Genomic DNA, 144,179 nt, shown 5'->3' on the forward strand with positions numbered 1-144,179 from the left:
AGTTGCCAAACATCTTGATTTTGGGGTACTCTTCCCCAAAGAAAAAATAAACAAGATTTATAGAAATGGGCATATCGGCGCTCGCCATTATCGCGCCACGATGCCCCAAAACATATAAAGTTTCAGGCCATGTAGCATGTGACTGCAAGAAGTGTACTAGAACGATCGGCAGCGAGAAAACCTTTGCCGAAAAGGACTGCCCATATGCTGACCGAAAACTTCGTTATATTTACAAAATACATATAGGTTTAATTGTCCACATAGGCGCCTAAATGACTGGCACCGAATGTTCATATCTTGGCAATCTGAACCTTACAAGACAAATACCATCCCACAGGGAAATATATGCCAGTAAAGAAATAGCAGTTTGAAATCGCGTGGGTCTTTTAGTTTTGTAGCCTACGTTTGGACGATTCTCCATTTTTTGATATAGCAGACAGGTCACGAAATATCATGTTGCGGAGTCATACCAACGGGCCCTACAGTTTCCAAGCCACCTCACTCAGCTCTACCGGTAAATCTGATTAAGTGAGCAAAGAGGATAAGATACTGGTAGCAATATATATGCAATTCGCGATCTTATTGACCGACTTTATCATGAATTATCGATAATTTTCGCGCTTAGCGGTGGCTCACTGCGGACGAAGTGTTGTTTCGTTCCAGCCAACAGGTGCCCGAAGATGTTTAATTATTTTTGAGGGGGTCCTACCTTTTCAAACACACCTTACTCAGCTTTACCAGTAAATCTGATTACGTGAGCAGAGAGGGGATAAAAATTGATAGCAATATATATGCAATTCCCGACCATATTGACCGATTCAATCATGAATTATAGAAATTTTTCGCGCTTGGCGTGCATAGGCGAGAAAAACTGACACAGCAAACGGCTCTCAATGTAGATGATAAGTAGTGGCTAACAGCCCGCAGCCTGAGAAGTTCGGTTTATCATCATATGGGGGGCCCAAGACCAACGTTTTTTGGGGGCCTGAGGAGGAGCTGTTACGGCCCTGATTATACTATTTACGGAAACTAATCTATGCGTGGTATTTAATTCTTCGGGTACGGTCCTAAATCTGTCAGACTTGCGTCCCGTGTAGGTTGGCACATCTTGATTTCACCTCTGTGATCCAGGCGATACGGTGATTTTGCCTTTGGCTTCGTAATATTATTTTCTGACATTGAGATTGGTAAATTAACGTATAGTGTAGCATATGCAATATAAGCGTGGAATCCAGTATATTATGAACGAGAGGGACTTGATAACATTCAAGTCGTGTTCTAAAAAATGACTTTAACAGAACTTGAACTCGGGGATGTATGGTGAATACTATAACTTGAAGTCAGACTCAAGACTCAGCACTATGATTGGGGATGAGGCTTGACTAGGTGATAGTTATAGATAGACTTTTTACTCGGAGCCTTATTAATAATTATAGCTCTAATCCATGTCGTTTGATATTTGACAGTGAGTCTATTTACTCATTCATATTAGCTGACCACTGCTCTCATCGCATCCACCACACCAACTTACGATTTTTTTTCACTTTTTAGACAAGCAAAATATGATACATACTGGAAGAAGACGAATAAGAGAACCGACAGATTGTGTAACAACGCATGGTACAGGTAATACATTCCTAAATTACTCCCCCTCCAGTCAACTGGATTATCACACATATGACTTGATACATTCGTAAACTCTATATGATTTGAGTGTACTGTACGCAGGGAAAGGTTGCAGTAATACTTGTACGTCGTAATAGCAAATTATTGAACATTCAGTAAATTGGATATTACACTCGGAGGTGGTGATTACCTCTTCTTTACTCTTTATTTTTACTGACTGGTTTTACACCTTGTTGTACAGTAACGAAATAATAACCAAAATTGCTTATAGTAGTAGTGTTATCATTCATATTAGTTTGTTGTAAAGAAGCGTCCACCGCAGTTTTAAAAGCATCCTATACACTGTAAAAAATCTGGTAGATTTACTGGGAATTCTCTGCAAATTTTACAACGAATTACCGGTCGCAGCCAATAACTGTGCGTAGCTTTTAATTTTACATTTTGATATGTAATATTACCTTAGTTTAGCTGTGAAGTCAAGTTACCAGAATTTCTTCGCAAAATTACTGACAGTTACTCGTAACTGCAGTTTACCTGACTATTGGGAAGATGGATTAGCTTCACAATCGCTGCAGCCAATATATACGTGGAACTGAATGTTACTGATATATCTATAGAAATTAAACATGGAACCATAGTGTCATATATGGTGTCGACACAGCCAAATCTCACAGTTCAGTGAAATTGTAACACGTGACAATTTCCATTTGGCTACAGGCAATTTGACAGCCATTTTTGACCGGCTTGCCAAGCATTAAATTTGGTAAAACGGGTATCAATCGAAAGCTGGCTCTGCACTGATTACGAAAATATAAATTTTATTCCGCTCGTGGCCCTGGAACTCCCACAATCAGCCTCGAATTTTTCATTGTTATGAAGATTTGCATTGGGACGCAACAATGCTGAACAATGCTGTCTTGCTCTTTTTCTCTTGAGCTACTCTCTCGTTTCGCCAGACAGCATTGTTGCGTTCCAAGGGATGAGTCGCGAAGGGAATAATTCTGGAGCGAGACGGCACCAGAGCAATCTTTTACTGTATATCTAATATTTGGTGAATTTGTTGCAATCATTATTTTTTCGCGCCAGGCGCGATTTCATGTGGATAAAAGTCGTTACCATACGATATGGCTTGATCATGAAAATGTGCCGCATTGCCGCAAGTTGGTTTGGATTCGTGATAAGATTTGTCCAACATTCTTTTCTTTAAAAAACACCGTCGGGGACCGTTACGATTCTTTGGTGTGCCGGTGTGCAACAAGCGGGTGCGGGAATATGATAGATTGGTATTTCGATGCCAACCCCTTCCGCCCCGGACACACGAGAACGCGAAGTTTTGGTCAGCATACCGATGGGATAAGTGCAGTGCCAAAAAGTTTGGAAGCAAAAAAATCCGTCATTAGTTGGTCAAAACCTTCTATATTGTATGTCCGGTAGTACCTATGTCCGGCAACAAATAGCCACGTCCTTGCAATCTGAGTAGACAGTAGTACAAATGCGAACCTAGTGGAAAAAAGATGTACTCCAATTTGGAATCGCGTGCACATGACATGATTCAAACGACTGCGTTGAGAACAACTGCTATCTGTGTGTTCTATGCCTGTAAAACGTTGCATGTTAATATTAAAATTATTTGGGTCGCGGTCTGAAATGTTTAAGAACCACTGTTTGGCGGTTATTGAACTGCTATGAGCTTCCATTTCAACAATTTTCGGTTGGCGTGTGCGGATGGGTGCTCAAAAAGGTTAATAAGCATTGGTAGAGGTTATGTTAGTTCGTCCAGTGCTCCTAAATTAGGGTTACCATATTTTTGTTGAACAATTTTCGCACGCTCTTTATCGCCCACCATCGGATTTCAAAATGAGGTCTGAGCACATGTACCTTGTCAATTTCAAGAATTATTTGATCGAAAGCTTGCGCATAATATTCAGCTTTCTGTTTGCAAATATTTCGCGACTCTCTGCGGTCAGCTTTACCCGCAATCAGACGATAGCAGGAACGAAACAAGCTAAATGTGGGAAGTCAGCGAATTGTGCTTAGTCAACCAATCGATTATTTACATCAACTAAATTGATATAAAGATAGCATCGATGTCTAAGATAAAAAATTTATCGGGCTTACAGGATCTATCTAGATTTTATAACAGTATTGTATTATAAAAACCAAATCCGTTGGACTGGGGTGTTGCCTGCTGTATAACTTGTTTTTGAGATAACACCTGGCGCAAGTATCGATACTGGTGTTATACTTTTGTGAATGCAACTGTCTGGTCTAGCCGACTCCTCGTCGAAATTGTCGGCAAAGCCACGGAGGATATTGATTGTGTGGAATTATTATAGCATTTGATTGTTCCAGTTGATACATTTGGTGACGTTTGAAATGTCACCATGTAGCCTTCTTCAGCATTGTGTCATAATGTAGTATGAGTCGTCTCTATAGTTATCATGTATACGTTAAAATATATATTTACTGAATATTAGAACTGGAAATAGCAATATGACGTCGCGTGACGTCATAAGTTCAAACATGTTCGCGTTCACACGAATCAGAACCTTTCTGGGGTTCGCACCACCCCTAGTCTACACCCGGACTAATACCTAGCGCACCGCGTTGCACAAGCACAGCTTTCCAGCGTCCAGTCCGGACCCATCTGTTTCATGTCTGGCTTATCCATTATTATCATAGATTTGCAAAAACAATGTGAAAATTTTTAATATTTATCACCTGCTGAACAAAACAGTGCCATAAATTTTCACAACTGCCGTCGACTCGAGTTCTTAGACTTGACGACGAAATGAAGGAATGTAACCTCGTTTTGATCTTATATACGTTCGTACCTCCAATCATATGCATCGCATTTACATGCGAAAATTATTCGTCTTATAGTAGAGTCATTGTCCTGCTCAATGCATAGTTATCGCCTCGCCAATATGTATATTTTCTAAAATATGCCCATTTTTGATTACTGTTCTGTTCATAATAAAATGTCAAAACATGACATCGCGCGAAGTGCGCATGAAAATTTCGAGTTTAATAAACCTCCTAAACGACGAAAAAAAGAAAATTCTGGGATCCCTTGGAGCTCCCCACATTGGGGTGTTTAGGATACGGCAGTTACGGTTCTGATACTCATATCGCGAAACACAATGAGAGAGAGAAGGGGGGGATTCATTGAGATGCTTTTGACGACGGAGATGCGATACGAACGTTAGGTAATCCAGTCAACATCCACGTTTGTTCTCCTCCTGCCGGGGATCGAACCACGGCGTACCAATCAAGTAGCCGGGCGCACACCATTACCGTATCTCGCTCGGTGATATAATCTACGCATCCACGAACTCAGAAAGCTGCGCGTATGTCTGTACGGAAGTTGCGATGTCAGAACATTCAATACAATGATACAATCAATTCAAGCAACTCTTACGTTACGTCCAACGATTTCAAGGCCGGACATTTTAGATCGGCTCCAAAGATTGATGAGCAACGCTAAATCCGCAATCCATTACGTTTCGTTGTGGCGCATACTTTAAGAACCCCGGGCTTAACCATTGGAGAGATGTGTTTCACCTCGAATTATACCAAATACAAAAACAAAAGTGAACCTTACTGTAATTCAGCAGATCGGGAATCCATAAAAATATTATCCTATTGGGTTTACTTGTAATGGCCAGTAATGTCGAAGCAACATTTGATTGATTTATAAAATAGTGGACCACATTGCCATCACAATTGAAAAGTGGAAAATGGTAATGAGTTCACGAGATCGCAATCAACTATACTCATGATGTCAAAAGGTGACTTAAGTCAAGTCGAAAAACGTTCCATAGAAATTGAATCGAATCCAGTTGAGTCATGATAAAATTTATAATCGAGGCATTGCAAATATGGTATACGCCTCGCTTGTTATTGTCCCGATGTTTTCAAATGCCTTACCTAGGATCATTGAGATTCATTGTTTCCTTAGTATTACGATTTTATCCCGATAATAAAACTTCCAATTCAGTATTTACAGAGATCAATAATACTCACAATTAGCCATTCATTTGTTTACAGCTCACTTGTGGTTGGTTCATAAAACGGATGTTTTGAATGGATACAGTTAATGAAATGGATTATTTCGTTATCCCTTTATATGAAGTGTTATCAAATCAGAAACTGTACATCATATTGATTGATATTTATTTAACAATTACATTGCAGCAGGGCTTTGGAGCCGGAGCCCCGGAGCCGGGCATTTTTACCGGAGCTGGAGCCGGAGCCGGAGCTCTATATAAAATTCAGCTGGAGCCGGAGCTGGAGCCAGTTATTTGAGGGGTAGCTCCGGCTCCGACGTATTTCATATGATGCTATTATATATGCAACAACCATATCTGCCGAGTTCACATAATTCAACAGCAGGCATTTGCGAAATTAAGAATCTTTTCCTCCTTGCCGCTAGCTTATCCGACTAACCATGTTCCTGGGAATTTAACAGCAGAGCAGTCATATGTTCAATGTTCAATTTTCATACATAAATGCCGAACCTCGGTATGCTAGATATGCCTATGAATATTATGGGTATTCGGCATACCCGCAATTTCATCATCAGCACAACCTTGTTGGCCAATTGTACGGTTCAAAAATAATGATCACTATGCATTATGCGAAATGGGAGAGAGGATAAAAACGTGATATCGTTGCACAATGCACATGTCGATATGACGAGCACGAGCCGAGAAATTCCATCTCATTGTTGCTATGAATCGGATGAGCAAATACTCGTTCTTTCGTGATAGTTCGTTAATAGGGCCGCGAAATTGGACAGTGTTAGTGAGTATGCAATTATGCATGCGAATTGGAATTCCTTACTGCGCATGATCGTTATTCACTCCAGTAAGGATTTTCGAGCGCGAATAGGGGATGGGAGAAGATTAACCCAAAACGCGGTTACACTCAGCGAACAATTGTCGCGGTGCGAGCGACTCAATGCGAGCGACTCAATGCGATGTCAGTCAGGACCCCAGGGTGACAAATGTTGGAGACAAATTACTGATATGATACGCGATTTCCAGTTTGTAATCATCTGTTTCGTAAATTAATTCTTGATGTCTGCTTGATACTCTAGTATTTCCGGATTATCGCTCGCTGTGACTTGTAAATGTGCATTGTCACAATGTGCAATGTGCAATGTGCATACTGCATATATTAATTCGTTATGGGCATGACGCAATGTGCATGGCACAGTGTTTAATTCGATTATTCGATTCGTTTCAATGGGAAAATATTATATTCCGATAAACTTGATCGACACCGGATGGACTGGTAACGAGTGCACCAATATCGAAAGTCAAACCATTGGCCATTTGGTACAAATCGAATTTTTATTGATGTGGTCGTGATCTCCGCCCATATTGCTCTTACTACAGTTACAGTTGAATAATAATCGCTTATTTAAAGATTGAATTGAGCTGGATGGCTTAATGTTAATGAGTACAGTGCCAGTGTTAAAACGCCGCATCAGAATTTTCATACCGTACACAGCAATGGCATGAAGTAAAGTGCGTTCTGGTGCAACTATGATGTTAGCGACAATTGACAAGTATTCATTATGACGTCACAAGCCGACACGGCGGCACCTTGAACCTCTATGTCAGGGGTTCTCAACCCGCGGCCTGCGGGCCGCATGCGGCCCGCAGAGGTATATTTTGCGGCCCGCGGCCTCTTTCATTACGAACGCAATTACTGCTGGTCCAGCATTGTTGCATATTAATTTAGCTACTTAGCTCTCTTATCGCACCGTCGCTGTTTCGTTTGATTACCCATTCTTTGACGTGTTCTGGTCTCTTGATATGTTCTCGAGTTCTCGAGATTGTTATTGTTCTGAATCAGTATTGGTATGAGCCTTCTTTAATTTTTCACTAGTGTGCGTGCACTCACCAACTCGCCGCGCGCTCCCTTGGACGGCGGTGCGTGACGACTGGGAGAGGGATCGTCGCTTCGGCTTTTTTTTTGTGCGCGGCACGGATTTTCTGCGCGTGGCGACTTTGTCAGCAGTGTGCGGCCGCGCACGCGCGCATCTTGAATTTGGTGAATTTGTTTTCTCATATATAAATAGAAAACCTATATTTGTCATATTTGTCGAAGAGCAGTTGTCGTAACGAAGCGTAGAAGATTAAAACGATACCACTAAAGTTCATTCTAGGTTACATATCACCTGATCTTAGAAAAAACGTTACTACCTCGGCGTCAAGCGCAGTAATCCGTAGTTCGGAAATTATTAAAATTGCCGACGACGTTACAGACGCTTTGGAATATCGCTAAACCCAAGAAATCTGCTAGAGAAGCTGTGATTTCACTAATACTTTAACATACTGTGCGAATATTTGCTGTTTCCGGGACTTTAGCAGCAATGTTCCCTCCAAGCTGGACACGTGCGCAAATGCGCAGTGCTGACACGATCTGTGCGCGCGGAGGATCTAAGTTGCGCACAGGAATCCGAGGTGGTGGCCTTTTTTGTAGTCGCAGTTGTCCGGGGGTCTGCGCGGTGGGTTGGTGAGTGTGCGCAGACTCGTCAAAAGTAGAGGGAACACTGCTTAGCAGCAAGGACAACATTACCCGACAAATTTTGAAGCTCAAGTTGTCCGATTCAACCGTGACCGGAAAAGTAGCCCGTCGACATTTTATCGCATGTTCTGAAACACGTTGCCGCGTATACTACTTTAGCCTAGCATTGGACGAATCCACCGACTTCGCAGACATTGCATAGCTAATTTTCTTGATGCATTTTATCAGGGTGGACATATTTTCAGAACGAATGCTGGCATGGCAAACGTTGGGAGGTGGCCAGCGAAAAACATCAACTTGACAAAGTTTACTCATGTTACTATTGGTGGAGGGCTTCAGCCATGGAAGGAAAGGGCATGGGTTGATTGGTTTGCTCTGAAATTACCCCGAAACGCCAGAGTTCTTCTCATTTCACAGAGAGCTCAAAGTGATAATGGCCTCTGTTATAACAAAAAAGTGCCCGTGTTGTGACGCACAAGGCCTAAACGGCGATAAGCGTCACAGTAATACCACGTGTAATATTAATAATAAGGTACATACCGACTTGGAAATGAATGCAATGCACGCTCCATGAATTGATTTACTTGCGACGCCGGAAGAGACATATTCTCACAAAAACAGCGATTGAAAACTTACGATCGCTCTCCAAGTGACCATTAATGCTTTGAAATGCATGAAAATGGACTAGACGCCCGTATACGACTAATAGATAGGCTCCAGTAGCCTAAATTTGATAGAAGCCCACAAATGTATGGTAATAATGTATTGCGGCCCGCAGCGTCTTTTGCGGGCAAAATGCGGCCCGTTGTACATGCGAAGTTGAGAACCCCTGCTCTATGTCTTCGTTGCTGATCCGATGTTACTGACGGCTGACAGACTCTAGATTACTATAGATAACTAACCTGCGGGTAAATTAGTAATCTATATAGACCAGGGGTGGCCAACCTTTTCGGCTAAAGGGCCACGTGAAATTGACGAACGAGTGCGCTACCCACTAGGCGCGCCAGGCGCGTAAAATTTTCAAAGTTAATAATATTTTCACTTGGGTATATTGCGGGTCAACTGTATACCGCCCGCTGGGCTCAGTTTGCAAGGACAGGACTATTCGGCATCTGGACATATCGATATCGAAGATTTCCGCTAATATACGACAATCATTTTGTGCCTACATTTCATCGTCGACGATGTTTCTGCGAGCGCAAACGCGAAAAGACTTTCTCTCGTAATTGCGAATATAGTTAGACTCAATCGGCTAAATCAGGCGTTTTTTTAATTTTCAGGAGGGGGTAGGCTACAAAGCAAGAAATCGTGTGACAATTAAAACGCGAAGCGTGAAGAAAAATTTTACTACTCTTCTAGTTTATTGTAATGTACGACAATTTACTTGAAATGTGACTTGACCCTGGATCTGCCAATGCGTCAGAACTGATATTTTAGTCATCAACATTCCAAGTGTTGCGGTCAGACTAATCATATTTCTGGTTTGCCTTGCAAGTTCACAGTCTGAGCAATTCAATTTCGATAATATAACAGGATTTCGATAATATAATGGGAAATTACCTCGCGGGCTTCTCAAAACCTTCTCGCAGGCCACATATGGCCCGGAGACCGCGGGTTGCCCACCCCAGATATACACAGGCACCTTCGATAGTTTACAGAGCCGGAGGCAGAGCTGGAGCCGGAGCAGTGGTAATAATGCGGATCCGGAGCTGGAGCCGGAGCTAGTGTATGATAGAAGAAAGCTCCGGAGCCGGAGCTGGAGCAATTCAAATTTACGGCTGCTCCAAAGCCCTGCATTGCAGAGACAATACTGACTCAAATTATCAAGAATGACATGAGTGAATGATCCCGAACTAAAATCCAGGCTATAGGCTATATTTTTCTTGTCGCAACCCCATCTATATCATTCAGGGAAATTGGTATTCCTTTTGTATACATGGATGAATGTGTATTTATGCCTGTATAATGGTAAAAAGTACGCCATGCCACCGTACAATTAATGGAGTAACTGTGAGTAACCTGGAAATAAACTGCAATACTTTACACAGAAAACAACCACCAATCGCGATCTCCAGGAAGTGCAGCAAAAGTGTTCAAGAAAGATCCTCAAAAACTAAAATATGGTGAGGAGCAATTATATTTATTTTATTAAATTGACGAGACTCTTGACAATTCAACGAATACATAGGTTTACATTAGGGCTATTCAAAAATCAGTTTTTTTATTTCAAATTTTACTGGCTGCTTGATAAAATTGTTAGGTTTCCGAAAAAACGGCTGCACACCAATTTTGACTCAACTCCAACCTATAGGTAGAAGCATTGATACATAAGAAAAAGTTTTGGACACATCTTTTTGACATTTTTGTCGTAATGTTTCCATCATGTCATGTCACAAGGCACTTTAATTATTAAAAAATTGAAATAATATTTACTCTTTATCAAGCAATTATACTGCAATCTACAATCGTCTAACGGCTTCAATTTTTATAGGCGGTCATGATATCAACGCATTTACCGGACATAACATTGCAAGTGAGTAGTCGTTGTTGATTGTCATAAGCTAGTGCTGGTATAAATAACGAGAATGACCAATGGTTTGCTGGTCGTCCTGGGCAGTCACTCTCATCCATAAATTGATGCTCGTTGTACATTCTTCATTCTTAGTAGAGTAGTAACTATCATTTTCATTTTCTATTGATATTCGATACTGGAAGATCTGCTGGATGGGTATAGATTTACGCTGTTTAATCTGCAATAGATTCAATCAGTTCAGACTTGGAAAATTCTCAAGTTCTCGTATTTCTCGGCACAGAACGAAATACCAATTGAAATCCACTGACACACACTGTTTTTTTTCAACATAGGACATGCAATATTGGCTGAAGGTGACAACGTCATTCAAGATTTCCAAAATGCTACCGTGAACGTTGTTGCAGGAGACCAGTACACAACGGTGATTAACGGTAAGCAGATGTGGTCAGTAACGCGGAAATTATAGTTTTTACTAGAACACGAGTAGGTTTTGCCTCATTGCACTATACTTGCTAAGGTTATTATTATTAAAACCTGAGTTGCCAAACATACGGCCAGACGATTTCGTCCCGGCCTCCAGACGATTTCATCCACCCCGTGAAGCCATTCTGAGCAAATGGAAAAATAAAGGTATTATCCAGCACCTTACCAACAAAAGTTGACTCTTTTAATAAGAATAAAGTTTCTGGTAAATATAATCCCGCATGACCAGGGGCGGGCAACATACGGCCCGCGGTTATTTCGAATTCTATCACCCAGGATACTGTTTTAGCAGTTTATAACTGAGTCAAATCGGTCAATAATGGTAATTTTGGCAATTGCGTTTGCGAATAAACGTGTTACTAGAATAGAGCCCCTATGATCCCTAATATAATGCATCTGACTAATAACAAATCCTGAGAACGATCATTTCAATTCAAGTTGAAATTGAGACAGTGTGTTCAGGGTTTGCGGGGTAATTTTTGCTTACGCTTCGCAAGGAGTTTGCAACAAATGTCCGACACATAACAGCCCAATAAGAACGGGACAATCACCCTACTCATCGGCAATGCCACGAATGCTGGTTCGAGTGTAGTGGTCTCATCTGCTTATTTTATCAGCTACGAAGTAGTGTCGCATATGCTTGACTGCGTGCCTTGATTTAAATATTTATGATGTTATTTTCAAAATTACAACAAATATTCCCAACCCACCTGACAATTTGTGGAGGCATGCTGATGTGCCGCGTCACACAGTCTCCGAATCACAAGGGTCGTAATGACTCGAGTCCGACTCGAGTCGCGAGTTTCTGACGACTCGACTTGACTCGAGTCATTTTCGCAAAATTGGGAAATGACCAGACTCGACTTGGAAACGAGTCATTGTGCATGACTCGAACCAAGTCATATGAGTCGAGACTCAGACGGCCAAGACCGACATTTCATTATTATTTCGAAGAATAGTAAAGTACCCACACTATTAGGATTTCGTCTATTGGTACTGGTGCTTTAAATTACGACCAGAAACTGCTAAAAGTGAGGAAAATGAGTATATTATGAATGTGAACCATTCGATATCACCAAACAGCGTATCACTAAGTGGGTTAACAAGACTTTAACTGAAAAATGAGTAGTCGTCACAATGACTTGGACTCGGACTCGAGTCATGATACCATGACTCGGACTCGACCCGCTGATCGTTGACTTGGACGCGGACTTGATTCGCTGCTGAATTGAAAATGACTCGACTTGACTCCAGTCAAAACTATAAAAGTGAGATTGACTTGTGACTCGGAGCCTTGTGACTTGGTTTCAACCCTGAGAATCAGTGAAGTAGACTATAAAATGCAACACACGATATGACCTGTATTACACATAAACACAGTCATATTTATTGCAGAGACCAATGTGGTTAATCCGTTTGGCAATTCGGAAAGTAAATTGGATGCGCAGACGCACTTAGGAGAAGGTAAGTTAATATAAAACACCTGAATGGTTGATTAAGACTACATGATGGTTTAAGGGACAAATATACTACTTATAGAAAGTAAGCGTTTACCAATATATGGGCATTACAAGCAAAAGGAAACGGCATGTCGTTCAAAAAGGTGGTCAGTGATGAAGTAGGCCTACTCCTAATTAAAGCTTATTCTACCTAATTCCACTACTTTCTAGACCGGTAATATCTTACACTGCTTCTACTTGAAAGAATTTAGTTTTCTATGCAAAATCAAGCCGAAAATGCTCAATTTTTTACATATTCGTGAATCCCAACTTCTACTTCCTCATGAGTAGCAACTACACGCTACTAACAAAAATGACTATTTTGACCACTCTGGTCCAGCTCATCAATTTTATCCTTCAGTGACTTCCCACTTACTTCCAGACACGGGAGGTGTATCTCTATTGGCTACGGCTTAATCAAGGAACAGGGCATATCCAAGTAGCTTTGAACCCAAATATAGCTTTGCCACACCGACTTCACCTACGATCTCAACCATGTAGTCGACATTCCTTGTCATCAAGTAAAAAGGTCACAAGTAACTCGACGCGATGTACCCAAAGCCAATTATAGCCTACTCGACTCGGAGTCGAATTAGTTAACTCATTGAATTCACTTACTCACGAACTTCGAGTATCTTAGTATTTCGATTATACAATAAAAGGATGTCAATACCCTATCGGCGAAATAACTATCTGGGTGCATGCTTTTTTTTCTTCTGAGGTGATGTCGAAGGCCATCATATTGATGCACGCGTTGCGAAGATGTAATACCTGAACGACCGCATACAATACCTTATACTTTTTAATGTCAATGGCTACTAAAAAGATCATAGTTGTGTTTTCAATATGGCACATAAGTAAATACATCGAATCTGCACGATCAGCTCATTTCCGACTATTTTTTAGAAATGTCATTTCTAGCAAAGACTAGGCTACATCTGCGAAATGAAGTTGGGGAAATCAAAATGCCAGCTCGTCCCACAACAATGGTGATAGATATGCAAAACGCTTCAAACGCCAATCCGAGAAATGGAAGTCACGGTACAGGCAAAACTGTATTTGGTCGCGACGTTGAAGAAATCTCTCATGTCCAATTTCACGATCCCTTGAAGGACGAAGTTCCCAGACATGTTATGATTCTCGGAGAAGCGGGGGCGGGAAAATCAACCATTTCAGCAATGTATTGTTTGGCTGTAGCCGATGGAAATGTTGAGACGCTTCGTAGTGTACAACTTGTTCATTACGTCCAGGCAGCCCACCTTCATAACCATAGTACCGCAAATGCATTTGATCTCTTATTCGCCGAACAAATGACTTGTGATCCTATGACTGAGCTGACTGAAAACGAGAGACGTGCTGGAGCAAAGTGGTTAAATGAGAATTCGGACAAACTATTATTGACAATTGACGGCCTTGATCAGTGCTTGGATAACTTTGCTGTGAATAATCTACCGAAAACCGGTCAACAAAATAGTTCAAGAGTCAGTAAAACAATTGCTAGAATCATGGGCGGTAACATATGGCGTGGTGCATACATATTGACTACGTCGCGGTGGAATATTTACTGGAACTTTACTGCCGAACAGAAACCCAACAAAGTAATCGGCTTGAGAGGACTCGACGACGAAAATCTAAGATTGGCGGCATCCGGACACTCTGTTAATGGTGATCTGATGATAGATCAACTCGTAAATACTTCGCTGAAATTATTGAATTTGTGTAGAAATCCCATGTTTCTTAAGTACATGACGAATGTATTCCAAACCAATTCAGAAACCTTGCCTGATTGCATTTCTGACCTCATGTCAGCATTTTTTCGTAATCTCTTTCGCTTGTCCTCTGAAAAGTATGGTAATATCACGAGACTCGCCTACCATGGAATGTTGGAAAATTTATTCGTTTTCTCCCGCTGTTACTTGGAAAACTTGGGAATCAATCCAAAAGACCTGAATGACTTCTTGTCTGCTGGAGCAAATCCGGAAAAAGATCAAGATATCGCCAATTCCTATGACGATATTTTTGCGTTCTCCCATCAGACGATGCAGGTCAGCGACGTTTATGTAACCAAAATGTCCCAATTCGATAATTGCAAAGCTACCCGTTCCAAACACTATGCACTTGGTATCAAATAACCTAGGGTAGGCATTTCTGGAACATCGTTGTGTTGCCATCATGGAGATTGACCCAGCAAGAAGATGACCACGAAATTGTCCGATGTGTTTGGTTAAATTAATATTAATCACCCCTCTGTACACATATTGATGTGTCTTCTGAAAGCAGTAGAAACCAACATCACTGTACATGTTTACAACAATTCAGTTTCAGAATACATTGAAAATTTAGAATTGGATTGATATTTAGAGATTTCGGAATCAGTGCGACAGTTACATTCGATTATTATCTGTTATTCTTATTTATTTACGAATAATTCCACTATCAATAGTGAGGCTTGGCACGTCTGCGCCTTATACCTCTCGTCTCTTGTGCGTCACTTGCCATCACTGACCCTACGTCCCTGAACTATCATACCTTGCAGTGGGTATATATTGTTGTGGTGACCATGTTTGACTCCACCTGCTCATGGGATCATGCATTCCCTCATTAAAAACGAGCATCACAACGAACCGATGTTCTCGTATAAGTGATGAAAGTCTCAAATTTTGTATGAAGCCTTTAACCGCTCCATTATCAACCAAGACAACAAAGATATCAGTAATACCAAAACAAGTATTAACTGCAAAAAAAAACGTGTCGATTGTAGATTCACAATTTTGCTCTTATCTACGTCTGTTGGAAATGTTCATTGTCTTGAGTTCCGAAAATTATCATATTACTCTCACTCTAATACGGTTAAAAGATGTCACCTGCAAAAAATTTATTCAACTCAAGTATCGAATGTTCAAATACGGCATCCAGCATGATTAGAACGAGTGTTTACAGTGAAAATGTGTCGCAGACAACTAATCCCATGTAGATAGTTCGAATGAGTGACACAATGACGTCACGGATTTTCAATTGTGACGTAACATTGTATTTACATGTATGGCTCTTTGGGAGTTAAAATGGTAAAATAGAGCCAATATTGCAGTTCGGGCGAAAAAGATTCCCGACCCCTGCATAGTGAAATACTGTTGATTGGAAAGTTTCACTTTTCCCTCATGTTTCGAAATTGGACGTATTGACCAATAATATACTTTCATTCTACGCGTATTTCTTGAACATGTGTTCAGGAATTTTGCTGCGCACTGCATGTAGCCAGTCTCGACCGATCGAATATGAAGAGATTAATTTCGAATGATCTAAATGAGAATAGATTGGAGTTGACTAGACAACTTTTTTACGGATTGATTCTCAATGATAAAGTCACTAATTCAATGAGGAAGTTCCTGACGGGTAAGTGTGTGTATCCGCGTAATCCGAATGAACTTATATTCTTGCACATATTTCACCGTGTTTTCGCCCTGGTAGAAGTGACGGTAGAATGCACCACTCACCTCCCCATGTTTCCAGAAAGGGGGACAGTAAGATGCAATACTGTTTCGGTACGAAGATGAGACCGTAACTATTATTATGACCGACATTTTGCTCCCACGAATTCCAGATTAATCGAGTCTAAGCAAAATATTATAGAGTGGTGACACCGCAAATACAAAATACGTCGTACCTAAACTGTCTTAACTATAGGATAATAGCAGAAATTATATTAGGATAATTTCGTATACATAAACCGCCCTCTGTGGGATACTCGGTCGAAGTTGAGTATTTGCGTAGCTATGTTATATGCATTTAACTTATTTGTTTGAAAGGGAAGAATCCGATCTCATAATGGAAAATAGTCACGTTTCACAGTAGCCTACTTGTTTGTATGATATATTAGATGGTAAAGTATTCCACCATCAGCCATGTAATTAATGTTAACGTCGTATAGATATGTTTGCGTGTAGAATTCGAACAGCGTTGCGTTTTAAAATGCATTAAATGGTTTCCCTACATCAATATTAATACTTTCATGGCCTTGTATGACTGGCAGGTCTCAAATCCCCAATCATGGATTGTCGCGAGATGTTGTTCGAAGAACTTCATAACATGGTAACCCATGGTACTATACGGGATATTTCAACTGTTCGTCTCCTGAACGAGTGCGGAGACGACACCATTCAAAAAATGAAGCAACACGTTCAACGAGTTACAATCAATTCAGAAGACCTGCTTCACACTGACCAAATTTTACTAATAACAATGATAAAACGACTATCTCCCCTTAGAACGACGTTCATAGAGCGAATCGATCTTGATCCATCGATGATATTGTATGTGAAAGATTGTCTCGAATCTGCTGATATTTTTGAGGTATGTGAAATTCGATCGAATCAAGTTTTCGAAGTTAAATTTATATTTTATCCTCCAAAATTGTTTTTTTTATGTTATATTGCATTTAATAAGCTTATATTTTGTCAAAAGGCCGGATACGAGATTATGGATTCCGTGAAACAAATGCATTTCTCTGATGTGATGACAATCCTAAACCAGTCGAAATTATGGTACGTCCGCCTTCGATGTGATGATGATGTCAAACTTTTATTTCTCTCTGATTGGATAAAAAGATCTCAGGTATTCCATTTTAAAATATTTGTTGTCAGATGTAGATAGGGCCTTCGGCAAAGGACTATACTATGAATCTCCAAATGCTGATATTTGGTTCGGCAGTTATGAATGAAATGAGATTGTTTCCGAATATGGGTTACTCACGGATCCCTGAATCGTTTAAATTTGCAATTGATTTCACAAAACCAAACACTTAACAGCAATGTATGACCTAAGCACGCGGACTATTGGTATCGCTAGGTTCAGGACTTCCACATTTATTTTGGGCAGTGACTCAACTTTATCCACTAATCCAGTAACTCATGACAATCTTGTAGTTTGGTATTTTTACTAAATTGTCGAATGCCTACACCCTCTCCCTCCTTCTATACTTTTATATATTGTCGTACTAACTTTTCCGCACGTGTCAAGCATCGACTATAGTGTCCTACTCAAGAAAGTTAACCTAGACAACCACAATATAAAAAGTATGAAAATATCGTTTTCATACGACAGGAATCCATATTTTGAGAACCAATATGATATAGTCCTAGAATCTGGATGATTTAAACATTATCTTCATCTAATTCAGATTCACCTGTATAACCTTGGCTTGTTAAGAATAACGCAAATTGACACTTTGAAATGTTTGTTCAAATTTCTGTCGATACACTCATTACGAAATCTGCGTTTGAACATAAGTTCTGGCATAATTGGATCACAATTCAAAGATGTTGTTACGTCTCGTGGACCGATAACAAGGAAGGTGAGAACTTTGAATATTCAATGTTACTACTAAATTGCACCATGTAGTCTGTTTTTGTGTTTGCTAGTGGAGAAATACCAAGTTTGAATCGTCTGCGACTTTTAGTTTAGTAAACATGGGAGACTTCAATATTTCTTCACTATACAGCAGACAGTAGGTCACGAAATATTGACATGCAACGAAGTAACTAATTCAACAGGCCCGCACGAATATGTTTATTATTTGTTACGTGCCCCTAATCTTCTAAGATGACAGCTCTCCCACAAAATCTGACAATTCTGATGAGAGGATACAAAATTTATAGCAATATAGGCTACATGCAATTTCCAATATTATTTACCGATTCAGCCATGAATGATCGAAAATTCTCGCGATTGACGTGATTAGGCTATATAAACTCTCTGCTTACACTGAGTAGAATGAATGTGCTCACACGTACTGGTTAAAACCCCATCCAACTGTGAGGTCTAGTGGCGACCCCCCCCCCCCCGCAGTTTGGCCCTGTGGGGCCCGGATTTTGTGGATGACCGGTATAGCTGTTAGCCAGATGTTTCGTGCGGCGCATTGTATTTGTAGTACCCAGCGTAGCCTATGCCGGTGGTAGTGAGCAATGAGCAAGGTAACACGATAAGGTGTTTGGTGCGACTATGAAACGCTTCTTCTCGCGATATTGTCAAAGAGAAGAATATTATTATTGGTCGGTTAAATCCACAGCCTTCGGCTCGAAATACTGTAAACGGCTCTTGGCGGTAGCACGTTTATCTGGACACGGCAATTATAGGTCGACGCAGCAGACTAACTATACCGTAAAATCACATGGATGCGATTACGAACATAATTAATAACGGTCAAAACCCTTCTAATGTCACTCTCTAGCACCATATACTTGCAAAACACGGTTGCATACATTACATTTTGGGTTGATTTCAATTTTTAAGGCCCACCCGTCCGCCAAGTATCTCGTGAAAATTTACCGGTCAGCGAGGTGAAAAAAGTTGAGAACCACTGCTCGCGGGATCATCGTTTGCAAGCCTCATATAGATCATTTGTCCCCGCTAGCTCACACAGCACTAGATGTAGTGGCCTATAACAGTGGTTCTCAACCTTTTTCATCTCGCGGACCGGTAAAATTTCACAAGATTCTTGGCGGACCGGCGGGCCTTACAAAATTGAAATCAACCCAAAATGTAATGTATGCAGCCGTTTTTCTGCAAGTATGGTACTAGAGCAGGGGCGGCAAACCGTTCTCCATTGACGGCCGCGTTTCGATCACTCATATGTCCTACGGCCGCATTCCAGAACATAGTCGTAATGAACTAACTGGACGCGAAACGCCCATGTTAAACTGACCATGTCCATTTCTGGTGAATTCCGGGCTGATCCACTTTTTGATATCGCCTTACTAAACGCACCGAAATCGCTACTTAGTGGTCATGTTATGACTTATTACTCGGAACGGTAACGGTCGCGCGACGGAAAGGAAAGGACGCGAAAAACTTTTCCGATTCACGAATGAAATTCGTCATTTCGTAGCTTCTTATATTACTATCAAATATTTATCCTTTCTCAGCCAATGCGATCAGATTCATCGGTAGAGTGGATGGAGGGAGTTCTTTCGAAAATTTAGGGCGAGTTCAAGTTATAAATGATGATGAATCTTCGGGTGGGCCAATTGTTATTATAGTCACTTTGTTGCGTGTTGTTTTTCTTAACGTCCCATTAGGATTGTCGGAATAGTGAAAAGATATTGGCATCTCCCAAACGTACCAGAAACAAATTTCTTTCGTGAGGAGCGCACGATTCCTAGTTCTTATTTCGATATGCGGTGCATGATTTCCTCCGCTGATTGCATCTGTACTGTGCGGCTCAGATTTCAAAGGGCGCTACGACCAATGTTCCCTCTAAGCTGCACACGTGCGCAAATGCGCAGTGCTGACACGGTCTCTGCGCACAGAAAATGCCAGTTGCGCACAACAAATCCGAAATGATGACCTTTTTTTAGTCGTTACGCACTGTTGTCCAAGGGTCTGCGCAGTGAGTTGGTGAGTGTGCGCAGACTCGTCATAAATTAGAGGGAACATTGGCTACGACTATATTAAAATCGAGAAATGAAGTCTCACTGAAACCCGTCTAGCGAGAAAAAAATTTCAAGAATGATCAGAATATATCAAAAATTAGATAGTCAAGTCAGTTCAATTTTCTTGTCGACTGCCGCCAACACATACTAATTGAATTACGTGTCCACGGCCGTACAAATTTCCTTCTACGACCTCAGGTTGGCCACCCCTGTACTAAAGAGTGACATTTTGAGGGTTTTGTTCGTAATTAAATATGTTTAAGATGGTATTCATGTAATTTTACGGTATGATGTCTGCTGAGTGCTGAGTCGAGGTGAAATTGACTTGCCCAGATAAACATATAGGCTAATTTCGCGCCAAAGACCGTGGATTAACCGACTGCGTCAACTCGATTAATATTCTTCTCTTCGACAATATCCAAAGACGAAGCGTTTTCGAGTATTACCAAGCCCCTTGTCGATATATGTTGCTCATTTCCCACTACTAGCAGTCGTAGCCTACGAGTACAATGCGCCGCACGAAAACACCTGACAACAGCGATACCTGGCCATCCACAAAATTACGGAATCGAAAACGAATGATCGTACGAATTGTGCGGTTTAGCGAGTCAGCTGACACTTAGAGAGCCGCTCGCATGTCGTCACCGGAGACATGTTTCCGTGCCTAATCTTACCTCACGAAGTTCTGGATCAGTTTAAAATTTGACGTTTTATATATTTTACCGATGAACAAGCCTTCAACATCTTGAATATTGACATTATGGTTTAAAATCCCAATATAACTCTCGGACCGGCAGGAAAGTCATCGCGGACCGTCACCGGTCCGTGGACCGGTGGTTGAGAACCACTGGTCTATAATTCATCTAATAACCATACCGATCACCCATAAAACTATTAAATGTCGCCACCATTTGTTATCGGAATTTATATGACAACAACATTGTAGGTAATTATCGAACGAGCGATAAATCAAAATATAATAATATTCACACGACAACGGCACCATAAGTTGAGACATGAAGCACTTTATCTCGGGCATGATGAAAAATGTCAAAATTTTATCAATATTCATATGTGGCCAAGTGTATTGGAATCATTTACCTAACTTCTGTGTTCGTTCATTATGAAATATTCATGCCTCGATCTCTTTCTATAGCCTCAACTCTATTCTCCTGACTCTACGATATGCTGTATATTACTACCTATAGTAGTTGATATCCTATGTTGTACCCCGCTTCCACTCCAACGCCATTACAATGTCAATACTATGAAACACTTCTTTTAGGTTGACCAAATGGCGATTGAAGATAAATCAATGACGTATGAAAAAGTTGAAGCTTATTTAGGTATTTTCCGGCGCTGCAAATTCACGAGTCTGGGTCTGGCTAATTGTGATCTCACACACAAAGATGTTGACATGATTTTACAATTTTGTCGCGGTCACGGTATTAAGGTAAGGACTCTGCTTATATTGAACTTTTATATGCTATAATATAGTGCTCATTTTGGAACAGAGAAAATTCATGAATATATTAGATACATTTGTAAATCCGAAAGCTGAAATATCCGACGTGTTAAAATTGTCAAAATCGTTCAACTGATTAATTAATGTGGCGTATGGTATATTTTGAAATAATATAACTGCTGTCAGGTGGCGGGATTCTAATTATTCAGCCGTAATCTATCGTAAAGATATTTTTCTGGAAATAAACTGCGCGGCAGGACATCGTTTCGTAAAAATAAATTTGAGGCAAGGCCACAACAACATTAAAACGGCGATACATCTTAGCAGGTAATTGTGAAATTTAATTTATATGAACAGGTTTTCTCACTCGAGGACTTGCTAACATCTGCTTTATTCGTCATCATATTTTTAAAAACCAAACTATCTAACAACATATTCAATTAGTTTTAGATTAAAATTGTTGTATGAATATATTGTAACCCCAGGTTGCAACGAGTAGTGTGAGCGGGCTATGGCATATCATTGCTAACAAACACACTAAAAAGCAGCAGTCGTCCCGTAACTTCTATTCATTATGAAACCATTCCATATCAAGAAACACAATCACAAAAAAAAAATTGCTAATATTATACTAAATAACACAAATTGTAATTTTCACGTGCTAGCTTGACCGTATAGCAGATTAACACAATTTAAAGCTGCTACACTGGAACTTGGCCGTAGCAAATTTTGAAAAAAGCGTGAGCTACTTGGATCTTATAAATACTCTGACATTATTCGAGTGCAACAAATATTCCGGAAACACCTGACAGTAGACATAAACAATCACCGTTTACTGTAACATAGCACTTTTTGTGCACTGGTAACCAGTAAACTTCTACGAAAGGCTTAATGCACGCTATGCTGATCGTGCTAAATGTGTTTGTGACTTCGGTATTGGTGATCCAGAATCGAAAATGAGTTTTTTATAGCCAACAGGCCATTAAATTAGCAACGCATCGCTTACAGTCCAAACAGTGAACTGCATGGTAACCATTATCGTGGTGTTCCGCCTTGAAAGGCTACAATGTATATGCCGTGCCATTGGTTTGGGAAGTGTGCCTGCTCCCCACCAGAAACCCCTTAATTTTTACAACTGGCGAGTTATCCACCGGCTAAGAACCATTGATCTAGAGCTAATTAGCAATTTTAATTATCCTTTTTGGATTCATCGTAAAAAAATTGATAAAATTGATTCCGATACACTGCCGAACCAATATATGCATCGCCTAAATATTTCCTTATATATTTCGTTCGAAGATTTTTATCGTATCCGTCAATTATTTCAGTCGACTCGAAATTAATGTCAGAAATTGCAGCGAGCAATTATGTGTTCTCGTATATCACTATTGGGAAGTTTCATTATCATTCAGCTATCCGATCTGGTGATCTTCGATGGTACAATGATATCAGATGTCTACTGTGACGTCGCGGATATTATCAGTATAACAGGATGTTCAAACGTAGATTTCAGAAACTGCGATTTGACGAAACAAAAGTTGGAACGTTTCACGTCAGCGTGCAAGAAAAAACAAATTTCTGTAAGTATGAAAATTTGCTGAAAGAATTACACAAATCATGACATGAAAATGCAGCTCAAATTTAGCAGTTGCATTCCTTTTGTCTGGGTATCAGTCTCCATTGTGCTACTATCTTCTGAAAGTTCTACTGTACCTGATAAATTTATTCCCTGTGTCAATTCAACTTGAGGATACTATACTAATCTCCATTTCCTATTTCCGAGATAATGTAACTCGATGAATGCAATGTAAATCCCCTGACGACTCTGTGTAAAGCACTGGGACTGTACATTGGGATGAACTTGCCAATTAGTTCGAACTACTTGGTGTCTCATATGAACGGCCGTATTCGATTCTATCATACGACGAACCCTCGGATTGGGCACATTGCACACTTTTTCTTATAAATAGGTGTTTACCGACCGTGTGTCGCAACGAGACTCACAGATTACAAGTAGGCTAAAACCTGAAGTGGAATGGAAGATATGTCGACACGAAGTCCCATCAATTGGATAATCTATTCATCCCAAAACAGTAATTTCCACATTATTTTTCTGCTATAATTTCGACAGATCATTATGGATTACCATTCTTAGATTCACGTGTCTAGTAACTGACCTAATTACAAATCGACGAATCTTATGATATCAGATTGCCTTGTTCAAGCACTGCGGCTGTCAATCATATGCTGAAATTTTGTCACTTCGTTTTGTCGACAAAATGACTGTCCACAACGTCAACAAAATGAATAAGTGAACGACTCTTGGACTCTTGTAATGCTTTTGATTACTACAACCAAATCCCGCAGGTCAGGAACAGTTATAAAATGTTGTTGACCTTGTTGCAAGGCACCGATAATAATTGCGATGATAGTTAGGGCAGACACGTATATCCGACGAGTAACTGAAAATGACAAAAGTATCGAGTGGCATGGAAATAAGTTCTGAATACGCCGCAACCACCAATAAGTATTGTACACTAAATTGTTAGATTTCCCAGATTAAAGTCCGATCCCGCAATTTCACTGAAAATGCATATGACGAATAATTGCGGGGGTTGGAAGAATACATGAACAAATTCTCAAACATGATGTTTTTAGTAGTCGTCATTTATCAGACATTTCTGACATCGGAATGGACAGATAAAATCGACATTATACGTTACTCTTGCTGTCGACGCAAGTAGCCCTAAACAGAAAAAAAAATCATCTAGTGTTCTCAAACTTGGCATTTACTTTACTTTGATTTTGATATCTATCTTTAAGGTACTTTATTGTACACGAAACTTACAGATATGAATATAGTTTTCGCCAATTTGTTGACATATTTGATAGTGCAATTTCAATATCATCGAAAATAGAATTATTTCTTGCTGTCGACGGTGAATATCCCCGCACTAAAAAGCATCTATTATTTTAAAGCATAATAGTTACAATACTGTTATCTTGGTATCAATGCGCATTCGACTCACGTAGAACAAACCCAAAAGAATCAAGTCCGATACTGGATAATCCAGTATCGAAGTGGAATTGCCATATCCACCTACCACCATAGCACATTACAAAGAATACTAAGTGCATTTGTATCGAATGCGTAAAGAATTGTTTCAGAGCAGATCTTCACGGATGTACCGTCTCAAATTTGCTATAGTCTAGTAAGGAATGCATTCCCACCTCAAGGAAATGGTTCTATACGGAGCATTGAGTGGCTAATACACACTCGATAATCTTTCAACCATAGAAAATCACCGACTAAATATTTTTCGCTATATTTTCGTTCGATGATTTGCATGGACTCTCTCGAGTATTTTAGGTGACTTCGCGAAATGAATGTCGGACATTCCAGCTAGCAATTATGTCATGGTCTCGAATAATCACTACTGACAAGTTGCATCATTATCATTCAGCTTGCCAAGCTGTTGATATGGGATGGTACGATGACGTCAGATATCTATGGTCAAGTTGCGGATATTATCCGCATCACGGGATGTTCGACGATATTATTTAGAGAATGCGATTTGAACAAACATAAGTTGCAAAGTTTCATCGGAACCGGCAAGAATGATAAAATTTCTGTAAGTTGCAAATTTTGCTGAATGATTTGTTTTGATATAAATAATTCGTATTATGAAAACAAGTACCAAGAAGTAAATCGCCCTTAAACTGTACACCGTGATTGTAAGTCAATTTGATATGTTGATTATATCTTATTTCCTAGCTCTCGCAGCTTCACATAAGAGATGCCGAAATGCCTGCTGAATGTTACCGCGAAATCGCAACTACACTCAAGTACATCTGTTGCAAACAGATATTGTTCGAAAACTGTGAATTGACGAGTCTGAAGCTTTTTGAATTCTACACTGGATGTAAAGACAACGGTCTGTCTGTACGTTTAGTTAATATACAGAAAACGTGCATTGCTTGTAACACAGGTGCACGATAAGTTTTCGTTCGGTTTCTTATTTCTACCCGCATATTACGCAATAATACCAATCCCACAACATAATGCGTTTGATGAGTGATATTGAAAATACTTATTCCGGGGATTGGTAGATCAAAGTGACTTCTATGCTGGAAAAGTAGTCAGAAAACCTTCCAAATGATGAGCACACAACACAAATTGACAAAATGAATAACTGAACAACTCGTGGACTATTGCAATGCTTTTGATTGCTGCAAGCAGATCACGCATGTGAGAAACAGTTGGAAAATGCCCTTTATTGTAACGAACTGATAAGAATTGCGATGATAGTTGGGGGTAGCCCAGTAAATAGGACTGGTAAGTGAAAATTAAATTAGTATCAAGAGCTATGCAAATCCGTTCTGGATACGTGCCCAACGATAATATAGCTTGCACACTAAATCGTTTGATTTCGTGGTTTAAAATGCGACACAATCATAATTTCATTGAATAAGTTAATGACGACAAGAACTGTGGGGTGTAAGAAGAATAAAGCAGCAAAATCGTAGAAATTATGCTTATTTATTTCTCGACCTTTTTGACACTGGAAAGTACAGATAATCAGAATTGGAATCATTTCGCGCTCTCTACGTCAGTATCCCTGCGAAGAAACGCTTCTACTGTTCTGAAACTTGACTCAGATATCAGTTTTCATTGTGTGACAGCGTCTTGAAATTCTCCACTATGACTTACCGTTTGAACAGTGTGGTGTTTCATACATTTTCCGCACAATTGATTCCAAGGAAGTTCTACGAATAACATCATAAGCTGCTGCCGAGATTCGCATAAATACGGGACTGCAGTGTTTTTATTTCATTACGAGCTCGGAAGATGTTGATGAAAATACAATTTACTAGAGATGTTGCAACCATTCATTTACGTTTGTGTCCGGCTTGGGAACCGTGAGCTACATGTCCACAGACTAATATTTGAGGTTTTCCCCTGTGAATATTTTGTATGAAGTACCAGTATTTTCCAATAATCTTAGCAATATTCGTAAACATTCTTGAGATAGTAACTGCACCGCGATGACAGCAAAGGAAGTTTAACCCAAGTCTAAGAGGTAAATTGAGACGTAATTAATTTTTAACAATTTCGATAAAGTTGCTTGACATATCACACCATAGTAATTCCTAATAATTAAATAGCTTTCAATACAACATCCATTGTAGGAAAATATTTATCAACTCGAAGACTTTTCGGGCCCCTCTTTTCAAGAGTTAACGGCACACTGAAGGGATTTAAACAGAATGAAAAGCAAAACCAGAAAGGCGAAGTATGACGCAACAATCAGAAATTACACATCATGAAGTCCGCAAAGTAACAATGGCAACAATAACAAACTTTGAAGTGTACGGTACTATAGTAACATAGCAATTTGAAACTAAACAATAATAAACACGAATTAGAGCGCACTAACGGGAAATTTGTAAGTTATGCAGAAAATCTTTTTGTCTACATAAAATAGGCTTGGTCAATTGGATGATTGTTGATTCTAAGGCTTTCAAATGAACAAGGATCTGCTTCGCGCAATGACAGTAAACATTTGGTCATTATAGTTTTGAGCACAAGAAGGGTTCTCACTTAAATGTTGGCCAATTGACGAAGCGTATGCTTGGTAATCGTCATAACAGTCGGTTTTTGCGGCTAATTTGCATTGTCGTGCGAACTCCGTGCGGCAGGGGTTCTCAACTCGCGGACCGCGGGCCGCATGCGTCCCACAGACGTTTGTTTATGTTGCGGCCCGCGACATCTTTCATTATGATCGCAATTATTAATGACAAGGTTAATATTAATTTAGCTACTTAGCTCTCTTATCGCATCGTCTCTGTTTCGCTTGATTACTCATTTAGACGTGGTCTGATTTCATGATATATGCTCGAGTTAAGGTTGTTATTGTTTTGAATCTGTATTCGGCTGGACTCTAGTTCAAGTTAATCCCACTACGTAGTAATTTTTTAAAGAGTGTTTCACTCGCCGCAAATGGTTTGAACGGTAACAAGAACAAGGAATGGGAAATTAAACGGCGAAAACTGGGTTTGTAACTCTGCGTGGAACAATCAATTTGATTTTGCAGATATAAATGGAAAACCGATGTGTCATATTTGTCGAAGAGCAGTTGTTGTAACGAAGCGTAGAAGCTTAAAATGATACGACACTTTCGTCTGGAGTTATACATGTCGCCTGGTATTAGAAATTAACGTTGCCAGCTAGGTGTCAAGCCCAGCAATCCATATTTCAAGGCATTGTTGAAATTGCCGATTACGTTACAGACGAATCGTTCAAAATTGCTGGGAATATCGCTAAGCTCAAGAATACTACTAGAGAATGTGTGATTTCAATAGAACTATGCGAGTATTTGCTATTTCCGGAACTTAACAGCAAGAAAAACATCACCTGGCATACTTCGAAGCTACAGTTGTCTGATTCAACCGTGAATAAAAGAGTAACAGCAATATCAGTCGATCTTTTATCGCATTTTCTGAAACACGTTGCCGCGTAGACTACCGCAGCCTGGCAATGGACGAATTCACCGTCTACACATACATTACATAGCTGATTATCTGGGTGCATTTTATCAGAGTGGACAATCTGGACATATTTGTCGAGGAAATGCTGGCTGGGCAAACGAGGGAGGGGGATCAGCGAAAAACATCAACTTGACAAAGCTGACGTCTGTAACTAATGGTGCAGGGCCCCCGCTATGGAAATAAAGGAGAAGGGTTGATTGGTTTGCTCAGAAATGGCCCCGAACGCCAGACTTCTTCTGATATCACTGAGAGCTCAATGTGATAATGGCCTCTGTAACGAAAAAGTTACCGTAACTTTATACTTACTTGCTCGCTCACGCATGCTCGCTTACGCATTGAACCAGAGAGTTCGGTTCTCTGGTGGTAGAGTTTAAAGGCTGGTGCATATACCGGCCCATATAGGCCTACGACTGCTGAATAGGCCTCACAGTAGCTGAAATTTAACAGTAGCCCACAAATACATGGTAATAATGTTCTGCGGCCCGCCGCCTCTTTTGCTGTTAAAATATGGCCCGTTATACAAGGGAAATTGAGAACCCCTGCCGTACGGTCATTTGCGCAAGTTTTTGAGCGAATCAATTTCGGAATATGTTGCGTTATCCGTTAAAACAATCGTTGTGATGTACGTCCCACATACCTACTATCACAAATTGATTCGCTCAAAAACTTGCGTAAATGACCGTACGGAGTTCGCACGACAATGCAAATTAGCCGCAAAATCCGACTGTTATGACGATTACCAAGCATACGCTTCGGCAATTGGCCAACATTTAAGTGAGAACCCTTCTTGTGCTCAAAACTATAATGACCAAATGTTTACTGTCATTGCGCGAGGCAGATCTTGTTTCATTTGAAAGCCTTAGAATCAACAATTCAACAATCATCCAATTGACCAAGCCCATTTTATGTAGACAAAAATACTTTCTGTATAACTTACAAATTTCCCATTAGTGCGTTCTAATTCGTGTTTGTTATTGTTTAGTTTCAAATTGCTATGTTACTATTGGGCTCGAAAGTCACGTGACTTTTCATCATAGCAACCACCGTCTGGGGCCAAGCGCCTTTCTGGTGTATCTTCTCTGCGTCAGTAATCCATTTGTACGTCGCAATTTCTGCTACTACTGTGTTTGTGTTACGAAAGTGGCTGAAACAGGATTGTATATATTTTCGTGCAGATAGATGTCAATGTATAGTATTCAATTAATATGATTGAGTAGGGCAGTTTAGGGTAGCATACGTCAAACAAGTAATTCCATGGTTTAGTATTTTCAACTGGGCCTACTAACTATTCATCGTTTGGCTGCAGCATTATTATGCTTCAAGTGTATACTTATCGACACGGAGACAGTGATCAGTCAACATCGGAGATTAGTAATATTGTAACATTACCGTACCGTGTTAAATTTGATTTCAGATGGATTTGGTTAAGCTATTTTTACGATTTGCGAGTTCTTCAAAATTATCCGAATTTGGTCAGAAGAAGTCCAAATGATTTAGACAACGACCATCCAATATCAGCAATGTATGGTAGAGATGGCAGAGAATTGGGACATATTCAGTTCAGCCATGAGTGGACAGTTTATGATGTAGAGGTTGGAAACTGCAAAATTACCTGAAAGATTGAGGAAGCGTTAGAAATGAGTTCGAATCCCACTTGACTCAAGTGGGTCAGAGTATTTTCTCGACTGCCCATTGCTTACCAAACTACATGAGCATCGTCATGTAATCAAGCCCAGATGGCTAAGTAAAGCCGATGAGGCTCGAAAATCGGCATCACTGACGAGGACGTATGGAAGCAAGCAAGAGAAAAAAGATGGTGGACAAATGACAGGAATTCATCAGAAAAAGCTTATCAAAAAGCAAAGAGACCCGTGAACTTTAACGCATTCATGTTGTGGTACGAACAGAAGACGACCCAAAATTGTGTGTGTGGTGCAATAAAACAAACGAACTGAAAAGCTTGTAAAGAGATTTTTAATTTCTGGCTAAATACTTGAGAAATGCTGCATGCTAGTATAAGAATGAGTTTCTTACAGAAGTATTCAGTAACGTAGTATTTCGACCTTTTCAGAGTACTAGGCCTATGTAATATTGCATACTTGCTAGAGCAGCGGTTCTCAACCGGGTAACCGGGTGACATGTTTGCAGCACTGTTGTGATGTGTGTATTGATAGATATCAAGTGTCCCTATTCTACCAAATCAAGATCATTAATAGACTTGAGCGTTTAGGAGAAAATCTTCATTTTGAAATGAGTTGGTGATATTATAGTACTTGCCCAGAATCACAATAAGTACTTTGACCAGTGCGGGGCAGCTTACGCATTGTATACTTAAAACTTATGCCATTTATTCGATTTGGACCCCAGCAGAAGCGATGGTTCAGATGATACCGTAAGATTCTGAATAGAAGGACTACCTAATTCTGATATAATAATATTTCCACAACAATACTTTCTTGAACTTGCATACTCTAGCTTGATTTTACAAAATTCTAAGAGAGCTCACGAAATAAATAACTTGCCAATAAATTTGACAAATTCACAACTTGAGAATGTATTTCCTTTGTACCGAGAATGAAACAGATAGAATGTAGGTATTGGTCACAGATTAGGTATTCCTGATTTATGTTGCCGACTTGCCATAAACGGATGCATTGACTCCTACAATGCTACTGTGGTGGTAGTCTTAAACTGACGACAAACTTGAACACACAGAGTTGGCTTGAAAATGGGCAGGCATAAGCAACACAATTGAGAGGACTGTGTTGGTAGCAGCAGCAGTTATATCGAAATTCATGCGAACGAGAATAACAGCAAGCAGTGTAACTGTAAGTAATCCATGGCAACCTGTAGTTATTGCGTTGCTGCATCGCGGCGACGTCAGTATCTTCCATTGACAAGCAAAGATCCTGAACGGCGTCTGTGTAATTTAGGGTGCTCTGGCTCGTGCACTGATACAGGTGTTGTTGGGTTCGTATGGTTACGAGGCTGGTCCCACATAAATGACCTACTGGTGGCGTTGATGCACCGTATGTCGACAACAATGTCAGTTCCTTCCCAGCGTTTTGGGTGGATTTCTACCAAGTTCAGGAAGTACGTGTAGTGCCGACTTTTAAGGCCGGTAGCGTCTTGAAGTGTTCGCTCCACCTCCCTACGGTGACGTCATTCCATAGACAGTTGAGCTGCAGTATCTCACGGTTCAGGGGGTAAATAGCGCGCGTGTGCTTCTTGTTCTTGCGATAAAGGATATGGTATCTTCTGGAGAGCAGTTTGTGGCAGAGTTACCAATTGCATCATACAAGATGCCCCGGATAAGGTTTACGTATAGCATACAGTGCAACTTCACTAGCACAGCAATTAGGTACAGATTAGTGAGGCTAACATCAATGTTTGCATTGATTTGTTAAACATCTTAATGTATCTATAAAGAGAAAAAATGATTATGAATTACCCTATGATTTTTGTTCAAGAAATTTGTGTAGATTTTGTATAGAGCAATGCAAAAGCTACTGAAGGTGGAAAATTTTAAATTTGGCTCAACTAGCCAAATTTGCTATGTATTTTTTTGGAGAACTTGACAATTCCATGGCGTAGCCAGTAACATTTAATAAAACTATTTCATTTTTTCAATAAATTCAATTTTTTTTTAAATCTGATAGCTTCATTTCTGCATGTTGGAATTGAGCCAAATCTAGTGTGCAACGTTTTTCAAGCCAACCTAACAATTTTGCTCATGAGCCAGTGAAATTTGGAAAAAAAGTTATTTTTCAATAAGATCGATGTAGAAACTTGACCAAAATTTAGAAAAAAAACATTGGCAACAGTGCCAGTATTAAATTTTACGAAGTTGTGTCATGAGTAACAGCAAGACCTGGTCTCCCATTAAAAGAATATTTACATTTCATTCAGAATGATACCAAATTGTAAATCGCTGCATCATCACAAAAACCAAGTCAAAAGTACGATACTCTTGCCCTTGTCCGGCAATAGCAGTCTTCTCAGCACTATCCTTGAAACAATCAATTACTTGCTTCTGATTGGCATCGTTAAACTTAAATTTGGCTGACCGAAATTCTTGATTATATTTTTCGATAATGGCGCACATATCTTAATAGGTAACCAATGCCTGCAGTTGATGCATCTATTCTTAGGCCACTTTCACTATATAAACACAATTAAAAAAATTTAATAATTGTGGCTTATCTTAAATCATATGCTATTGAAGCTGACTCGATTACGCTGTCTTGGGGTACACAAGATACCGGTATGACATTTGATACCACCACACAAACAATTCAACATAGTTCAAATGTAAATTATATTTATCATTCCCACTAGCTTTATTAATTTCAGTTACTTTCCTGTCGTTTTCTGGCAATTCAGAAGTCGATGGAAAGACTACGCCGAATTGTTTTCTCATCCATTATAACAAACTGGCACGTTATACCCTGGCATTTTGCGCGGCTGCAAAACAACATAAACCTACCTAGTTAGTATCTAAAAGTCCTGAAACTAGTTTAAAAGCCAACGAAGATAACATAAAACCCAGAACTGTACTTCAAACAACCTCACTAAGACAGAAAATACTAATTGAAAACCGACAAATATCGCAAATTACCACGGGCCACGGCTATCTAGGATAGTTGTTTGGCCCCAGCGAACCACAAATCACGTGACTTTCGAGCCCAATAGTACCATACACTTCAAAGTTTGTTATTGTTGCCATTGTTACATTGCGGACTTCATAGTATGTAATTTCTGATCGTTGCGTCAAACTTCGCCTTTCTGGTTTTGCTTTTCATTCTGTTTAAATCCCGACAAGATAGCGTAATGGTTAAGCGTCCGGCTTCTTGATCGGTAGGTCGTGGGTTCGATTCCCGACCGGGTCAGACCAAAGACCTGATTAGTAACACCGGTATCCATGGCTTCCCTGCTTGGCGCTCATGCATTACTGGGATAGCATGGAGGGGTGGTGCATGACTTAGAAAGCCGTAAAGGCTATATCTGCACTTACTTGTCCAGCGGCATATGCTCATCATGCACTCATGGTATGCATATGCGCAGATCGTGTGTATGTGTATCATGAGTCGGTGTATATGCCACAAAAACATCAAGGACAAAAATAAACTACGTCCTTTCCTTTCCTTTCCTGCAGTGTGCCGTTAACCCGAAAAGTCTTCGAGTTGAATAAATATTTTACTGCAATGGATGTTGTATTGAAAGCTATCTTCAAGTTCTGTACCACGAACCAACTGTTTAAATAATTAAATAACTCACTTCCGGTACTTCTATACGTATTGAACTATGCCTATATATTTCTCTACAATTAAAAGATAAACTTTGTGTCATAACGAAGAACCAGTGTATTTGGGTATGTTTTGCAAACTAATTATTCGACTTTCTGGCTAAGCTATGGTAACATACTCTAAGCATTCATTCAATGCTTGCCTTAAATTCTTGGCACTTGCGGCGCAAAGTCACTAGGGTTCCATTATAATTTCGCGTACGAGTTGTTGGTATTACTGTGTCATGTGATAAGACACTCCGTTCGATCAATAACTGTTCCTACGCTAAATTTTAACGACTCCACCACCACAGCAGCTCCACCGATAACGCTGATAACGCGGGTGACAGATGATATATAATCTCAACAGTAATATATGCAACTACCATTACTTTTGTCAAATATACAACATTTTCCTTTGAAGTAATTTCCGGATCGCGCGGCTAAGAAATCGGTGGTGACTCATCTGAAAAATAGTGTTGTGATATGCGCGTATGCTGGCACTTTTTGTACGCTCATCGAATCGACTTTGATCTGTGATATTGCTACAGCAGTAGGTCATTTTGCTGCAATCGAGTTCGCCTTGTAACCTCGTTTTCAATTATATATATATTTAAATACATCTGTTTATGGCGCGATAGAACAGGGTGATGGGGTGCATGCGTTCATCACAACAGCTTTTTGGGATCCCTAAATGCAGAAATATTTTTAAATAACCGTGTGTACATTAGAGAATCAGAATTTCGTTAAGCACAGGAATTTCCCTGCTATTTCCAGCTACGAATTAGGCAGATAGAGGCGCAAATATACTAAGACACGTGATTGACAATTTCCTATTCGACTGAATTCCTGAATCTGATAAGTTAATCGTTAATGTAAATCGTAATCGCATTGACATCGCTACGTGTATTGGTAATTCCTGTTTCGAAACCTTTCTTAAACGAAATGGTAAATAAACCATAATCCACTTTAGAGTATAGTTGCAAAGCAATCGGTAATGGAAAAGACTGCATATTTTGTAGCTCTCAACTCTGTTTATAATCGATGCCCAAATGCCTGCTGAAAGTTTTCGTGAAATCGCAATCACACTCAAGACCACTTGCTGCAAAGAGATATATTTCGAAAACTGCGAATTGACGAGTCGGAAGCTTTTTGAATTCTACACTGGATGTAAAGACAACGATCTATCTGTAAGTTTATTTAGTGTACAAAAAACGCATAGTGCTTGTATCATGAGTGCCCGCTAATTTTTCGTTAGGTTTCTACTTCCTACCCGCAGATCACGCAATAATACTAATCCCAGAATAAATTGTTTTTGACGAGGGATATTGACAGTAGCCTACTTATTCCGGGGATTGGCAGATCTAAGTGACTTCTGTGCTGGAAAAGCAGTCACAAATCCATCAAAATAATGAGCACACACACAAAATTGACAGAATGAATTACTGAGCGACTGGTGGACTCTAGTAATGCTTTTAATCACTGCAACCAAAGCCCGCATGTGGGGAACAGTTAATAAATGCAATTGACTTCATTGCAGCGCACTGATAAGAATTGCGATGATAGTTAGGGGTAGCACAGTAAATGAGACAAGTCAGTGAAAATGAAATTAGTAGGGGTGGTGTGAACCTATAAAAGGTTCAGGTTCGTGTGAACGCGAACCTTTTTGAAAGGTTCTGTGTGAACGCGAACGCGAACCTCATAACGTAACGTGATGGTATATTGCTAATTCCAACCCTACATTTCAGTGAAGTAGTAGCCTATATTAATGTACACAATACCTAGTGACGACTCTGGCCTAATGTATCAACTGGGGCAATAAAATGATATAATAATTCTATAAAATCAATATTTTCCGTCGCTTTGCCAACAATTACGATGACGATATGCAAGAGAATGTTAGCTTACGTTTTAACGGTCTAGGCCTGTCTGGGTATTTCTACTGTTGTGTTCTTGATCTTGTTTGAACAATAACTCAATGCGACGAGGTTGCAATAAGAAATAAGTATATTATCAGCAGTATAACTTTACGGCAGCGACACGATCCAGAGTGCAGTTAAATGAAAGACCCAGAGAACAGAACACAAAGGGTATAAATACAAGCGCGACACACGAGGAAATAATGATTGGCGGTAATTACTAGTCATATAGAAATTAGGAGTTGAACAACACTGAACGTAAATGCACGAACATAACAGTCCTCCCCTGTAAGTTAAAGGGTTGCCTGCATTTACGTAGGTTTATAGAAATCGGTGGGTTTCCTATTCCTAAGAGGATATCGTCTGCCCGACGTACGGGCAGGACTAGCTGCAGGACCTTGTGCCCGGTTCCTAACCAATGGTTGCTCAGCTTGTGACTGTTGAGGCTGAGCAATTCCCTGCGTGGCTGTATTATTGCCAGCTGAAATCAAGCGTGGTTGGAGTTGGTTCTTGTTCCTTCTCCAATACCCATGATCTGTTTTTATAATGTACACAACACGCCCCCGTATTTTCGTCACCACGTCAGCAACCCACTTTGGTCCGCGTCGGTAACTGCGAGCGTAAACAGAGGAACCAATCTCGAAATGAGTGCGGATTGTCTAGGCGTAACGGGTTTCGATTTATCGAAGGGCAAGCACAAACTTAACAAATTAAGCGGCTGCCGACCATGTAAAATCTCAGCAGGCGTTTTCCAGTCTATGCCCGGGTGCGGTGCACATCGGTAAGTAGCGAGAAGTGTTTGGAGCACGAAGTTGAGATCTTTCCACCCGTCGCAATTTTTTATCAGTCCAGCTTTCAAAGCCTGGACGAATCGCTCTGCTTCCCCGTTCGAGGCAGAGTGAAAAGACGGTGATACGATATGGCTGATCGCCAAATTAGAACAAAACGTATCGAATTCATCCGATGTGAATTGCGGCCCGCCATCCATGACAAATGTTATGGGCAAGCCTTCGATAGAGAAGACTTCCCTCAAAGCGTTGACCACACACAAGGTTGTGGTAGAACCGACATTCATTACTTTAACGAAAGGATATTTCGAATGCGCATCGACGATGACAAGAAACATCTTATTTTTTATTGGACCTGCGAAATCCAAGTGAATCCGTTCAAAGCTTTCAGACGCTTTAGGCCATTCGCGATACTGACGATCAGGCGCTTTCATTACCTTACGGCAAGCGTCGAGATTTTCAATGTCGCGATTAATGGAAGGCCATGCGATGTAACGTCGAGCCATCTGCTTTATTTTCACGATACCCCAATATCCTTCCTGCAACAATGATAAGACTCGCGAGCGAAGTGACCGCGGAATTACTACGCGCTGAAAACCATCAATATTGAGCATGACTATGTCTTCGTGCAGAGAAAGCGAATGTTTGCGAGTCGAAAACTAAGAAAAATCATCAATGTGCGTATTTGGATTCCAATTACCATGAGTGACAGATAATTTTACTAGTTTCATGGTTTTGTTGAATAAGCAACATTCGCTGACGACAGTCTATTTTGCACTTGATATTCTGTGATATACGATCAAGCTCACAGTAAAGAGTAACTACCTATTCACTAACGGAAAGCTGAATATTTTGAGCAATTGTAACAAAGCAAGTAATATTTTGAGATTGGCAAGGTGCATGCTCGTTTAGTATAGATTCTTGTATGCTGCCAGCGCCGAATACGTAGAATGGCCCGGAGTTGAAATGCAATAAATTTCAACCAAAGATGTTTTAATGTAGTGAAATCTGTGATATATGAAAATGTTTGATGGGGTAGAACCTACCAGGGTGCGATTGTGAATGTGAACCTCTAAATTTTTAACGTTCACACACAGAACGCGAACGTGGACCTCACGTTCACTCAATCCCTAGAAATTAATATTAATATTAATATCAAGTGATATGCAAATCCGTTCTGAAAATTCCACCACTGACAATACAGCTTGTAGACTACGTTGTTGGATTTCAAAGATTATAATGCTAAACAATCATAATTTCATTGAAGAAGTTGATAAGGGCACGAACTGTGTGGTGTGAGAAGAATAAATGAGCAATTTCGTAGACATGACGCTTATTACTTGTCATCATTTTCTCGACATTTTTGACACTGGAATGGACATATAATCAATGTTGGAATCATTTTGTGCTATCTAAGTAGGTAGCTCTGCACAAAAAAACATCTACTGTTCTCAAACTTGATTCAGATAGCGCGATTCTTATCATTCTTTGACCTAGTTCGATTTTGCCGATATCTCGCATCAATTGACGTGATCAAAGGGGATATTAATTTATCTAAAAACGAACGAAATTTGAATCGGCTAGTCATTGACCGCTTCGGAAGTGTCGCTTGTCCCGATGAGAAGAATATCATCAACTTATCGGACTACGCACTGTCCTCGACCGAAAAGTTTGCTCTATCGCATGGGTTAAATTTCTGTATTCCACCAATTAATGTCAAGAGTGAGGAGGTTTTCGCCGAATTTGAGATTCTATTAGCTCAATTGAAGCACCGTGAAGCAAAATCAATCGATGAAGTGCCAGCTCTCAAAGCAAGACTTACGGATTTGGCACATTCGTATTGTGGATGTCCAGTTGACAAAGCGGATTTCTTGATGACAAAGGAATGCTTCCGTGCCATAAAATCTCTGCGAAGCAACCCCGATATTCACATAACGAAAGCAGATAAAGGTGCCGGCGTGGTAATTTTAAACAAGAAAGATTACATTGCAAAGATGATGACTATTCTCGAGTATAAATCCAAATTCGTTGTACTTGGCCCGGTCTCGGAATACGACAATACTGCAAAGTCTGAAAGACGACTACAACGACGCCTTCGAATCTTGAAAAACGATGACGTAATATCCACTGAAGAATATGACTACATGAGGCCTGTTGGCTCCCAAAGACCGCGTATGTATGGATTACCAAAGACGCATAAAAACGATTTGCCACTCAGACCGATACTCAGCATGACTTGGTCAATGCAACAGAAGTTGGCGAAGTGGTTGATCAACATACTGGAACCTGTTCGCGAACTTTACGGGTCGCATTGCGTACGCAATTCTTTTACCTTCGCTGATGAGATGCGTCGCTCACAGCTATCCGCGCGCGATAATTTCCTAGGCTCATTCGACATAAAGAGCCTTTTCACCAACGTACCACTAAATGAGACGTTGAATATTTGCGCTGATGCTCTATATAACGGTAAGCTAATACCCCCTCCTTTCTCGAGAGCTACCTTCATTGAATTGATGAGAAACGCTGTGTGTTCTGTTGAATTTAGTTTCAACAATATCATGTTCCGACAATCTGATGGTGTAGCAATGGGATCACCATTGGGTCCTATTCTAGCCAATATATTTGTAGGATTTCATGAAGATAAGCTCTTCTCTTCTTGTATTAGACCGCCCTTATCATACCATCGCTATGTCGATGACACGTTCGTGATATTCGATAATGAATCTGACTGTGATAGTTTCCTGGAAAATTTAAACAAACTACATCCAGCATTGCAATTCACGTCGAAAAAAGAAATTAACAGTCGCCTGGCATTCCTTCACGTTCTTGTGGAGAAACGGGATGGCAAATTCCTTACCTCCGTTTATAGGAAGCCCACATTTTCGGGTCATTACCTTCGATGGAGCTCTTTCAGCCCAAAAAGTCGTAAAATCAATTTAATCGGCACCTTGGTTCACCGGGCGTTGATGATTTGTTCCGAGGTCAAATTGAATAATGAACTTGACTATATCCGTAAAATTTTCATTGACAACGGATACCCAGAGTATGTTATTAAGCGGACAATAAGTAAAAAGTTCAGTCATTGGAATGATACCATACCAGAAGAAACCCCCGAAGTAATTTCTCGTGAAAATAGGGATGTGTACATTCATCTTCCTTGGATTGGCCCGGTTTCTTATCGATTTGAGAAACAGATAACTTCAGCAGTCTACCGCTATTATCCAGCGGTGAAAACCAATGTTGTTTTTAACACGATACCAATGTTTCCTGCAACCCGAAGGGACGTTCTCCCGGCTATAAAACAAAGCAACGTAATTTATGAATTCAAGTGCCACTGCGATTGTCGGTACGTAGGGAGAACTTCCAAACGGTTGCAGGACCGTATCAAAGAACACATTCCACCGTCTGTCAAATCTTATATCTCAAATTCGCAGCTTAACAATCCGCTTGTTCTTGAACATAACCAGGCCATGGGTCAAAAATCTTCTATAGGCAAACATTTACTAGAAAATCATACGTGTGCTGCTAACTATCACGAGGACATGTTCTCTATATTGGCTAAGGGTCGCAATTTATTTCATTTGTCTGTTCTTGAGTCCACCATCATCACTATGAGCAAACCTAGTCTATGCCAACAGAAAGAATTTGTGTATCATTTGAAAATCGCGCATTAACTTGTTTTGCTTCGCTATCTCCATGCCAACGCTTCAGTTCTCTCGTGTTCCTAACTTTGTACATTTTCTGTGTGACGTCATAATTAGCGATATATATTGTTGCTGAACATAGTTATTCGAATTCTCGCATTATTGCTGACGATATTCCCCTGACGAGGGTCAGCCGAAAAGCTTCGGGAATAAAATGAATATTTTATTCAAATGTGTCAAATGTTATTGTGAAACAGCCAACTGAAATTATTGACTATTAGGTATTGTTTGAATCGTGTGTTGTTTCAAACATTCCTCGCACAGCTGAACCTGAGGACGTTTTGCGAATAGCACCATAAGATAAATTACGGTTAACATACGTCCTCTTCTAAGAAAAACAAGCCCAAAACAAGCAAATTAAAAAATCAAACAAGCCGAAAAACAAGCAACCCGCGACTCCTGAAAATAAACCGCGAATCGCGAAAACGACAAGCCCAAATTCGCGGGAAAACCGCGAGGTTGGCAACACTGGTTCCAAAATACCGATAAGCCACTTCTCGAGCTTGTGCTGCGCCGATCGAATCGTAGAAAGAATCGGCCATGGCTTTGAACTCTGCCATCGGCAAGCATTTGGCTGAGAATGCAACTTACGCTAAAAACTATCGCCATGAAAGATCTTCTATATTAGGTAGAGGCCGCACTAATTTCCATCTGTCTGCACTAGAATCGACTTATATTAAAATCCACCGACCGCACTTGTGTCAGCAGAAGGAATATTTAGTGAATCTAAAAATTGGCCACTAGCTGCGCTCGCGGTTTGCCTGTAATTCATGTTGTTTGTTTCTATGACGTCATAATTGGTTGTATGCAATGTAGCTAGATCCATGTTTTGGAAATTCTCCATTTGCTGACGATTGCCCTTGAAAAGTGTCAGCTCGAAAAGCTTCGGGTTTTAATATGTTTTAGTATGAATATATTATTAAAATGTATATATACATTAGGGTTGTCCATAATTTGGAAAATCTCAAAATTTATGCGTATCCATGTCTCATTCTATAGATTATAGTTAAAAAACGTCAATGAACCTGCAATAAGCTCACGGGAAAGTCGTTAATATTTGTCTAAATGCGTTTGAAAGTAGATGCCGTAGAGTGGGCGTGTCAGCGACCATAGAACGGCAAGCAGACTAGTAATCACGCAATCACGGCGTTTGATTAGCTAATCTGCTACGCTTCAATGATCACAACATTGGCGGCTTGTTGATCAGCCGTTCAAGGAGTCGGCTAACGGCGGTGATTATGTAAGCGCATTATAGGTTGGTCCGCCAATAATGATTTAGGATTAATTCAGAACATGTTAATTAACGAAACACATGATGAACAAAGAACAGCAGCTTCACAATATCTATGACTGGATGGCGGATTGTGAAGGTAACCGTTGTAGCCCCTACGCCTTGATTTCATTGGTGGAAAGAACAAAAACAAGCGGAAAAATATTGCAAAGGCGCTTATGCAAGTGGCAAACGAATTTCTAGTCTCAGAGGGGATGTACCATCATTGAATACAAATATAAAGCTTGACATTGACACTACTTTGTCTGATCTTATTAGGCTGTTGTCGTGGTATATAATTGAAGTCTTGAATGCTGTAAGGGCTGGATGAATCGGTCATTTATGCTTGGCACTTGTCAGATTATTACAGCATAATGAATCATACCCGCAAGTGTTGTCAAAGTTCTCACTGATGCCGCGAAAAGAGGTCTAAAGATAAGCACAGGCTATGCTGGTAGTACCAGCAAAAAGACAGTTTGCTTGCATTGCTTAGCATGACATTAATGAATCTTAGATCATTACCGGCTGCATCACTACTTATGCTTGAATCAAACCAGACATGGACGCAAAAAAGGATGTATTGAAGCGGTGTGGTAGTTACCCTCTTCTTCTGAAATCCAATGTAAGCTACCTGGTCGGCCCACATATCTTCTGAGCATAAAGGATTGTGTCCAGAATCCATATTACATTGTATGCCGCACCAGTTCGGCGATGTCTAATATGCCTTACCTGCACCCAGAAAACAGGACCACTTGGTGTAATCTCAAACATATCAGATATGTAGGCTATTTCTGGTATCTGTACTTACTTCTATAAGGTCACAATCATTCGCTGTTTCACCTCTGTCATGCCTGCAATAGGCTATTGTTGCACTAAAGCTATCGGTACATAGTTTAACACTAAAACATTCAATGACCAGATGTCTCATTTTATTATTAAATCACCAACGTACAATGCGCTTACAGAATCATTGCCGTTAGCGAACTGCTCGAACTAGTATAAGCGCATAATCAGCAAGCCGCTGTGGTCGTGACGATTCAAGCATTGCTGATTAACCAATCAAGAGACGTGATTTCGTTATTACTAGTTTCTCGCCGTTCTATGGTCGCTAACACGCCCACTCCGCTGCAGCTACTTTCAAACGTATTTAGACAAATGTTAACGACTTCCCCGTGAGCTTATTGCTGGTTCATTGATGTTTTTTATCAATAATCTACAGAATGAGGCATGGATACGCATCTTTTTTGAGATTTTCCAAATTATGGACAGCCCTAATATACATATTTAAATACATCTGTTTATGGCGTGAGAGAACAGGTGAAGGGGTGCATGCGTTCGTAACATCAGCTTTTAGGGATCGCGAAATACAAAAATATTGAAGAAACGTCGCAGAGTTTCATTAAATACCCTAATTTCACTGCTATTTCCAGCTACGAATTAGACAGCTCCAGGCGCAAATAAAGTAAGATAATGGTCACTTGATTGAATATTATCCAATTTGACCCAATTTTTTTCGAAAGTTGCGAGTGCATTTTTGTGATCAAATTGCTCAGCCTAATAATTAAATCATAAACATAAACCGTGAAGGCTGTCACATTTCTACGTATATTGGTGATTCATGTTTCGCGACCTTTATACAATGAGGAAGTATAGAAACATTAATCTTCTCTACAGAGTTGTTGTAAAGTAATCTGTAATTGTGAAGAACGCTTATTTTGAAGCTCTCAAATCTGATCATTACCGATGACAAAATGTCTGCTGAAAGTTTTCGTGAAATCGCAATCACACTCAAGACCACATGTTGCAAAGAGATACGTTTCAAAAACTGCGAATTGACGGCTTGGAAGCTCTCGCAATTCATCAATGGATGTAAAGACAACCATCTATCTGTAAGTTTGAATAATTTTCCTGAAAGGCGAATTATTTAGATTGGGTGTGAAAATAAGGGCGATCGTGATTTGTCGGTCGATTGCGAGATCCAATCGAAAGCCACAAAACGATACTGATGGTAGGTCTTCTTGGGTGAAAGGGCAACATAGACTGAGATTTGCCATTACTCACGGGTCTGGAAGACCATAGGATGACTGCGATAACGATTTATAGAGTTCGTCGACATATTTGACGTTAGAATAGGCACTCAGGCGACACTGGAAATATTCTTTCTAGTAAACAGCGAGTATCACTGTAGTTAGAAATCAATAATGAGGCAAAAAAATTCTAAAAGTACTGAGTGCGTCACTTCAATGTCTTTCTAAGAGCTGCGGCATGGTCACTGTGTTGATTCAGTACCTTCTGACCACTAGGTGATGTTTATGCTGATTGCTTTGCTTTCTGATTACATTTATGTCGTGACTATGAAGTTCATTATGTACTAGTTAGCTGCGGCATCGTTTTCGTTCGTTGTACCTGCGTTAACTCTGTTTCATTGCCATGTTGTATTCAGATACACTAGCTTACTTTTATGATAATAAAAACCTAGGAACCGATCTTATTGGGTTCTATCACAAGGTACAACAGTCAATAACCTAGTAGACCATGTATATATTCAATTCAAAAACCGGCGCCAATATGAGAAGCACTCAGATGTTGGCTGGCAAGAGCTGCTGAAATAAGCGAAAAACGTGATTTCTCACAGAAGATCTCTCACATAACTACAAGTTGACTATACAACACGATTTTGAATTGACTAGAAACTTACATGAACCAAAAATCAGGTTTTCGATATTTCCAGTCCCAAGCAAAAACCGAAGTCTTGTACGATGAACCTATACAATTAATCATATTTAAAACATTGTATCGTTAACATGATGTAGTGACTCGCTTAAATATCGGAATTTAACTATACACGTTCATCTGCGATTTAGTTATGTCGATGCGTAAGTATAGTTTCATACAATTTGAAACAGATATTTATCTTACTTATCTTAAGGTTCCAAATTCATTTCAAGGATAAACGTTTATTAACTGACAGTGAAACGAAAGAGATGAATTTACTCAATTATTTTTTATAGGCCAACAATTAATATACGGTAGTCTTCTTTGGTAGTGTAATCTCATACGAGAAAACGATTCTGGTTCTGATGAGTCATGCTATAGTGAATCAGTTTCGAAATTATTTTGTCCACTATTTGTATTTAGTGTTGTCTAATCGACAACACTAATTTCCAGGTTATATTTGATTGCATGTTATTGTTTTGGTATTCATGGTAATAGTCGACTACCATGGTCATTTACACCAGGCCGATATTCCGTATCAGCCGACTTGTAGCACAGACCACTCCTAGGCTTTTGGTAAGACACCGCTTACGCGGATGAGATGGCTGAAAAAGCCTAGGTCAGTGGTTCCCAACCAGGGAGGAATTCCCCCCTTGGGGAAAATTTTTGCAATTTTTAGGGAGTTATTCCACTTTATAATTGTAACGGATTTCTCAAATTGTTCATGTCCGAACTGTCATGTAGTCAACCAGTTATATCCGAGCGTATGCTCCTTATAGCTGTTTTTTGCTGAAAGTATGTTCAAATGCTATTTGAAATCTCTTTTTCACATACGAATTCCCCCTTGTTGTTTTTTAAACTAGTTTTTTTAAACTAAATTTTGTAGGACAGCGACGGCCTCTCAATCAAATATGTTTTAAGCGAACAAATGTCTTGCCGAATCTATCACAACAAAGCATCTAATGAAAGTATTTATCTTATATTTTCAAGTCAACATTTTCAGACAGTGACAGAATATTCTAACGTCACCGATTCAAGTCAAAGAGATCGCTAGCCCTGCTTTATTTTTAGTGAACAGCTACCCGACCGAAAAAAGATATGTTAAACTCGGTGCAATGTTGCTGAAACGGAATGGTTGTCCTAACTTTCCACGAGCTCCAGCAGGAAATCTGATCACTTGTATGTTATATATCAGGGCTGTAACCAAGTCACGAGGCTCCGAGTCACAAGTCAATCTCACTTTCATAGTTTTGACTCGAGTCAAGTCGAGTCATTTTCAATTCTACATTGAGTCAAGTCCGAGCCCAAGTCACCGAGCAGAGGGTCGAGTCCGAGTCATTATATTATGACTCGAGTCCGAGTCCAAGTCATTGTGTTGACTGCTCAGTTTCCAGTTGAAGTCTTGTTAAACCCACTTTTTATAACTCTTTTTGGTGATATTGAATGATTTTGATTTACACTATACTAATTTTCCTCACTTTGAGCAGTTTCTTGTCGCATTTTCAAGTACCAGGACCAATATACAAAATTCCAATACGAAGGCCACTTTACTGTTCTTCGAAATTACAATGGAATGTCGGTCTTGTCCGTCTTATAGTCTCGAGTCATGTGGCTTGGTTCCAGTCATGCACAATGACTCGAGTACAAGTCGAGTCAATACACAGATTGTCTCTAGTCGAGTCGAGTCATTTCCCTATTTTGAAAAAATGGTGACTCGAGTCCGACTCGAGTCTGGTCAATCGTGCTATATATGAAAGCACCAATATTATTGTCCAAATGCATACGCAAACTTGAGAAAAAAATCGCGAGACCAGTAAATTTATGCATGCTGATTTTTCACAGCAGTTATATTAGCGATTGGTGCATGGTAAGCTGAAACACACAAATGGAAGTGTGGGGGTCTGTTGAATCAAGCCTTCCAGAATTTGTTTGATTGGGACCAATACCATTGTTTTTGGAGGTCTACAAAGTCCCGCTAGAAACAAACACTCCGTACCGCCAATCTTATTCTTCGGTCAACGGGTGTTTGCGCGGTAAAAATGATCTTTTTTAATCATCGGCAGATTTCTCCTAAGGGGGTATTTTGGCTCAAATTTAGGCCAAGAGAGGCAGGAGATGAAAAAGGTTGGGAACCACTGGCCTAAGTAAACCTGCAACACTTAGGTCAGTGGTTCCCAACCGGGGGGAATTCCCTCCTTGGGGGGGGGGGGGTATTTTGAAAGTTTTAGGGGGGGATCTGGCTTAAATTTTTTAGGGGGAATATGGCTTTGGCATTGTATCGGAAGATACACTGAATTCACAAGGTTTTTAGATTTTTGTGGTGTAGAACGGTTAAGTAGAAATTAGTTCTTTACAATTGTATGTTTCTTTGGCGGATTTCAAGCTAGGTGTATGTTTAAATACCTTTCGTAGATATTACACCCCCTGATAAAGTGTGACTCACGAGACGATTTCGTTGGGCCCGGGACAACCTCTCTACCAAATTGCTACTAAGCAGGAAAACGTCAAGCCGAATTCTGCACAAGGCCGCTAGTGTAATTGTTCAACTTTTTAAGCCAACATATGAGCTAACGTGAAAAACATACCAAATTCATCGTTCAACTCAAGTCCATAACAAGAAGACTTAATGATGTATTTTTCTTCAACGGCCAAAGTTTAGTGCGGTCCGCATTCGACGTAGTTCGGACATACCTGAATATGTTTGGCCATTAATTGCTCAGTCAACAAATGGTTGCGCGTTAAAAAGCTCATTTTTTAGTCACAGGCGACTTTTTATAGGGGGAAATTTTAGTTCAAATATCGACCAAGGGGGGAACGAGACGAAAAAGGTTGGGAACCACTGACTTAGGTAGTAATTCTGAGTCGACCTCGGCCGGACTCGCACCCACAACACATTGTTGTTTTAGCTGTGGACAGGGCATGATATGGTATGGTATGGTATGGTATAGAATGGTAATATTCGATACCCCATACCCGCCCAATCGTTCCATACAATACTTGACAATTTTCCATACCATAGCAACATTCCTCCATGCCATATTTGATACTTTTTCCATACTTTCGCAACTTGCCCAACCACTCCAGTCCTATTCTATTTTTGTTGTGTGGAAATGTTCCGGCGTTTATATTATAATTATTTTGGATGACATTATCCATTTAAGCAGCTTTGATGCACCAATGATATCCGCAGTTTCTTTATATCATATGTCGTCAGCGATGTAGGTTGCCTAATCATTGAATACGGAACGTACAATATATATACACGGGATTATTTGGAAATTACAACATAATCTCACGATATGTAAATTTAGTGTGGTAAAGTCCTGCTAGTAGTAATATCATCTAGAAAATTACATAAAACAAAGGTATTGTCAAATTATAAGATAGGTTCCCAACCTTTTTTCTTCACTCATCGCAACATGAAATCGATTTATTATGCCCTTTAAAATTGCTTCTCCAATAAAATTTGTTAGGACTTTGTTTTGTAAAGACTTGCTATTGGGGAAAGCTAAGACCCCAGAATTTAGCAGCAAGCAATAAAGTTAATGAGCAGTGAGCTGGTAACCGTAAATGCAATGTTACGCCTCCGTAAAATCTACGTGTAAGGTAAGCTGACAGAAAACCATTTGCTTACAACCCCATGTCAAGCGCGATAGCTAGTTCGTCTTCGATGACGGTTAATAGCTGATCACTTGTGTTATGTTCGTGCATTTACGTTTTGGTGTCGTACAACTCTTTCTTTCTATAGGATTAGTAATTACCGCCAATCATTATTTCCTCGTTTGCTTGTATTTACACCATGTGTTCTGTTGTCTAGTCGGCTTTCGTTTATGTGTACTCTGGATCGTGTCGCTGCCTTAAATTTATTCTGCTGTATAATATACTGATTTCATATAGCAACCTCGTCGTATGAGTTATTGTTCAAACAAAATCAAGAACATAACAACTTGATCAGCCCATTGCTCAATATATTTTACCAGTGGCGGCTCGTCCTATAGGGCAACTGGGGCATTGCCCCACCTAAAATTCTGTTCAATAACAATTTAACCATTTATAGACGCACAGCAATCAATATATACCGAGATCACAGCGAAACCCGCGTTCTTCTTGTGCTTTCGCTTGCAAACGCCCATACATAGCGAAGTCTCTGCGAAAATGAATTCTCTTCTGTGTTTTCGCTTTGTGAATGCCTAGCCGGGGCTTGCCCCGGTAGCGCTCATAACAAGCTTTCACTATCTATTCTCTCAAAGCCGCGCACAATAAAGAAACGGTGATTTACTCTCTCCTATTCGTAAAATGGCCGAGCAACCGGGGCAAATATGCCTACTCGCCCCTAAGGTGTGATGTAACAATCGTTATCTATATCTGAACTCGGGTACCGTAATATGCGTTGAGTCGACCTTTGCTGGTATAGGTCGATTTTGACGGTGTTTCGCACCATGATAATTCTTGAAACTTGGTATGATATGTCGTGAAGGTAGTATTTAACACTGCTCCAAGTTTCAGGCTTGCTACTTAAAGATAATGGTAGTAATTCCGTTTCCGAAGTTCAGTGTGTGCTGATCTATCATGTACATAGTACAGCAAACAGATTTTACTCAAAAGCCGGTATTGGTCTCCATTGATTTTGACGATGTTCTATACCGAGATCGGTCATGACATTTGGCACGGTAAGTGTTAGTATCGACCGCTGTAACAAGTTTTAAGTTTGTCACTGAACTATGTGGGTGGTAATTTCGTTTCCAAAGTCGAGTAAGAGCTGACTCTTCATTTATCGCCAACAAATTTACGCAAAAGCCGTTATTGGCCTCTATTGATTTTAACGATGTTCCATACCTAGATCTGTCATGAGCTTTCACACGGTATGTCTTGATTTTAGTATCGAACGCGGTGCCAAGTCTTAAAGTTGACACTCAATGATTGAGGCAGTTATTTCGTTTTCGAGGTCGAGTATGGTAGAGATGCGCGCTGATCTGATACTTAGCCTACCTACGTCATTGCGGATCTCACGCAAAAGCCGGTGTCGGTCTGTGCTAATCTATAGTCTGCGTTCCATAACGAGATCGGTGATGATATTTCCAATGGTATATCTCGATGATCGCATGAAACAGCTAACCAAGATTCTCGGTTTGCATTCAAATATTCACATAATTTTATGTTCGCCAATGTCCATTTCACTGTGAAATTGTGGCCTTCAAACCATTTGCTTACAATCCCCTGTCAATTGCGATAGCTATTTCATTTTCGATGTCGGCTAACAGCTGATCGTTCGATCAGCCTATTCCTCGATCTATTTTACTCAAAGTTCGGTGTTCGTCTGTTTGCATTGATTTTGACAGTGTACCATACCGGAATGGGTTATGAGATTGCGTATGCTACTTCTCGATGATTTCTTGTAACAGTATACTAAGTTACGGCTTTTATTCATGTATTTATATATTAATATATTTTCCAACGGCGATTTCGCAGCAGACTTATAGACAGTAAGCCGTATGTGTTGTGTCACAGTCTCCAGTTTCAAGGCCAAAATGTCCTACGTTGCTCCGAGACCGAAGTTCCGAGGCTGCTGTCTTCTTCAAAGACCATTCAAATTGATGTTCTGGATTCAATATGACAGGCCCAATCTATGAGATAACAATTGCGTATGTGTCCGAACTCGTTGACCTTTCCAGTTAGGCTTACGCAATCTCTCGAGTTCTAGTCATTGGAATTAGTCAGGTCAAGTCAAGTGCGAACATGAATCGTATTGAATCTTTATTCCGTACGTAGTTTACGCAGTTGCCTTTAGAGCGAAAATGAGAGGCCTAGAAGTTGTCCAGTCTATTGATCCAATCGTACGCCGCACTGTAAATCTAAAAGGTGGAAAAAATGGTAGGAAAATGGAGGAAGATACTTTCTCCCCATTTATCCACCGTATCTCCACCACATATGGAGGAATTTAGAGGGTGGAAAGAGGGAGGAATGAATAGTCTACCATATTTGGTGGAAAACAGTTATTGACATGGTGGAAATCAGAAATGACTGTTCGCAAACTGTCGTATTGCCTAATTAAAACATAACAGTCGATGCTGGCTCATAGTTAATAACGTCATCAGACACGAATTCGGAGTCGAGTGTTGTTTTTTCACTCAATATATAAATTATAAAGTCATAGTCGCATGCATTTTGGAATATTGATTGATAAAATATTAAACAGTTTTATTCAAGTGGTTTAGCCAGTAGAGGGATTAGTAAATTTGAAAATGTCTGACTGCTATAATGGATTGTGATAATTATTTCAAGATCCTGCACGACCGTAGCATAACCAAAACCGTATATTATTATTGCCAATATTCTCACCAATGAACCGTGACCGGCGGTAATTCAGCATCCGGGACTCTGACAATTTGCTATTTCGAATATACGGGGAAGCGCTCTCCGTCGTCAGTCAGTCAGTCGACAGAAAAAGATATCTATATTCATTGATTTTGAGTTAATCACAGTTATGATTATTGTTGAGTTTAGTTCATAAGTTGTGTCATCTGCTTAATCGATTTCTTATGAAGTACCGGTATCGCTCGTGACTAAAAAGACAATGAACTTGCGGCTTGCCATAAGCAGTACCTGAGAGATGAGAATGATGCATCTGATGACCCGATACTGGTTTTCTGCTGATATCTTGTTTGGTGGGAAGGTAATTCAAGTAACCCAACGGGTGAATATAATGCAAGAAATTAGCTAGGAAGAATACATTTTCATATTCATGTATACTATAGATAGAGCTATTGGGTATTCAAACTGGTTCTGTATTTAATTTTACCATCAGTAGGTGCATATTTATAATTTGGATTTTCATTGCGGCTGTTGAAAGGAGAGATCTCGTTTAAATGAAAGGGAATCTTCTGATATATTTCTGGCGTCACAATTTTTGTAAATGTGAGAATTTACTATGAATACATTCAGTATAATTCTGCCAATACTAAACGACGGATCACGGTCACGGACGATGCATAACTTGTCTTCAGTCCCGCTCAGTCCGAAGTTTAGTATTACAGTATCTGTGGTTAATCAATATAGTGTTAGACTGTCATTCAGCATAATAATTGATACCAGTGCGTTTTAGGTATAAATTGAATGTTAAAATGTAAAATGTATGACTTAACAGGACATCAGTAGAGAAATTACTATGAATGTGTTGAAATGTCCTATCCTTGCATGCATGAACCAGTACTTGGACAGGCAGTCTCTATTGGCTCATGTTCGGCGCTGCCACTATATGTGTACAAACTTCAAGTGTTACGGGTGAGTTTAGGCTTGACTTCATTTATCAATTTTTTCACCTCTATACCCAATTTTCCTAGAAAAAGTACAAAGCGTTTGCGACAGCAGCATCACTAGCGACTCCCTAACTGTGGATTCATCTGAACGTGATCTGATGGATGATTCAGTTGAATCATCACTTTCACGTTCACACCAACAATGGCCTGTGGTCTACAACATCCCAACTTTTCCGCAATATACCTGGTGCAACGCATCAAACACCTAGTACCTGGGAGCGCTGGCAATATCGTAATTCCATCAAGACTGAGAAAAGAGATCAGGACAATTCTCTTTCAAGATCATTTGCAATATACTTTGTAAGTATAATTCTATTCAATTCATCCATGGTATTTTGTTTTGAAACTCGTGCATGCATTTCGTTAGTTTGGATAGATATCAGCTAACTACATGCCGATCTATCTAACAGGTACCCCACTGCGCATCAGTATCAAGAAGTATGCTCGGCATTATTAAGAAACTATCCAGTTTTGAAAGACAATAACGAAGAAAATTCCAGCTATGTAAGTCCGCTGCATGTACCTGTAGTCCTGGGCAAATATCCATAGCAAACTGTCCTTGCCCATTACAGGTGAATTCCGGACTACTGTATGTTTTCATATCAGCGTATTATACGCAATATACCAATATCGACGGCCGCTAACACATACTAATTGAATTACATGTTGACGCCCACACAAATTTCCGCACATTGCCCAGGCCTGATGTAATCTATTCTTGTTGACGATTTTTGGCGTATGATAAGCTTGCCAAAGAGTCTGGAAGCGCTGCCAATTAGCGAGTAACTGATGTCTGGTGAACAATTAAATACGCGCTGGTATTACGCAGCCTCGGCGACAGTTTTTGCAAATCAAAGTGTCCGAACCTGCGCCACCTCGTAACCTCGTAAGTCGGCGCCTATGGTCTCTTTTGTCATGACTATACCTGTACACTGCACGCAGCTTCAATGTAGTTCTGAAGGCAATAATCACAATTCCAGAATAACAACAAGATAAGCCGAGTCCAAGTCGTTATGTTCAATGTTAGGTTTTCAGTTCAATCCACTTTTTGTCAATTCTGCTAAAGTGATTGACTCCCATCCAGAATACAGTAATTTTCCTCAGTCTTAACAGTTTCTGGCCCTATTTTGCCAAGTATCAGGACCCATACTCGAAATAACTATTCTTCGAAGTTGCAATGAAAAATTGATTAAAGTCGAGTCATTCAACGTATTTGTAAAAAAAAAAGAATTGAGTCAAGTCGAGTCACCCAAAAATCGCGACTTGAGTCCATGCAATGGAACCACCTCAAAACAGCCCTTAAAGTCTGAAAATCGGCATTGTTCCCAACAATCGCTCAACGAAATTGACCATTGTTATGTTCATTGTGTCGTGGGCTGCCAGTGTTGAAACAATGCCGATTTTCAGACTTTGCGGGCTGTTTAGGGTTTTTTTCTTGCTTCTAGTATTGGTACCCTCTGCAGAGTTGAGTGTAGCAATAATTGCAATTTCTTCAGGGCTTGTGGCATATTGCCTTTAAGCAGAAGTTCAAGGACTATCGAAAACCGTTACAAGCTAAATTGGTGAATCTGATGAAGCAGAAGTATGGTACAAAACGAAAGAATGTTATTGAGGAAGAAGAAGAAACTAGCAGCTCAAGATGCAAAAGAGCCAGGGCTGTAAGTCCAATTAATTTTTATCTTGGTTTCGAGATGAGCTAGTTGAATTCTAATTTTTCAGGATAATTTCCGTCCGGATCTTGTCGAAGATCAACACAGCATTGATAATCACATAAAAGATATACAACAAGAAGTGATAAAAGAGGGAACCAAACCAAGTCACGCTCCTAGATTGAATGAAGAGGACCCACCAACACCGCAGAAATCAGATTTTAGAAGGGGCTCAGTTATCGGAGATACTCCTGACCTATCCAGCACTATGGGATGCTCAATGGGTAAGTACAGTAGTCTATAGTATGAATTGTCATTGCACAGGTGTATCATATTTTATGTAACATATTAAGATGTTGAAAGAGGCTGAAACCTTGATTGGGTTTGATATTTTGAAGCACACAACACAGAGCCGCTACAATGTAGCTCAGGGCAAGATAAAGTGGCCTAAAGTTCCCGAGACTATTCAAGGGTTACTTGGTGAGAATATTATTTCCTGAAATTGTGTGGCATTGCAAATTTTCCGCTAACAACTTTTTTCGAATGAATTCAAGTGCAGTGGCTCTCTAACTTCCGCCGTTGCGAGGCAATTGTAGAAACTTGTTTGAATTGCGCCTCACCAATAATCGTGGCTTTCACAATAACATTGTCTCGTACCAGCCGGTTACAGTTGGATTTATTTCCGAAAATTACACGCATTCAAAATAAATATCGGAACACTAGAAGTCAGGGTTGTAATGACTCGAGTCATGACTCGACTCGAGTCAAAATTTTCTGATGACTCGAGTCAATTTTTCAAAATACGGAGATGACTCGACTCGAGTCAATCTGTGTATTGACTCGACTTGGACTCGAGTCATCGCACATGACTCGGACCAAGTCATTGACTCGAGACTCAGACGACCAAGACCGACATTTCATTGTAATTTCGTAGAATTGAGAAGTAACCATCCTACTGGGATTTCGTCTGATTGGTACTGGTACTTGAAAATGCGACCAGAAACTGCTAAAAGGGAGGAAAATTAGTATATTATAAATGCTAAACATTCGATATCACCAAACATAGTTGTATAAAGTGAGTTTAACAAGACTTTAACTGGAAACTGAGGAGTCAACATAATGACTTGGACTCGGACTCGAGTCATGATATCATGACTCGGACTTGACCCTCTGCTCGATGACTTGGACTCGGTGGTGAATTGGAAATGACTCGACTTGACTCGAGTCAAAATATTGAAAGTGAAATTGACTTGTGACTTGGTTACAACCCTGCAAGAAGTAATCATCGATGGTTCTAATAACCTGCGTCTGCTTTATAGGTGATGGAGTGGTGGATTGGCGTGCTGGTATACCATCCATGTTTGGAGAAGGATATGACAATTTTCTTAATTCATATTGGAGAGGTAAGCTGTTCGTAGATAGATGATGTATTATGTATAATACACATTGTTAAAACTAAACAATGAGTTAGTTGATCGTAAACTAACTAAGGTTTATTTTTATCTGATTTTGAAAATTCAGTAGTTGTAGTTCTAGTTGCTGATTTTGAAAATTCAGTAGTTGTAGTTCTAGTTGCTGATTTTGAAAATTCAGTAGTTGTAGTTCTAGTTCAGTGCTTCTCAACCGGAGGTCCGGGAAGCATTTTCAGGGGGTCCGCGAAGCCTCTAAATTTATACCAATGTTGATAACGTAATTTGTGTTTGTTTTTTTAATTCGGAAAATCACGAGGCCGTCTCGCTTCATTAAAAACTCCAAACTCACATCAACAGAATGGCCGTCTGATATGAAATTTCCAGCTGTGAGACTCATTTTAATTGCTAAATTGCCAAGAGCCTACTGATACAAATATTTTCAAGAAAAGTCTTTTTTTTGCACGCTCCCGCGGGTCCTTGACGGTCCAAAAGGGGTCCGAGAAGACAAAAAGGTTGATAACCACTGTTGTAGTGGCTGATTTTGAAAATTCAGTAGTTGTAGTTCTAGTCTGGTTTCTACCTCGCCATCTCATCCGCGTAAGCGGTGTCTTACAAAATTACGAGAAGTGGCCCGTGCTACAAGTCGGCAAATACAGAATGAAAAATAAATAATACCGGCCCGGTGTAAATGACCATAGTGGTAGACCAGTGTTTCATAACCGAGTCACGAGTCAATCCATATTTCTGATATGCCCCAACAATTTCTACCAATAGAAAGTGTCAAAATTGCTCAATTAAATAGTTTCATAGACCTGGTACAGGCGTCGCATAGCTTTAGTAATGGATTGGAGCTCATGAGATTGAAATACATACTTCATCGCGACTGAAATATATACTTCATCGCGACCAAAGCAGGCTGACTTGACAAGATTATTTTTAAAAGTATAAATCAAATGAGCAACACTTCGTGACACAAAGTCATGTTTATAACTTGTGCATTGGTAATATAAATTGTCCTATGTACTAAACCTATCTCGATATCATGATGATCTGAAGTCCGAAGATTTCATAGTAATATATCTTTCAGGTTTCTATTTCTCCATATCCAACGATGGTCTACAATTTGCAATGGAGCCTGCACTTGGATGGACTCGTCTTCTCAAAAAACATTGAAAGTTTTGATGAAGCACTTGCTCTTCTGATCGCAGCTCATTGGATATTTAACATCAAGTTTCAGAAGATTATCAAGCACACTCTCACCTTCATTTCGTCATACCTGCTAAAGCTGCCTGGCGTAGAGCTGACAAATTCCGTTGTGAGGACTACCAATATGTTGCCATAAACAATGGAACTGTCATCATAGTTATGTAGGGTTACCATACGGAGGTTCGAGCGGGTCATTCGGAAGTCGATTGTAAGTGCCTACTTTTAATTTTAGTCAAAACCACTAAATTTAAGTAAAAAGATGGTAATTCTGGAGTCATCACTTTCATTCAACACCAAAAGTTTTCCAGCAAAAAATAGCAAAATCTGCTGTCATTCTTGATCAACTAACTTTCCTGAATTGGTAAAATTGTCCTCCTTTTTGATTCCGTAATATGGTAACCCTACAGTAATGGCTGTTTGAATTCGCTTAATAAAATGCATGAAATACTATACTTGTATGTTTTCAATTGGATTTGTATTTTTCGGTATTGCATATAGCGCAGCGATGTGTGGCAGCTGACAGATAGGTTGGGGTGGAAGGTATGTCCCCCATATAGGGTGGAGGGTATTCCCCCATATAGGGAGGAAGGTATTTCCACCATGATGGGGGTGGATTTTCATTCCACCATAAATGGTCAAAAGCGTGAACCACTTTTAATGGAGGAAATCTCCACCTTTTAGATTTACAGTGCGGGTGCCTCCGCTTTGGTTGCCTATTATCACCTGGTCGTAACCAGAGATGGCCACAGTCCGGTTCAGGAGCCGGAGCAGGATTTCAATGTTTTTTTTACCTGGCCGGACTGGATCCGGATTTCGAATTTGGGATGACGGTCGGATTTTAGGGTCTATCGATTTGCGTAATCTATAACTCTACCATGAAATCAAAACGCATGCTACTAAGGATGACCTGATACTTGATTCGTGGCATAGGGACGATTCTTGGTTCACGTACATTTTGTAAAATATTCCTTTGAATAAAAATAAATGAATAAAACATTTGTTACCACACTTCAAGTCACGGCTCACCGGCAAACCTCTCGCGGCACCTACGTTAAAATCACTGTTGTCGGGAAATTCATGTGACCATCATAAAGTTACTTTTTTACGTTGGAAAACGCCATTGTGACGTCATGTTGATAAAAGTCGCTCGCAGCCCTTGCCCCACCACCCGATATTGTCACGAGCCGCCACTGTATTTTACGCAAAATTCGGTGTTTTTACGCAAGACTCGGTCCTTATCGGAATAGATATTGTCCATTGATCTAATCGAACGCGGGAGGAAAGCGCACTATTACCATTTCCCAACGTATCTCGATAAAAATGAATGGCTGACGTATGAGAGAGGATAAGGACGCCTTGCTATACACTTTTACACTGCTGTTGCCAGTGGCAGTGTCTCGAGTTCGACCAAAATTGGGTATCGTGATCTTGATCATGTGGTCTACTGCAAACGGTGTCTCGATATTACCCAATATTCGACATTGCTTAGCTCGAGTTGACTTGTTTATATTCCAATACAACCTTTCCGAAGTAGTAACCACTAGTGAACTTTTAAAATTCCCAAGTTGAAAATCGCTCTCCATCAACTTTACTGCAGTAATTAGGCTCGAGGCGTTAGATGTGCTCACGATTCTCAATGCTGTCATTCTGGGTATTCCAGATTTCAATGAACTTGTCAATGAACATTTTTCAACTTTGAAATCACGCCGCGCGCAATAGGCCTACCGACACAAACGTTAAAATATGCAGGTATGAACTACTGTACTTTTTACTGTACTCTTTTGAATAATTTGAAATACGTAAGCCTTTGTAGCTGCCCCGTTACGGTGTATACTCGTAGCAATGACGGGATCGCGAGTGTGTTACTGGCCTCGGGACCTCGTCAGTAGTAGTATAGTATAGATCGCTCGCGATTCGTAATGGGTTCTTATGGGCCCGCTGGTGACTCGCCGCGAAACTCGTGTTGGTGATTCGCCCTTTTTACTATAGGCGGTGGCGGTGATTCGCCTGTCATGTATTCTGACGCGGTCTCTGGTGACTCGCCATGTGTTCTTATGGGTGCGGCCGTGAATCGCTCTTTCGGGTATAGACATCTGTCGCACGGTGTTGAATATGCATCAAGTAAATAGGCACGTGGTTGGTCCTTAGTTAATGTGTATATCCCAAATTATTATATATGACCGATTCGAGTTAATCCTAACGTTGACGGCGAGTGCGACTTTAATATATCGTTATTCTTATGGGCGCGGCGATGATTCGTACTTTCGTTTATAGACTGCGGGTGGCATGTCGTACTTTCACCAAAAAGGGGGTGAAGTAGTTTGCTAAATCTAGGAATCAGTCGCTTGGTTTTAGTTTACCACAGAACCGGCGTAGACGGCGATTCGAATACCAACAATAGCCGCGTTCGCAACCTAACACTCCAAAAAGATGTGAAATATTCCCTACAAGCGCTCGCAAGATAACACATCAGAATAGCCATCTCTCGTGGTTTGATGTTACAAAGGTAGGAATTACGCACAAGTAATATTTTGGTAATTAGTTTACCACAGAGCCGACGTAGACGGCGATTCAAATATCGACAATAGCTGCGTTCACATACTAACACTTCAAAAAGGGGTGAAATATTTGTAAAACCCCGCGATCACTGACAAGATAATGTCTCGGACATAACCATCTTTCGCGACTTGGTGTCATAACCATACCGATCGCTCACGCGGTGAAATTTTAGTAATCAGTTTGTCACAGAACTTGATTTCGCTGGTAAGATTTAACAAGTAACGAATAACAGACCGCCAGTGTCGGTAACTTGAATAGCGACAAATTGTCACTTATTTCCGCTCTAACCCTAATCCTCTGTGAAGTGAACGCTTATTCAAAAGGGTGTGATATAATTTTAAAATCCAACGACCACTCACCGGATAATGCTTCAGACATATCAATCCCTCATGCCCGCTCACAAGGTAATATTTCGGTAATTAGTTTGTCCCAGAACCGTCGCAGACGGTGATTCGAAAACCAACATTTTGTCACTTGCCTGCGATCGCTATATGTTTCACGCCTCGCGAATAGTGGCTGACTTTAGTTGCGTGATAAGATCCATGAAAATATTCAATCAATGTGTTAGTTTGTCAACTTGAGATGTAACTCACTACACAAATCAAGTTGAATCGTATTTGAATGTATTGATTCGACCCAACTCAAAGCCTTTGACAAATCCTATTAACGCGATCTGTTGAATCGAACGTAACCTGAATATTACTGACGCCAACATTCACCCGCATCGGATCATTCACACATTCCACACCGCTGTTTTAACACTTATAGAATCAATACCAACTATCTCTAACCCGATAATATTAAATCATTTTGGTAATTTGCCAACTTTAAATCCATTCACGGGATGTACTAAAGGTAAATCCAAATAATCCAGAATGAAATATTTGAACTTTGACATTGCGCGAATTGAAATAGGTTTGACAAACATGACTACCAACTTTCACCCAGTCACATTTCAAGATTATACTTCGAAACAATCCTTGAAACTGACAACTCTATTCACGACTCCGTTTCCGTTTGTAAAATAGAGTTTCAGAAATACTATCGCGATATTTTAATGTGTTACTACACACAATACAATCAATCAATGAAATAACACCTGTTGTAAATATTTCTAACTTGACAACCACTTGTGCATACCGCGATCGACTTGTGACGCGATGAGTTAAATCGGAATATTTCAATCTATTTGTCGAAACCTTGAACAAACTATCAGGTTATTTTTTGTTGCAATCGAGTGAACGGAAATAGTATTACGTCTCAACATTTTAACATCTTCCCATACACAAAAGAGTAAATTACAAAAAACCTTGTCAAGTCAATCCGTTTGTAACTTACCCAACCAAAGCAAAAAGTATCCTTATGAAAAGTAGACGAGACTACGCGAGTAATCACCACAATCAAAAATCCATAGCAAGTTTGGTTGTATTCATAGTCCACCAACTCGTATTTTTATTCAACCGTAAAAGTCGTTACTATTCCGCAAGACAAAGAAATTACTATGTGGTATATTTTGTAAGACAAAAGTAATTACTTCTCAGTGTCGGCGACTTGAGATTAACATATGTTTTGAGTATATGATATTTGAATGTCTGACCAACGTAGTTAAAAATTCATTTCTTACGATCGAACACCGGTGTTACATTGAAAGTTATCATACTGTAAACATAGGATTGACACATCGATTTGACATATGTAATAGTTGATCATGACTTGATTATTAAATTATTCGCGTTAATTAGACCCGGCGTTGTGGTAAATGTTATGACAGCAACAAACTTTTCACTACCGTGGTTATTAACATATTGATTTGTAAAACTATACTTGTCTGAAATGTTCTTGATTTGAAAGATATTCCGTGTTGGTACAAATCACTCTGCGTATTACGGATATCAGAAAATATTTTTACAAATGTAGTTGTTTCCAGTAACCAAGACTAAAGATGACACAACAATTTTGTTATTCAAACATTGAACACCCGATGCAAGATGCTTTATTGGTCAAATTCGCAACGGGTAATTGAAACGACTAAGTGTAGAGTCGGTATATCACAGTGGCACGTCGTTACTATTGAATCCAGCAATTGATACGATTTATTGTCGGGATTTGTGACAGCGCATTGAAACATACACAACTTACAGAGTGTGAAAATATCACTTTGGGTATCGAGTACCGTTTGAAGCGTGCGATAAATACATAATTCCGTTCGCACTCTCTAAGGCGTTGTGAAGTCTACAGATTTACACTTCAAGACTTTGATCAACACAGAAGTAATTTGGAATATCTTTACTGGACGCATCCTATTCTACTAGACTTGAGTAATACACAAAACTCATAGCATTAACAAAATCGCAATAGGCGCTACACTGAAATCTACAAAATGTGTTTGTATTGTTACTCAAAGTAGTGATCATAAATTATCATTTGAATAAGTAATTATAATCATAAAACCAAACTTGCGAAAGTCATTACCATAACAAAAGAATATTGTAGGTTGCTTGCTAAATGTATACCGGAAATATTTGTAGAACGCTCACGACCAAAGAAATCGGAAATTTCCCGCCATTGTCATTCATCAAAGTATATGTTGTCACAATACTCAGCCCGTAAAAGATCTTACTTGTATGTGATTGAATCGCTGGTAATTAACTCGCTAAATCAAACCATAAGGAAATTTCACTCACTCATCGGATTATGATATTAAACAGCGTCGCTTAATCGGCGTAGATCGTTTTTTCTAAATGCGAATCATACCCGCCCAACAGAAAACAATTTTCACTCACCTGATAATGAAACCGAAGTCTTCATTCAATATTTTGTTTGTGTCAAATACTTTTCAATGAACACACTGGAGTGGTTGAGCTTTACATCATCAGACTGTCATCTGTAAATCAAGCTTACATCCGATTTGTAACTGTATTGTTTACCTAACCGAGTTGTATGCACAGTTTGATATTTTTGTCATTTAGTGATTGTTGAACATACCACCTTGAAATACTGCGTTGATCATAATTTCCATCATCATGATAAGCGAAGTACATTTGTTTTGAATTCATAACAATCGGCTTTTCTATGACATGATAAATTTTTGACAAGTTATGCTTAGAATATTGGTGCATACCGCGAAAAATAATATACCACTCATATTAATACTGTTACTCCATTCATCGGTATTTTTGTCGTTGTCGATTTTCAAACGAGTAAAATTTATTACTTGAGTTGTTCTGCTTACTATATTTAAATGTAAACTCGCCCGTCTTTCAACAACAAACAATGTTAAAAAAGTATGCAATCAAACACAACAAGTTTTACTGTAGGACACTAATTATTATCCCACATAACTCATTTCTTACCGAAGACATATGAAATATATTCATGTTACACGAAAATATTCGCTCATGCTACAAACCTGTACAGTGATTGGTGATACTTTCAAACTGTTTCGATACCTCAAGAACTTTATTGTCTGAATGGTTGGTCACGTATCTTAATAATCAAGTAGTTCAACACAGAAGTAGTATTAACAGAAACACCAGAGTTGTTTACACAAAAGTTTGTATGTGTACAGTATGCGAATACCATGTGTAAGTCCAGCACAATTGCGCTATCCATCCGAGTTTAGTTAACACAATTTACGACACCGAGGTCGCCTCATCTTTCGTAAGACAACAAACCAAGGCTTCAGGATATGTCCATGTCATAGCAATAAATCAGCTACTCCAACAACAGAGTACATATGTTTTCTAGTTACGGTACTTACATCTTACACACAAATCAATCTACTTTGCTAACGAAAAGTGCTGAGTCAACACATGGTTGTCCTCACAACAATACAACTAAAACATACTATCATACAAAATGGTCGTTATAGTTTGCACACCAATGGTACATCGTACAAGTAACAAGTCTCGAGAATCCAGTTATTCAAAAAACGTGAAAGTATTTCTACACCAAGTCGTTATGTTGACGAAGAAGTATATTGTAATATCATGATCGATTTGTATTCGTTGACCGCAAAATGTCACTACTCTAAATAATTATTTTTCACTCAAACACAAAAACCTACTTGTCGCCATTCGTTTTCATCAAGCACGAGTTCAAGAAACTTACTTACTACGACAGGAATTGTTATTTTTATGTTGTGTAAATAGGTAATAATTAATTTTAGTAACACTATATCAACATCATGGAGTTGTGCGAATAGATTTACACGTGGTCTTGTGGTTTTGATCGAAGTACACAGCACGGTCTAATGTAGAGTCATCTCTATTGTACAGCAACTCGGTAATCGAAACGCATTCATTAACATTTAAACAGCGATCTTGTTTCATCACACGAAAAATATGTTCACTATCGCGATAATCCTTTTCACACTCGTAATAGTATACCAACAGCTACCGGCGACAACGTTTAACAATACCAACGACACTAAACATACGATACCTACCCAAGTAAAATTACCATTTTCACCTGGAGGTCAGCCGTTACCTGAGTAAAAATACCATTGTCCTTTGGGGATTTATCGTTTACTCAGAGTAACAATACATTTTCACTTGGGGGTCTACCGTTTCCTAGAGTAACAAACCCCTTTTCCTTTGGAAATCTATTTTTCCCTGGGTAACAAACCTTTTATGATCAACCCAGTATTTCAAGGTGGTATGTTCAACAATCACTAAATGACAAAAATATCAAACTGTGCATACAACTCGGTTAGGTAAACAATACAGTTACAAATCGGATGTAAGCTTGATTTACAGATGACAGTCTGATGATGTAAAGCTCAACCACTCCAGTGTGTTCATTGAAAAGTATTTGACACAAACAAAATATTGAATGAAGACTTCGGTTTCATTATCAGGTGAGTGAAAATTGTTTTCTGTTGGGCGGGTATGATTCGCATTTAGAAAAAACGATCTACGCCGATTAAGCGACGCTGTTTAATACCATAATCCGATGAGTGAGTGAAATTTCCTTATGGTTTTATTTAGCGAGTTAATTACCAGCGATTCAATCACATACAAGTAAGATCTTTTACGGGCTGAGTATTGTGACAACATATACTTTGATGAATGACAATGGCGGGAAATTTCCGATTTCTTTGGTCGTGAGCGTTCTACAAATATTTCCGGTATACATTTAGCAAGCAACCTACAATATTCTTTTGTTATGGTAATGACTTTCGCAAGTTTGGTTTTATGATTATAATTACTTATTCAAATGATAATTTATGATCACTACTTTGAGTAACAATACAAACACATTTTGTAGATTTCAGTGTAGCGCCTATTGCGATTTTGTTAATGCTATGAGTTTTGTGTATTACTCAAGTCTAGTAGAATAGGATGCGTCCAGTAAAGATATTCCAAATTACTTCTGTGTTGATCAAAGTCTTGAAGTGTAAATCTGTAGACTTCACAACGCCTTAGAGAATGCGAACGGAATTATGTATTTATCGCACGCTTCAAACGGTACTCGATACCCAAAGTGATATTTTCACACTCTGTAAGTTGTGTATGTTTCAATGCGCTGTCACAAATCCCGACAACAAATCGTATCAATTGCTGGATTCAATAGTAACGACGTGCCACTGTGATATACCGACTCTACACTTAGTCGTTTCAATTACCCGTTGCGAATTTGACCAATAAAGCATCTTGCATCGGGTGTTCAATGTTTGAATAACAAAATTGTTGTGTCATCTTTAGTCTTGGTTACTGGAAACAACTACATTTGTAAAAATATTTTCTGATATCCGTAATACGCAGAGTGATTTGTACCAACACGGAATATCTTTCAAATCAAGAACATTTCAGACAAGTATAGTTTTACAAATCAATATGTTAATAACCACGGTAGTGAAAAGTTTGTTGCTGTCATAACATTTACCACAACGCCGGGTCTAATTAACGCGAATAATTTAATAATCAAGTCATGATCAACTATTACATATGTCAAATCGATGTGTCAATCCTATGTTTACAGTATGATAACTTTCAATGTAACACCGGTGTTCGATCGTAAGAAATGAATTTTTAACTACGTTGGTCAGACATTCAAATATCATATACTCAAAACATATGTTAATCTCAAGTCGCCGACACTGAGAAGTAATTACTTTTGTCTTACAAAATATACCACATAGTAATTTCTTTGTCTTGCGGAATAGTAACGACTTTTACAGTTGAATAAAAATACGAGTTGGTGGACTATGAATACAACCAAACTTGCTATGGATTTTTGATTGTGGTGATTACTCGCGTAGTCTCGTCTACTTTTCATAAGGATACTTTTTGCTTTGGTTGGGTAAGTTACAAACGGATTGACTTGACAAGGTTTTTTGTAATTTACTCTTTTGTGTATGGGAAGATGTTAAAATGTTGAGACGTAATACTATTTCCGTTCACTCGATTGCAACAAAAAATAACCTGATAGTTTGTTCAAGGTTTCGACAAATAGATTGAAATATTCCGATTTAACTCATCGCGTCACAAGTCGATCGCGGTATGCACAAGTGGTTGTCAAGTTAGAAATATTTACAACAGGTGTTATTTCATTGATTGATTCTATTGTGTGTAGTAACACATTAAAATATCGCGATAGTATTTCTGAAACTCTATTTTACAAACGGAAACGGAGTCGTGAATAGAGTTGTCAGTTTCAAGGATTGTTTCGAAGTATAATCTTGAAATGTGACTGGGTGAAAGTTGGTAGTCATGTTTGTCAAACCTATTTCAATTCGCGCAATGTCAAAGTCCAAATATTTCATTCTGGATTATTTGGATTTACCTTTAGTACATCCCGTGAATGGATTTAAAGTTGGCAAATTACCAAAATGATTTAATATTATCGGGTTAGAGATAGTTGGTATTGATTCTATAAGTGTTAAAACAGCGGTGTGGAATGTGTGAATGATCCGATGCGGGTGAATGTTGGCGTCAGTAATATTCAGGTTACGTTCGATTCAACAGATCGCGTTAATAGGATTTGTCAAAGGCTTTGAGTTGGGTCGAATCAATACATTCAAATACGATTCAACTTGATTTGTGTAGTGAGTTACATCTCAAGTTGACAAACTAACACATTGATTGAATATTTTCATGGATCTTATCACGCAACTAAAGTCAGCCACTATTCGCGAGGCGTGAAACATATAGCGATCGCAGGCAAGTGACAAATTGTTGGTTTTCGAATCACCGTCTGCGACGGTTCTGGGACAAACTAATTACCGAAATATTACCTTGTGAGCGGGCATGAGGGATTGATATGTCTGAAGCATTATCCGGTGAGTGGTCGTTGGATTTTAAAATTATATCACACCCTTTTGAATAAGCGTTCACTTCACAGAGGATTAGGGTTAGAGCGGAAATAAGTGACAATTTGTCGCTATTCAAGTTACCGACACTGGCGGTCTGTCATTCGTTACTTGTTAAATCTTACCAGCGAAATCAAGTTCTGTGACAAACTGATTACTAAAATTTCACCGCGTGAGCGATCGGTATGGTTATAACACCAAGTCGTGAAAGATGGTTATGTCCGAGACATTATCTTGTCAGTGATCGCGGGGTTTTGCAAATATTTCACACCTTTTTGAATAAGCGTTAACTTCACAAAGGATTACGGCTAGAATAGAAATAAGTGACAATTTGTTGGTATTCAAGTCTCGCCGGTGGTGTATCTGTTATTCGGCACTTATTACACTTATCATGAAATTAGAGTGAGAACATAAAGCATCAAGTTGTTGTTTTCGAATTTTGATGTCGAGGTGATAAATTTACGCATTCAATTACAATTCAACTTCGGTTGTGTATTGAGTGATAGATCGATATGCCGGAAGTGGTATCTTGTGAGCGATCGTAGGATTTTTACAAATATTTCACATCTATTTGAAGTGTTAGTTTGCGAACGCGACTATTGTTGATATTCGAATCACCGACTACGCCGGCTCTGTGGCAAACTAATTACCAAAATATTACTTGTGCGTAATTCCTACCTTTGTAACATCAAACCACGAGAGATGGCTATTCTGATGTGTTATCTTGCGAGCGCTTGTAGGGAATATTTCACATCTTTATGGAGTGTTAGGTTGTGAACGCGGCTATTGTTGGTATTCGAATCGCCGTCTACGCCGGTTCTGTGGTAAACTAAAACCAAGCGACTGATTCCTAGATTTAGCAAACTACTTCACACCCTTTTTGGTGAAAGTACGACATGCCACCCGCAGTCTATAAACGAAAGTACGAATCATCGCCGCGCCCATAAGAATAGCGATATATTAAAGTCGCACTCGCCGTAAACGTTAGGATTAACTCGAATCGGTCATATATAATAATTTGGGATATACACATTAACTAACGACCAACCACGTGCCTATTTACTTGATGCATATTCAACACCGTGCGACAGATGTCTATACCCGAAAGGGCGATTCACGGCCGCACCCATAAGAACACATGGCGAGTCACCGGAGACCGCGTCAGAATACATGACAGGCGATTCACCGCCACCGCCTATAGTAAAAAAGGCGAGTCACCAACACGAGTTTTCGCGGCGAGTCACCGACGCAGCCTATACCTGAAAGGGCGAATCATGACCGCACCGATAAGTACACATGGCGACTCACCAGCGATAGGGGGGGGTCGAAAAGGGCGAATCACCAACACAGTTTCGCGGCGAGTCACCAGCGGGCCCATAAGAACCCATTACGAATCGCGAGCGATCTATACTACTACTCTCGTCTCTTTGGAACTGCCGCCTGCTCAAATGACACTTACAATCACGCCACAAGAGACAACACCACAAGTCGATGCGGTTATAATATTATAATAATACGACACCAGAAACTCATAACACGATGCTCACAGACACATATAACGGAACCCAGACCATCTATAACTCCTACACCAAACACACAAAGCACACTGTACAGCAAACTGTGACGCAACTGCACGCAAACATACCCATCAGCCCACAGCCAACCATCTGCGCAGATATCCCGACCGGTACATCCTACTCAAGCCTGCAAATACAAGGCCAACTACCTACTACTTCACGCCCTAACTGCCTAATATAGTGTTACCATAACGTCCGGAATTTCCCGGACATGTCCGGAATTTCACTGTTCAAGTTAGCGTCCGGGAGGAATTTCTAAAATATGCCAAATGTCCGGAATTTTGAAGACTTGACGTAGGCTCATAATTTTTTCGTAAATCAACATAAAAACTTTATTTTCGGGACTATTTATGCTGATATACATGTTATTTTTCTTCGCGCTACGCGCGATTTACTATCACATTTATTGATTTCAATATGGCGTCTAGGACTACCACCCTCGCAAAAAATGCAATAAGATATAAATAAAACAACCTTCATTTACTGGAATAAGCCCAATTGTAATCGTATTTATAGGAGAACGGTATCTTCCTAGAGATCGTTAAGGCCGCTTAAATGCTTTATTCAAAGATAGTGGTTCCAAACGTTGGGGTCGTTTTCCTTCATTCTGTGGTTTGCGAATATGTTGAACGTAATCAGCTTCCTAAATAGCCCGTGAGTAAGTCTGGGCAAAGCTGCTGACTTCTTTTAGTAATCGGCTCGTCAAATTTGGATCTGGGCCACGGAACATTTCAAATTGGAGATGGAGTCGCGACCATAAATGGTTGGAAACCACTGGATCTGGGGTGTTTATAAAGCACCGTGGTGCGCACCGGCATGAGGCTGATAAACAATCTTATCGGTAGGACATAGACATGACTTAACGATGTGCAATTACGCTCCCTGTGTTTTCGAACTCATCATCCTCCGTTAGCTCTACCGCTAACTCTGATCATGAGGGCGGAGAGTAGTATAGTAATATACGGAACAACCAATATTATTGACAGAATTCATTCAAAAAAATTTAACGACCAAATGCATATAGAAACCAGATTCATATAGCAAGCACCCCCTCCCGCCCTAGAAGTTGCATCGATTACCCCATAGTGTGGGCTCAAAATCATTGTATATTTGGGCGGGAAGATGCTGTAAACAAGTGCTTTCGGTCCCGGTTACACAACACACAGCCACATACTCCTGAACCGGATCGTCACCTGGTCTATGAGCAAAACTTTGCTAGCGTGACGTCATAACTCATTTTGAAATCCGGTAGTGGGCGCTGAAGAGTGTCCGGAATTTGGGTCACAGAAATATGGTAACCCTAGCCTAATACCACCACTACTTCATGCCACTGCTCCAAACTACTAATACTTCGCGCTACCAAACACAGAGACAAACTCACTCGCATCCATCTTCAGCCGCGCTCTCAGCCAACTCCTTGCTCAACTAACTCAACAAGCGGTTTCCAGCCATACCACGCGCAACAATATTCTAAACGTCAATTACAGAACATTCTGAAAACCTCGCTTTTCCACACCTTATTAACCATGCTTAATGTTTATACCCAATACAAACTGAGTGTGACCACCACGAAGTCACATTTTCACGTCGGAATACACTATTGTGACGCCATTTGGACAATTAAAATCGCGATATTGTCCCGAGCCGCTACTGATAGTAAGACAATGGACACTGGATTGACTATTATCCAATTTGATCCAATTGTTTACGAAAGGTCCGAGTGTATTTATGTGACCAAATTACTCGGCCTAATAAAGGAATCGTCAACGTAACCGTAAACGCAATCACATTGCTACGTATATTGGCAATTCATGTTTCGCGACATTTCTAAAATTAGGAAGTATAGAAACAGTCATCTACTGTACAGAATTATGGTAAAGTAATCAGTAATAGTAAATAATGCTTTTTTTTGTAGCTCTCAAATCTGTATGTAATCGATGCAAAAATGCCTGCTGAAACTTTTCGTGAAATCGCAATCACCCTCAAGACCACATGTTGCAAAGAGATACAGTTCCAAAACTGCGAGTTGACGACACGGAAGCTCTCTGAATTCTTCATTGGATGTAAAGACAACCATCTATCTGTAAGTTGAAAGAATGTTCCTGAAAGGCGAATTGTTTAGATTGGGTGTGAGCATCAGGGCGATCGTGATCTGTCGGTACATAGCGAGATCCAATCGAGAGCCACGCAATACAAACCATATGACTCATTGGGTGAAAAGGGCAATATTGACATGAATTAGTCATTACTCGTGAGATTGGTAGACCACGGAGACGTCTGCATCTGTGAAGTAGAAAGCGACTTACTAGTAGGGCTGGGCAAATTCGAGTACCTGAGTGATTCGATTCTGAATCACGTAATATGCTTCGAGTCGAGTCGAGTAATCGAGTATCACTCATTATGACGTCATAACAGAACGTGATGTGTGAAGGTTTAAATATGTATCTTTTATGCCACCACGAAGAATATAATGCCTGTTATCCATCACATAAAATATATTTTGGTATTTTTCGATCATACCGATTTTATTGCACTTGGTGACAATGTTGCGGGATGTTGGAAATCTGCTAGTTCCAGCAACTTCGCAGCTTTGTACTATATGTTCCGTATGCTACGATACGGCCAATCAAGGTTTCAAGGCTTCAACAGTGAAAATTACTGTCGAAACTATAATTTTCGATGATAAATTAACTTCCAGTGGCGAGGAGCGTATAATTCCAGTACTCGAAAAAATCTTCTTTCACTACTCGACTCGAATCATTACAATTAATACTCGATTCAGATTCGAGTGCTCGAATCATTATGCCCAGCCCTACTTACTAGTGATCACCCCCTGGTCTGGATCGGAATAAAATAATCAAAGTTACTTCAATATATCACAGAGGTAGTTGAAAATTGGCATGGATTCGTTCTGAATGTGCATCAGTCGGTTTTGTCACTACTTGATATATATGATGTCCTATATTAAAGTCGGATATAATCGTAATTTGATGGAAAAGTTGAGTTTTGATGCATGAGAACACAAATGCACAAATTACCGGACATGATGATTTCTAGAGTTCGCCATTTCGTCGACATATTTGGTGCTAGAATAGGCACATAATCGAAACATGATCAAAATCTGCGTAAGCCTATCATGCGACTTGGTCAACTACATCTAGCCTACTCCATATAGCAGGGGTGGGCAATTATTTACTCAGCAGGCCAAATTAAAAGCAGGAGATACGTTGGCGGGCTGAATCAAAAATTTAAATGATAATCTGCGGCGTATTAGTTGTTTTTATAAATTGACACAGTGAATGACATTGTTCATGTTCACACATGCTGCTCAGTATATGTGTTGATATTAGGCCATGAGAAAGTCACGGGTAATTGACATTATAATTCAGAACAACACTAACATCATAATTTTTAACTATGTTGTATTCCACGGACACGTTTTTCTAGTGAGATATTAAAATGAATTTAGGATACTGCAATTCCTGTCTTGGTCGCCGCCTTCCAAGTAGTGTGCAGCGTGGTGAAATAGCCTTGTTGCTGATGGAAACTAGCAGTGTTTCCTAAATTCGCCCTCCCCTAGCAGAGTGTCTATATTCGTGTTTTTCCGTCCTCAAACCGACCTAATATATACTCCACGGCGGCCTGATTGCCACAGACTATGATGATGGGTTCACCTCTGACTCCAATATACAAATATTTGGTACTCAGAATCTTTTTTGGAATTTCGTCAGGCGGCCCGCACTTTCCATTTTTGAGATGCTCGGACGTTTATCGCTTATGGGCGATGATGACTGATTAAGCACGGACACTGGACACTGATTGACTGGTTTTTACGAATTGGGGATTTCGAAATGCATCACGTAACAATTTGGGCAGGCTGCGTACTTGAGACTCCTGCCATATACGGCTATGAGAGGGATTGCATATTAATTCTGTGTGGTGCAGGTGTCTCTGCGCATGAGAAAACAAAGAGACAAGTTCGAGATAATTATAGTCGCCAGCGAATACATTTGTTAAAAAAAAACATGAAAATTGCTAATTCTGTTGCTAGCCCGTGTTGGCGTTGATCATCTTCTACGTTTTTCAGATGCTGAAAATGTCAGCTGTAAACTATGTAACAGAGTATGTAGTGTACGGCCAACGGGTTCCAGAATTGAACTTGATTGCTATCGAATAAAACGGCGTTCGTCAACTTCGCTTTGATGACCGCATTGATCAGATGGTCTCTGGGGTTAATATTTACGGACCATGATTGTATTCCTATTGTTAATTCTACAGTTCCTTATACACCCGGAACTCACATTTGATTATTTCACAACGTTCAATCGTTAATATTCTACCAGTAGACATTCTATAAGCGATCATTATATTCTACCCGTCATATCATCAATAGTATTTCTTTTATTGAAAGTTTATGCAAACATGTGGTAATATATATATGTGTTCAATATCTCGGCAATGAAAATGAAAAAAAAATATATAAATTTATTGAGTCGATTGATATTGACCATGGTATCAATAACAACTATATTTGGAAGAATGCTAACTAGCTTTTAATACTTTGGAGCTGTGTTATCTAAAATTGCTTATTAATTATATACCTGACTGTCAATTGGAGTATAGGTACCCTAACTTTATTTAAAAACGAACGGTTGGATCAAATTCACATCCCTATGTCGAGCATGATCGATAAATCATATGTAACTGTGTGGTGTCTTTAGATGGGGGTGCAAATTTTCAATAGAATTTGGAAATTCATTCCTTATTCTTTATTGTGGTCTGCATTTATACGAATGCATTGATGTAGTTAGCATACAATTCGCCATATCATTGGATATGTGGAAAGTATATTATATCAATGCGAGGTAAAATGATATAATATAACCTAAGTCAAAATCACTTTTGAGTATAATTCACACATATTTGTTTCATACAGATTTCGAGACTGAACATCTTGGATAGTACAATGCTTCCAGACGCTTATTACGACGTGGCAAATATCGTCAAAATCACCAAATGTACTAGTCTGTGTGTCCGATATTGTGATTTGTCAAAACAGAATTTGGAAAGCTTGGGTAAGGGTTGCAAGGAAAGTCACAGCTTGGTAAGTTGGTCAATTTTATTTTTCATCCCAACTTTTCTAAAAAGAAATCGAATCCGAAAACCACAAGATCACCAAAAATATTTGAAAGGCATTTCATTTTTTGTCCAGATGTCCATTATGGTCCATGGTTATTGTTGCTGATGTTGTTTGTGATATTCATTGTGTTTTCGACTACAATGGTCATTCACACTGAACCGATTAAATATATTTTGATTCCTTATCTATGCCGACACCGCTTGTGCGGATTAAATGGTGTGGAGGAGCCTAGATAAACCTGTAAACCTTAGTAAGGGATTCAGGAGTCGACCTCGGTCGTACTCGAACCCGCAACCTACTGGTGTTGCAACTGTGGACCATACCACTACGCTATTTCGGCACCCAGCACGTCAGAATTCCTCATATTTACATTCGCTATTGTGGCATTTACATCACAGGACGTCGGAAACGGTGGGATTACTTGAGATGGCAGGCTTCTTCACATAAAAATGACTGCACAGTTCAGATGAGCGGGGTCAGCACTCTCAAAGTTAGGAGTCAGCAAACGTTTTATCTGGTGTTATGTATTCATAATCGACATCTATTCGCGTTACGCACAATAGTGTAATTAGTGCGGAGATTATACATTTTGCATTAAAAATGAACATATTGACAATTGTTGATATTAAGAAACTTAATTTCGAAAAAATGTTGCGTTCAAGTTTTAAAAAAAGGGATTTATATCGAAGTGGCGTATAACGTACGTAGAGTATATAGTCGCTCCTAGTATATACTCAATTACGAGACATTTTGTAGAATGTCATGTTGCATTTTATGGCAGCCCAAAAGCAATCAATTGAATTATTCTCTTGCCGAACACCTGCGACCCGACATACATTATTGTTTGTCTCGTGAAGAACTGCAAAGTTTGAAAGGTGTGACTTCCGTGCCATTAATTTTTGATTTAGTTTAAGGCAGGGATCGCCAACTCAAAACGGGTAGAGGGCTCTTTTCAAATTTCATTGAGGCCGTGGGCCGCAAGAATGCAATATCGAGACAAAATAGACCACACTTAAGCAACCATTACTTATATACGCCACTACAACGCTGTGCTCTCTAACTTTGGCGAATGGCATAGTTCCAGCCAAAAGTACTATTTGATTAAAGAAATGCAAAGATCATGATCATCTATTTAATATTATTTTGAAATATGAGCTGCGCACGATACCCAACTACACTTTTCAGCGAATAAGGAATCAATATTTAGTCTAGCGCAGTGGTTCCCAAAGGGTGGGGAATTCAATGGTTTCTGTTGGGGAATAGACGCATTTGTTCAAAATTATATAGAGGAGAGTCTACATATTCACGGAGACACATGCGCAATTACCGTTACCAGTTAAATGCTCTGGAATGTATGTATCGAAAATTATTTTGCGTGTTGTTCACAAAACCTCATTTTTAACTCTGGATGGCCAATGATGGCTTCACAAACGCATCCAGCACGACTAGTTTGACGTGAGATAACTCTTTCGCGAAATTTTGAGCGTTACTGGTATCGGTTCACAATACGTTTTATGATGCAGTTATAGACGATTGTCTTGCGTACTGGTGTAGTTGTGTGTCTTGTATAGTCAAACCAGCAAATAGCTGCTCTGTGATGACAGAGTGATGGGTAGTGGGGAACAGGACCGTAACTGCCGCACTCCAACCCCGCGATTTAATATTGCCGAATATCTTATTATTGGGAACCCGTCCCTCACGAAAATACGTAGAATTTATAGAAATGGAGACTTCGGCGTCGGCCATTACTGCGCCACGACGCACCAGGCATATGAAGTTGTAAGCCATGTAACATGCAACTCCGAGAAGTGTGCCAGAACGATCAGCAGCGAGAAGACCTTGGCCGAGAAGGAATGCCCTTCTGGTGACCCAAAACTTCGATGTATATACAATATACATATATGTTTAATTGGCTAAATGGCTGGCGCCGAATGTTCCTGTTCTGGCGATCTGAACATCACAGGGCAAAATCCCGCAGGGAAAAATTATTTGCCAGTAAAGCAATACCAATTTGACATCGTGTGTGCCTTTTACTTTTGGCGATTTCCATATCTTTTGATGCAGCAGATAGGAGGTCACGAAATAGCATGATGTAACTAAGTCAATATACCAACGGGACCGCCGAAGATGTTCAATTCATATTTAGGGGTCCTACCTTTTCCAACACACCTCACTCAGCTCTAACGACCAATCTGATTACGTGAGCAGAGAGGGGATGAAAAATTGATAGCAAAATATATGCAGTTCCCGATCATATTGGCCGATGCAAACACTAATTATATAAATTTTTCGCGCTTTGCGCATTTAGTCAAAATAAGGCGACGCACTAAACAGTAGACCTAATGTAACTGATAAGTTGCAGGGGAAAAGCGTACAGGCTCAGCGGGGCTGAGGGGGTTCTGGGGGGCCAAGACCGACGGTTTTGTGGCGGGGCTGACAAAGTGCTGTTACGGTCCTGGTGGGGAATTAGGGCTCGGAATTAATATGAGCTGGGGAATGAAGACAAAAAGGTTGGGAACCACTGGTCTAGCGAGACACTGCATTAGCTGAAAAACTATATATCTCAGTCGTAAAGCTTCATCTTACGGGGAGCAATAAGCTCTTTTCTAAGCGTCTCGGTCTTTGCAGTGTCTCAGCAATCGCACGCCATGGCATTATGCCGAATTGCCGATTCATATCAGATGATTCTTATTCGATAGAATGCTGTAGCCATTTCAGCTAGCGAGGAATAATGATGCAAGGCACAATATAATAGCTTAGTTTGCAAACAGCAACAACAATATTTTGAAACTGAAAACAATTTCGTCATTTCAAACTGCTTTACTTCGCGTTCTTCCAAAATCTGTAATCAGTTCGCCGGTCGCAAATATGACTGCGGGCCGCGTATTGGTGATACCTAGGGCTGGGCAAAATCGAGTACCTGAGTGATTCGATTCTGAATCAAGTAAAATGCTTCGAGTCGAGTCGAGTATTCGAGTATCACTCATTATGACGTCACAGCAGAATGTACTATGTCAAAGTTAAAATATGTACCTTTTATGCCATCACGAAGAACATAATACCTGTTATCCGTCACATTAATGATACTTCGGTATGTTTTCGACCATACCGACTTCATTGCACTTCTTGACAATGTTGTGGAACGATCATGACTTCGGAAATGTGTTATTTCCAGTAACGTTCGTAGCTTTGTACTATGTCTATCATGCTATGCCAATCAATGTTTCAAGGCTTCCCCAGTGGAAAATATTATCAAAACCATAATTCTTGTTAGTTCATTAACTTTCAGTTGTGAGGAGCGTACAATTTCAGTACTCGAAAAAAATCGTCTTTTACTACTCGACTCGAATCATTAAAATTAATACTCGATTCAGATTCGAGTACTCGAATCATTGTGCCCAGCCCTAGTGATACCCAGTTAAAGGTAAGATACGTTTTAGCCATGCTCAAGTCAGGAAATAAAAGGGATTAGGCAATTAGCTGAAATTCGGCAGAAATTATCGACTCATGCAGAGTTCATAAACTTCGTTTCGCTCAGGCGACATCGCCCCCTTTCAGATGTTTTCACGCCCCCACTTTGGAAAACATTGGGATAGAACCCCACAAAAAGGTTCGCGTTCACACAAACCAGAACTTTTCAAGGGTTCCAACCATCTCTTTTTTTCTGCGTTTCTGATTGGAACTGTCTGTACATACGAAGGAAGTTAGCAAGAATAGAAAATAAACGTTCAAGAGCAGCACCTGTTTGCTGGCAGTATTGAAGTTAAGCGTATAGTGCTGGAGTTTTAATTACAAAACCCGTTGCTTCATACCGGTGATGTTGTCTACATCGAAATATTTAGACCCCAACATCTCGCGATCCACCCATACGTTAAGAACCACTATGCTATGATAACCAATGTCGACCACGCAGTCAAGATTCAGATTTGAGATATCGCGTGAACTTGTAAAAACGTCAGACCTACTGAAATTTCACTCCGTTATAGTTGGGATTTTCATCGCTCCAAGTCAAATGATTTGTTTCATTCGGTTGTTTATCATTCACTATGACTAGTTAATTAGTCATCTACAACAACGGGCCTATAAACTGATACAATGTGTAAAATGTCAAATTATAAGTTGACCGACAGGCAAAAAAACTTTTGAATTCTTAAACTTCGTTAAGTAACGACAGTTCCAAACAGATAAGTGCTCCACATCTAACATTTTTCGAAGCAATGCCCAATTAAATAGTTAAGGTCAAAAGTTTATTATGCATTTTTTTAATGTCAGAAAATGCCAAAATTCTAATTTTGATAGGTCAAAAAATACTCGCCCGATTTATAGGAAAGGTATATTTCATTACGTGATATGAATATAACAAGATCTATACATGTTGATTTCAGATTCCTAAATTTGGGATTGATTGGTCAAATATAACTGCAACTGATGATCATATATCAATTCTGTGTGACTTGATGGCGATTGTTGGAGAGATGCTGGCTCTATTTAATTTGGAAATTGATGCTGAAAGAAAGCAAAGACTAATAGATGCACTTCACCTCGAAAACTCTAAGGTCAGATTCTGACTCCGTACCAAGTGTTTAATATTCTATTCACTGCTACCTTGCATTGGTAATCCCTCCACTTTTCGAGTCGGCAAGGAGTACTCTCGTTACGCTCGGCGACGGAATTATTTTGATCTACAAACTGAAATATATCAGGATTGCTCGCCTTGTTGCGCGTGTACCTGTACAAGTCGTTAAAACGTCGTTTCGAAAATCTCTATACCTCAGCTGTACTATCGACGGTTTTCATCATTTAGTACTGATAAACTTATCGCAATGTTGTACCAAACATAAAATATATACGGAAACTATAAATTGTTAAGTTTATGTATCATAGGGTCACTATATTTTGAAATCGAGAAAGGAGGACACTTTTTTTCCAAATATCCAGACTCGGGATTGTGGAGTAAAATTCAGAAAAATTATAAATTTTTCCCGACATTGCAGTTGGTTGACATTTTTTTTAAAAAAAGGTCAACTTACCGGCCCAACTCTGGAAATACAGCTTATCTCCCACATTCTCCGTTGGTTGACTGAAAAAAGGTCGTCACTTTTGTTGGAACCACGAAGTTCCTATTTAGCGTCAGTCATGCCAATTCACACTACAATCGATCCATTACATTTGCTCTAAAAACTGTAAAGGAGGACGAATTGCCAAAAAGGAGGGCATTTAGGCGTCCTCAGAGGGGGACATTTTCAAAAACTCGAAAAAGGAGGACAAATCCTCCTAAAAGACTATGGTAACGCTAATGTATCAGTTCCACTGTGGTCACTGCCCGAAAATTTCAATGACTTCTTTACCTCGGCATCAGAAATGCATAAGTACTACACACGTGCGTCCTCGTCGTCCAAGCATCATATGATCGACGCAAAAGATCATCGCTCTAGTGTATGGAAGAGTAGGTGCCGCCGGCTTACCCTCATTCGACGAGCATGTCTTGTCCACATTCAAGTCGAAATACAAGCAATTTCTGCTAAATGAATACTTACTTGGTAGCCCTCTACTTTACCGGACCACGACCTGGTGTATCGATCTCGCATACCGTCACATGCCACCTGATTTTGTCGCTTGTCATTTTATGTTAAATTCTTTACTTTTCACTAATTGTGCATGCCTCCTTTTTACATCGCCTAGGCTAGAGGTGTGTTTGATTTCGAAGACCACTCCAAGTCGTTTCGACACCTTCCTATCTTTCATTGTATCGCTGTCTTGTGGTGTATCGAAATGATGAAATTGTTAGCAATAAATTGAATTGAATTGAACGCTACTGACGTTCCTGCTTTTAGCGCCAGGTTTCCTTTACTATAGTTTAGACACAACCAAATCGCACGCCTGATTGTGCGTGGGTCACAACCCTTCTCCATTATTATGACCAGACATGGGGTAATCGCGATTAGTAATCGTAATCGATTACGACGATTACAGCATTTTCAAGTAATCGTAATCGCAATCGATTACATTCGAAAAAAATCCGAAGTAATCGTAATCGTAATCGACTACTTCACATATCTAAACGATTTATTTGTGAAAGAACGATTACTTTTTATTTGCACAATGAATATGACATAACCGAATATTCGTGAACAAGGAAGAGATAATATACCAGGTTATGGATAGCGCAAACGGTTGATTTTCAAACGCCACTGCTCATTATTACGTCAGAAGTATTAGCCTTGCTCGTCCTTATATATATATATATAGGTCTAGCTCTGTCTGCATTCAGACTAAGAGCACCATCACCGAGGTGATGGAAATATCCATCGAAAAAGACACAGCAATAAAGATTTCAAATATAAATTAGATTTCGCGTGAAAGTGCTGCTTTCGAAAATGTCCTGATGTCGGTATCGTTCCGATTAAGGACATTGTTCATCAGCGTTGCAGACGGTCTTCCTTTCTTGGTTCTCCTTTCATCTTCAAAGGTTATCGACTTCACGACACTATCATTAGGTTTCCGAATTATGTGGGCAAGAAATTTAGCTTGTTGGTGATCAATAAAGGATGAGAGATCTTCAGTGCGACAGATTTTATGAAGATTTTTATTACTAATTTTGAAGGCGTGGCCGGTTCCCTTTCGAGTGTAGCCTCCATGTATCATTTTTCGCAAAAATTGTCTGTAGCAGACATCCAGGACGTTTCTTGCGTAAGAAGTATCCACATGTAGTAAATATATATTCGCTGTACATTGTTGTGTGATTGTTAGAAGAGTATAAGCCATGCTGTATATCAGGTTATCAATACACTCCAGACGCCACTACCTCGCAGCAAGATAATAATCACCACTCTGCCTAGTTTCAAATGGTAACTTATGCTTAGTTGAACGCAGTTTGACCGTTGATGCTTGGCGAGCAGTAGGCCTATCTTATACGTATGTATTGTACGTACACCGGACAAAGATTTGAAATTTTGTACTCGTCAAATAAAGCATTACTATGGTTAAAATCACCAGCTGCTGATATATATCATAACCGAGCCGTTCTTTGCTGTTTCTCGTAACGGCAGCTTTCAGTATCTGTTTTAAGTGTAAGAATTTTAAGTTCACTTTATCTTATTCTCATATGACTCTACATGAAACGGGTGCCAATCGTTATTTAACAATTCTTCACTCGACATTTATACCTGTCGCCATAGCCATCCGCTTATACACCATGTTAGCGTGGGTTGTAGGCACAATCAGGACCAAAGCAGCAATTCGTCCCCCACTCCCAACGTTGGTATTGGTAGGGTTGTAACCAAGTCACAATGTTCCAAGTCACAAGTCAATCTCACTTTTATAGTTTTGACTCGAGTCAAGTCGAGTCATTTTCAATTCACCCCCGAGTCAAGTCTGAGTCCAAGCCAGCGAGTATAGGGACGAGTCGGAGTCATAGTGTTTGACTCGACTACGAGTCCAATTCGTTATGTTCACAGATCAGTTTTCATATCAAACCGGTTCAACCCACTTTTTTCAACTCTGCTCGAGTGATATAGAATGGCTCGTATTCATCATGTAGTAATTTTCATCAGTTTGCACAGTTTACGGCCCTATTTCCAAGTATAAGGACTGATAGACGAAATACAAATAATGTGGTAACTTTACTATTCTTCGAAGTTACATGGAATGTCTGTCTTGGCCGTTATAGTCTCGAGTCATGCAAAATGACTCGAGTATAAGTCGAGTCAATACAAAAAATGACTCGAGTCGAGTCTATTTACGCATTTGAAAAAATGACTCGAGTCAAGTCTACTCACCAAAATGTCGCGACTCGAGTCATTACAACCCTTGGTATTGGGGCCCATTATTATGGTGTGAAACACCATCAAAATCGACCTATACCAGCAAAGGTCGACTAAACGCATATGATGGTAACCGAGTTCAGATATAGATACGATTGTTACATCACACCTTAAGGGCAACAGACCTATGTTGCCCCGGTTGCTCGGCAATTTTATGAATAGGAGAGAGTAAATCACCGTTTCTTTATTGTGCGCGGCTTTGAGAGAATAGACAGTGAAAGCTTGTTATGAGCGCTACCGGGGCATGCCCCGGCTAGGCATTCGCAAAGCGAAAACACAGAAGAGAAGTCGATTTTATCAGAGACTTTGCTATATATCGGCATTTACAAGCGAAATAATAATAAGAATGCGATTTTCGCTGTGATTTCAGTATATATCGATTGCTGTGCATCTATAAATGGTAAATAATTGTTATTGAACAGAATTTTAGGTGGGGCAATGCCCCAGTTGCCCTATAGGACGAGCCGCCACTGCGTGTAGGTGTTCTGCCGGTTATTAAGGGTTAGAAATAGCTAGAAATATGTCGTAATCCAGCAATATTATAGCGCAAACTCATCGGCTGCAGTGCACAAAATCGGGGAGTATGAACTAGTTTATTCTCCACGCCGTGGATAAAATGAAATTCATTTTATATCGATTATGCAGAATCACAATTATTACTGCGATTTGCATTTGTTCAATCTGCATTTATATTCTGTTGCAGCAACATCATGTACCATTTGACCATTCGTGCGTCACGGCTTGTTGCTTTACGTGAAGGGCGCTGTTATATGTGAAATCGTATTTACCACAGTACGATTTTGATTCGTCAAATACCATTACCGAACTGTTTAGTTCGTGCATGTTGATTTCATATCTCGTGCCATGTCTTCGACAACAACTACATTTAAAACATCTTGCTTCACTGTACTCGATCGTATATATTTTCATTGATAACTTCATGTATTTGTTAGTTTTGAAAGCCTCGAGAATATATACCCGAATTACCTTTCTCTGCATTATATATCCCTGACAGGATATTGTTTTCGTGTGATTCTACAGATACAGCGTATACAATTTCCGGACGGAAGTACCGTTTACAAGCGTGCGTCAATGCGGAACTAAATTCGCAACTTTGATGATATGAAGATCAAATGAAGGCGAAGTACCAATAATTCATCGACGCCAAATCAACACATGAGACGGAAATTTCATACTTGGAAAATTTACGAAATGTGTGAAACTAAATGCCGCGAAGTAATTCCAAAATTCAAAAAAGGAAAATGCGTTGCGGTTTTCAGCACTTTATCTATATTTCAACATTTATAAAATTATTATTGAACGATTTTCATGAATTCTAGTTTCCGAAATGCCACCAAAACTGAATTCAAACTGGTGGGAAATGTTTGTTAATCAATATTACGAGATTGTATTTGTGGGAAGGTACATGAAAAATCATCACCAATAAGCAATGTTTGAAATCCACGTACAATCAATTACTCTGGGGCCAGAACGGCGAAAACCAATGTTCATCTTTTTGAATATAACGTTACAGAATCGTGGGTTGAAAATACATTAAGTCCCGTAAATTTGACGTAGCGAAAATTGCAAACTAGATTATTGTGGAAGCTATTCATCATCAGCCACAAATATTTGGTTGTATTTTGAGAAATGCATGGTAGTATAATAATTGTAGTATGGTAGTGTTTATGAATTACCGTTTCATGAATTAGTTTGTAATTTACTCATAGAATTCGCTTGTTTTTAAAGTAGTCTTCCGTACTGACTAACTTACTGTACTGACATCGATTCATGATCTCTTTTCGTATAGCAAATTACTTCGTATAGCAAATTACCAGTGTTGGGATCAAGTCACTACCTTCGAGTCACGAGTCATCTCGAGTCATTGCAGATTTTGACTCGAGTCAAGTCAAGTCACTCGTTTTTTAAAGGTGACTCGAGTCAAGTCGAGTCAAGTCAAGTCAAGTCACGAGTCAAGTCACAATTCAAGTCAAATTGAATTTTCGAAGTATGAGTGATGATTCATAGTCATTAAATGTTGCTAGCTGTGTGAAAGACAGATTAATTCATCATTTATCCTGATCAAATAACGAATATCTAGTTAAATATACATGCAAAAAGACGGTGCATCCGTCACGCACACGTAGAACTGCTAATAAAGTATGTGAGTAACTGTACAGCTACATACTACAGTCAGTTCTTATCAGCCAAAATATAGGACCTAATACGAAGCTTCGAGAAGTTGAAACAAATTGATATGGTACAATAGCCTACACTACCCATCTACACATCCGCGAGAATATAAACTCACACAATATATTCGCTCGATTTAAATCATCCAAGAGGATTGGTAAATCTGAGCAATGGGCAACGTAAGCATCGAGCCGTCTCAGAAACAGAGACACATTGCTATTTAGATTAATTTTCTACTTTGCGGTCAATTTATTTGTGATCTAACAATGGAGGAACCTTGTACAATGTACAATCAGTGAATGAATGGTTATTCTCGCGAGTGACACCGGGGTAACTCAAACAATCCGAACATACACAAGATACAGTGATTTATTCGACACCGCTTACTTAATGACTTGAAATTGACTCGTAAATTTTGCTCCGAGTCACGAGTCAATGTAAATTTTTGAAGCTCCGAGTCAAGTCAAGTCAAGTCATTTTTCCAAAGTGACTCGAGTCAAGTCAAGTCATACGAAAAAGGTGACTCGAGTCAGACTCGAGTTAAGTCATGACTCGAGTCATCCCAACACTGCAAATTACTAAAAAAAAACATTTCTATAATCACGTGATGGTTTCACTGTCGTCGCCAAAGTAGTCAAAGATTATCTGATCGCATGGGATTTATTGCGCATGTTGGATTATACTAATTAAAAAATATTTAGGTATTTACTCTCTTTTGAGATGGTTATCTCCACATTTTAGTTTATCTGCATGTAAAATTGAACCTATCCAGCTGTCGTCACCACATATAATAATATTATATAATACCGGAATAGAATCACGTGGGTTATATGCAGAATTACATCAATAAATGCTAAAATCCTTTATTTGATGAACGATAAATACTAAAAACGGAACTGATAAAAATGTGTTTACGTTGTGAGTTTCCGAATCTATATTGAGATGTTCAGTACAGCCGTTTTATTAATCAGTGTGTATTGATCAATAAATGTTTAATCATCAACCGATGATTTTTTAAACTATATCTCCAGGATTCAGGTTAGGCATACGACGATAAGGTGTTTATTTACTTATCCAACATTGTACCATATTGTGATTCGTAAGTACAGCTAGGCCTATACCAGGTGAACCAGCATTATTTACAAGTATTTTCGAAATGTCAAACGTAATAACCCCAATTGTGGATGTGCCGGACTTCCTTTAATCATATTTAACAGTTAAATGAAGGATAAAGTGGCGTTCCTGTCTCATACCATATTTTACTGGGGTGGCCAAACTGAAGCTCGCCAAATTCACGCGGCTCATTGAGCCTTTGATTGCGACTATTGAATGATTGGACACGCATACAATTGCCTACTTAGTCGAAAAGTTCACCTTCGCCGTAAATCAATGAATTTCATCGAATATCAACTTTTTGCGTTTAAGTTGTTAGAATCGATGTGTACAGCTTTATTCCCGGGTACTGTTCAAATGCCGACCTGATCACATCGTGTGATGGTCCTTTTATCTTGTGGGGTTGCTGGGGGAGTTATCTTAGTAACGCTAGGTACACAAGCGTGCCTATGGTTAATTTCCGCGTCGGAATTTAATCTGGGCTCTTGATCCCCCGTCTCGCAGGACTAACTCAGTGAAAGACCAGATATCATATACCAGAATCAACTTAAAAAAGAAACGATTGTAAAGTAATGGAAGGGAGATCAACTTTAACATCGAAACACTGTGACTTCGGGCACTAGGCCGAAATGGGCGCCGGTTAAGACACCGTAACTGGTCGTTTCAGCATCGCCCTATCTGTTTGTTGCGTCGCATTGTGTTGGTAGGTTGGTTTTGAGGTACTCATGGTGTTTGTCGACTACAGTGGTCATTTACAGCAGGCCGATATTCTTCATTTTTATTCTGTAGCTGCCGACTGATATATACGGCTTATATAGGCTTACATAGGCCTAGGCTTTTTGTAATACACCGCTTACGTGGAGGAGGTGGCGAGGAGGAGCCTATAATAATCGTCCACAACTTAGGAATTGAAATACTGAATTCGACCTCATTGGACTCGGACCAGCTACTCCTTGGTGTTGCAGCCGCGGATTATACCACTGCGCTATCTCGCTACATTCGCATTGTGTCTTTGGTATCGCATAGTACATTGTGTGTGCCTCGATCGGATCGATATATATAATCCGACGGATATCATAACTCTACATTGTTGACGATTCCATATTAATTACCTCAAAAACTGCATATCATGATGTGTCCTTATTTTATTGCCAGCACACGACATAAGGTCGATGGCGACTGCATTTCACTAAAATGAGGCGTAGGACATTTATCGCAACTATACTGCAGCTTGACGTAGCTTGACCTGTTAGGCTTTGCAAATTGCGAGTGAGCATAATACAGGTACCTCAGATATCTGCGATGTTTGCAGTTTGAGTTACCCAGAGCAATATTACTTCTAAAATTGCGATGAAATATTAAAGCATATTCTGTCGCCAGCGCGCCCTCTTCTATGTCGGCGGGTCGGTTAAGATGAAGTTAAAACATCTAAATTCACGACTGTGTTTTCTTGACGGCAACTAAAAGCGACTGGGCCACATTGGTTGATCATTGATCAATGATCGGTGCGGGTAATCAAGGTACTCAAGGAGCGGTACGATACACTAATCAACATGGATTACAGGAGCAAGGCGTGTTTTTGCAGCTCAATAATGATATTCCCATTCATATCAATCGACATCTTCAAAATTTTTGTATCAGTATCAGTATGTGTAAGCATTACCAATTTTGCTGCAGAAAAGGAGAGGTGAATGCGCTGCCTACACCTTTACTACCACTGACGACGTGAGGTGCTATAGTAGAGTTAATTTGGATTGAGTCATATTCGTTGTATTATATTACTTACCTTTGATTACTTGTTTCGTTCAATTTTCTTTATAAATAGAAAGATTATTCCTTCAATCGTATCTAGAACAGAGTTGGATCAATTACATTATTTCAGTTCAATTACAATTACAATTACTTTCATGCATGTTTCAATTACATTACAATTACAATTACTCCATGCTAAAAATATCAAATTACAATTACAATTACTCCTTGCATGCATCAATTACATTACAATTACAATTACAATTGCTGCTGTTGAACATGTAATTGAATAATCATAAATTCAAACGTGCTCCTTCGTCGTATTTAACAACAATTCAAGTCTAGTTCAGATTGTGTAGTAATAAATGCGTTTATGTGCGTACATAGTATGCTACGTAAGATGTCATTGTGGCGTAATCTAAGCGTGTTTTGTATGCTCGGTAATTATGGCTCACGTAATTGGAAATGTAAAATGTTATTTACCTAATTTCCTATGGGTTAGGATTAAGGATAGGGTGCAGTATGTCGTTGAAAAAGTATTATAATACATGCACGTGTTGGATTTGCGTATATAGTATATAATTAAAGAAATAATATTATTTTTATCGAGGGACGTAGGAATTAGGATGAGGAGTAAAACAAAACCGTGCTTTGTCAGATAAGACGTTATATAATATCCAGTGGTCTGGTTAGTTAGCCAGACGAAGTAACGATGCAGCATCGTGATCTGACATCGTATTGTAGATTGCCAACCCACGGATAGATGCGCAAGATGTGAGTCACGGATGAATGCACCGACAAACGTACTGCAGAGCCGGCTAAAAGCAGCAAACTTTGTAGTCCTAGAGCTGGCGATCCATGCGTCCAAATTTGATGCATCTGGTCTTTATCGTAAGCTATTAATGTGCTAATTCCGAAAATACAAAATAAAATCTCGTCAGGGCAATGTAACTGCTCCAAAATAGCCGTTTAAGGCCGACTGTTCTGAAAAGTGAGAGCGCTGCAGCAGCATGACCACAACAATTACCAATTACGCCGAGCGATTGTTCAGAACAATGCCGATTCCCAGACTTTCACGACTATTTTGGGATGGTACCATTGCCTGGAAATATACTTTTATTGCGGAATCAGTGCGACACTAGTTTTAGATTAGGACCAGACATATCAAATTTCGACGCTTGGATTGCCAGCTCTGGGACTATAAATTCCGCTGCTTTTAGCCGGATCAGCAGTTCGCTTCTCGGCGCATTCAATCGTGAGTCACGTGTTGCGAATCCATCCGTTGGTTAGTAATCTAAAAATTGTATACAATGGCAGCCGAGGCCAGCATAGCGGTAAAAACAAAAAAAAACTTCGCCAGCAAGGGCGCAGTCAAGGGTTTCCGCGAATGGATCCACCAAATTCCTTGTCGACATTTAAAGAGAATGCATTATAAGTCAATTATTTTATGTTGTGCTTGTCAGGTCTCAATAGCAATTTAATGTAATTGAAATTGTAATTGAGCAAAATTTTTGTCAAATTACAATTACAATTACACAAAATAAAAATGCTTCAATTACAATTACATTACAATTACATTGAAAAATGTAATGAATTACATTCAATTACAATTACAAATTACAATTGATCCAACTCTGATCTAGAATATATTCTAATTTACTTTATTACTCTTGTCATTCTATCGGCTACACTTCCTGATTTCATGTTACATGATTATACCTCTAATTGCCATCAGAAATGGATTTTCGGCACTCTTTCATATTAAATGGAATACGCGGATTTTCAAGACAATAAGACAATAAATAACGCTGTAAAATTAAGGGTGCGCGAGATCAAATATTTTAAACTAACAGCGATAGTTATAACAGCGAAGGTTTCACGGGAATTTGACTGTAATGCACTGTGGCAAAACGCGATACCAGCGCGATAATGGCCGGACCCGAACTGCTTCTTGGATGGTATCCATTATTGAAAATAGTTTGTGTACGTGTACGTCTTTCGCTCTACATTACGGTGACTAGATGGCTGATGGCTAGGGATTTGAACGAAACGACTGTTTCTGTCTACTGGATTAATAGTTCGGTTACCTAATTAAATTATATTATCTTGGCAAGGGGCGAAAATACTGTCCAGTTCTTGGAATGTCTAAGTGGTTTGCCAACTTCTTCGAGTTCAAGCTCGAAAAAAATTTCTACCCCCTCGCATATTTACCGAGCCGAAATAGAGGATGTATAAACGAATTGCCTAAAGAAAGGTCATTATTCCGAGACGGTGCTCGGTAAACCGGTTTCTGGGAGTACTATTTAGGGATAGAGCGCACCCTTGAAAGATTCCGGTTCGTGTAAACGCGAACATTTTTGAACGTTTCTGTGTGAATGAGAAGGTGCACACGACTCCATGACGTCACGTGACACCATATTTCCAATTCCAACTCTACATGTCCGGGTGAATGTTATTATTGGTGGATATTTACGGTACTTCGACAGGTCGTATCATTGTAACATATACAAATAGCCAAAATTGCAATTTATTATCGATATCAACCGCAACGAATCGTAATAGATTGAAGATTTAGCGCGACTCATTAATCTTGGGAGTCGGCCTAGAAATCGTTGGACATAATGCAAGAGTTGCATGAATTGATTGTATTAATGGATTGAATGTTCTGACATCGCAATTTCAGTACGTACAAGGCATAACATGAGCATCTGACATAATACAAATCCTTCTCCACTTCTCCGCTGTATACTATTTTCATCGAAATCACGTAAAGAATTGTTGAAGCTGACTCAGAATCGTTTCGCTATCACAGTGACCTAGTCGAACAAAAGCTCCAAACACGCAGACTGACTTCGTGGATGCAGCGATTACATCGTTGTGTTTCGCGACGTCCGTGGAAATGCGGACGGCGATAAGATTTACCAAAGTGTTATACGGGCTTCCAGGACACTAGTCAAGTATTGTTGAGGAGTATCGTGTACACTTGGGATGGTATATATTAGGGATGGTGTGAACCAGACATGGGGTAATCGCGATTAGTAATCGTAATCGATTACGACGATTACAGCATTTTCAAGTAATCGTAATCGCAATCGATTACATTCGAAAAAATCCCGAAGTAATCGTAATCGTAATCGACTACTTCCCATATTTAATCGATTTGTTTGTGAATGAACGATTACTTTTTATTTGTTCAAGGACTGTGACATAAACTGAACACACGTGAAAAAGGAAGAGATATTATACCAGTTATTGAGAGCGTAAACGTCTGATTTTCAAATGCCATTGGTCATCATTACGTCAGAGGTAGCCTATTAGCTTTGTTCGTCTTTGCGTAAGAAGTGTCCACACATAGTAAATAGATATTCGATGTACATTAGTGTGATTGTAAAAAACCACCGTGCTGTATATCGGGTTATCAATACATTTCAGACACCACTACCTCGCAACAGGATATTTAATCACCTCTCAGCCTAAGTTAAAATAGAAACTTTCGTATTGATGTTTGGTTTTGCTTAGTTAAACTATAGAATGTAATAGTTCTAATTCTATAGTTAAATGCAGTTTCACCGTGCTGCTTGGCGAGCAGTAGGCCTATATGGTACGAACGTACACCAGACAGAGGTTTGAAATTTTGTACTCGTCAAATAAAACATTACGGTTTCCACAACGAAGCATTAAAATCAACAGCTGCTAATATATATCATAACCGAGCCGTTGTTTTGCCGTTTTCGTAATGGAAGCTTGCATTACATTATCTGCATCAAGTTGAAGGCAGAATTTTATGTTCACTTTCTCGTATTCTCATATTATTCTACTCAAAACGGGCGCCAATCGCTATTTCACAATTCTTTATTGAACATTTGGACCTGCCGCCATAGCCATCGCCCATCGGCTTATATACCATGTTAGCGTGGGTTGTGGCTAATATCAGGATCAAAACAGCAAAAGTTTCCCCCACCCAAATATTGGTCTTATGCCCCCATAGAGTAGTCAATTTTGAAGTTGAAGATTGAATTTAATCAATAATATTGGTAATTGCATTATATTGCGTTTTAATCCTATCTAAGCACCCGATGGCCAGATTTACCTGAAGAGCAGGGGGCGCGTAATTCATAATTATAACATCTGGTGTCTTGGAATAATTACTTTATTGTATGTTGTTAATTCGTGACCTCCGGTCTGTTATATAGCCAAAAGATAGTGATTGTAGTGGCCCAAACATAGCAGAATAAAAGAAAAACTTGCGTGAGACGCACACACAAATTGTCATGTCTAATGCTCTGTGGGTGCCCGGGTGGCATTTGCATCGTTGGCTCAGATTGAAAGGAGTAGACTGTTAGTCACGCCCACCCAGCGCGGCTATTGACAATGGACATATTATCCAAATTTCGGCCAACGTCTTTCTTTAGTAGCACACTTCATGAAGTCTCATGTTGGCCGAAACTGCACATGTCTTTTGATGTGTCGAGGAGCGGTATTGACTGGCACCTAAATGCCTATTACTATGAATTATACAAGCCTTATTTCTTGAGGGGGAGACGTATGCATTTTGAAATCAAGCTATCTAGAGACATTTAAATCGCAAAGCTCAAAGAGAATTCCCAAGGTAATGAAATCTATCGAAAATACTCTTATAATTAAGTTGGTTTACGAAATACTTTTGAGTACCCTCCAACCACGCTCCCCACCCTATTGGGGAATTTGGGGTGCGGCAGTTATGGACCTTGCAAGAATGCAAAACGTTGTGTGCGATAAACCGTCCTCTAGAAAATGGGCAATGGGTACATTATGACGTAACAAGTAAATGTCCCATCTTTTGTAAAGATAGTTGTTATGTTATTAGGCCTATTCAGCGCAATCCATGTATTGTCTTCCAATATAACTACTACGATGCAAAATAAATGTAATCGTGAGTAATCGTGACTACTTTTCCAATGTAATCGTAATCGTAATCGACTACTTCCTGATTTTGCTGTAATCGTAATCGTAATCGTAATCGCGTGATTCAGAAGTAATCGTAATCGCAATCGATTACATTCATGAAGTAATCACCCCATGTCTGGTGTGAACGTGAGGTTCACGTTCGCGTTCTTTGTGTGAACCTCGGAAATTTTGAGGTTCGCGTTCACAACAGAACCTTGGTAGGTTCTGCACTGTGAACCTTATTCATATATTGCAATTTTCACTTAAATATAACATCTTTGGTTCAAATTTATTGCATTTCAACTATGGGCCATGGGGCAGGCAGCATAAAAAATCAACACTAAACGAGCATGCACCTTGACAATCTCAAAAATATTACTTGCATTTTGTTACAATATACACTGCATGTAGTCAGCGAATGATGCTTATTCAATCAATCAATGAGATTGATATCGTTTTCTGATGAAAAAAACTAGCAGGCGTAGCCTACGGGGTCAATCTTGACTTCATGTGTATACTGGAGGGGTGGGCAAACTACGGCCCGCGGGCCGCATGCGGCCCGCAACACCGTTCTGTGCGGCCCGCGAGAGTCTACCGAAAATTTTTACAAATATTGATAGAATGCCTACTAAGAATCGAAATAATGCAGGGACTTGATTCAACTATTTCTTAGTATATTTCAACATGATAATTCTCAAACTGGGGGGCGAGAAAGCATCAGAAATGGGGCGCGAAGCTGAACTCAACTGAATAAATTTTTCGCGCTCCGCGCGATTTACCAACAATTTCATAATTTTTGATCCGTCTCTAGTATGAATTTCACATTTTATAATCTCTCATCTATAGTCGTAAACTTGCATGCCATCAAACCATCCGTTAGGTTTGCCAGCAATCTGGTGGCGTTTTGTGATATGACGATGAGGGGGCGCGAAATCTTTCACCATCATAAGGCGTGTCTTAAAAAGTTTGAGAACTACTGTTCCAAGGTAAATAATTCCTATAATATTTTTCTGTTTAATTTCTGGCGCGACAGCCCGATCACAATGCCCACACAATTTGAAAGGTTTCAACTGCTAAACAGCACAGAAATCCTAAACGAGATTGTCATAATTCGGATTACGAGTGGGATTTCAGATTGGCCACTCGATCCAGTTTTAATTATTTCAGTGATGTGCTTATAAAAACCGATTCGCGCGTGTCTTAGGTTGATTCGTATGCGTAGAATTGAGGCATTTATATTTTATCTACACATAGTAGAAGCGTGTTTGAAGCTAACATGGTTATGATTCTGTGAGCATTGTGTGTCCTGGAACTGAACCAAAAGTGCAATTAGTAAATCTATGAACAGGTCGCTGCTCACAGATTTAAATTTCCATCCTGTTCTAAGAATCGGGACAGCCGACTTTCACCTCTATAGTTTTGACAAATTGGTTATTGAGGTCGACCAGCCTATGAAATCTCGCCACTATCTTTCTGACGCGTGTACGATATCATCAAAGCAATGTTTGGAATGTTTTAAATAAGCACATATATTATCTACATGTCCTCACTATATAATCAAATACCAATAGTGCGTTTTGGTTTATCCCATTTTATATAGTGCGGCCCGCGAATAGATTCCGATGTTGAATGCGGCCCGCGAGCGCAAAAGTTTGCCCACCCCTGGTATACTGGATCATAAAAACCAAATCCGTGAGATTGGGGTGTTGCGATGGCTACTGTTGTATAGCTTGTTAGTGGGGTAATATTGGCAGCAAGTATAGAAACCCGTTTTACACTCTGCTTAATATCCATGTAGCAATACTCCGACGCCGAATACATTGTTCGGTCAGGCCGAGACTGTTAAGGCGTTAGCTTATATAATCCCTAGCAAGTCCTCGTCGAAATTGTTGGCAAAGCGACGGAAGATATTCGAAATTGTTGGCAAAGCGACGGAAGATATTGATTTCATGGGATTATTATATCATTTGATTGCCTCAGTTGATACATTTGGCGACGTTCAAAACGTCAATATATACTTCAGCACTGTGCCATTATGTGGCCCGAGTCGTCGCTAGGGATCGTGTACATGTACAATACATAAATATTGGCAACCACTTAATTGAAATGAATGGTTGAAATTAGCAATATGACGTCACGTGACGTCATGACGTTCACGTTCGCGTCCATACAGAACCTTTCAAAAAGGTTCGCGTTCACACGAACCTGAACCTTTCAGAGGTTCACACCATCCCTAGTATATATGTATGACCATCCGAATAATGACTAGAGAAGGTAAAGCAAAATCACTTAATCATAATTGATTAGAGATATTTTTCATGCAGAACGATTTCAATCAGGCATGTCGAATCGAATTGTTACCACAATCATATTGCCGGCTCATGGTCCGTTATATTTCGGTAGAGTGGTTTTGTACGAAGTCGCATCACTGTGCTACGCAGAGTTTCGACGTCACAGATCCTCCTTCGGCAGAAGCTATCCTTCGAGTTACGAGTCATCTAGAGTCATTGCACATTTTGGCTCGAGTCAAGTCAAGTCAATCGATTTTCGAAAGTGACTCGAGTCAAGTAAAGTCACTTGTTTTTGGGAGGTGACTCGAGTCAATTCGAGTCAAGTCAAGTAGCGTCAAGTCAAGTCTAGAGTCAAGTCTGGATTCAAGTCAAATTGAATTGAAAAGTCATTACATTTTGGTAACTGGGTGAAGGACAGAATAATTCCATCAATTGCATCAATTTCATCAATTGCATCAAATACCGAATGTGAAGTTAAATATACATGCAAAAAAGCTATTGTATCGCTCACGCACACGAATAAGTACAAATAAAATACGTGAGTAACTGTGTAGCTACATGCTAGTTCTCAGCCAATATAGAGGATCGAATACGAAGCCTCGAGAAGTTGAACAAATTGATGTGGTACAATACACTACCCACCTACACGTCCGTGAGAATATAAACGCATAAACTATATATTGGTTCGATTTAAATCGTACAAGAGGGTTGGTAAGGCTAAGCCCCGTGCAATGCAAGCACTGAGCCATCTGAAAAACACAGATACGTTGTTATTCGATTAATATACCGCTATACAATAACGTAAGCTGTGATCGTTCCATTTGCGGTCAATTTATTTGAGATGTAACAATGGAGGATTAGTGAAACGTACAATCAGTACATTGAATGTACAGAGTCGTCGCATGATGAGACTTGAGAACATGAATTTGTTTTCCATGATGTTTGTACACCGACACATTGTATGTACACCTCGTTTACGCGAATACTTGGTATGTATGAACAATCGTGACGTACTTGATGTGATGGTGTATGCATTGGTATTTTTCATGGAGACAAAACACGGTCTGTAACATGTTTACTTGAATATTGGTCGTTGGTTCATGAGTGAATATCCGGATCCGGTCCACTTACTTTCTCGTATTAGTTATCCGGTTTCAGCTGACTGGAGCGACATGTATTGACCAGTAAAGACACAATATAGTAAACAGACCTGAGGAAACCCGCAAGTAACCCGGAGTTGTTAGCGCGATGGGGAACATAAATTCATCCGTTTTCCGAACATCATTATCCGTGTACCAACCAGTTACCAAAGTCGAGGTGGTGTTTTATTCAGACATTTTGACTCTGGGAAATCCAAAGCGCGAACCCGGACATCACGGACATTTCGGAAACCCCTTTATTCGCCAATTCCGAAAACATACATGTCGATGTACAACAGCGCATTGTTACTGCATGCGAGTAACCAATGATTTTGATGGGATGCATCAGAGCAAGTGAATATTTGATTAGACAAATGTATCGGAGTCGTTGCTGGTGTATATTTTGTCGCTGTCCGTTGTAACAATATACAAAAATATCAAATTGCCCCGTGTGGTTGTCAGTTTTCAAAACGAAAATGATATTGTTACCCAGAGAAAGATAGATTTCCAAGTGAAAACGGTATTGGTACTCAGGTAAATGATAGTTTTCCAGACGAAGAGGGTTTGTTACCCAGGAGAAAATGGTTAGTTACTCTAGGTAAAAGTATTTTTCCAAGTGAAAATGTATTGTTACACTGGGTAAACACCGGATCTCCAAAAGGAAATGATATTTTTACTCGGGTAAACGACGGACCACCAAGTGAAAATGGTTTGTTGCTCAGGGAAAAAATAAATTTCCAAGTGAAAAAGGTTTGTTACCCGGGGAAAAAATATATTTCAAAGTGAAAAAGGTTTGTTACCCAGAGAAAAATAGATTTCCAAAGGAAAAGTGGTTTGTTACTCTAGGAAACGATAGACCCCCAGGTGAAAATGTATTGTTACTCTGAGTAAACGATAAATCTCCAAAAGACAATGGTATTTTTTACTCTGGTAACGACAGACCTCCAGGTGAAAATGGTAATTTTACTTGGGTAGGTATCGTATGTTTAGTGTCGTTGGTGTTGTTAAACGTTATCGCTTGACGTTGGTATACTATTACTAGTGTGAAAAGGATTTGCACGTCTTGTGTAGAGTATCGCGACAGTGAACATATTTTTGGTGTGACGAAACAAGATCGCTGTTTACGTTTTAATGCATTTCGATTACCGAGTTGCTGTACAATAGAGATGACTCTACATTAGACCGTGCTGTGTACTTTGATTAAAACCGCAAGACCACATGTAAATCTATTCGCACAACTCGATGCTGTTGAAATAGTGTTACTGAAATTTATTATTACCTATTTACACAACATAAAAATACCTATTCATGTCGTAGCAGGTTTCTTGAACTCGTGCTTGATGAAAACGAATGGTGACAAGTATGCTTTTGAGTGAAAAAATAATTATTTAGAGTAGTGACAGTTTGCGACCAACGAATGCAAATAGATCTTAATATTACAATATACGCTTTCGTCAACATAACGACTTGGTGCAGGAGAAACACTTTAACGTTTTTTCAATAACCAGAATCTTGAAACTTGTTGCCTGTGTGATTTACAGCTGGTGCACAAAGGTTAGCGACGTTTTTTAATATAGTTCCACCTTCTAGTTGTTTTGATGTGAGACTCGGCGCTTCTCGTTAGTAAAGTAAATTGTTTTGCGCGTTAGATTTGTGGAACGTAACTCGAATACATACTCTTTTGTGGAAGTAACTGTATTACTGCGATATCATTGATAGGTCTCTCAAGTAACCGCCATGGTTCTAATTTTGAAAGATGTCGCGATGTCGGTATAATGTTTCTAAAAGTCAAACTCGGACGGCTATCGTAAATGTGTAGGACTCACGATAAACATTGTACACATACAACTTTGAAGAGGTTCTTAAGGTACAAAACTTTAGTATGCAATTCAATAGTATATTCATACAACTTTGTTACAACAACTATATGATATTTCTGTAAGTACTTTAGTTGCGTTTCGGATTATTTGAATATTTAGATACGTACCCATTCGTGTAAAAAACGATATCAAAACATTTTGTAGAGTCTGGCCAATCATTCTGCGGTTTAGTATAGTATGGCGATATCGAGTGGAGTATTTTGTGTGATGTAAATTTCTTTCATATTGCGATCTGAAAAAGTCGTGGGGATATCGGTCGTATCATACAAAGCAACTAGCTAACACAAACAAAATATTAAAGGAAGACTCGTCTGTTGTTTTCATAAGACAAGAGAATGAAAATCGTTTTTGTTACACTAAATTATTTTCCGCTACACTAGCATATAGTTTGTATCTAGAAAAACCGAAACACACCGATGACGTGATGTTGATCAATAATTGTTATGTAAAGAGTGAGTAAATAATCTTCCAGGTTGGTGTGATTCAAGTCGACCGCATGTTACACATAACCATCATTCGTATTGTGTGTGATATTGTGAAGATGATACCGCAACAACACAACAAGTAATATTTTGTATCGGGTGTTTGCGCTTTAGGAATAGCGAAGTATGTGATATTTTGGATATCTGTGCTCGGCCGAAACTAGGGTTGTCCTTGGGTCTTGCGTCGGGTAAATCAGAACTATGTCTAGAATTCAAGCACGTCCAAGTAAGTTCTTTAGTGACTACGATTACATCTACTTTGACGAGAGGGAATGGAGAAATTCAAATGGATACTATACTAACGAACAAAAAGTGCAAAATGGTTTTACCAGATTTAGGTGTAGGATATCTTGTCGTCGATTTCTTTACCAGAGTGTGTTTTATAAATATTTCTAGTACACCTAATGATTGAGGTATGTGATCAAGTTTCCAATCAACTATTAATCAGACGTACGACTTTGGTTTAACAAATGGAAATATTTCTAAAATGCTTGTTGGTATCATAAGACACAAATCGAAATTCACATCAAGCAAGACCTTTGCGTGCTCTGAGTTTTGTGATGGCATTTATTTCGCCCGATAGAAATGAACTTGTGCCAATAGTAACGCGAAACGCATTTATCATTTTCGGTGTTAGTCGTGTTCCTGATTTCTTTGTCGGCATGCACTCTACAAATAATTTCTGCATACTGAATTAGGATGTGTTTGGTGAATATCATAGAAATCGTTTTTTGTGGTGGTAATGACTTTCAGTAGTTTGGTTTTATGATTACAATTACTTTAGAAGATTCAAATGATAATGTATGATCACTAACAACAATACAAACACATTTTGTAGATTTCGGTGCAGCACATATTTTGATTTTATTATTGATGTGAGTTTTGTCTAGTAGAATAAGTTGCAGCAAGTAATGCTATTCCAAATTGCTCTTGTGCTGATCAAGGTCTTAGAGTGTAACCTTGTAATTTTTTACATTCAGCAAGTACGACGACGAGTCACGAATTAAGTATTGTTCACCAGCTTCTACTTGTACTCGATACCAAAAGTGATATTTTCACACTCTGTAAGGTACGCATGTTTCAATTCGCTATCACAAATTCCGACAACAAATCGTATCAATTGTTGGATTCAATAGTAACGATATTGTGATATACTAACTCCATACGTATAGTCGTTTCAATTACTCGTTACGAATTGTGATAATAAAGCATTTTGTATAGGGTGTTCAATGTATGAATAATGGAATTATTACATCTTTAGCATCAGTTATCGCAAACGATAGATTTTAATAATTGTACTGGTTGTTGAATGTAATAATACCGATATTGTTGTTTCATCTTTAGTCCTAATTATTGTAAACGATTGTATTTTTAAAGTATTTTCTGTTGTCTGCAATACAACGATTGTTTTGTACCAACCCGGAATAATTTCCGAATCAAGAACATTTCGCACATGTAAGTCTGGCTTTACAAATTGATGTTTTAATAACCGTGGTAGTGAAAAGTTTGTTGCTATCATAATAACCTTTACCAAAACACCGAGTCTAATTACCGTGAATAATTTAATAATTAAGTCATGGTCGAGTATTACAAAATCTCGTATGTCAAACCAATGTGTCAATCCTTATGTTTACAGTATGATAACTTTCAATGTAACACCGGCGTTTGATCGTAAGAAATGAATTCTTAACTACGCGGGTCTGACTTCCAAATGTCGTATATTCAAAACACATGTTAATCTCAAGTCGTGCGCCAAGTAGTAATTACTTCATCTTACAGTTGAATAAAAATACGAGTTGGCGGACTATGAATACAACCTAACTTGCTATGGATTTTGGATTATAGTGATTACTCGCGTAGTCTTGTCTACTTTTCATAAGGATACTGTTGAGTTGGTTGGGTAAGTTACAAACGGATTGACTTGACAAGGTTTTCGTATTTTACTCTTTTGTGTATGTCAAGATGTTAAAATGTTGAGATGTCATAGTGATAGTATTTCTGCAACTATCTTTGCCAAACGGAAAGTCCGATTCCGAATATAGTTATAATATTTCATTACTTATTTCAAATCAATATGCGTATAATTTCGAAATGTGACTGGGTGAAAGTTGGTAGTCATGTTTGTCAAACATATTTCAATTCACACAATGTCAAAGTCCAAATATTTCATTCTGGATTATTTGGATTTACCTTTAGTACATCCCGCGAATGGACTCCGACACCGCACTATAACATTTTTTGATAATAAGGATTCAAGGATTTCCAATCAACAATGCCTGAATTTTTTTGGTAATGCTAGAGTTGGTAAATGGTTAGTTGCGTGTTTTTGTTAAGCGTTTGATTTCTCAGTATTAAATACAATTATTGTATGTGTATACTTGTGATTCCTGACTCTCATTGAGCTAGTTGGTATTGATTCTATAGACGTGAAACAGCGACGCGGAATGTGCGAATAATTCGATGTGGCTGAAAGTCGGCGTCAGTAATATTCAGGTTACGTTCGATTCAACAGATCGCGTTATTAGGATTTCTCAAAAGAATTAGAGTTATGTCGAATTAACACATTCAGATAAGAATGAACTTGAGTTGTGTAGTAAGTTTCATTTCAACTTGACAAATTGACACATTGCTTGAATATTTTCATGATTCTTATCATACAACTAAAGTCAGCCACTGTTCCGAAGTGTCAAAACATATAGCGACCACCAGAAAGTGTCTAATTGTCGGTTTACGAATCACCGTCTGCGACGGCTCTGTGACAAACTTATTGCGGAAATATTACCTTGTGAGCGATCGATATGTCTGAAGCATTACCCTGTGAGTGGTCGTAGGATTTTAAAATTATTTCACACCTTTTTGAATAAGCGTTCACTTCACAAAGGATTAGGGTTAGAGCGGAAATAAGTGACAATTTGTCGCTATTCAAGTTACCGACACTGACGGTCTGGTATTCGTTACTTATTAAATCTTACGAGCGAAATCAAGTTCTGTGACAAACTGCTTACTAAATTTTCACCGCGTTAGCGATCGGCATGCCTGTAACACCAAGTCGCGAAAGATGGTTATGTCCGAGATATTATCTTGTCAGCGATCGCGGGGTTTTGCAAACTATTTCACACCTTTTTGAAGTGTTAGTTTGTGAGCGTGGTTATTGTTGATATTCGAATCGCCGTCTACGTCGGCTCTGTGGTAATCTAATTACCCAAACATTACCATGCGAGTAATTCCTAGATTTTGCAAACTATTTTCACGCCTTTTTTGTTGAAAGTACAACATCCCACCCGCAGCCTATACCCGAAAGTACGAATCATCACCGCGTCCATAAGAGTAACGATATATCATTGTCGTACTCGCCGTAATTTGGAATATACACATTAACTAAGGACCAATCACATGACTATTTATCTGATACATATTCAACGCCGCGCGAGAGATACCTATACCCGAACGGGCGAATCACGACCGCACCCATAAGAACACATGGCACATCACCAGAGATCCCATAAGAAACAATGGTACATCACCAGAGATCGCGTAAGAATACATGACACATCACCGACGCAGCCTATACCTGAAAGTACGAGTCACCAACACGAGTTTTCAATACGAGTCATCGCCGCAGCCTATACCCGAAAGTACGAATCACCAACACACCCATAAGAACACATTACGAATCACGAGCGAGAGGAGGGTCTGAAAGTACGAGTCACCCGCGGAAGGGGGTCTGAAAGTACGAGTCACCAGCGGAAGGAGGGTCTGAAAGTACGAGTCACCAACACGAGTTTTCAATACGAGTCACCAGCGGCCCCATAAGAGCCCATGCAAAAAAACACCAACGTGCCAGCGATCGTATATACTAATGGTTTCTTGCGAAGTAAGGATGATAAGTATACCGAACTCGTAGCCTATGTGATAAAGTTGTAGGGAAACATGGGGTGCAGAATGTACATGAAACTACGCATGCTTGATGCTAACTTAGAAGAGTTTAAAGAAAATATGGAATCTTATTCAGAAGAACGAGGGGAGCGATTGCATCGAGACATAAAAGATTTTGAAATGACATACCAAGGGCATTTTAATGAAAGCATGATGGGAGATTATGTCTGGGCCCTAATGCGGTAAAGCGATGTAGAGTACGAAAGAAAATCCCCCGAAACATCCCATTTTTAATAATTTTATAGTCGAACTGCTATAGCCTGAAATATTTATTTGGTTTTGCATTTAACACTAAACGATGGCATTGATTCGGATACAGTTAAGACATTTATGTGCAAATTTCCATGTATCAAATGCCTGTGCTTTGTGGTTTGATTTTTTTATAACAAAAATCCCAATTCGTTGCCTAGTATTATGCAAACTCAGAATTAATCCTATGCCAGACAGTAAAATATCCAAAAGTTGGCTGTAATTTGCTTTGCGAAAAAGCAATCGATGGCCTAACGCGTCAGAATATATTGTAAATACATTTATAGAATATAAAGTCTTAGTCGAGGCCAAGCGAATAAAAATGGACTTATAGCGATTAAAGACAGTTTAGTAAATATCCATTTCCTATAGGGTTAATCAGTATAACCATGCACAATATTGCACATACTAGCAAATTAAAAAAAATTACTCTCCTAACCACAAAATCAATGTTTGGAATGAACTATATTGATTTTCGGAAGTTTGTAGTTGAGAGTGATCAGGAAATATCAATTAGAACCCGGGAAAAAATCGTGTTACACCAGAGGTCTCAAACACGCGGCCCGCGAAGGCATTTTGGAATTTCAAGTATTTAACAATATATTCAAGTGCCATATATCTTTTTTAGATAAAAGAACTTAAAGTTCACGCTAAAACTACTAAAAAATCAGTGAAATTGGGATTAGGCTACACCGCTCAAATGCTCTGTTATCAAATCAATCTTCAGTAGATTTTAAAATATTCTACATAAAATTGTGGCACGTCAAAGGTCCACTAGCTGCAATATTATAACTCGACAGTTTTACGATGTCATGATGTATCCTGTCGCACGATGTCTATAACTCATTAATTAAAAAATTATGCCCGGCACAAAAACAATTTTATTCACATATTTGAAAATTTGATTTTTTCCGTTTTAAGACTGAATGGTACAATAGTAAATTCCATTTCCACGATGTTTCTGGAATGCCTGTACGCATGGTCCCGTCAAATATGGCCTGCTTGGAAATTATACATTGAATATCCCTGTTATTGATACTGCGGCCCGCAGCTTGATCACGATCTAGGAAATTGGCCCGCGAGCACATTTGAGTTTGAGACTTCTGTTTTACACGGTGTTATCGATAGTAGCCTACAGCAAAATGTCACCTGAAATCGAAATTACTGCTGATGATTGCTATTTTGGCAGTTATATACATCGCATTTTGGCGTAATTGCGTCATTTCCACACTGTTGTTTTGGCCGCTAGTATATCGATAAGCTGGCAATAATACCAACTGGGCTAGATGCTAACTGCAGGATAACGTACTCAACTCAGTTAAGTTGAGTTGGTTTCATTACCTTCTGGTGCACCTGAATTGAAATACTATAACTGACCATCCATTGCAGAATCTTATTAAATTGTGCCAATATCGGGCGCGACACTCGGCGACAGTTGAGTCTAGTCAAGCTTCTCAAAGTCAAGTCGTGCTAAATGGATCATAGGCTCCTTGTGAGAGAAGTTTAGCTATTCAACTGAACATTTCGCGCAATTTATCCTTCAAAGTCAATTATCGATAGCTTTCGCAAGTCGACGGCATACGGTGCGGTTGTGGCTATTGATGGGCTGTATTGCATTTCGCGGCCTGCGGGTATGGATGCAATTTGTGTATCCGAGTGTGGCCCAAGATTAACATTACCATATTCTATTTGCAATATGCAGTTGATTAAATGTACCAAGGAATAACAAAACAGTGGAGGCCCACACAGACAGCAAAATATTAGTTCAAGGGTGTGCGTTAAAAAGTCCAAATTCTCTGCAGTAGATTGAAGACACTGCGGGACGGATTTTGAAACGAGCTTCTTACAGAAATATACTTGGTTGCGTGATAGTCCGTACCCTTGATCACCATAACCAAAACAGCGTGGTTCGTAGGACAGCGTTTCTTCATTATTGAAAACGCTTCAATAGTCATTTCTTTTGCCTGGCCGCGTGACTTGTCTCTCCATAGTCTAACGATTTGTTAGCAAGGACGTCTTATATATCTCGAGGCGCAGTGCACAGATGCCTCAACAACGCACTTACCATGTTAAGCCAATCTCAAAAGTAAATAAGGAATGGTAAAACTCACCTGTAGCTTATAATTCCTGTCATTTTGCCGAAGGAGAACGTAGCTCAGTGCGGGGAGGTTCAAGAATTAGGAATCTTGTTCGTGAGATTGACGATAGTCATGACTGAGTTTGCTGTGAATGGTGATGCCCTCACATAAATGATATATGACAATAGTAATGACAATAGTGAATCCCAGTCTAAGAGCAAGCGGACGGAGTTGGGTGTGTGGTAAATAGTCTATATTCGGTAGAGGTGGTGTGTAACGACGTACTTTTAAATTTTCGAAGTATACGAGTAGTTATTCTGTGGTTGCACTACTTTCCCGAATTGGAGTGATTCTAGACTACTTCGAGATTTACTTGAAAGATCTTGGGTGCTATTACTGATTTTTTTCTACTTGAATCTTGTGAAGTAGAGATAAGTATCGGGATGTGTTTGCTTCACATTTAAAGGTTGAAGTGTTGTAACAACTGGGGCCATATACGGGTCAGGCGCAACGGTTGCTATAGACATTTTGTAAAATTGTGTTTGTAGTAGTCCTTAATTTTATAGATAATGTCTACTTATGAAATCTAATTACTCGAGTAATTTTCCAAAATAAAAATGACAAGACCGTGTTGGTACACGGAGGGCTCCATCGTTGAACGAGTGGGCATCGTGCAATTGCTATGATTTAGGAGAATTGTGGTTGGTCGTAGACGACGTACAGGACGGAGTGTTATCCTACAGTATTTGACCGTACCAATGTACCGCACGTCTTACTGTTCCCTCATTCTGAAGTTGGATTCGTATTGTTGCTATGTTATTCATTGATCGTATTGTATTTTCAATGTTGTTTTATCTCTGATATTTTCATGCGTACCGAAAAAGTTGTGATTCCGTCGCTTTTATTGAAATGAGGCGAGCAATTATTAGTTCAGTTCGCCATATCGCACTGTGCATTGAACATGCATTTGAATTGCGTCTTTTGCGAAAGGCTAGGTTTCAGTTGTATAGGAATAATTCTGTCTATAATTTTCCCATCCTGGACAATTTAATATTCGTGAATGGAGGAAACCGGGTATCATGAATCCGTTTCCACACTCTGGCTCCGTAAATTCGTAAGTTCCGCGCATTTTATAATGGCAGAAAAAGAATTAGTAGAAGGCTTCGGTAACAAACGGGTCACTCTATGGCTCCGCAATCCAACGGAGATTTTTTCCAATAATTGAATAAACTAATAAATATAGCGTCGCGTGGTAAACCAACAGTTAGCATCCACATTCACAGTATATATTGAAGATGCATAGCTCGCAAAATTTCAAAATGCATCGTTATGTTTGTACACCGAAAAGTGTGTTCGCCATTTATCTCGATATTGGGTGGATAAATTTCTAGTTCGTTTCAATTTATCTTCCAACGCTGCTGTGCACCTTCACAGGGCCCATATATATTGTTTTTAACTTGGAATATTTACGATCATCACAAATAGCCGTCTGTAAAGACAACACAATCGTTCGGCATGATGTTTGTTAGGATATGCTCCGCAATCTGTGGCTACTGCTGGAATCAAATGGACTATGAAGCGATCAACGTCTTGATGCTAATGAACAGTGTGACATCAACGTATACGACTGTAGTCTACTGGCAGTACGGTAACTGGTCGGAGAGAGTTTTGATTCCTCTTCTCACTATGTTTAGTATGCTATTCGGTTATGTTGTGACTTTGTGGGTGTCATTGTATTCTCTTGCGGTACGGTATTTCACGAAAGATGTCGCAAAATGGAGGGAGGACGTAGCCCAATATTATGTGGTCGCGAAACTACAGCAAACTATTTTTCAGTCAATTCCCCAACTTTGTCTTCATCTGTATGCACAAATACCAAATCCCGAGCAAGTGGACTTATACAAATTTGGATTTTACCTACCTATTCTGGTATTCATCATGTCAATAATGGTCGGGCTGCATCTGCCGCATGTAGTATATCTGAAATATAGAGACATCCCTAGTTCATTTCGAGAATTTTTCTTCTCCTGCTCTTGTAGGGCTGCGTTGTTCGCTTCGAAATTGGTGTTCCTAATGCAAGTTACGTATGTTACGGGATGGTGGACTTTTGCCTTCATAGCGGGATATTGGTTCGTGCGTTGGGTGATACTTGTCTGTTATAAAGAAAACGATAGTCGTGACTCCTTTGCGCAGTGATTTCAAGAGTGTTCAAACCACCAGACTGTTAGGCTGGTATTATATTTTTACACCGTTGCTGCCGTACGACGGCACTGAATCCTCCATTTACAAAGTGTGCTATTTCGCGGTAGATCAGCTCTTGCAAGCCGGCCTCTCGATCATATTTTGGGATGAAGCCTATTCCGAATACATCCCCGATTGCTTTATCGGCACTGAGAAAACACAACTGATGAATTTCGTCGGTATTAGTCAATTGTTCGTGTCGGCGTCTATCCACGGAGTGCGATGTCGTCGTGCTCAGTACTTCACAGCGTAATCATGTCATGTCTTCACTGCAGCAACATCATATAAAAATCCGTATATCTGTGATAAGTTTGTGGCTATTTGCGGCAACCCTAATATCTCACCTCCGGCAACCCTAATATCCCACCTCCACCAACCCTAATATCCCCCCTCCCCCAACCCTAATATCCAACCTCTGGCAACCCTAATATCCCACCTCCGGTAACCCTAATATCCTACCTCCGGGAACCCTAATATCCAACCTCCGGCAACCCTAATATCCAACCTCCGGCAACCCTAATATCCCACCTCCGGCAACCCTAATATCCCACCTCCGGCAACCCTAATATCCCACCTCCGGCAACCCTAATATCCCAACTCCACCAACCCTAATATCCCACTCCGGCAACCCTAATATCCCACCTCCGGCAACCGTAATATCCCACCTCCGGCAACCCTAATATACCACCTCCGGAAACCCTAATATCCCACCTCCGGCAACCCTAATATCCCACCTCCGGCAACCCTACTATCCCACTTCCGGCAACCCTACTATCCCACCTCCGGCAACCCTAATATCCCACCTCGGGCAACCCTAATATCCCACCTCCACCAACCCTAATATCCCACCTCCCCCAACCCTAATGTCCCTATCCCCGAACCCTGATGTCTCCCTCCCCCCTATACCCTACCCAACTCTAACACCCCACCTCAACCTACAGTTGCAATAACGAGCAGACCACGCGTGGTTGATATGTGAGCAATAACAATCGTTGATATATATTTTTCATCTGAATAAGTCACACACAATGTACAATGCGATAAGACCCAATGCGACGTCATGAACACATACGAGGATGTCGAACGTCGCACGTCCGCGCCTCGCCAAGTCCATTCAACACTGAGGTTTGAGTTCGACGATCTACCGTGCGGACGTGTCTGATTACGCGCACTAGGGTTGTTCAGAATTGACCGACTTTCAAAAAGTCCAGGTTTTCAGTCCGATTCCCGTGCCTTATACCTTAAAAACATATTCTGGCTACTTTTTTTTGTAACTCGTCCCCTGCATCCGTGTGCACATTGAGCTGGAAGAATAGCAGCTGAAAATAGGGGATTCCCCTAAAATCTGAGTGTCACGATTTTATCTAGCCAAGTTAAAGTGACATATAACATGGATTTATGCAGCTGTTGCGGTTTGGAGTGCTACAAAACCCCACTTTATAAGGCATTGCTAGTTCAGGATATCATTTCCATGTCCCACACTGTCTTAGAACTGCTCAAAACTACCTAAAACTGATAGTCATTTTGTTGGATCACATATCCTACACCCCTCAAACCTACTCGGCACTGTTCATCAATTTCCCGGATCCCCATGTGCAAATCAGAAAAGGTGTATGGATCGCAACTTTCTGGAACGACGATGAAGGAAGAAACATAAGAGATATGATACACAATGAGCTGAAAAGGAATCCAGAAGCCAAGCATTTCGAAACTATAACGATAGAACTCCAAGGCTTCCGGCCACACACTTGATACTACGTGGCGTTCCGGCCGAAACAACAAAGGCAACGGTAGAAAACACAGTCAATAGCTACGACTTCGGCAAAATAGTAAATATGACAAGGGTCTACCGAAGAAATACCAATATATACAACGGGTATACCAACCTGTGGGTTGAAGAGAGTAAGAAAGAAAAGCTACCATCGTACCTGATCGTAGACGGATATACATGCCACATAAAAACGGCAGAAGAGGCCTACGCGAAGAAATGCTACCGCTGCAAATCAACTAATCATCTAATTGGAGAATGCCCAACCCCCGCCGAGCCGTACTGCAAAACGTGCAAAGCAAAGGGCCACGATACAGCAGTCTGTACCGAACCAAATGTACAAAAAGAAGCACCGCAGCCTAACAGACAAGATCATAACCTGCGCAACACGGCTGCGGAAAGCCAGCGGGACAGGCTAGACGCAGTAAGCCGCACAGAAATACCAGAAGAAACAGTACAGCAAAGGAAAGAAAACAGAAATGAGGACTGGTGGAATGCAACGACAAAGAAAAACAAAAGCCAGAAGCAACAACCACCACCAATACCAATGAGACATCGGATAGTACTGAAACCGATAACAGGAACTAAACCAAAATTCGTGCCGGAAGCACCGACATCACCACCCAACGAAGACAAGAAAGACACCAATGAAGAAAGCAAAATAACAGACGAAGACGAACTCGATAATGACTCGCTGATGTCTAGCGGAACACTGAAAAAACCAAGAGCCTCAACCAGCAGCGACGAAATAAGTAAACAAACCAAAGCAAAGAAGGTTGACAGTGAATCTGAAGAGTCGACAGGCTCCGACGAGACACTGAGCTATAACATCCAATAACCATCAAAATTGTCAGTATCAACGTGGGATGTCAGGAAAACTCGAGGATATTGAAAAGTACATAAATGACTCAAAAATGGACTTTATGCTAGTGCAAGAAACTCACAGAGTGGATTATAACAAACTAAGCACCTGGACAGAAAAAAATGAGATATACGATCTTCGTCAACTCAAAGACCAAGAGAAGACAATACGACGGCACCGCGATACTAGTGAGATCGGACTGGCAAGGTCAAATCCTTTCAAATGTAAACATTATAGAAAATCGAGCCCAATGCCTATACGTCCAACTAGATCAATGCCCCATAGCAATAATCAACATATACGCCCCATCCGGGCTAGGAACAGAAGCCCGTCATAAAAGAGTCAACTTCCTGACTGAACTGAGTCGACATATCAATGAAATCGATATATCCAATATTATGGGAAAAGACTTTAACGTTGTACTAGACGAAAAAGATATCAAAGATAAAAGAAACTTCAAAAACAGAACTGGGACAAATATACTAAGAAAGATCATAGAAGAAACCCATATGATCGACATATTTAGGCACAAATACCCAAAGAAGCAAATGTATACCCACGTAACCAGTTATAACTCGACAAGACTCGATAGAATATATATAACAAGAGAACTGTTAGATGACGTCTTCTTTGCAGGTCACGAAAATAATTTTGTCGCTGACCATATAAGCCCCACAATGGGAATAGAGATAAATCCCACTACCCGATGGCATAAAAGGAATTGGAAATGCAACAATTACCTGCTGCGTGATGAAACGTATAAAGACATCATAGCCAATCTTGTCGACACAGAAGAGGCCACAATAGAGAAATACGAGTCGCTCCAAGAGTGGTGGGACACGCTAAAAGCAAAAATAGCGAATATAAGCAAGAGGCACGAAATTGATAAAAATAAGAACTGTGACGAGAATACCAAATACCAAAAACTAAATGGTAAACTCAAAATGTTAACGAGATGCGATATTTTTAAAGGAGAAAGGAACCAGCAAAGAACTTTCTGGTCCCAATTCCAAAAGCGAAGAAAGCAAACTGAGATGAAAAAGCTACAGCTTGAAGACGGTTCAATAACAGCGGATAAACAAAAAATCGCTAACGAGATACAATCTTTCTACCTAGACTTATGGACGAGACACAGAGAAAGCAATCAAGCCAATCAAGAAGATTACCTGGTATCCTACGAGCACGGCACAACACAGCAACAATCGAACGAATGGCAACCACCCGTACAAAGTGAAGAAATCCTGCAGGCACTCAAAACAATGAAAAGAGGAAAATCACCAGCACCAGACGGTCTCACGGTAGAGTTTTATCTCACAACATGGAAGACGGTACGTACAACACTAACTCAGATAATAAATAACGCCATACTATTTGGAAAAATACCCAAAAGCTGGAATGGGGCAAAAGTCATATTAATTCACAAGGGAAAAGAGAATCACAAACTAAAAAATTGGAGACCAATATCTCTGCTCAACATAGATTATAAAATAATGGCAAAAATCCTAAATCACGGATTAACTCAAGAAATCCGGGACTCGATCAACAAATCTCAAAAAGCCGGAATACCAGGAAGAAAAATGGAAGCAGTCCTGAACAACATCAATGCTGCCCTACGATACCATGAAGACAAACCGATACAAGGATATATCATGACGATAGACGCCAGCAAAGCCTTTGACAAGGTAGATCATCGCATGTTATTAAATATCCTAGAACGACTCCCAGTCCAACCCCAGACTATAAACGCGATTCGCGCAATATACAAAGAACCAACAGCCACAATTGAAATCAATGGCTACGAAGCAGCGACCATTCCATATACGAGGGGCATCCGACAAGGGTGTCCCCTCAGCATGACGCTCTACGCGATTAGTGCCGACCCATTGGCTCGTAAAATAGATCAAAACGACCTAATAAGTGGCATCCGCATAGGTAACATAAGACACAAAATAGACCAATTCGCGGACGACATCACGTTATACCTCAGCAACATCGAATCGATAACAGAAGCCTTTAATGAGTTCTCAAGTCTCTGTAGAATCACAGGACAAGACATTAATACCGAAAAGACCGAAATCCTAGCGCTCAACCCAACATCACAAACTCGCCTACGAGACTCCAGGCACGCACACTATGCCAAACAGACAATCAAAATCATTGGGATATATTATGGTGATGATGCAAGGGAATCGAACCACGACAATCTCATCAAGGATATGAAGAAACATGCGGCCTATATCAAGTCCATAAAACTATCCTGGATAGGAAAAACGCAGGTGATCAAATCATATCTAATGACCAAGATAACATTTGTATATTACAATATTCAGATTACCAAGAAGCAAGGAAAAGCACTCGAACGAATCATATATGACTTACTATGGTCCCCAGAAAAGATCGAATCGAAATCGAGAAACACTCTCATTAAGCCGAAAGAGCATGGTGGAATCGGATTCCCAGACGTAATCACTACAATACAAGCCAGGAATGTCAAACGCCTCCAAGAAATAGCGAACACCACCTCGCCAAACGAGATATGGCATGGAGAAGCTATCTATAATCTTGGAACCAAGGTGAAAACAATAAATAATAACCTCTACAGCAACTCCTTCCCACACAGATATACGCCAACTAAGAACTGGACGGAAGAAAAGAGGATATATGAGCTACTACAGAACGACGACACACCAACTCGAGAATTAAACCAAAAAGAAATCTACGCCGCGCTAATCAAGATCAAAACGAAACATGGTGACCACGAGATCCCGAAGTGTACAGAAATATGGCTACATGAAGAACATATCAGACACCATATCACAAACCAGCAGAGGGTAACATCATACAGAATAAATGCCGAAGCCTATTTTACAGGAGCAAAAAAGACCAGGCCCGATGGACATGGAGAAATGGGCAAGCACCCAAAAACAACTGCTAATTCTGTCGAAAAGATCAAGACACTATGCACCATATTTTCACGATATGCCCTATTTATAGAAAACTCTTCTACAGTGTCAGAGCCGATCTAGAAGAAAAGCTGAGAACCGACATAAACGTATCCACCGTCGACCTCCTCCACAACACATATGTGGGCCAGCACAAGAAAATCGTAATCACAACCGTCGCAAATATGAAGATGAATGTGTGGAGATGGAAGAAGACCCTTGACATCACGAACGAATATGAAAATGACGCGAATACCAAGATCGAGCATATACGAAAAGACCTCCAGACACAAACCAGACGACAATGGGACAGAGGATAAAGAAAACGCGATAGACTGCCGAACCACCGACGCGCGCGCAAACGAACTAAAAATCTACGATATCATAGATACGTAGAACGCGGATATATATATAATACGATGAAAATGATTATGTCAAAATCTTATTATTCATGCTATGTGCTAATTTGTACTACCGCCGAATCTTGTTTTTGACTACCTACGCATTATTATCTCTCTTTCACGCAATAAATAAATAAATGAATATAAACCCCCGACCCACCATCACCACGAATTACTAACCCTCCTCCCCAACCCCCTCCCCCCCCCCCCGAACAGGAAATCAATTAGGAGAAAGGACACCCAACCATCCAGTCACCACAAAGTCTATGATTATCAGAACCATACGGCAACATAATATCAATTGGAGTCAGGCAATAATAGAGTTACAACCAACCACCCAAAAGTGGGTAGAAGAAAAAATTTGGAAAAACCCAAACAACAGGAGAAGCCGATTGACGCGCATCAATAGGTTTCGTCCCACAGTCACAATAAACCCTGAAAATTTCTAAACATATAGCTAGCGACCACACCCCCTTTTTGCTAAAGATGAATGTCATCTACCAAATAGCAAACATCCTTAAACCCAAACCAATACCGCCCCTAATAGCCGCTTGCCTATATATTGTTTGTCTGTTATGTACTGCACATTTACTTTATTTTAATAAACCACTAAAAGAACACTGAGCCGACCACGCAATCGTGATCACGTGATCTGATCACGCCGTGACTGCGTGATCTACGCATGCCCCGGCCTCCTTACAAGATTGACAAATCAGTTGATAATAACTAGGGCCATTTAAAGTCATATTTTTTTCTATGCATCAGTAAGTCGTGAAATCAATTTTAACGCAAAAACCGCATCCATATGGGGTATATTAAGAAAGTTATAAAGTCATATTTTTCTGGTTAGGTCATATTTGAGTTATAAAGTCATATTGTTGTATACTTTAAATAAAAAGTGCCAATTGAAGCAATTACGCACTAAGAAAGTAAGGCAATTTCTGCTTGAACAAAGGCAAACTGTAAGGTTAGCCTACATAGCATTACAGTCGCAGACCTACGAGGTCACACATTGCATTATGAGGTCACACATTGCATTGTGTTGCTACACAATCTGTTTTACTTCTGTGCACTGAAATGGGACGTCATTTGACGTTCAGAGACTTCCACAAGTGAAAGAAATAGTCAACGCATGGGAAGCTCAAGGAGCGTCAAAGAGTCAGTGAACGATCCAAAGTTGACGAGTTAACAGAAATATGCCTCCACTACAACAATATTTCAACAGAAATATGCCTCCATTACAACAATATTTCAAACTTGATACTGAAAATGGAAATTGAATAGTATATTCATATTGAAATGAACCCGAATATTTTCGGCCGACACTCGTCAGGGGTAATCGTCAGCAACTAGTAGAGAATTGGATCAACAATCGTATCACAAAATATGACGTCACCAGCATGAAGGAGAGAGCGTTCAATGTACTATTTTTAGGTGGTACACGAACACCTTTTGTTGACAGAGTTGTTTAAGTTTAAGTTGACAAAGTGGTTTAAAATAAAAATCGATGCGTATTACTGTTATGTTGTTTATGTTTTACTCTTCAGTTCCATGAGCGACGTTGGTTACATGTAAAAATACACGATTTTCGCATAAAGTCATATAAAGTCATATTTTCCCAAAAATAAAGTCATATAATTGATTTTTTAAGGTCATATAAAAATGGCCCTAATAATAACATTATTAGTTTAATATTTCATATTAATACTTGTTAATACACTTGATTACAAAATTTCCGAGGGCGGAATTCACCGAGGGCCGAGTTCATCGAGGGCCGGGTTCACCGAGGTCCGAGTTTGTAAGGCCGGGTTCACCGAGGTTAGAGTTCACCGGCAACCGAGATAAGTACCGGGATGTGTTTGCTTCGCATTTAAAGGTTGAAGTGTTGTAACAACTGGGGCCAAATACTGGTCAGGCGCAACGGTTGCTAGAGACATTTTGTAAAATTGTTTTTGTAGTAGTCCTTAATTTTCTAGATAATGTCTACTTATGAAATCTAGTTACTCGAGTAATTTTCCAAAATAAAAATGAGAAGACCGTGTTGGTGGTACACAGAGGGCTCCATCGTTGAACGGGTGGGCATCGTGCAATTGCTATGATTTAGGAGAATTGTGGTTGGTCATAGGCGACGTACAGGACGGAGTGTTATGCTACAGTATTTGACCGTACCAATGTACCGCACTTCTTACTGCTCCCTCATTCTGAAGTTGGATTCGTATTGTTGCTATGTTATTAATTGATCGCATTGTATTTTCAATGTTGTTTTATCTCTGATATTTTCATGCATACCGAAAAAGTTGTGATTCCGTCGCTTTTATTCAAATGAGGCGAGCAATTATTAGTTCAGTTCACCATAGATGTATGTTAACCGCACCATCGCGCTGTGCTTTGAACATGCATTTAAATTGCGTCTTTTTGCGAAAGGCTAGGTTTCAGTTGTATGGAAATAATTCTGTCTATAATTTTCCCATCCTGGACTATTTAATCATTGATGAATGGAGGAAACAGGGTACATGAATCCGTTTCCACATCTGGCTCCGTAAATTTCCAAGTTCCGCGCATTTGATATTGGCAGAAAAAACTTCAGTAGAAGGCTTCGGTAACAAACGGATCACTCCATGACTCCGCAATCCAACGGAGATTTTTTTCAATAATTGAATATACTAATATGTATGGCGTCGCGTGGTAAACCAACAGTAAGCGTCCACATTCACAGTATATATTGAAGATGCCCAGTTCGCAAAATCTTAAAATGCATCGTTATGTTTTGTACACCGAAAAGTGTCTTCGCCCAACTATCTAGATATTGTGTGGATAAATTTCTAGTTCGTTTCAATTTATCTTCCAACGCTGCTGCTCACCTTCACAGAGCCCATATATATTGCTTTATTTTGGAATATTTACGATTATCACAGATAACCGTCTTTAAAGACAACACAATCGTTCGGCATGATGTTTTTTAGGATATGCTCCGCAATTTGTGGCTTCTGCTGGAATCAAAGGGACTGTGAAGCGATCAACGTCTTGATGCTAATGAACAGTGTGACATCAACGTATACGACTGTAGTCCACTGGCAGTACGGTGACTGCCCAGTAAACACAGTACAGACCAAAGATGTAGAAAGCCGAGCCTGATATAGTAGATATTAGATCTCGGCAGGTCGTAGAAAGGGGGATTTTGTGTCGACTCAATTCAATGTCTTTTCCATGTCCTTCAATAATGTAAATATTATGCAGATGCTACAGCCTTTAAACACGGTGAGTAGAATGTAGATCCTACATTAGAAGAAGATCCTGATATAATAACCTGTTTTCTACCACTGGGCATAACCTGATTACGACTGCGTACACACACCACCTGATCTACTACATATTAATCACATTTGTGTTAATTTAATTGTAAACGAATTGGCAATAATGCCGTTGTAAAAAATGAAACGAACAAACGAACGAATGCCCGAAGAAAGAAACTGAAAACAGTCCGTATCATCAGGTTTCATCTTCTGATGAGCTGGATAAATAACCCTGCGGCCTTTTCTTTTCAACACCCTGGAGAAATAAAATGAAAATTACGATTAATAGCTAAGACATTCGTACTGCGAAAATGGCAGAGGTAGCGAGTAACGAATGACTCCTACATTTTTTTCGCCCATACTTACTAAAATGGATTTGATTCAGAACTATTTCCACTCAGGTTTTCAAGTTTTAGTATTATATTTTTTAATATTATATGACTAGAGAACTGACTTCAATCGCCACTTCTACTTGATTATCAAGATCAACGATGACTACTTCAGCAATCTTTGAAAACAGCCACTAACACAAAAAGAATTCTTGACTAAAATTTCTTCACATTCTGTCAAAAATGATCAGTTCAACAATCTAAATGAATCAGTTATTTGGCAGCTAGTTGGAGAGATATATACTCAAGTCTAGAAAGTGGAATGATACTCTGCCTGGAAAGCTGAAGACCTAACAATATTGTGTACAGAGAACAAAACATTTGAGTGGCGGCACTGGTATAGACATAAACAAATTATTAGAATTGACAGCAAGATAACCAGCAAGACATTAAAATGAGAATTAGTGCAGTTTCTTTGGCTGTAGTGATACTCAGCCAGTAATTGACCTAGCAGAGAGCAAAACGTTGCAAAAAAAGCGAGCGAAACCTCCGACAAATGATACGATAAAACATTAGAATCGACAGTCTTACTAGAAGCAGAATAACAATCGTGAGGGGTTAGAAAACAGAAGCCCGGGAAGTGACCATCAGAAATTACTGCATACTGGCCGAACAAATCCATGACCACTAGGGTTGTCCATAATTTGGAAAATCTCAAAATGTATGCGTATCCATGTCTCATTTTATAGATTATAGATAAAAAAACGTCAATGAACCTGCAATAAGCTCACAGGAAAGTCGTTAACATTTGTCTAAATGCGTTTGAAAGTAGCTGCCGTAGAGTGGGCGTGTCAGCGACCATAGAACGGCAAGCAGACTAGTAATCACGAAATCACGGCGCTTGATTGGCTAATCTGCTATGCTTCAATGATCACGACGGTGGCGGCTTGCTGATCAGCTGGTCAAGGAGTCGGCTAACGGCGGCATAGGCGCCGACTTACGCGGTTACGAGGTGGCGCAGCCACCTCGTGAGCATATTTGTGAGGTGGTGGCCACCTCGTACAAAATGCTCAAACGCCAAAGTGATTTGTGACCAGTAATTAGTAATCAGGCGAATCGATGCGGCCTCGTTAGAGACGTCTTCGATTTCGATACGCGCATGTGCCAGGCTCCTAGCCACGGGGTTTAGGGGGTCGAACTGCCCTATTTGAAACGCGAAATCCCGTCATTTTGAAATGATCATTCTAACTCTAATACCCAGTTGCAATTATCAGTGTTCCGCGCGGCTGATTTGCGAGAAACGTGTTGTCAATTAGGGAGAAAAGTCTGTTATGATCTCCCGCTGAGATGGTTGCGAAATTAGGTCATTCATTCCCGTGCGCGTGGCAATCGTCGCTAGCCTGATTTATCGCGTATCGAGCTAGCCTGGTTCCGCCGGCTTGAACAATCGCATCTGCAATAGGCCCAGTTCACACTAATCATCGCTTGCCTGCGCAATCGCATCTACATTGGCCGCTTCGGCCTGGTGTGCACGATATCATAGCTGGCCCACACAATAGCATCTGCAATAGGCCTGGTGCGAAAGCTATCATTGCTGGCCTAACTATCGCGTCTCGGGCATAACATGCTTTGGCTCCTATCTCTCGCTGGTTTTGAGACAATGCGGTCGAGTTTACGCTAATTAGTGATTGTTTTATCATATTGATTAAAAAGCGACATCAAGAAACTGAGTAAAATCGATTTGCTGCAAACAGACTTTAATGTGCGTAATTGATTCCCGCTAATACTTAAACGTAACGATCAGAAGATGTGTATCATGGCTCGAATTCTGAAAGGCGACAAAGGTTTGAAATCGTTGCCATCAAGTTCAGATTTCCGAAAACTGTCGCCGAGACTGCGTAATACGCGCGCGTATTTAATTGTTCACCAAATATCAGGGACTCGCTAATTGACAGCACTCCCGGACTCTTTGGCAAGCTTATCATACGCCTAAAATCGTCAATACGAAGAGATTATATGATCGCCATTTACACATGTACTTAACCCGAATTGATTTGATGCTATATTGGTAAATTTGAAAAAAATTCAAGTCACCCTAATTTTTCGACTGGCTACGCGCCTAGCGTGTACTGAGAAGCACCATCCTAGATCTCCTCTTCCGACCAGGCGCCCAAATAGACGTTCTCCTTTTCTGAAATCTAAATTATGCGCGCCCAGCCCATATTCGTTTACAAAACCATTCATGAGCTAGCTAGCTTCGTAATAGTCTTGGTAATCGGAGCGCGAAATTGGAGGGTGTGTTGGTGTGTGCCGGCAAATTAGAATTCATTTCTGCGCAGATTCGTTTCTCTAACAAGGCTTTGCCAGTTACGTTAATCGGGAAATGCAGCAATACAGCCTAAACACCGATATAATGAGAAAACAATTGTCGCGACGAAAGCTACTCAATATGGTGTCAGACTCAAAACCCATTCGTGGCGATTCTGGTCAGAATGCACGCTTTCTCATTTGCCATCAGCCCATCATCCATATTACTTGTTATCTACTGGATACATTCGTACTCCGAAATTGTCGCATAAAGTCATTTTTCAGTGTTCCTTTCATTATTAACGTACAGTAGGCCACGCCATGCCATTGTCAAATATTGATGCATCACAAGATTCTGGGTGGCACAAATTCTGATTTTATTCGATTCGTTTGAACAACGATAAACTTGATTGCTGGATGTAGCCTACTCTTTATCGAGAACAACAATATCGAATATTAATTAAACTATTAGGCATTAGGTGGACAGCGGATTTCTATTGATAAGATCGCGGCATGCGCCCGGAAGTGGAATTAACTCTAGCCCAGGGGTGGCCAACCTGCGGCCGTAGAAGCAAATTTGTGCGGCTATCAACACGTAATTTATTTGGTATTAGTGGCGGCCGTCGACATGCAAATTGAATTTGCGAATTGACCAATGTACTCCCGGAATGCTTCGCGAAAGTAAATCGGGAAATGCATCAATGCCGCCCAAATCGCTGTTATAATCAGCAAACAATTGCCGCGATGCGAGTTGGTCAACGCGAAGCAAGAAATCGCAATAGACAATTACTGATTGAAATATTCGAGAGTTGTCGTGTGTTACTTGCAAGGCCAGTGCGTATTGTATTTCGTTACTCAACAGGACGAATGGCGCGTGAATAACATTGATGCAACTGCAGATCATCAGTGACGTGAATTCTGACTTTTGTTCGATGCATTCCGTCGGTAGCGCAGGCCGCAGTTACACTTTCGAATGATCGTACCGTTTCAAGATGCCATTTAATAATCGACTGCATGGTTTGATATTAATGAGTGCATGGCCGATATTAAAACGTCACGCGAATGGTTTAACTCTGCACGTACGCCAGCGGCATGTAGTAAAGTACGTTTTCGTGCCACGATGACGTCATCGATATGTAACAATTATGACGTCACAAGACTTCGCCACCTCGTAAAAAAATAAAAGTCGGCGCCTATGAACGGCGGTGATTCTGTAAGCGCATTGTAGGTTGGTCCGCAGATAATGATTCAAGCTTAATTCAGAACATGTCGAGTGACGAAATACATGATGAACAAAGAACAGCTGCTTCACAAAAACTTCAAATACATGACTTGATGGCTTATTGTGAAGGCAACCGTTGTAGCCTGTATGCCTTGTTTTCATCGAGGGAAAGCAGAAAAATACGAGAAGAAACATTGCAAAGGTGCTTATGCAAGTGGCGAACGAACTTCTAGTTTCAGGGGGGATGTTCCATGATTGAATAGAAATATAAAACTTGACATTGACACTACTGTGTCTGATCTTATCTTGTCGTGGGAGCCTATATAATTGAAGTCTTAAAAGCTGTACGGGCTGGATGAATCAGCCATTTATGCTTGGCACTTGTCACATTCTTGCAGCATAATGAATCATACCCGCGAGTGCTGTCTAAGTCCTCAATGATGCCCCGGAAGAAGGTTTAAAGGCAAGCATAGACTATGCTGGTATGACCAGTAAAAAGACTGTTCGCTTGCATTGTTTAGCATGTCCATAATGAATCTTGGATCATTACCGGCTGCATCACGACTAATGCTTGAATCAAACCAGACATGGAATGCATTGAAGCGTTACGGTAGTTACATTTCTTCAGAGTCCCAATGCAAGCTACCTCGTCGGCCCACATATCTTCTGAGCATACAGGATTGTGTCCAGAATCCATCTCGCATGGTGTGCTGCACCAGTTTGGCGATAACTAATATACTTTACCTGCACTGCACCCAGAAAAGCAGGACCACTTGGCGTAATCTCAATCATATCAGATAGGTATTTCTGGGATCTATAAGTTCACAAGCATTCGCTGTTTCACCCTTGTCATGCCCGCAAGAGGGTATTGTTGTTCTGAACCTATCGTTATCTAGTTTTAACACTAAAAATTCAATGACCAAGTGTCTCATTTTAGTATTTAATCACCAACGTACAATGCGCTTGCAGAATCATAATTGCCGTTAGCGTACTTCTTGAACTAGTAGAAGCACACAATCAGCAAGCCGCCGTGGTCGTTATCATTGAAGCATAGCTGATTAACCAATCAAGAGACGTGATTTCGCGATTACTAGTCTTTTCGCCGTTCTATGGTCGCTAACCCGCCCACTCTATGGCAGCTACTTTCAAACGCATTTAGACAAATGTTAACGACTTTCCTGTAAGCTTATTGCAGGTTCATTGACGTTTTTTATCAATAATCTACAGAATGAGACATGGATACGCATATATTTTGAGATTTTCCAAATTTTGGACAACCCTAATGATCACTAACAAATGGTCTTTTAATAGTCAATATTGATACCAAATGACACCACCCCTATTTCACCGCAACATTTAGCAAATACAGCGCTGGAGTCAACCTTATAAAGCGCTAACCAAACGCCCATTAGTTTTCCCACCTACTACTTCGCGCTTCGCGGATGAAAATACGCATTAAAGCGAATGGACGCGACTTGTCACACTCTTGCTATTTCTGCTCCCTTTTTCTCTTCCTTCCTCTTGAGGAGAGAAACAGTCGGCCGCGTTTACGGATCGTGAATTCCCGGCTTGAGGGTGATTCTTCCTCCAATCGTCAGCACCTTGAAAATTGAGAACAATGTTGTTGCAAAATGCATGACAATTTGAAAGTTACATCATTCTAATTATTCCAGTTATGGCCGTGAATCGTTACAAGTGCGGTAACCATAAGAATTATTACTATACTTCAACTGCAAATACAATATATTGTATAAAACAATTACTAATTCTTTTACGTTGATCGAGTCCCAAATGGATGAATTATGTCAAAGAATTTGCTAAATTTGTTTGTATAATTTGACAGATTCCGAAATCTTCTCAAAGTTCACCTTTCAAAAATTTGATATCAAGACTCCCAACATTTTACAATTCGAAGTTGGATGGCTTAACCAATACAAGCGAACAGTTTGTATCGCAATTGACAATTATGTAGAGAACGCTGCGAGACATGTGAGTAGGCCTACCCTAAAACGTTTCTCTGACATGGACATTAGGGCTCTTAAAAGATGACTTTTTTTTCTCAAATCGTTCTGGCTACTTGATAAAATTGTTAGGTTACCTAATTCAAGCCTACACTCCAAATTTGGTTCAATTCCAACCAGTAGCCGCATTGCTACAGGAAAAGAAAGTTTCTATTTATTATATAAAAATAAATAGAAAAAATTTGAAAATTTTCTGTTCACCCCATGAAAGTGTTAGGTTATGTATAGAAACGATGTTCATCAAATTTGGTTCGATTCAAACAAGTGGAAGCGGAGTTATTGCCATCGAAAAATTCGGATTTTAATAAAATAGTATTTACGGTGGGAACAACTATAATAAATAATTAAAGAATTGTTTCACGCTGTCATACTGTTTTACGCAACCGTTGTTACGCACTGCATTGTTGCTGTGTTCTGGCTCCATTGATGTTATTTCTAAAATCGACATTAATGCGTCATAATTCTCCATCTGGTTTTGAATTCAACTCTGTTTTGCTTCCTTTATCGTGCCGGTAGCTCTTTAATAGGCACGCGAAAAGTTCTTCGGGTTTCCATAACGTTTATCATGAAGGTACTTTTGAAAGCAGTATTAAAATTTTGTACCACCAACCAGTTATTTAATTACTATTTATCTTCAAAGTAAATGCTCATTGCATGAAGCAGGGTTGTAAGACTCGAGTCAGGATTTTCTGTTGACTCGACTTGACTCAGGTCATCTTCTCAAAGTACTGAAATGACTCGACTCATTGCGCATGACTTGAGACTCAGATGGCCAAGACCGACATTTCATGATTATTTCAAAGAATAGTACAGCAAATCGCTATTGGGATTTCGTCTATTGATACTGGTATTTGAAAATGCGGCCAGAAACTGCTAAAAGTAAGGAAAATTCGTATATTATAAATGCGACCCACTCGATATCACAAAAAATATATAAAAAGTTGGTTTAACAAGACTTAAATTGGAAACTGAGCAGCTAACACAATGACTCTGGCTCGAGTCATAATACCATAACTCGGACTCGGCCCTCTGCTCGCTGACTTGGACTCGGACTTGACTCGGTGGTGAATTGAAAATGACTCGAGTCAAAACTATAAAAGTGAGATTGACTTGCGACTCGGAGCCTTGTGACTTGGTTACAACCCTGGCATGAAGCCTCAATAGTTACATGAGTGGAGTGACTAGACAAAGAACACAGTGACATTTGCAGCATATCATGAATTTCTCTTACTATATGTGATCTTGTTCAAATGGAGGTTGATGAAAGCGTATTTCCCATTCTTTCCGACTCTGCTATAATTTCACCAGACTGGCAACCTTCTTCATGATGCTTTTTGCTGACTGACCAATATTGTCACCGCCAACGGTACGAGTGCAAATGTCCGATATGTCAATATAGGAACAGAATTAGTTGACTGTTCCTGACCGTCCACGTTCAGAGTTGCATCTCAAAGATGCTAAAATAAGCCTAAATATAATCCAAGCAATACGATCGTCCACTTTGACTGATTGAATTTCTAAAAATAATAAACATAACACCTTGATAGCTTCCACATCTTACGTATATATATACCGTCTGCTATCGGCAAGCATTTGAAAATAACAAAACAGATTCAACATACCTAGGGTTGCCATACGTCCGGAATTTCCCGGACATGTCCGGAATTTCACTGTTTAAACTAGCGTCCGGGAGGAATTCCTAAAATATGCCAAATGTCCGGAATTTTGAAGACTTGACGAAGACTCATAATTTTTTTCCGTAAATCAGCCTAAAACAGTAGTTTTTGAGAATATTTATGCTGATGCATGATATTTTTCTACGCGCTGGGCACGATTTACCATCACATTTATTGAATTTAATATGGTGACTACCACGCTCGCAAAAAACTGAAATAAAAGTGGAGTCGCGACCATAAAAGGTGGGAAACCACTGGATGTGGGGCGTTTATAAAGCTCAGTGGTGCGCACCGGCACAAGGCTGATAAACAATCTTATCGGTAGGACATGAACATGACTTAACGATGTGCAATTACGCTCCCTGTATTTTCGAACACATCATCCTCCACCCGTTAATACTGTGATCTGATCATGTGGGCGGAGAGTAGTATCGATATAGTAATATATGGAACGACCAATATTATTGACAGAATTCATTCAAATAATTTAACGACCAGATGCATATAGTAACCAGATTCATATAACAAACACCCCCCCTCCCCCGGAATTTGCATCGATTACCCTATAGTGTGGGCTCAAAATCATTGTTTATTTGGGTAGGAAGGGGCTGAAAACATGTGCTTTCGGTCCTGGTTACACAACACACAGCCACATACTCCTGAGCCGGATCGTGACGTCCTTTGGTCTGTGACGTCATATCTCATTCTGAAATCCACTAGTGGGCGCTAAAGAGTGTCCGGAATTTGTGTTGCAGAAATATGGTAACCCTAAACATACCACATCTCTTGCAAATGCTTTTGCTTTCATTCAATATGTCATCAAACTTCTTTAAATCCTCCTTTGTGGTGAGTGGCTTCATTTTATCATATACAATCTATGGCGGAATAAAAGTTTCGGATAAGTTCTAAAACGAACACAATTTTCCACACAAAAGTCAATTGCCACACGAAATGCCAAATGCTACGGTCCCATTTTACAAGGTATGGCGAGGTAACGTAGTGGTACGTTCCATTATAGCTAAACACCAATGAATTGCGGGTTCGAGCCTGACACGTCGACTCCATAATTCCTACGGAAGTGTTGGCCGTTTATCTAGGCTCCTCCTCGCCATCTGATCCGCATAGCCATGTCTTAAAAAGCCTAGGAGTGGGCCGTGCTATAAGTGGGCAGATGGTTGCCGATGAACTCGGCACTTGGTGAGTTCGGCCCTCGGGAAATTTTGTAATGAAGTGTATTAACAGCTATTAATATGAATTATTAAACTAATAATAGTATTATCAAGTGATTCGTCAATCTTGTAAGGAGGTCAGGGCATCCGTAGATCACGCAGTCACGGCGTGATTAGATCACGGATTGCGTAGCCGCGGGAAATAACGCAGCGCTCATATACCGACCACGCGCGGTCTGCTTGAAACCGATGGCGTGAGTGACGGGCCTGTATCGTGTAAGTTTTGAGAAGATGGATCTTGGCGTTGTATGTGAGATCGAAACTGTGGAAGATCAAGCGGCGCTTCTTCGTTTATCGATCACGACAAGCCAGTGTTCCTCATCAACAAATGTTTCGCATGATCACGTCAATATAAATTATTTTTTGCCTTTGGAGAGACGATTCCACTCTGGGGTTAGGGTGTCTCGATAACAGGGTTGAAGGATCCCAAGATTACGAGATCTACCGCGAGCCACGACACTTTTAAATTTCCTTTTTGATACTGTTCATTCATATTAAATGCATTTCTAATGCGAAGGTGTTCTAGTGCCAATTCCTCCAAGGGCCGAGTTCACCAAGTGAAGAGCGTCGCGTTATTTCCCACGATTACGCAATCTGTGATCTAATCACGCCGTGACTGTGTGATCTATGCATGCCCTGACCGCCGTACAACATTGACAACCACTCAAAGTGCCAAGTTCACCGGTAAACATTCCAGTAACCAATCATGGTGACCGGTACCCGTACCAATACGAGATCTACCACGGCCGAATTCACCAAGTGCCGAGTTTGTGCGGCCGAATTCACTAAGTGCCGAGTTCACTGGTAATCGGGCAGATACGGAATGATAATAATAAGAACCGGTCAGGTGTAAAATGACCAGTGTAGTCGAACCACCACCATGAACACCACAAACAAACAAACAAACATCTAACATGGAAAAGAAATTACCTTTACAGCCTTTGACAAACACAGTTACCATTGAAATCAGCAATTTAGGTCTTATTCGAAATCAGAATAACAACTGTTTTAGCGGACATATCAAATCAAATGTTGGAAAGTTCATGTAAATTAGCCCAAAATATTATTTTACTGTGACCATATTCTATCAATATGGTCTGGCTAGCCAAATTCTCTGGGCCAACATAAACAAGCTGCGTTTGGTTTCAACGATTAATAATCTTGTCACTGGATTCGAGGTATAATTGCACTCAAATATCAAATTTTGCTCCATTAATCAACATCAAGTTGAAAATGTCCATTCTTGCACCAACTTTTATAAAATCACGAATCAGACTCATTCCATTATAATGTAGCAAATTTTCTGACATTTGTAATGCATACCCTCAGAATTGTCCAATAATTACAAATGTTGTTCTTTTTTCAATTCTGGGTACATTAAAAAAATTAGATTGAAAAATTTCCAGCGGTTCAAAAGATAATGCAATTCAAATTTATCATGTCACTAGGTGGCGCTGCACGCAAAACTCTCTAAAATCCATATTTTTTGCTGTAATGATGGTGGAGAATCAATTAAAATGTCTAATTATACAATTTTGGGGCCAAGGAATTCAAAAAAGTCAACATTTTCGCTCTAAACTCGAAGAAAAAAAAGTTACGGACTAAACAAAATTGGGGGGGGGAGCGGACTTGAAAATCCATGTGGGATTCCGTTTACACAAAAAAAAATTATTGCAAAATGTACTCTGAAGCAGTGTGATTGATAAACAATTGGATTTTTAAATTAATCTCTATTCCTCGAAGAAATCACGAAAAAAAATTATCTTTTGTTTAACTGATTGATTATAATTAGAGCCCGACCGATTATCGGCTCGCCGATAATATCGAGTCGATATCACACTTGGAAAGAAATATCGGTATCGGCCACTGGAGGTAAAAAAATATCGGCCATTTACGTGACGTCACAACATTGTCGTAGGGAGTCAGAGAAGACGCGAAGTCTTCACTGAATGTCAGTAAATTATAAAAATAAATGGTCAAGCTGCAATGCAAACAGGCTAGTGGCCCTATGTGAAAAATATACTTTCACCGTTATGCCCCAGTGACTTCAGTGGGAATCCCCCTGCGGTGATCGAACACCAGAGACAGACTGACAGAGAGCAGACATCGAGTAAATGGAAAGTTGTATGCAGAAGATTTCAATCGATTCATTTGAGAAATGAAAACTTCATTCAAGCTGGACTGACCGTCGTGATGACAGAGAAAAAGGTCGCGTGTAAACATTTACCTGTAGATAGTGCTGTTGGTGTCTGTGTAGGAAGCTCACAAGCCAAGGCTCGTTATCAACAAAGCGAAAAATACCAGTAATGTATGGAGTCATCTGACTGAGGGGCCTCCATGATAAGGAATATGCGGGCATAGAGTGCAAGAAAATCAAGCAAAAAGGGAGTAGAGCCAATAATTCATACGAATATTTTTGATTCCATAATGACATGGGCCAATTCTGACTGTGTGTAAAAGATTGATCAGCAGATTGTTGAAATGCTGGTCATAGTCAAGGGGATGAGTGGAGCGGACGTGAACAATTTGAGTAGTTTTGCACATTCTCTTCAACTGTTAATGATGTTCTGAAGGCTCCAGGTGCACTGCCAGAAGAATATCAATATTTGGTGGAACCAATGAAGAAAAGATCCCCTGCAGTCGCGGAACCAAAATAAACAAAGATTCCCAGTTCTTGCTGTGCTACCAACTACGGTACCAAGTGAAATACTGTTCACTGTGTTTAGTACTGTATAGCCTACATCATTTATGAGTACCACACATGTTCACTCCCTGGAGATAACGCAGAGAAAATATGCTTCGTGAACTGTAATCTGCAACTGCTAGACTGGTGCTACTGATATATTTTTATTGCCCCCCCAGATCATTCATTTCATGTTAAGTATAGCAATGGCTGTAAACGTGTTCAATTAAATACTCTTTGAGGTGTTAAATATGCGCATTGAGCTAGATTCCATATCTTTTGAATATCGGCTGAATATATCGGGGTTATCGGTGAAGGTACTGAATATCGGTTTTATCGGTATCGGCTCAAAAATCCAATATCGGTCGGGCTCTAATTATAATAGTAGTTACGGTGAGCAGATTTGCACTGCTGCCCACCACAACTACTATTGTAACCAATCACACAATGCAAAGATAATTTTTTTTTCGTGATTTCCTCAAGGAATAGAGATTAATTTAAAAATCCAATTGTTTATCAATCACACTGCTTCAGAGTACATTTTGCAATAATTTTATTTTGTGTAAACGGAATCCCACATGGATTTTCAAGTCCGCTCCCCCCAATTTTGTAATATAAGTGTAGATTTGCTCACATTCATATCAGTAGCTCAATATAGTCATTCCAGACGAATTTTATGCGGTGTCAAACATTCATACCGCCTAACAGGTGATAGAGAAATTCTATGTAATAGCATCATTCAATAGGCCCATGATCAAAATACTTGAGGCGTCCCAAAAAGAAGGTATATTATGCTATACTAAGCAAATATCGTCGCAGTGGAATCAAAGTGACTTAAGTCCATATTACACCTTTTGAGAAAATTGACTTTACGTATTGTTTTCATCTTCTCTCAGCCATACATTGGCCCTGAATTAATGAAACAGACATAACCATGGCCAAGATATGGCCGAAAAAAATAAAAAAAATTTAAAAACTTGATTATTTTCAAGTTTTAATAATGAACCTTCCAAATTTGAAAACTGGACATGAGTCATTTTGATTCCACTTCGACAATATGGTGAGTGGCGGCATCATTTAAAAGGGTACTGCGCTCTAAAAATGATGTCTGTAATTGAAGCGCATATCGAAAATTAATTTTTGGCCGCAGCTATTTCCTTCGGAAACTCAATGTACTGGAGCTTCAAATAAATGAATTTTGTATAAGACCAACTAACGTGGCTGCGCGTCATTTATACTTGACCCGTTGCAAAATTTCTGGCGCGATATTTTCACAGTCGTACTTACTCGACGCGACCTCCATATCGTAGCTCAATTTTTGATGTAGTATATGGCAGATATCTGCTACGACATTGTGTTTGATCCCAAATGATACATCAGCACGGGCTTTCAATCCCACTTGCAACACATGCATATTCACCATACTGTGGAGGCTCCGTTGTACACTACAGGTATCCTGCTGTGAAAATGCCGTCTGATTGAATAGGCAATTAATATAGTTGGATGTATAATTTGTACAAGGCCAGTTAATTAATTGAATTTATTAATAAATATTTTTAATATGCATCCTTTAGCATCGCAACCTGATGCAAAAGGTTCTGGCATGCAAGTTGGTGGATAAGACCAACACGACACGACCTGGGAATGTGAAATGCTACATTCCCAATAAATTTATACTTTGCAAGGTCTTTATCACAGGAATAGTAGTTCGCAAGTTAACCGTTATTCTACCGTATGTAACCAACGAGCGCTATGATTTTACGTGAATTATTTTACATATTGTATATGATATGCCTACTACATTTCGCATGAATATGGCGATACTGTACTCCATGTCACAGTAAGTATCCCTCCCTCGACGGTACCACATGCTCCACTTATCACATATTCAGAAATTGTGAAAAGGTGGCCATAGCAGTCATTATATGATACTCGACGAGAAGTAACGCCGTCATTTTCATTTCAATTAGAAGCAGAAATCGCGATTCACAATATACGTTGGAAATGAAAATCAAATAAGTAATCAAGTAGTTTCAGAAAGTCGATTAGGACGAAGGGTCGCATATACTTTTAGCCGTTAAATGGAGATTATTGCTTTCGAAATTACAAAGTCGGGTATAACGATAAAAGTGACCAATGACACTATACAAATTGGTACAATCCTCTAGAGCAGGGGTGGGCAAACTTTTGAGCTCGCGGGCCGCATTCAACATCTGTATTCATTCGCGGGCCACATTATATAAAATTGGAATTATAAACCAAAATGCAATATTGATATTTGATTGTATGGTGAGGACATGGAGAAAATATATGTACTTATTTAAAACAAGCCGAATATTGCTTTGATGATATCGTAGACGCGTCAGAAACATATAGTGGCGAGATTTCATAGGCAGGCGGACCTCAATAACCAACTTGTCAAAACTCTAGACATAAAATCCGGTTGGCCCGATTCTTAGAATAGGATTGAACTTGAAATCTGTGAGCAGTGATCTGTTCATAGATTTAGTAATTCCACTTTTGGCTCAGTTGCAGGACACACAATGCTGACAGCATCATAACCATGTTAGCTTCAAACACCTTAGATCAGTGGTTCTCAAACTTTTTAAGACACGCCCCGCCCCTTATAATGGTCAAAGATTTTGCGCCTCCTTATTGTCATATCACAAAACGGAACCAGGATGCTAACAAACCTAACGGGTAGTTTGATGGCGTGGAAGGTTATGGATGAGGGATTTTTAGATATGTATTTAAGACTAACATAGCAATAACTACGAATTGGATGAAAATAGCGCGGAGCGCGAAAATTTTTTTCAGTCGAGCTCAGTTTCGCGCCCCTTTCAGATGCTTTCACGCCCCCCCCCCCCAAGGGGAGCGCGCCCACCAGTTTGAAAACCACTGTCTTAGAATTATCATGGTGAAATATACTAAGAAAAAGTTAATCAAGTCCCTGCATTAATTCGATTTTTAGTACGCGATTTATCAACATTTTTAAAAAGTTACTTCAGACTCTCGCGGGCCGCACAGAATGGCGTGGCGGGCCGCATGCGGCCCGCGGGCCGTAGTTTGCCCACCCCTGCTCTAGAGTATATTCGGTTACAGCAGTGGTTCTCAAACTGGGGGTAGGCGAAGCTGCGGTCAACTGGAAACTGATCTGATCGGACGAGATAGCGTAGCGGTATGATCCACAGCTGTAACATCATTGGGTTGCGCGTTCGAGTCCTACCGAGGTCGACACCAGAACTCCTACCTAGAGCGTTGGTGGTTTATCTAGGTCAGTGGTTCTTAACCTTTTTTCTTCCAGCGCCCCCTTTCAAAAATTATCGTGCTCCAGCGCCCCCCAACTTCATATTGCAAGGAATGTAATAAAGACAATGAGTAAGAGGGAGGGCCGTAACAGCACTTCGTCAACCCCCCCTAAAAACGATTGCCTTGCGCACCCATAGCGTGATAAACCGAACTTCTGAGGGCTTCGTCCCCACGAACCCCATATCGTGATTTTGATGGTCAGCAAAGTTTGTGTGGCCTGGTCGCCCTAGGTACCAAAATTTTCTACAATACATGAATGAATAGGTGGTAATTACATATATAAGTCGCTATAAACTTTTTATCCTCTCAGCCCACGTAATCAGATTTACCAGTAGCACTGAGTGAGCTGTTGTATAGGAAAATAAAGGGCACGTAATTGATAATTAAACATATTTGGGCGTGCCCGCAGGTACAATTATTCGTTACCAGGGCCGTAACAGCACTTCGTCAGCCCCCCCCCCAAACAAAAAACGTTGGTCCTGAGCCCCCATCGGGTGACAAACCAAACTTCCGGGGGACTTCATTCCCAGACCCCCATTAGGCTGTCCGCTATTTGCTGATAGCCTATTAGGTATTAACATTGGGTGTCCATTTGCTGAGGCAGCTATTCTCGCCTAGTCGCGCGAAGTGCAAAAAATTTCACTAATTAATGATTGAATTGGTCAATATCATCTGGAATTAATTGCATGTAAATTGAGATCAATTTTTATCCTCTCTCTGCTCACGTAAACACATTTACCGGTAGAGCTGAGTGAGGTGCAATGTTCCCTCTAAGCTGCGCACGTGCGCAGTGCTGACACGGTCTCTGTGCACAGAAAATCTACGTTGCGCACAACAAATCCGGAGTTATTACCTTTTTTAGCCGTTACGCACTGTTGTCCAAGGGTCAGCGCAGTGAGTTGTTGAGTGTGCGCAGACTCATTAAAAATTCAAAGCGAACATTGTGAGGTTTCTGGGAAACTGTAGGGCCCGTTACTGATAATTAAATATATTTGGGCGGGCGAACCCGTTGGTATGACTTTGTTGCATGATGTTATTTCGTGACCCCTGTCTGCAACATCAAAAAAAATATAGAATCGCTCAACGGGGATATCGCCCAACAGGAATATCCCTGTCGCCCAATCCTACTAAACTAAAAGACGCACACGATTTCAGATTGGTATTTCCTCACTGACATCTAACTTTTCCCTGCCAGATGCAATTCGTCTTCTGGGGTTCAGATGGCCAAGACAGGAACATTCGGTGTCAGTCATTTAGGCGCCCATGGACAATTAAACCTAAATGTATTTTGAAGGCTATATGTAACGAAGTTTTCGGTGTTAATTTGCTCTGAATACTCATTAAGGATATGTCCTATCACCACATCATCTACTGCGAAGCCATTTTTCTCCAGCGCGCCCCATACCGCCCCCCTGAGCCCAGCGCCCCCCATATCGCCCCCTGAGCGTTTCCGCCCCCTTCAAATTGGGCAAATATAAATTTTATTCTGCTCGTGGCACTGGATCCCCCAAAATCAGCCTCAAATGTTGCATTGTAACGGAGTTTGGTATTGTGACGCAACCATGCCGTCTGGGAGCAAGTGAGAGCAGCGCAAACCACAAGCGTATTGGCCATTGTTACGCAACCGGTTGAACATTCACACTCTCACTATCGTGCACACTTGCTCTTGAGCTGCTCAGACGGCTCCAAACACCAAACTTCGTTACAATGCAGAATTCGAGACTGATTTTGGGGGTTCCAGTGTCACGAGCAGAATATAATTTATAATTGCACAATTAGTACCTCGGTAGCTTTCGATTGATACCAGTTTTATCAAATTTAATGCTCGGCAAGCCGGTCAAAAATTACCGTCAAATTGCCATTAGCCAAATGGTAAGTGAGACGTATATCAATTTCCCTGAGCCGTGAGATTTGCTTGTGTCCACACCATATTGGACACTATGGTGCAATCCTCAGTTAAGATTTCAAGGCGTTCGATAAGCCCGGTACTCCAAATTTACCAAGATATCAATTCATTGGGGTTGAGTACATAGTAAATGCCGATAATGCAGTCTTCTCGCTTCGTTGACCTTACGTGTAACGTAAGCTCTGCGCACTGCGCACACACGTATATAATAACATACAATCACTAAAATTTGACGTTTAAGAAAGTAGTGGGGAATCTCGGCAGACTGGGGCCGCGGGTCACATTGTACTGTAAGACGGAAAACTATCCGCAGGCCGTATGTTGCTCGCCCCTGATATACAGCAATAAATATACTTGGTGCATGTATCACTGATATTTTGGAATGTTTTAAAGTTGTAATATACCTGAGTTGATGTCAATGCGGTTTAGCTAACAATTATAATAATAATTTTCTTTTACTCATGTTTCAAGGCAAGTTTCGAGTCTAGACAGGTCTACAAATAGTTCAAGTCTCGACTCAATTTGAAGACACCATTCATAAAAAATTTTATTCTGTGATTCTAAATGTGGATGCAAATGTGTCAAACATACTCCATTGTTCATTCTGCAGATACCGTTGGTGCGATTGTTACAGCAGCCACCTACGATTACCTACACTAATAGTTTACAACCCGTCAAAATGGGGAAGCGAGTGGCGCAGTTGGTTAAGCGCCAGCGTCACGACACCAACGGCAGTGGCTTGGATCCCGGTTCGGACCAACTTCTATGTGTCGGACATTTATCTGGGCTCCTCATCGCTAACCTCACTGCCATAGCAGAGTCTCTAAAAGTCGAATATGATGGCGAGCCGCGCCAGTAACAAGTCGGCAGTAAAAAACGAGTCCGGATGCATGAAAGACAGAAATACTGAAGTTGGGAGCGCGCGAGTGTGGAAGTCATCCGGAAAGAGTACGAAAGCAAAGATCCTGAACATTACTGATATCATTGTCGTGGGTTACATGACCTTAATAGGCGATAAACACCACTGTTGTATGTGTTAAATAAACCAAACCAAACCCGTCAAAATGAGGATACTAGCTTCAGGACTTTTCAGACCTTCAATTCGTACATCCACTTCAATATCGCTAGTGATATTAGTATTAGGAGTTTAAATTAACGGCATTAAGTAGAATTGACCACATCTCTCTGGCAGATGCAATTGACCGTAGAAGTTGAACTCTGAATAATTTGGAACAAATGTATGCGAACTATTTTAATAGACAACAGTATCAAAGAATACATACCCGAAAGAATTATATATATATATGAAAAATGTATTGGCAATAACATATCAAGTAATTAAAAAAAGCACAATACGTAATCTAACAGCAAAATGGATGTTTTGGAATTGGCAGAATTGGCATGGCCGTTAAAATAGGGTTTGTGTTTCCTCCTGTATTAAAGTAAATGTATGACATCACATTAATGACAACAAAAGAGGAAAAGCATGTTAAAACACAACTCTGACAGATATAGGTGAATGTACAATACGCAGTCACCATTAAAAATAACAGCAAAACAACGGGAACATTATATAGAGGTGTCATGGTTAATACAACATCCCGCTGGCATATCAGATCCGTAACTGAAAATACGTATGAGTATAGAGGGAAAATGAGTTGGAAATTTGAGATGCTTGCTTTACGTTCGCCGTTGCAAGCGTACCATCCGCGATTGGAACTAATTTGAATTACCAATAGGATATATAGTCGTTGTGTCATGCATCCTGAACTAAAAACTGTTCAGTAGACGGTATTACAAAAAAAAAAGAACTTGTCTTCAAAACAGGCTCATGGTTTCCACGACGGACATTAGGCAGAAAGGTTCTCAGCTTTTAACACATCTATGATGCGTTCAATCGTCGCCATATCCAAATCACAGAGTTCAAAAGATAAAACACCACCAGAAAACGTGTCATTGGTGCATTGTGTTGTTAGTGGATTTCATCACAATATTAGATATCCCAAAAAGCGTGTCGAGGTTGTTAACTCGAGACAACCTTTCCTGCAACCATCGCAACTGAAAATACAAATCCTTCGGAACATGTGGCAGCGCCGACGCTGGCAGGACATCGATTTCTACCGATGCACCTTCTTCTTCGTTCTGGTTCGGCGGTGCTTTGCATATCTTCGAATCGGATTCAGGGTTTTCTTTTCTATGATTATCGATCGTGGTGACTTTCGACTCAGACTTGATGTATGTTCCGAATTTCGATCTTTGCAAAACGGACTTGTGCAATTTTATATTTAAAGATCGGAACTCCTCTGTTGAGGGTGTATGCTGCGTTTCACGCAATCCTCTGCCCGATTCGAGTTTTGCCTTCGTGTCAGCCCTGCTTCTCGTACTTGCGGCGGCTGATTTCTTTTGCGATCCGCGGACTACTATTTCAAAGCCGTGCCCGTTAGGATTGTCGAATCTTTTTTTGTCGCCTTGGTTCACACCCTTCGCGGTTGATGGCTTCATCGCAGTATTGCAAAACGGCGAAAGTTTCCTGTTCTTTGGTTCATTTTCGGGACTGGAGACTTTAGGCTTTTCCAAATCAGAATCAGAATTCGTCGTTATACGATCTTTGCCCATTGATTCACACTTGGAACTTGCCCCGCTTGCATATCTTTGCAGTACTGACCTGTGTAACTTTACGTTTAGGCTGCGGAACTCGTTAAGTGCAGGTTTATTTTGCGGTATTAACATCCGTGCGCCCGATTTGAGTTTCGCCTGATTTTCATTCTTGCCTCTGGCCGATGCATTTTGTGATACACGGATACATTTTTCTGAGCATTGCCTGCTAGAATTCGCCAAACTTTTCCTGTCAACGGGCATCTGGTCTTTGACGGCAACAGACCCGAACGCATTATAGCAAGATTGAGACGTTTTGCCTTTTCTTGGTTGATTTTCGATACATTTTAGTACAGAATTCTGCCTAGGTCCAGACGTCAATATTTCCAAAGTAGATTCTGTGCGCTGTGACAGGTTGAGTACTTTCTTCAAAGTCGTTTCGGGATGTGCCTTTACGTTAGTACCCCCAAGGGTGTGATTTCTAACGTCTACCCGTCTGCGTTCTAATATTTTCTGCCCAGAGACGCTGGACTTTTCCGTTTTTTTCTTCTTAGCTGGGGCCTCAGCATTTTCGGCAAGCCATTTTAACATATTCACTCGAAGTGGTGATAATTTTCTTTTCCGCGTCACGTTCAATGTTAAATTATCATCAGTCCACTTACGAATTACTGGCTTGATAACTCCATGAATCGGTCCCTTAGGCCTGTGGGCGATACGAACTTTTGGCCGATGAGCAGCGACTACGACACCATCCATTCTGACTCCTGTGTATACGTTTTGCTCCGGTCAGCTCGACAATTTTTAGCAAATGCCAGCAAATCGTCATCATTCCAGGATAATGACTCTACAGTCTACAATCATTATCGGACTTTCTTCACTTTCTGCTTGATTTGAAATTCACTCTCATGTGACGCTCATTGAGATATTGCTAATTGCATATTCAATTTTCAATATGATCTTAGCTGATAAGATCGGAATGGAATCAATTGTTGTATGTCCAGTCCGTGGTATGAAGGGCCTATAATGAGATTTTTATCCTCGTCATTAACTGACAAGGTCGGAAAATATTCAATTGTTGTCTGTCTAGTCCAGCTATAACGAGAGGATTATAATTAATCTGGTTTAATGCTATCGTCAAAATTTAACGTTCGCGGTTAATGAAGAAGATATGATTGGAAAATTCAATTACATCTTTATCAGATAGATCATGGCTGAGTAATCAAAGAAACACTTTCAATGGAGAGCCGAGAATTAAACTGCTGACGGACTAATTAAAGCGGGGGTCATCGACGCAGCACCCGTGGACGAAAACAAAATCATTCGCCCTAGGTCGCAGTAGCAGATATTCAAATGAAAGATTTCAAAGTCGAACCTGAGAAGGTTTTTTATATGAACAGCAGTTGAACATGGGTCAGTAGACCCTAATAGACATTCGAACCCAGTGTTTCATCGAGGATTTGTTTTCTATGATACAATAAACGTAGCAAATAAATATGGTCCCTGTAAGCCTGCTACATTTTTACAGTATACAACGATGTATTCTTCATATGAATTTCATTGATTGGTAGAATAGCATCATTGACTGACTATACCTACATGCAGCGTATTTCGCTCTTGATATTGTGTAGTTGAAAATTAAATGAACCTCACGTTCACACCATCCCCAGTACATAGTCTACCTATTGATCTTACAATCCAGCTAAATCGAAAGCATGCAGATAGACTTCTATAGATTATACACAGGTTATTTTAGCATTGATACACACAGATTAGCGAGTGCCATACATTGAGATAAATATTACAACATACTAAATGTTGGAGGTTTATCTAGGCACCTCCTCACCACCTCATCCCTGTAAGCGGTGTCTTACAGAAAGCCTGGAAGTGGGCCGTTCTACAAGTCGGCAGCTATACGGAATAAAAAATAACGAATATTGGCCTGTCTGGATAGATGGGGGTATGGGAAAATATTATATTCCGATGAACTTGATCGACACCGGATGGACTGCTCACGAGTGTACCAATATCGAACGTCAAACCATTGGCCATTTGGTACAAATCGAATTTTTATTGATCAGGTCGTGATCTTCGCTCATATTGCTCTTACTACAGTTACAGTTGAATAATAATCGCCTATTTAAAGATGGAATTGAGCTGTATGGCTTAGTGTTAACGAGTACAGTGCCAGTGTTAAAACGCCGCATCAGAATTTTCATACCGTACACAGAAATGGCATGGAGTAAATTGCGTTCTGGTGCAACTATGATGATGTTATGGACAATTGACAAGTATTCATAATGACGTCACAAGCTGACATGGCGGCACCTATGTATTTGTTGCTGCATCCGATGTTACTGACGGCTGACAGACTCTAGATTACTATAGATAACTAACCTACGGGTAAATTAGTTGTTTTGTTCTTGATCTTGTTAGAACAATAACTCAATACGACGAGGTTACACTATGAAATCAGTATATTATCAGCAGAATAACTTTAAGAGAGGCGACACTATCCAGAGTACAGTTAAACGAAAGACCACGTGAAAACAGAACACAGGGTATAAATATAAGCACGACACACGAGGAAATAATGATTGGCTGTAATTACTAATCCCATAGAAAGAAAGAGGTGTGCGACACTTAAACGTAAATGCACGAACATAACAGTTCTCCCCTGTAAGTTGAGAGTGTTGCCCACATTTACGTAGGTCTGTAGAAATCGGTTGGCTTTCTATGTCTACGCGGATAATGTCTACCCGACGTAGGAACAGGACTAGATCTAGAACGTTGTGCCCTATTTCTAACCAATGGTTGCTAAACTTGTGGTTGTCGAGGCTGAGCAACTTCCTGCGTGGCTGTATTATTGCCGGCTGAAATCAAGCGTGGTTGGAATTGGTTCTTATGCCTTCTCCAATACCCATGATCTGTTTTTATAATGTACAGTAGTACACAACACGTCCAAGTATTTCCGTCACCACGCCAGCAACCCACTTTGGTCCGCGTCGGTAACTGCGAGCGTAAACCGAGGAACCAATCTCGAAATGAGTGACTGATTGTCCTGGCGTAACGGGTTTCGATTTATCGAAGGGCGAGCACAAACTTAACAAATTGCGCGGCTGCCGACCATGTAAAATCTCAGCAGGCGTTTTCCAGTCTATGCCCGGGTGCGGTGCACATCGGTACGTAGCGAGAAGTGTTTGGAGCGCGAAGTTGAGATCTTTTCCCCCGTCGCAATTTTTTATCAATCCAGCTTTTAAAGTCTGGACGAAACGCTCCGCTTCCCCGTTCGAGGCAGGGTGAAAAGATGGGGATACGATATGGCTGATTGCCAAATTCGTACAAAACGTATCGAATTCATTCGATGTGAATTGCGGCCCGCCATCCGTGACAATTGTTATGGGCAAGCCTTCGATAGAAAAGACTTCCCTCAAAGCGTTGACTACACACAAGGTTGTGGTAGATCCGACATTCATTACTTTAACGAAAGGATATTTCGAATGCGCATCGACGACGACAAAAAACATTTTATTGTTTATTGGACTTGCCAAATCCAAGTGAATTCGTTCAAAAAGCTTTCAGAAGTTTTGGGCCATTCGCGATACTGACGATCAGGCGCTTTCATTACCTTACGGCGAGGGTCGCGACGGTTGTAGTTATTTAGTGTGGCTGTTCAGAAACTCGGAATATTTTGTTTTTACAGGGTATCATCAGCTTACCTTAGTGATTTATGTATTGTTGACATCTTTGAAGCGGGCTTAGAGGCTGGTATGCCTCTGTGAGCGGATCTTACTAGCGAAAATTCGTCGGAACGTCATTAAATCATTATTACACATTACATAAGTTATTATTGTTTCAATCCAGAAACTTGCTTGTTATATGTATATTTCTCACAGATATAAAAGTAGTATTGATGTAACACTAGGTTTACCATATTTTGGAAATCTAAAACGAGGACACTTTTTCAGAAATTTGAGACTTGCAAAACCGGAGTAGAATTCTCAAAAACCGGTGAATTTTTCCCACTTTGTGATCGGTTGACTAAAAAAAAGGTCATTCTTCCGCTCAGAGCTCAAAATACCGGTTTTCACTCGGCATTGCTACGTGGATGACTAAAAAAAAAGTTCATCTTTTCACTCAGAGCTAAAATCAACGTTTTTCACTCCGAAATACCCGCCGAAGCGTCACTCCTATGCTAATTTACGGCATGTCAGTCGCAATTTGCTCTAAATCTGACCTAAATTTTCAAAAAGGAGGACAAAATCTCAAAAATGAGGACAAAAGGGCGTCCTCCGAGGACACTTTCATAAAAGTCAAAAAAGAGGACAAATCCTCTTAAAAGAGGGCGTATGGTAACCCTATGTAACACTACGACATCTCTCACTGCAAAGTGCAAGTACGATGAAAGTTGCGAAAAGTTACCACAAAAGTGGTATCGGATATTATCTTGTTTCAACTGATACCAACGTTGGGAATACATTTTCACAAAACCTATTACTACGTTGAATGTCATCAGGATAATGGGATATATTCCGTTATGATCATGAACTTGCTGGAAGAATCGGGGTAGCTAAAGGTTGTACCATTGGGAAGCCCCGCTGTATGTTGCTGATTGTAAATGTTTCGCACAATTACTGGGGTAGCATGAAAATCAGTCACGAAACAAATACGCAAGGAGGAATGTGACTATAGAAGACTGCAATGACAGCAACTAGGAAGATTCAGGAGATCTTATCTCATAATATGGTGACATTCAGCTGTGGATTCAAAGACTGCATCTCAAGGCAGGGAGCAAATGATGCACTGCGAATGATATTGGGCGCCTTTAATTTTGTGAACTACAGACACTGCTCAACGAAAATGCCTTGCTAGATAACTAGGTTACCCTCCAGTCCCCAATTGCAGTGCAGATGACTGTGTTTTATGCACTTGGCAAGCATTTTTGCATGTTACCCGTCATATTACAACTTTACAAGGTGTCATCTGTCTGTGTTTTGGTTTGTAATCTATAGTGTCTTCTGGTAAGTTTATCGCAAGATATCGGAGGAAAAACTTACGACACTCCGGAAAACTCCGGAAAAATAGCTGTAGTAATCTCCGAGTCCACTCCGAGTATCACAAAATTGGCAAACCTCCGCTCCGAATAGACTCCGACTCCGCTCCGATGCTCATCACTAATATACATTAAACATTCAACATTACCAGCATGCTGATGTTCTTAACAAACGAACTGAAAAACGATTCCAAATACCGTTGATTTCCATCTGATGATGTTATTGATTTTTGTTTGCGGTAATTTATCCTCATGCTACGTCTAAAGAAATGGCGCGGTTAATATTAAACCGGCTGCTATCTATGGCTAGTGATTATGTATCGCATATTGACAAAGCGTAATCTTATTGGTGAGTTCGCTCTCTTGGTTGAATGTATGCCGTGCGAGGTGCACGTGCTGTGTATACTGGTCATGTATATGGTAGCTTGAATAATAAACTTACACGAACACTTGTTACACGACCCCACGAGAGGTGAATAGATCAAATTCCGCAAATATACCCTACATTACACCTTTGACGCTCAAAGTAGGGTCCGATATTCAAAATGGATGGCTAAGAATACACATCAACGCGATTGTGTAAGGTGTGTAACATTTGCCCGAGTTGCATGCGGCTATATTAATAATACACGGTCTTAAGCAAGTAATATGTACATTTCCTAGACCGTGGTGTAAGCCTACTTCAGCACTACGGTACTGGGTACTTCTATCTTACAAGGTCGTTATATCTCAAATTATATGAAGAGAAGATTAGTCAAAAAAGTTGGCGAACGTCTGATCAATTGTATTCGAGATCTTGCGCCTACATTAATATTATGCTGGTTAACGGGAGATCGTAAGATGTCCAGTGAAGAAATTGTTGGAAATGTACTGTGCTGTCCAATTGTACATCATAAAGTCCGGATTGACAGGACCCGTTTACGCTGACCCACTGCGATAATGTCCATAATGTAATCTGATGATGATAATTCTGAAGAAAAGATGTATACTTGGGTATTTGACTCGATAATATTTAATTACCCACTCCCTCTCAATCGCCGTTAGTGACGTTGAAATCAATATTTGGAAGTGTTAACCATTGAGTCGATTGTTATTTGAAGTATACGCTTGATTCAATCGCCGTAACTATTCTTTCGATAGTAAGTGTGTAAATACTCTGGTATTTGTATTTCGTGAAAGGCTTAAAGTCTAGTGCAGTTTTAAACTAACATGTCCTCGTAATAGATGCTAATGGTGAATCTCTCTTCAGGCAATCAATTTACGGAGAATTACACGTATAGAAGTTTAGACGGAGGATACGTACTAAAGATATGTGATATAGATAAAAGCATACTAGATCTAGGTAAAGCGATTCTGTATATAGGATTGTAGAGGTGCGAACAGATGATGGAATTCACTATCGTAAAAATTCCGGAAAACTATTGTGCAGTCCTTCTACTTTCGAGATAAACCCTCTTGTTAATCAGCATTGAGTTTTTCAAATTTTTATAAGTCAGGGGCTTCCAAAGGAGGGGTCACGATCCCAATGGAGTCGTTGTCTAGTCTCGGGGTCCCGGAGAAGAATATTAACTCCCAATGGCTATTACAAGAACGCCAATTACGCGGATGCTAACGGCGTCTAATTTCTGAATATTTTAAATCATTTTTCAAAAAAAGAAGAAAGCACGACCCCTGAGGAATGCGCACCGGTATAAACACGGTATCGGATCACTGAAGTCACCACCTATTATAACTTAAGGGTATATCGGGGGCATAATAAAAATCACTAAGATATTAATTTTTTCATCCGGACAAACTACAAGTGACCAGTAGTGCTACGTGTTAACAATTGTATAATACATACACACACGCTCGGCGCGGTCGTATAACGTAGAGCGATAACTGTGTTTCGCGTGACACAGAGTACCATTTTAATTTACATCTATATACTTGATTTAGCTGTATATTATCTTTTGCTCTTATTATGTCTTATTCTGTCTATATTCACTATGTATTTCATAGACTTCTAGACCAGTGTTTCGCAACGTTTTTGTCTTCGCGGGCCCCCTTCCGGCCCTCACGGACCCCTGCGGACCAAAAAATCTTTTGTTCCAATTTAGCCCAATTATCGTGAAACAGTGCAACAGTCACCTTTTTCCTACAAATAATTCCTGTAGGCTAGTTATAAACGGCAATAAAATGACTTTTTTGATAATAAAATCATACTATTTATGTAGAAATTGGGTGGACTTAGATTATTTCAAAGCGCATTTCTGCATTTTTTTATTACGTGATCGTGTATTCAAATTCCGCGCCTTCGATTTGATACGAATGAGTACCGAAAATCCATTTCCGTGAAGATAGGTGGTGGCGAATGTAGTAATTAGGGGCAATGCCTCCAATGACTCCAATGCGCATGATCGAAACGGTGCCAAAATAGGGCAAGAGATTTCTTAATGAACATACAACGTCAAGCCTAGTCATTTCTATCTAGTAGCTCAGCTTGAAGTTATTCTGGAATAGGGCTTATGTAAATCAAATGAGAAAATGGGATTTTGAAAACAGTTCGAATCAACCCCAACAAACATCTATAAACAGCAATATATTTGTGTCAGAAAGCTATAGTAAATTAACATGAGTTTGCACAGTCATTTCATCCGAGACGGCGATTCTGTTTATGTGAGTCATCAAGTTTTAGCTGTAATGAAGCACAAACTGCCTCGTGATTCTCCTAACATAAATATATATATAAAGTAGGTTATCAACTGTTTTGCAAATTTGAAGGTTTCGCGGACCCACTGGAAATGATTCACGCACCCCGGTTGTACACCACTTTTCTAGACGAACGCCTAGGTTATTTACTGCAATGTAGGATTATACTATCTCGCAGTAGACTACCCCATCGAAGCAGACGACACAATTTTCTGTAGACCTGCGTTCCGAAAATCAAGGACTGGGGTCAACATTAAATATATACTGGTAATCATGGATACTCGCGCTCCAGTTTCTTCCACATGATAGACTCGCGGGGTTCCAATTTAAATCATTTGCGTCGTTTGACGTAAATGTACACCAACCGAGTAAAAGATTATTTCGCTACCATGTCCTTAGCTGATAGTCGTTAGATCACCATTTATTTGTCCTGTGTTGAAATTATGAATGTTTGGGTTGATTGATGATAATGAACATCAGCAATGATAATATCAGTTAGTTCGTCCGGGAACTGTTTCTATGTAAACGGCGAAAGTGTCGAAGTCAGATTTTCATTAGCCTGTTTACATAACGCTTTTGATATCTGCGTTACACTCCCAAATTTTACTAACGCATACATGGGCGAGAGATTATAGTCATTCGAGATTCGAATTGATTTCGAAAGTTCTTTGAGCAAATAGCTAATAATGGAATTGAATGGATATACCCTTCAAACAGTCAAAGCCGATTCACCGTGCGTGCATAAACTTAATTACTCACTGAAGCCTAGGATAGGCGTAGCACAACGATTTCTCGGTGCCGTTACTGTGAAGCATTGAATGAATTGTTTTCATAGATCTGTCAACAGCAACACATAAATATGTGGGTCTCATTTGGTCTGCCATGCCATTTCTACGGTTAGGCAAAATGTTCGATTCCGATTGTAGTATAAAGCGTTGAATCGAGTGGAGTTTTCGTGTCTCACCCATTACGACATCATTGACATTGGTGATATTTGACAAAGTAAAAGTTTTTCCTTATAGTCGACTACAATTAAGATATGTTCAGTTCGGCCTAATCAGGAATAACTTTGTATAATTCTTCCAGCCCAATCGATTTGTAGTTTTGTTTAGAACGCCACTTAGGTAATCGAGTCAGTCCGAACATTGTTGGCGTATTTGTAAAATGTCTTTTCATGCATCTCGGTTCATGATGTTCGTTTCTGGTGGGGGGTGAAGTTAATGAACTGTACATAATTGACTGTCATTTGACCTTTCAGCAGCGCTAAATTATGATGAACATGGGTTCGTCTTTTCATTCATATTTGCAGTTGTTACAGATCATTCAAAGGACATGGCAGGTCGGATAATACCTGCATGATTATATAAATATATCTGAAAACATCCCACCTATCTCCATGATTTCATCATTTGTTACACGACACACACATCACAGTACATGTGATTTAATGTTAAGAATTCAAATGATAATAATTATCATCAACTAGTCACACAAATAGAAGACAGTGTGGAAACGACTTGTTTAGTATTCTTCCAAGAAGGCACCAGCATTCGCCCAGAATATGCAAATGATAGTCGTGTTCACTCACTGAGAATAAGATGACTCAAAAAAGGATCAACAGGAGGCGACGAAATTGTTGTGGCATGTGACCGCCGGCGAAGTCAAATGTCAGATAAGGTCCCGTGATCTCGAACACTGGCTTATTGGGGGATAAGTTGTTATGCAGAATCCGACAAATGATAACAGATACAGCAACCGCAAAAGCTCCAGAATTCCTATACTCAAGTGTAGTAGGTGTATCTAGGCTCCTCTTCTCCATCTCATCCGTGTATACGGTATCTCATAAAAGCCTATAGAATTTCGCCGTGCTACAAGTCGGCAGCTACGGAATAAAAATGCTGAAAGTTGGCCTCGTGTACATGACAAATTCCACAGTACTAGAAAAAATCTATAAATACTCTGGACGCACCAGACTTGCCGAAGCAGCCAGGCGCAAAAGACGCGTCGCGCTTCTTATTGAGAATATAGTAGAAGAAACACAAGTCAATAACCAGCGACCATACATACCAAAACGACTGCTTACTACTGCAGAATACTGCATGTAAGTACTTTACCAGTGATGCCGTCTGGTATGATCTTCACATCCTGCCTCTAGTGCAGGGCGAGCGACATACGGCCCGTGGGCCGGATCCGGCCCGCAGACAGTTTTCCGTCTTACATGATAATGTGGCCCGCGGCCCCAGTCTTCCAGGATTCCCTACTACTTGTTTAAATGCATCGGATTTTAGTCACCATATTTTATTATACACATGTATGCGCAGCGAGCGAGGGTGGAGCTAACGCGTAAGTTCGTCGAAGCGAGAAGATTTGCATTATCGGCATTTACGATGTACTTAACCCAAATGTCATTTGTGGTCATCATGGTGTTTGTCGACTACAATGGTCAGGTCATTTACATCACGCCGACATTTCTTATTTTTGATTCCGTAACCGTCGACTTGTAACACGGCCCACTTCTAACCTTTTGTAAGACACCGCTTATGCCAGTGGTCGCCAACTCAAAACGGGCCGCGGGCCGCATGAATTTAATATCGAGGTAAAATAGGCCCCACAGTTGAACAATCTCGCTATCTCGTCTTCAACTAAACTCTAATGAATTGATATTTGGTAAATTTGGGGTATCGGGCTTATCGAACGCATTGAAATCTTCATTATGGATTGCACAGTGTGTTGATTGATCAGAGAGAAGCAGACATGGTGGTGCCTGTATGGCAATGCTGTTCTCACATCCACATTGTCTTCGTCATTATTGGCGAGAAATGGCTTGAAAACTACATTGCTGTCGTTAAATTACATTCATTAAATACGAATTATTCCTTGTTTATGCGGATAAATGGGCTGATAATGTATCAATTCAGCAATCCGGCCCACCAAGTACTTAATTTTCCAATATCCAGCCTGCCGACTGGAGAAGTTGCCCGCCCCTGCTCTAGTGTAACGTCAACTTCCAATATCACATATTTCTTCTTACAACTATTATACAGCCAGAAACAACTAAAAAGTGCTTTTATTCAGCAACTATTTCATATATTCATATCCGCCAGCTATTAAATCCATAGAGGCACACTTTCTACTGAGCAGCTTTCTACTGATACAGGCACGGGACTAACTTTCCGTACGGAAGCAAAAGAGCCATGAAGTTGACCCGACGATAACCATAGCGGCAGACTCCGCGAACAGTAAGTCGCTGTCTGAAAAGAAACTCAGTAAACTAAGCGAGAAACAGTACGATGGAATCCTGCGCGGCAACAATCGCGGCTGGGAAACATGCATGAGTGAATCCGCGTTTTGAGAAAATACGTAATGATGTTCAGGTATCATTAGAAAGAAGCACTTTGACCAGCACATTTTACTGAGTGGACGATAACATTCAAAAGTAGATATTTAGTTAACACAAACCAGTATCGTCAACATACCCGATCGAGTTAGCAAGCTGATCTAATGTTATATGATTCGTTCAGAAATCATTAGCAAGGAAAGTCTCCGCTGTAAGATCGTGACTATTTGAAAATCACAACTATCTGTCTATCTGTCGCCGTACAAATTTTACTTGTTTCAGCACAAATTTGCCAATACGACAGCTAACTATATATAATAGGATAATAGCTGATTTATTAATCGGATATAACAATCCGAGAATATAGCAAACTGTTTCAATGGCAGAAGGAGGTCACGACCCGACTGCTCGCGTCTCATCATCGAAGCCTAGCATCGCAAGTGAGTGCTTATTTTCGCAATATGGTCGTGAATGGAAATATT

The 144,179-nt window shown here is 39.9% G+C and overlaps 4 protein-coding genes and 1 long non-coding RNA gene across 6 annotated transcripts in view; 4 read left to right on the plus strand and 1 right to left on the minus strand.

Annotated features, from left to right (window-relative positions):
* Nucleotides 1-16,577: 16,577 nt before the first annotated feature.
* LOC145438488 (uncharacterized) lies at nt 16,578-22,037 on the plus strand. Its single transcript, XM_080315819.1, has 4 exons — nt 16,578-17,031; nt 17,143-17,292; nt 17,858-18,031; nt 21,394-22,037. Exons 1-4 carry the CDS (start codon nt 16,729-16,731, stop codon nt 21,598-21,600), a joined length of 834 nt encoding a protein of 277 aa, XP_080171945.1. The 5' UTR covers nt 16,578-16,728; the 3' UTR covers nt 21,601-22,037.
* Nucleotides 22,038-25,354: 3,317 nt separating this feature from the next.
* LOC145434274 (uncharacterized) lies at nt 25,355-72,628 on the plus strand. Its single transcript, XM_080311640.1, has 5 exons — nt 25,355-25,516; nt 34,429-34,596; nt 42,809-42,976; nt 68,749-68,916; nt 71,770-72,628. The coding sequence occupies exons 1-5, from the start codon at nt 25,379-25,381 to the stop codon at nt 72,076-72,078; spliced, it is 951 nt and encodes a 316-aa protein (XP_080167766.1). The 5' UTR covers nt 25,355-25,378; the 3' UTR covers nt 72,079-72,628.
* LOC145434357 (sterile alpha motif domain-containing protein 3-like) lies at nt 50,018-54,171 on the plus strand. 2 transcript variants are annotated; one of them, XM_080311731.1, is made up of 7 exons: nt 50,018-51,083; nt 51,143-51,418; nt 51,529-51,622; nt 52,615-52,776; nt 52,838-53,051; nt 53,121-53,247; nt 54,087-54,171. In XM_080311731.1, the coding sequence occupies exons 2-6, from the start codon at nt 51,261-51,263 to the stop codon at nt 53,135-53,137; spliced, it is 645 nt and encodes a 214-aa protein (XP_080167857.1). In that variant the 5' UTR covers nt 50,018-51,083; nt 51,143-51,260; the 3' UTR covers nt 53,138-53,247; nt 54,087-54,171. The 2 variants fall into 2 exon arrangements, with proteins under 2 accessions (XP_080167857.1, XP_080167849.1); XM_080311723.1 differs by having other exon boundaries at nt 50,018-51,418.
* Nucleotides 72,629-113,422: 40,794 nt separating the features above from the next.
* Nucleotides 113,423-118,926, minus strand: LOC145445294 (uncharacterized). The gene is made up of 2 exons (XR_013916948.1): nt 118,622-118,926; nt 113,423-113,598 (listed from the first exon to the last, which is right to left on the minus strand). It is a non-coding gene; the product is annotated as an uncharacterized LOC145445294 (long non-coding RNA).
* A 24,602-nt stretch (nt 118,927-143,528) lies between these two features.
* LOC145438516 (uncharacterized) overlaps nt 143,529-144,179 on the plus strand; it is a 3,348-nt gene continuing 2,697 nt past the window's right edge. The window contains exon 1 of the mRNA XM_080315853.1: nt 143,529-144,137. Within this exon, the coding sequence (XP_080171979.1) occupies nt 144,077-144,137 (61 nt within the window). The 5' untranslated portion in view covers nt 143,529-144,076. The remainder of the gene's footprint in view (nt 144,138-144,179) is intronic.

Source organism: Botryllus schlosseri, chromosome 1 (assembly GCF_051294905.1).
Source record: "Botryllus schlosseri isolate E-star chromosome 1, Bs_hap1, whole genome shotgun sequence".
In the NCBI taxonomy this organism is placed as follows: domain Eukaryota; kingdom Metazoa; phylum Chordata; class Ascidiacea; order Stolidobranchia; family Styelidae; genus Botryllus; species Botryllus schlosseri.

Coding starts and splice junctions, on each gene's coding strand:
- LOC145434357 (XM_080311723.1), top strand. CDS start 51,261: ATGGCCTGTGGTCTACAACATCCCAACTTTTCCGCAATATACCTGGTG. Junction 51,623..52,614: donor ACGAAGAAAATTCCAGCTAT/GTAAGTCCGCTG, acceptor CAATTTCTTCAG/GGCTTGTGGCATATTGCCTT. Junction 52,777..52,837: donor GATGCAAAAGAGCCAGGGCT/GTAAGTCCAATT, acceptor CTAATTTTTCAG/GATAATTTCCGTCCGGATCT.
- LOC145438488 (XM_080315819.1), top strand. CDS start 16,729: ATGGATTGTCGCGAGATGTTGTTCGAAGAACTTCATAACATGGTAACC. Junction 17,293..17,857: donor ATTGGATAAAAAGATCTCAG/GTATTCCATTTT, acceptor CATCTAATTCAG/ATTCACCTGTATAACCTTGG. Junction 18,032..21,393: donor GTGGACCGATAACAAGGAAG/GTGAGAACTTTG, acceptor CACTTCTTTTAG/GTTGACCAAATGGCGATTGA.
- LOC145434274 (XM_080311640.1), top strand. CDS start 25,379: ATGCCTGCTGAATGTTACCGCGAAATCGCAACTACACTCAAGTACATC. Junction 42,977..68,748: donor GTAAAGACAACCATCTATCT/GTAAGTTTGAAT, acceptor TTTTTTTTGTAG/CTCTCAAATCTGTATGTAAT. Junction 68,917..71,769: donor GTAAAGACAACCATCTATCT/GTAAGTTGAAAG, acceptor TGTTTCATACAG/ATTTCGAGACTGAACATCTT.